The sequence below is a fragment of the Limanda limanda genome, chromosome 8, assembly GCF_963576545.1.
Source record: "Limanda limanda chromosome 8, fLimLim1.1, whole genome shotgun sequence".
Lineage (NCBI taxonomy): Eukaryota > Metazoa > Chordata > Actinopteri > Pleuronectiformes > Pleuronectidae > Limanda > Limanda limanda.
In genome coordinates this window covers 16,192,349-16,296,272 of record NC_083643.1, presented here as the reverse complement: position 1 = coordinate 16,296,272, position 103,924 = coordinate 16,192,349, and the positions used below count along the sequence as shown (strand labels likewise).

At 41.7% G+C, this 103,924-nt stretch overlaps 6 protein-coding genes, 3 non-coding genes and 1 pseudogene across 13 annotated transcripts; 8 read left to right on the top strand and 2 right to left on the bottom strand.

The window, feature by feature from the left end:
- Nucleotides 1–13,148: 13,148 nt before the first annotated feature.
- On the top strand, nucleotides 13,149–37,852 carry LOC133009689 (putative aminopeptidase W07G4.4; annotated as a pseudogene).
- Nucleotides 37,853–42,180: 4,328 nt separating this feature from the next.
- snapc5 (small nuclear RNA activating complex, polypeptide 5) lies at nucleotides 42,181–45,088 on the top strand. Its single transcript, XM_061076663.1, has 4 exons — nucleotides 42,181–42,311; nucleotides 43,060–43,188; nucleotides 43,269–43,352; nucleotides 44,437–45,088. Exons 2-4 carry the CDS (start codon nucleotides 43,099–43,101, stop codon nucleotides 44,638–44,640), a joined length of 378 nt encoding a protein of 125 aa, XP_060932646.1. The 5' UTR covers nucleotides 42,181–42,311; nucleotides 43,060–43,098; the 3' UTR covers nucleotides 44,641–45,088.
- A 3,064-nt stretch (nucleotides 45,089–48,152) lies between these two features.
- lctlb (lactase-like b) lies at nucleotides 48,153–51,118 on the top strand. 2 transcript variants are annotated; one of them, XM_061076661.1, is made up of 7 exons: nucleotides 48,153–48,242; nucleotides 48,339–48,434; nucleotides 48,514–48,568; nucleotides 48,650–48,811; nucleotides 48,894–49,171; nucleotides 49,283–49,409; nucleotides 51,003–51,118. In XM_061076661.1, exons 1-7 carry the CDS (start codon nucleotides 48,153–48,155, stop codon nucleotides 51,116–51,118), a joined length of 924 nt encoding a protein of 307 aa, XP_060932644.1. The 2 variants fall into 2 exon arrangements, with proteins under 2 accessions (XP_060932644.1, XP_060932645.1); XM_061076662.1 differs by lacking the exon at nucleotides 48,339–48,434.
- A 523-nt stretch (nucleotides 51,119–51,641) lies between these two features.
- Nucleotides 51,642–56,738, bottom strand: zwilch (zwilch kinetochore protein). Its single transcript, XM_061077225.1, has 18 exons — nucleotides 56,689–56,738; nucleotides 56,528–56,570; nucleotides 55,767–55,859; nucleotides 55,060–55,199; nucleotides 54,759–54,955; nucleotides 54,585–54,658; nucleotides 54,350–54,505; nucleotides 54,135–54,206; nucleotides 53,955–54,048; nucleotides 53,805–53,857; nucleotides 53,613–53,715; nucleotides 53,444–53,523; nucleotides 53,186–53,342; nucleotides 52,660–52,688; nucleotides 52,443–52,579; nucleotides 52,237–52,332; nucleotides 51,935–52,050; nucleotides 51,642–51,828 (listed from the first exon to the last, which is right to left on the bottom strand). The coding sequence occupies exons 1-18, from the start codon at nucleotides 56,736–56,738 to the stop codon at nucleotides 51,740–51,742; spliced, it is 1,779 nt and encodes a 592-aa protein (XP_060933208.1). The 3' UTR covers nucleotides 51,642–51,739.
- Nucleotides 56,739–57,274: 536 nt separating this feature from the next.
- On the top strand, nucleotides 57,275–62,959 carry LOC133008716 (large ribosomal subunit protein uL4). Of its 3 annotated transcripts, XM_061075986.1 has the most exons (11): nucleotides 57,275–57,352; nucleotides 58,102–58,273; nucleotides 58,385–58,491; nucleotides 58,763–58,901; nucleotides 59,183–59,307; nucleotides 59,560–59,689; nucleotides 60,096–60,252; nucleotides 62,124–62,207; nucleotides 62,384–62,482; nucleotides 62,659–62,733; nucleotides 62,908–62,959. In XM_061075986.1, exons 1-11 carry the CDS (start codon nucleotides 57,350–57,352, stop codon nucleotides 62,942–62,944), a joined length of 1,128 nt encoding a protein of 375 aa, XP_060931969.1. In that variant the 5' UTR covers nucleotides 57,275–57,349; the 3' UTR covers nucleotides 62,945–62,959. The 3 variants fall into 3 exon arrangements, with proteins under 3 accessions (XP_060931969.1, XP_060931972.1, XP_060931971.1); XM_061075989.1 differs by lacking the exon at nucleotides 62,384–62,482; XM_061075988.1 differs by lacking the exons at nucleotides 62,124–62,207; nucleotides 62,384–62,482; nucleotides 62,659–62,733; nucleotides 62,908–62,959 and adding exons at nucleotides 60,476–60,559; nucleotides 60,736–60,856; nucleotides 60,937–61,063.
- LOC133009924 (small nucleolar RNA SNORD16) lies at nucleotides 58,579–58,676 on the top strand. The gene has a single exon (XR_009680622.1). It is a non-coding gene; the product is annotated as a small nucleolar RNA SNORD16 (small nucleolar RNA).
- LOC133009925 (small nucleolar RNA SNORD16) lies at nucleotides 59,005–59,104 on the top strand. Its single transcript, XR_009680623.1, has one exon. It is a non-coding gene; the product is annotated as a small nucleolar RNA SNORD16 (small nucleolar RNA).
- Nucleotides 60,329–60,396, top strand: LOC133009923 (small nucleolar RNA SNORD18). The gene has a single exon (XR_009680621.1). It is a non-coding gene; the product is annotated as a small nucleolar RNA SNORD18 (small nucleolar RNA).
- A 253-nt stretch (nucleotides 62,960–63,212) lies between the features above and the next one.
- On the top strand, nucleotides 63,213–65,376 carry LOC133008717 (large ribosomal subunit protein uL4-like). Of its 2 annotated transcripts, XM_061075990.1 has the most exons (9): nucleotides 63,213–63,283; nucleotides 63,469–63,552; nucleotides 63,727–63,825; nucleotides 64,002–64,106; nucleotides 64,296–64,379; nucleotides 64,556–64,651; nucleotides 64,828–64,923; nucleotides 65,100–65,200; nucleotides 65,281–65,376. In XM_061075990.1, exons 4-9 carry the CDS (start codon nucleotides 64,081–64,083, stop codon nucleotides 65,325–65,327), a joined length of 450 nt encoding a protein of 149 aa, XP_060931973.1. In that variant the 5' UTR covers nucleotides 63,213–63,283; nucleotides 63,469–63,552; nucleotides 63,727–63,825; nucleotides 64,002–64,080; the 3' UTR covers nucleotides 65,328–65,376. The 2 variants fall into 2 exon arrangements, with proteins under 2 accessions (XP_060931973.1, XP_060931974.1); XM_061075991.1 differs by lacking the exon at nucleotides 64,556–64,651.
- Nucleotides 65,377–65,484: 108 nt separating this feature from the next.
- map2k1 (mitogen-activated protein kinase kinase 1) lies at nucleotides 65,485–74,383 on the bottom strand. Its single transcript, XM_061076850.1, has 11 exons — nucleotides 74,301–74,383; nucleotides 68,869–69,079; nucleotides 68,241–68,387; nucleotides 68,041–68,118; nucleotides 67,820–67,871; nucleotides 67,065–67,189; nucleotides 66,419–66,626; nucleotides 66,219–66,283; nucleotides 66,051–66,109; nucleotides 65,893–65,938; nucleotides 65,485–65,813 (listed from the first exon to the last, which is right to left on the bottom strand). Exons 1-11 carry the CDS (start codon nucleotides 74,381–74,383, stop codon nucleotides 65,700–65,702), a joined length of 1,188 nt encoding a protein of 395 aa, XP_060932833.1. The 3' UTR covers nucleotides 65,485–65,699.
- Nucleotides 74,384–103,924: the final 29,541 nt, after the last annotated feature.

Genomic DNA, 103,924 nt, shown 5'->3' with positions numbered 1-103,924 from the left:
AGGTAACTAGCAGGTAAGAGTTTCACAGTTCAACTGAAAGATTAAGTTCCTGTAAGTCTAGGTAAATTATTCAACAACAAAGCACATTACATCTCTGGATGAATGCTCGTGGCCATGTCAATGCAACAGTTTACTGACTGAAAAAATAATAATGAATCAGCCAGGTTTTGATTAAAAAATGCACCTCCACATGAAAGTGCCTCTAAATGTTTAATTCAGGGACACATATGCATGCATCATGCTGAAAGTGAATAAGAAAGGGGTTTTGCTGAGGAGAGGTGGGGTTGTTGGGTTTGCAGTGTCGGAGAGAGCTGGGACGCTGTCGCCTATTGATCTGTACCCCTGGCTCCTCTATGCAGACTGTTGTTGAGAGCAAGTCTGCCGACCTTTTCTTTGCAGAGCCGGGCAGATTTGAGTGGTGCCGCAACCCAGCGGCTGGGATGTGCAGTGAATACAGTCTGCACAGATAAACAGTGCTTTGTTTAGCCGTTTCTTTGCCGCTGCTGAGCCAGCTGATAACAGTGGCGGGAGGGCAGGCAGCCCTTGGCGGCAGTGGACAAGGCCTGGGGAGGCAGACACTCTGGCAGCAGCAAGCTCCCTTCCCACATCCCTCACTTCCCCTCCCAGCATGGCTAATCGCACCTCTATTCTGTCTCCTTTCACTGAGGAAGACTGCATCAGTTAATATCCATGTGAGTGGGATCAGTCAGCATGGTGAGCAGACAGAACAGAGAGTGAAGATAATCCACGAGACACTCACTTAAAAAAACACACACACACACACACACACACACACACACACACACACACACACACACACACACACACACACACACACACACACACACACACACACACACACACACACACGATTTCTCTGTCTCAACAAAAACAAAACAATGCAACATAAGGCAAAGTTTTATTGGGTTATGATGTTTTGAAAGCGACTGATCTAAATACCAGATTGAATCACATTCATTTTGGACACAATTGGCCTCCATGCAGGTCTGAGAAACAATGTGACTGTGTAGAGAGGTCTGGTGTGGACCCGAAGCACAGAGAAGAGAGATGGGAGTTGAACTACTCTCCCTCTCAACACCATAAGCTATCCTCTCATTGTCTTGGCTCAGTACCAGGCTCTGGAGTAATTGCAGCAGTGTGGCATTGTGGGGAATACTTTGCATTCCTACTTTCACAAGGAAGTTTTTCTTCTCCTCTCACACTGCAAACCTGACACTGATAAAGTGTGTCTCCAACAGCGTTGTTTCCACTATCGCTCTGAGACAATGTGGGCATGTGTGTCTTTTTGTGCATATTTGGGGCAGAAGAGTAACAAGAGTTCCCTCCTACAACAGTGAATCCCATGAGAAAAGTAAAGGAAGCGATGAGTGAGTGTGCGTGCGTGAATATGGGTGGCGGAGGTGGTGGTAGGATTATAGAGAGTCACAAGAGATTAATAGAAAAAAAAGCCATCAAATGTAGGGGTGTGGCATATAAAATCTCTCAGTGTTTTGGAAAGCCTGTTAATAGCCTTGGCCTACGATTTTTAATGGAGCGAGAGTAATATCAATGCAATAAAACAAAAGTAGGAAGTAAAAAAACAAGCTGGATGAACTCTTCATTTCCCACATCTTGTTATGAATTGAACCCAGTGGTGTTTTCCATTCTCTCGTTCCCATCTACCACTTCCCCCTACCATTATAATTTATCATCTCAGCACTCAGAACCCCGCTGATAGCCCAAACATACCAGAGGATCGGCAATCAATAACGGGGGAACATGTTTGCCCAGAACGCAGGCCCACCCCCCGCTTTCAGACTAACCCCCACCCCACCAGCAACCCTCTCCCCCATATTCTCAACTTCAGAGGCCACATCTGCTTTTAATATCCTTGCCTCTTAGCTACAGAGTTACACAATCACGGTCAAGTGTGCTTTCTGAAAGGCCGCAAAACGCTCACAAACACAGACAAGGACGCCAGTATCAACAAAAGCATACACCCTTTTAGAGCACAACAAAAGAATAAAGGATAAGATGACACCATGATTTCTGGCTCTATGGATAGAGAGCACATTGGACGTTTTGAGAGGTCCTACAACTTTTTCACATCTTGTTATGATGCAGCTTCATTCCAAAACTAAAATGAAATTAAATCTACGCTCAATATGCCCACGGTGACGAAACAAACCTTAATTTGAGACATGTCTGGATATTTTAAGGAAAAGCAATCCCATTGACATTATAATTCAGATGCAGATATCTGGAGGACAGCATGAAATCAATGATCAAGTTGGGAGAACATGTTTAAATACAGAAATGTACAGGCCATAGGCTGCATGTGAGGATGGACAAAATGACAGCTTCCCAAAAGTGAAGCCAAAGCATCTCCATCGCTACCTCGTGGCTGGCTGCAGTATAGGTCACAAACCCAACCTCTTCCATGTTAGTGGATGGGACATGGACCAAACTTAAAAAGTCAAGTACGTGATAAATACATGTTTCCCAAAGATGGGTTGTCATTTTTTTCCGTTAAGTTTGGTTGTGTGTTGTTCTAGGATTATGTAAAAAAAAAAAAGGGTCTGATCTGGGATATTTGGCCTCATTTCTGGAAGTGGCGATGAGTCGTCCATCTTTATACACAGTCTATGGTAGAAACACTTAAAGTGATATGACACTGGAGGAACAATTATTTACCCTACATATCGTAGATTTAACCTTTTTTCCGTTTTTGTTATTAACACAGAGGGACAAAAATCTATTCATATTATCTGCTGTTGATATTTCAGCATTACAATTAAAATACAAATCCCTGGTGGCCTAGGATGATTCAGAAATATGATTTTCACAGAAGATAATGAATGATGACTAGTAAGGAAACAAGTTCAGTGGCAATTCCCGACACAGGGACATCCTGTTGACCTTTGCTCCTTGAGCTATTGTCGCGACTTTATCTTCGCTGTTTTCCATGGTAACCATACTCCGAAACTGCTTCATTGGAAAGAATCTCAGACTGCGAATTGGGAATTGTTACAAAACTGGAAGGATGCCATCAGCTGGTTGGTCGCAGCTCTAGGCTTCTCAAGCTCAGTATGACAGCCGGTACGACTCCAGATCACCTTACACTGCACTTCCCAAGTGGCTCCAGGATTCCTGTACTTACACTTGGATGTCAAACTTATGAGGACCTTGGAGAGACAGTGACATTTTTCAAGAACTTGTGTACCTCACTGGGGTGGGGGGGGTGTAATGCTTTTGATTACCAAAGCTGTAGACAAAGATTATTTCACAGTAAAATATTTTACTATGGATTCACGAGCATAAAGCATAATCCTCAAGTTGCTCATTGAGATGCCCAAAGTCATTGTAAGTTAACTAAGACACAAAAGTAAGGTATAGCCGGACAATAAAATAAGCTTCATGTAATGTCTTAACAAACAACAGTTAACTAACAGGTACTGGCTACTGCTCCTGACATAGCTATGGTGATCACATTTTTGGGAGTTTTCCTTTCCTACATTGTGATCCTATGCTGGCATTCCTTCTGCTCTTTTAACGACCATGCCAGCTCAGACTGACTCAGCTCTGCCAAGCACCGACACAGCACTGTTGGTTTATGGCAGCCTCTGATTCTGTACAAGCACACCATTATAATTATCAGTGCAATTATCTGATTCACAGCATTTTAACACTGTGCCTCTTGGAACTTTCTGTCTCAGTGGGAAGATATTTAGCAAAACTTCTCTGGTCCCGCGAGTCATGATCCAGAAACTCAAATGCAGTATTTACACCGACTGGAGGAATGCATCACACCTTTCCATATTTCATGACTCATTTGATTTTCCGTGACAGGCACTCACACACACACAAACACTCAAAGATGCTGCCTTTAGGTCGGAGACTGAAGCCCCTTTCCCAGTGGTCAGGAATCCACTTTTCACCTGCAAATATCTGGCTTTTGTCTGCAACGAGAATGGATTCGATCAGCATTCACTCCCAGGTCAGAGACGCCATTTCTCTGATGCAATGGGAAAGGGGTCAATCGACCCTTATTACTCAAGTTACCCACTTTAAAAAAAAAAAAAATGCCTATACTCGCTTATTCTGGTGTCAAAAAAGGTATAATGGATGAAGAGAATGGGACAAAATGAAAGTGACCAGGGTTCAACGGAAAGAGCCAGTTGTCCATGTGTGTGTAACTCCAACCCTGTTAAAAGGACATGTAGCAGAGATTATTTGATCTTTTATGTACTCAAATTGGATCTTTCACTTTTAAAAGCTTAAATACAAAGTTATATGGACTGGCTCTGAATAGAATCTAAAAAGAGCACTTCACACATAATTTCCAAATACGTAAATGGCTTTGCCTGAGGTCTAAGGCTACTGAATACCATAGGTTTCCCACGCAAACAAACCTGCTTGTCCACTACCAACAGGAACGGGTGCTGGCCATGATTCATCCCCATGACCAGGCAAACAGTGACCTGACCTTGATGATGGAGATATAGTTAGTATGTCACTGGAGGCTGGGTGATAACATTCGTGACCTATGCCTCTGGCCAGCTCTGTGGCTGGCTGGCGCTCTGCTGGTGCCATTCTGTCTTCTGCTCACCGGCTGATTGAATGCTTCTTGTCTTTTTCTCACAGCAGATTGCAAACTGTCTAGCCAGCCTTGAATAATCCCCCCCCCACACGCCCTCAACTCCACCCATATCGCCACGCACGACTGCACACTGTGAAGCGGCGAATGCTCCCTGTGCTATCTGCTTCATCAGACCCTGATGATAGTGTACAGACTGGCGTCTGAGCTAGCCGATAGCCGTCGGGTGCGCTGTGTTCATAAATAGACATGTGAAAGAATGGAAAATGATCATGAATCCATCCATTCTTTCCAGTCCATCTTTTAATTCCGTTTCATCATCCGTACATCATTGGCACACACACCTTAATCCTGGTTTGACTTGCACATGATCATTTTGTTTTTATGTAAGAGGTGAAATATATTGTTACAATCCTGAGCCAAAATTGTAATAAGCCTGCTGGAGTTTATCTGTCTCCAATGTGAATACCTCTAAGAAAAACAAAACATAATGTGCACAGGAGAACGTGCCTGTCTCCATGCGTCTCTCTTCCTCTCAGTTGAAAGGTGAGGGGATTGCAGTTCAGTTGGAGGACTGGTGTGCTCTGCATGTGTGCTGCTGCTTCCTGTCGACTGAAAGTCTACTGGTCGTCTGACGAAGGGGTCACCGCACAGGACTTTGCATTCAAAGCGGAGAACAAACAGCAGAGACCTTGACCCTCCCCCACTACACCTCAGTCTCCTTCCAAATATTGGCGTCTGAAGACTCAATGACAATGCTCATGTTCACATTGGCGATGTGTGCGGGCAATGACCCTTCTCCCTCCATTCCCAAATGACGGTTGAAGATCAAACATTTGAGAGAATTAGCCTTGTTTCAACAGCTTCTTTAGATAATGGGGGAAAAAAAGAGCGGAACATAACATGGATTTGTTGTGAAAAAAATCCACAGCAACTCGGCAAGGCAGTGAATCCTTAGCTTTTCCAGCTGAGTAGCTGCTCTGAGTGTAGCCATGCAGCAGGGTCAGGGGAGACTCCCAGTAAATGGCCGTGTCGCCAGTGCTTTTGCTGCTGCTGCTGAGTCGACTGACGAAATAATGAACCGCACAGGCTTGTTTGATTTCCTCTGGAGACAGCTCAGCAGGAGTCTGATCCACATACAGCCCTGGCTCCCACTAACCCAATCTGCTTCACCCCGCTCGTTCTCTCTGTCTCTGACTGAGAGACGGCATCTATGCGAGCCTTTTTTTCCGGGTACATTTATTCACTGTGATTCATCGTAAATTAAAAAGCTGGGAGCTCAGTTGCACGGCTAAAATGCCCTCTCTGACTGCCTGGCCGTGCTCCACGCTGTCTGCCCTGGTTTCCATTTCCTCTCATGTTCATTTAGCTGCAATAGTAGCAGACCAATAAGTCATATGAAATTTTGTGTTTCAAGGAAAGGTTAATTTAGCCCTGGTGTTTGCGGTGCATACTGATCATGCTAACATTACACAGCTGGCATCTATGAATATTTTTTACACTACAATATATTGTATCTGTACATAGAGACTGTACTGTTCGATAAAAAAAAAGTGAAAATAGGGATTTTTGGAAGGAATACACTCCACCATGGCGGTAACATGATTATGGGTCTGTGATATTACAGTGAAAATTTCAAACAGACTGGTAAAGGCACAGTCATGAAGGAACACTGAATCCAGTATTTTTCTGGGAAACAAGGACCGTGGCTCGCATGCAGGCAGTCAGTGGTGATGTGTCTTGGCAGGCACAGATAGGGGCAGTGTAGTCATGGACCCAGTCATCATCATTTGGCCGCACATTCCTACCCTATCTGTGCAGTAAACTGGATCTCCTTCTCCCTCTTATCAGCTGTCAGGAATTTTCTATCAGAGGCCCTCTTTCTCTCGCTCCCTCACTATCTACTTTGCTCTCTTACTCTGACTCCCTCTCTCTTTTTTTCCCTTTTCCTGTCCCTTCCTTGAAGCTGTAGAGCTGACACAGAGCAGAAACGGTTAATGGTCATTAAGATAAGGAAGCAAGGATAAGTCAGGCGGCTCCTAGGACAGACTGGAACCCAAACAGCCCTGGTGCCTTCTGCATAACTACAGCAGGAGGCAATCTACCCTCAGGAAGCGCCATATCATATTACATTCAAATAGTACATTCATTGGTATACAAATAGATTTACATTCACACACAAGTGCAGTGGACCTATTAACCAAATACAGATTTAATTAAATATAAATAAAATATGATTTACATTTTATGAAGCTATTTTGACCTATTCTCTCCAAAATAAAAGTATTTTACAAAATACTGTATAAAAGTTCATTAAAATTAAATATTTAGATTAAGATTAAAAAACATTTTGTTTCTATTGCTTTTGGACTGCTAATATTTCAGTATGAACCTATTTTAATTGATGTTCTTGTTGTCGTAAATTGTTGTGGTTAGAATCTAACCACAACAACTTTTATTCTTACTGAAGTAATTCTGATTTGATATTTTGGGTTAATGAATGACACGATTGAACATGGTCTGGTGTTTATGTGCAGCGTATTGAATCAAAACAGCTGTGTAATAAGTCATACGTCGTGCATTCATCTTTCTTGACAACTATCTCACCCCATAGTGTGTGTTCTCTTGCTGATCCCAGAAGATCGTAACAAAAAAAAGTAATCATGTAAAACCTTTGACCTTGATTCATTGTTTGCATGGTATCGTTTCCTTTGGACAGGTTTATAGAAAGGTTAAAACTCCCCATTGGAAACAGATTGAAATTAACAGTCTAAATGTTTGTATGTTTTCTTTAAACACATATATTGTGTCTTTAAATCACTTAAACGATAATTTAACTGCCTTTACAAGGAATTGTGTCATCAAAAAGGGGCCAACTTAAGAGTTAGGGTTAGTAACCCTAACCTTTTTCTGAAATAAAATGATGTTAACATACATTTATAACTTTATTTCTTATCTTTATTTCTTTGTTACACAACTGGAAGATTTTTTTTAATAATTTGGATTTTCTACGTGGGCATTTTCTGTTGTGCACAAGGAAAACATATTGTGGGGCGAGTACCAATTCAATACTGTCCAGGTCTGCATGTCATCTTGACATCTGGTCTCCCCACAGCAAACTGAAATATGGCTACAATTCCTGCCACTGTGCCTATAATCCTGTAGTATCAAAGCACAGGCAAAGGGGTCTCTCTTTCCTCCCGCTCCCTCCCAGTCAACCCCCCCCATGTGATGACAGACCCCTGAGAGGAGCCCTTTGTTGGTAATTGAGCTTACCTCATTTTCAAAATACCAGGAGCCCTGCTGGATAATAAAAATGTGCCTATACTGGGGTACATATTTCAGGCAGAACCCAAGCAGCTCTACGCACAGAATACAGAGCTCTACTTGTTGAATTAGACTAGAAAGAAGGAAAAGGTTTATTTTTTTCATTCCCCGACTTTTCTTTGGTCATGACTTTTTTTTCCCCTGCTGCCTAAACTACAGTGGGAGAGTGGCCTTGCATGGAGTCTGGATCACTGGGACCTTAGTAATATCTACCAGGGAGCCTGTAATTACTCAGACTGCACTGCTGCCATCAGGCCACGCCTCCAGCACTCAGCAAGCCTGGCAGCCTGAAAACGTGTCAGTGGCAGGATGTCCCCCTTCTTCTTTTATACACTCTTACACACAAAAGGCAGGTCAAAGACACTCCGTCAAAGAATACAAAGAAGAGAACCGACCTTAAGTGTTCACGTATTTGCGCTGGATGATGATAAATTGCAAAAAAACAGTCCTTCATGTCACTTCTTGCCTTTTAAGGCTCATTCATGCTGCCTTTAAGTGGAATGATGAATAAATAAATTTAAGTAATGTTACCGCAACACATTGTAACACTGCAATACATCCACTAGACGGCAGTGCAGAGTCGAAAGGTTTTGACAACAATAAACATGGCAGAAGCAGCTGTTTGTAGCCACGGGCGAAGCAACATCATGCAGATGCCTGTAGTTCCTTACCGACTCACAAAGTCGCCTCCTGATAAAGTTCTGCCATAGATATTTTTCTCGTGTCCTATAGTCGTCTCGCTCAACCTACTGTCTACACTGCCCCCTGCAATTTCCAGTGGTACAGCTCCATTGCATCTGTTTCATCCATAACCGTAAGCTTTCAGAAGACCTACACAAATACGGAAGAAGTTAGTGCAGAGTACGAATAGAAGGCCGCGTCCATTTGCGTACAGGTAGCTAACGTTGTTGTTTATTACAATTCTGGGTTTGTACTGGGTCATGCATGTAATAAATACACAACAATAAAATTAGACAGGAATGTTGAAAAGCAGAAGAACAGAACACAGTGCAACAAGGACAATAGCCTCCATACGACTGATGGATCCTGTGATAAAGTTTTCCATGTGATCATACATAGGGAAACGGGAATACTTTTCTCCCTCTAGCTTGCACACAGTCTAGAAGTTCTGGCTATCTTACCATCGCTGTGGAGGCTGGCAGACACAAGTCTTTGAAATGCGATCCTCGTCGAGTCCTGCCTCCCTCGACCTAATTGGATGATTATATCCAGAACAACATTATTTTTACTTGGAGTGAGACGGGGTAGACTGCTAATGTTGAGTAAATTCCTCTTGACTCACTATTTGTACCTGAAGAGTTTCCAGCTTCACACTGTTAAACCAATGCCAGACTGTTTGACTGTGTTATAGAAGGATTGCAGTGCCTCCAAAGCCTTCAGGAACACAGCTCTGTGGATTAAGTCCTCACGTGAATGGATTTCAGATAAGTATGAGATAAAGCAACACCTGGCCAGATAAATTGCGTGAGGTTATTACTGCCCAGTTGTGTACAAGAGGATTGACATCACACTTTAATCGTATTTCTCCTGCATCCCATTTGTCCACATAAGCAGGGATATGAACAGTGACACAAATATGATTCCCCCTGACACAAGGTCGCATTGGAATGCAGGATGTATGCTGTGCAAATTATTCCCTGCGTAGCCTCAAAGACAGAAATATTGTCAGTGCTGGTCAAAGTGCACAGCTTTTTTCTTTACATGAGCTGGCTCTTTAGTGGTCTGGGGAGAAGGCCGATTGCAGGCCCTCTTGGTTACTCAAACATTCATCTGAAGGCCAGGTCAGAACCGGGAACAAAGCGAAGCTCCGCTGGGCCTCGTCAGCACTTTAAGTTATTTCAGTGGTCATTCGTATTTCAGAAACTCCTAAACACAGACAAAGCCTCTTGGATATTTGCTTAAACTTTCACTGCTCCATAATCATGCCAGTAATGATAGTGTGTTTACTTTATCAAAACACCAGGGGCTCTGTTCTAAACACACAGAAACACATACATACATACAGACTTTGTATTAGTTACTGCCGTTTTTCCTCAAATTTACCATTGCTTTAGTAACATTGAGTGTGTGTTTGTGTTTTGCAACACGTTACAGCTGACATTTTAGTACATGAGTAGATCGAAGAACACATGATGCAAAAAGATGATTACATAGATGATTGATTAGAAGATACTTTAATTGTTTGCTCCTTTGTTCAGATCATAGACTGTATAAAGATTGATGATGTGTCTTCGCTTCCTCCCACTATCAAGAAAATGAAGCCAAGCTTTCACTGATAAATAACTCGCGCTTATCACACTGGGCTCAGAATCAAGGCAGTAGCAATCGGAAGATGGAGCCCCATTATTATATATATACCTGTGCTCAACCAATCAGAAGTCTGTCTCAGAAACAATCATGACAATTCACCCCATTTTTATGGCATCAAATAAAATGATGCCATTTAATATAACATCAAATTAAACAAAAGTTAGCATAAAAATGAGTATTTGGACAAAATACCTCAAATAATAGAAACCATCGTTTTAACATGTTGTTTGACTTTAGTTTAGCCAATATCCCATCCACAAACACGGAGGAGGTTGGGTTTATGACCTATACTGCAGCCAGCCACCAGGGTAGGATGGAGATAGGATTTTGTTGTTGTATTTATTTAAAGAATTAATGGTTAACATTGCAGAAATATACAGAAATATTAAAACTAAACTAAATATAAATAAAACTAGAGCACATACCTCCACCAAGGCCCAACAGTCTCCTTAAATGCAATCAAGCGGCACCAAATTACACACACTCATATATATCAGTTCCGTAAACGTGCCTAATTTATTCATCAAGATCCATCAATTACCTCCTTGGAAATCAGTAAAAATGCAACAACAAAAAAACTCGCAAGGTTTAATAAAAATAAAAATAAAGGTACTACATCCGCCCCCTTAGTCGAAAGTTAATGGGTCCTGTCTATTGGCCCATTATCCACCCTCCCACAAAGTCTCAGTAGTTGTTGTGAAATCCTGCTAACCGACAGACAAACACCAATGAAAACACATGCTCCTTGGTGGGGTTCATCATAAAGTTTGCAACAGGGGCAGTCATTTGTGGGCAGTGTGAATAATTTAAAGTCAACTAGACACTGAGGCTAAATCAGAACAACAACACACACACACACACACACACACACACACACACACACACACACACACACACACACACACACACAGTGCTGGATATTACTTGGGTTATGTTTTCCTACAAGTCATCAAATAAATTCATGCAAGTGTTTAATATTCTTTGTAATGAGAAACACCCTGCCGTTATATGGTCCAGGGATGCAAATACATTTGACTCAGTGGTAATGTATTCCTGAGTTATTTTGTTGGGAGACATTAAAAGCTTGGATAAAAGGAAGCTGAAATATCAAAGGCTTCGGTTAAGAAAAAAACAACATCTACCCGGAGGGGAAAATTACCTTCAATGTGCCAGGCTGCTTGCCAGTTGAAAACCAGATCATGGAAATTGTACATATACAGCACAGAGAACAGACACAACCACAGAGTTACATAAGCAGTTCAATGGCATTGTCATTCATCATTTAAAAAAAGATTCAGTTTTGTTTACGATGCTTAGAAGTCCTGCAGAGAGTCAGTGTTTTTTTGAATTTGTGTGTGCAGTCGCATACAAGCAAACTTCAAGTCATGCACGTTCATTTCCTTGCTGTTGATTTAAGTGAGTCAGAATAAATTCTAGTGACAACAACACAAACGCTGGATAAAACCCTGCTGTATGCATCACCCTATCACCTCTGACCTGCATACAGCCTGCATCAGACTAAAATGTGCCAGGTCATTAATATAACAGCAGTCTAAAACTATGCCATAACCTGGTTTTCTAAATAGGCCGCGTCCCGTCGCTAAAACTAAGTGTGAGTGACTAAGAAAATGGGAACTCGTTTCCTGAACGCTCCACAAAGGGAATTAGTATTAACCTTGTCACGAGGTCAGGGTTCACATCAGGGCTACGATAGCAGGAGAGAAGTCACATGACCGCCTTGCTGGAAACGGACATTTGAGGTTATTGGCTGCCACGGCCTGCAGCAGGTGAACAAATACTTCACTCTATATTCTTCATAACACGCAGCAGCTTCTGGGAAGGTGGAGCTGTCATCACCAGCCTCAGAGCTGGAGGTAACGCTGCTTTTAAAGAAACATTTTCTCCCACATTCAAAACTGTCCCAGTGGGTCTGTGTTTAATTAAGATTTCAAATCCTGCCCCTACCACGGCATCTTAAATGGAAAACGGCAAAATACTAGCAAGATCACATTAAATGACAGTAGCTCCAGTTTGTGCCTCTCACAACACTCAGCGTTAGTTTTTCTGAAAGTATTGATTAGTGTTTAACAACACTTACCAATGTTTTTAAGACATTTCCAGAATCCATACAGACTGGATGGATAAAACAACGAGCAGGTAGATACAAATATCCCATCTGCTACATAATGAATGACCTTCAAACCATTTCCACACTGTAACTGTGATTTCTTATCCAGACACAGGTGGTAGCCAGAAATGACTCGTGGTTGTTCGAAATCAACCAAAATGTAAAAAATATACATTTATCTATAACAATGGCAAGTAACTACCTTATATTATTTTACATTTGAATGAAAATGGCAGCTAACTAAGCACCCACAGTAAGCGCTCAGAGAGTGCATACCTCCTCCAAGGCTGATATCCTATCTCACCTTGTTAAAGAAAGGGTATCAAACTTCCTGTATCCAAGCATTTAACTGGGTCTGCTCCAAAATTGAATAGATTCCAATATTTTGGCCTACGTTCCATCCACCAACACTGAGGAGGCGGGATTCATGACCAAAACTGCAGCCAGCCACAAGGTGTCGATCGAGATGCTTTGGATTTGCTCTTGAGGAGACATCATGTCATCCATCTTGACATATTTCCTATAGAAAGAACATGTATGCATTAGGAAGGTATTTTCTCTGACTGCAGCTGTAAGAATCTGACTCAATGGGCACATGATGCAGAACAAAATATTAATCATCAGTGAGGTCCTATATCAACTGAAGAACATGTCCGTCATCCAAGGCCTTGTTTGTTTGTACTCTTTTCCCAGGCCGGCTAGATTCATTAACACTTAGTCTTTGGCAGCGCCCACTTTGCCACAGGGATAAGCTGGAGTATGACCATGGCGGTGCAGGGTACGCACAGGAGGGGACGAGGACATGTCGTCTCCACCCATCCACACTCAACCTTACCCCACCCTGCCTAACACCCTGCTCTGGCACATATCAGTGCCCTGCACTCTCTCTCCAGTGCAATCTGGCCAAGTCCTGAGGGCAAATTTATTGAATATTTGTATGCTTTGGTTCAAAAGAAGAAATGAATGCTGGGTAAATCTTGAGAAAAGTCTGCAGATTTTAGATCACAGGCCCAGCAGACATGGAGGGTGTTAGGTGGAGTGAATGGGTGGGAGTAGACAGGCATTTACAGCCCAAGGAGGCAGTCCTTAAGATGTTGTGTTTCCAGTCATTACTGCCTGCTTTGTCTAAACCGCCTCAGCTGGCCAGGTACTCCCCTCCTCCCATCCTCCAAACCCTCCGTCTCACCCACAATGCACCTGGAGCAAGGCCAGGGCTGCTGTTAATTTGGCCTCATTATTAAGTTAAATGCAGCGCGGGCGGCGGTGCTGGAGCTAATGAGCAGTGCAGAGCTGGCTGTGCTGCTCCCAGCCTCCTGTCCCAGCCATTAGAAAAATTAGAGAGTGGAAAATGAGTCAAGGGTTGTGGAGGCTTTAATTGAAGTCTTGAATGAAACTGTCTCTGATCTGAGTAAACCCTGCACTGACATGGAAGGTCTCAACCCTCTAAGCCAGAATAGCTCCAGTTAGGGGCAGGATGTGCATTGATGTCAACAACATCAACAAGATTTAGGTCAGAGTGGTACAGATGTATGATAAAAAGCCATGTTTCTATACAACTCAGACCAAGTAATTGACCTACAATATCTTTAAGTGAATGCATGTACATATGTAGTGTATCTGTGTGCATTAGAGAGACCCCTTATGCTTGTGTTTGCTCACGAGATGGTATCTTGGCTGTGTGGGTGGCAGGGTTTTTGCTCAGGGGGAGCTGTGGCTGCAGAGGAGGAGCTGAGAGCAGGGCTACTGCAAAAATACACATGTGAGACACAAACAGGGCACTCAGCATATAGACAGACAAAGTAACACTTAGGGCTTTTAAAGAGCGGGGAAAAGATACCAAGTTGTATGGCATAAACTCTTCAAATCTGTCCACTAGTCATGAGTAGTATCCCTCTTAAGTCACCTCAGAGATTGTCTATCATCTAGCCCCTCAGTCCAGACTGTGAGAGACTGGGAGGTTGCAGAATCCTTGTGTTTAGATGACTTTGAGGGTTTTTACTTGGTAACCTTGCTAAATTGTCCAAACACGACCACACTGGCATTCATTTGCACTTCATCCCAACACAGCTTATCCTGACCACACAGTGACAGTGTTTTTCTGGGAGATACTGGGGAGATAGCTGGCCAAATCTTTGAAGCCAAAGCAGCAGCTTACAGAGCGAGGCTCCATTTCGATATTAAAAGAGAGCGAAAGATCAGTTCTCTGTTTGGGTTTGGTTAAACTCCGCTCGGATGAGAGAATGGCCCGAGGTTGGAGGGGAGGCAGATAATGACGATGAAGGCGTGTGAGTATAGTTTGTGGGCGTTTCCAAGAATCTGACAGACATCTCTGGTAGAATTGTTGCAAGGGTCAGAGGGTTTAGTAACTGAGCTGTCTTCAAGTGCCTCATCCAGCCTCTTGTCTCCCTCTCCCTTTTGCTCCAGTGCGTGGTCGGGGACAGTGTGCTGCGAATTCCTGTCACAGTATTGTCCTGCAGCAAGCCTGCTCCTGATGGAGAGCACTTAGCCATGTTTATAGCTGTACAGGTTCAAAGAGAGGCCAGCAGCACAATGGAGCAGAGCAAGTTGGCTGCAGCACCACTGTGTGGGAAACACCATCACAGGCCGAGGAATCAAAACAAAGACACAGAAAGGGAAAAAGCTCTGTGAGGATTAAGGAAATTGCCATTTTTTCCCCATTCTTTTTCTGCCAAGTTTCAATTCTGCAGAAAACATTTCCTCAACCCATCAGCAATATTAGCCAAGAGGTCATGTGGCACAATAACGCACCTTTAAGAAAACTGACAAAAGACATTCAGTTCATTAGTGCATCAGTGCATGAACTTTTTGTATTCAGTCAAAAACATGTTCCAAGGAAATTAAGCATCTTACTTCTACAAAAGCTGGTTTCTGATTGGAAAATGCCTCTTTCTCTTAGCACTATTGGTTGGCTGAGAAGGTGGGGCCATAATGGCATCTATAGGGCAGTGTTGTCAAAATTATGACTTCAACGACATTGTGCATGACACTGCTGTCTGGTTGTAACAGCGCTCACTTTATATTGGCTTCCCGTCATAAGAACAGAAATCTATGCATACTTGGCGTCAGTGTAGGAGAAGGGCAGACATGAACGCCACATTAAAGGGATAAAACTGGAGTTTGGGTTTTGAGTAAATGTTTGGCTAGCTCAGCTTCATCACATGTCTAGCATTTAACTAAACAGTGTGCCGACATTGACCATCACATATAATAAATGCAGCCAGTCTTCTCATGGTGGCCTTCTCACCCCAATGAGACCCTGTGACCTGTCCTTCAGCCCCCTCCTCCAATGTTTTAATCCAGCTAACCTTGTCAAAACCACCAGACCTCATTCAGAACAAGCAGATGACTCTCTGCACGCCAGTGGCCTCTATAAATAGAAATTTCATTGAGAAGCAGCAGCCTGAATGGGAGGTATTGTAAACAGTGAGCCAGCCTAAAGCCTTACACAGGGCTAACCTGGGAAACTGATGGAAAGTGGCATGCTGCAACCATGAGGCAAACAGCACCATAACAAAATGACACCACCGTACCTCTGCCCTTCACTTCCCATATTAAAGCTTCATACCTCTCACTGTCCAGGATACAGCATACTAAGAACATTCTTTTGGTGAAGCAACAAAACAATGTGGTTAATGTTTATTTCTAAAGTCAGAACACTGTCTCCGACTCAACTTTCCTGTGAGCCCCTAACACAAACCAAAAATGTTATGTTTGTGGGGAGACGAAGTAGACTCCTCATGATGCATTTTGTATTAAAAAAGAAACAATCACAGCATGCCATCCTTATTTCTCCATGACGCAGACAACTTTGATCCTGATGGGTCTCCACAGGCTTGGTTTGGGTTACCACACTCCAAGCTACATCCACAGTACTACGTTTTGATTTGAAAACTTCGATTTGAAAACTAGAAATGATCTCTGTCCACAGATACTTAGTTTTCAATTAAATTTTATTTGTTTAGCGCCAAATCATAATATACATTATCTCAAGGCAAAGTTTCCACAATGAGCAAGCACTTTAGTGACTTTGGAGAGAAAAAAACTCCGTTGTGAAGAAACTTCTAAAAGAACCGTACTCAATGTGGGCGGCCTCTGCCTCGACCGGTGAATTCCCACCCTTACTAGCTAATATCTCATCTCCTGTGCATTTAAGCAGTTGTATCATTTTTTCCAAACATCTCAGTTTCTGCCCTTCAAGACCAAAACACAGCCCTGGAGTTTTCAAATTAAAACGGGGTCAGAAACGTTTCCAACTTCAATTTAGCGGGTCTAAAAATCCAGAGTACTGTGGAAGACAGGTGCATCTGTAGCAGATTTGTTGCATTTTCAAAAGAAAACATAGTAGTAGCCTGACACTTTAGGGGTTAGGAGGCATTCTGTATATTATTGGTGCTTCTACACACCCCTGGTTCTTTTGTTGACAGACTAAGGGAGTCAGACAGTCACCTATCAAACTACACTGAGAGAGAGAGAGAGAGAGAGAGACAAGCAGAGAGAGAGAGAGAGAGAGAGAGGGAGAGAGAGAGAGTGTGCGAGTGAGAGAGAGAGAGAGAGGCTGAACCATTTTTAAGCCACTCATTTGATTCACAATTCACACGCAGATCCCAGCCAGGGGGCAGGGATTTCGAGGAGGAGAGATCAGTAGCCGGGCTTAACTTAAAATGTCAAATGCTTTACTTTGACTTCATGGAAAATAGACAGTTCAGAGAAACCGACAGACCACATGCTACCAAGCCTTTTTCTCTCCTTACTTAAAAAAAAATTCTTAGAAGCAACAGGTACAGACTGGCTCTTTCACAGAGCTGGAGCAAAACAACGAGGTGCTTCAGCTCTGAAGGCCGGTGATACCTGATCATCAAACTGCAACCAATTAGAGCATTAGGAGAAGCCATTTATTTTGCCTATGTTAAAGAAGGTGCTAAACTCTATGAACCATTCCCAAATACCCCTGCTGAAATTGTATCCAGAGCAGCGCTGGCCCGAGAGAGAAAGAGGGATATTGAGGGGCTAAGTGAGAGGAGGGCCCTGGGGACCAGCTCGCCAGAGTAGACACTGCCAGTCCCGGGGCAGCCAAAGAAACCATAGCCCCCCTCTCTACTCCTCCTTTCCTTACAGGCCGACTGGGGTACTACAAATTCATTGCTCACTGCAAAAAACTAAATGTGTATTTTCAGTACAACTGGTCTTGCAGGGGCTGCCAGAGGAAAGGGGGATGGGGGTGGGACTGAAGCCCTACTCTTTTTCAGTCGATGACCTAATCCAGGTAAAGAGTGAGGCTTGGTGTTTGACTGCTCCCCTCTCTTCAGCCCCACACCCAATTCTCCCCATTTAGATATTTGTTGAGCCTCCTGCACTGAAACCACCACCTGTACAGGACCAGATTGGGTGTTGGGCAGCACACACAAACATTTCTATCCATGGCAGGAAAAGAGACAAGAGCCCAATGAGCTTTCAGCCAACACAACTACCCGACTATTGAGCCATTTTCAGACATGAAAGACCAATGGATCCGAGCAATATCCCAACTTTGCCTTTCAAATATGAACTAATCAAGTGGAGATTGTCCAGGTTTTTTTTACAGTAAATCAACACTAACATCAGACCGCATCTCCAAAAGCTTTCAAATCTTGTCCTCTTTCCAAACTGATGCCTTCATTGGCATCTTTGTATATATTGTTCTATTAGATAGCGCTTTTCTAATTTTGATGACCACTCAAAGCACTTCACTGTACAGCTTGACATTCACACACACATTCATACAGTGCATCTATTAGCAGCACCTTTTTCTAGGGAGGGCAATTCGGGGTTCAGCATCTTGCCCAAGGACACATGGGGAGACTGGGATCGAACTGACGACTTTCTGGTTGGAGGACAACCGCTCTACCGCTCAGCCACAGCTGCCCGGTGCCATGTTTGTATGGCACCTCTTTTTCATCCTGAGATATTTGTAATTTTTTTGCATTTGCTGCATGTTAGAAACATCAACGTGCCCACTCGCTCACGGTGAATCCTCCGGACACGATCCTGCAGCATTTTCACATGTCATTCCGTCATTCCTCTGGAGTTTCTACTGAGGGACTGGCCGGAGAATCTCTGGAAAATGTCGGGAGCAACTGATTCAGACATTTGGGTTTTCACATACGCCCCTCTGGATAATTTCAGGAGAATATCTGTAGTTCAGTGCATGCCTGACAGTAGCTTTACTAAAAGATTACAACAACAACAAAAATAAGCAGCCCCTTTGGTTGTCTAATTCAATAGATCTGTCAATATCATAGCATTTCAAATTAGTAATAAAATATTGATTTAGTCACATATCAACATTTAGAAATGGAAAGTCCAATAAGGGAAAACACAACGAACAAACCTCCGGGATGGAAAGATTAATTATGGAGTGGGTGCAGGCTGCCAACCTGTGTGTTTCAGAGGAACAGGAAATGGTGTGTTTGCATGGTGTCTCATCTGAGTGGTGTTTCCAGGTGCTGTTCAAGTGGTTTCCTCTGATTTAGGCACCTGAAGCTTGTCAGCTAACACCTCCGCTGACGTGGGTTTACCCAGCTCAAATTAATACATCACCCATCACATCCTCAAACTGAATGTCTGACACAACAGAGTGAAGACAGTCGTTTTCTGACTGCTGCAATCACTGCGTTTGTAAAGTGAAAACCAATATTAAAATATTTTTTATCATTTAAACATCAGGGTGTTATCAGTCATTCTTTACAAACATGCTGCAATCGGTTCACCCCTTTCTGATAAACAGCACCCTCTGCTGCTCAGCCTCTGAGCTGTCTATCTGTTCCTTTCCCAAACAGCTTCAACTGTTCAGGTTCAAGGGGATTTAATGCTCGGGCGCATTAGGTGAACAAGTTAACAATTTTTTTTTAAAGTCACCAGTTCATCAGAGAAGTCGGCACTCACATTTTCACAAATTTGCTGAAATCCAACAAGCGAAAAATGTTTTTCAAAGCAATAGTGCTATAATAAATTTCTGCAATCTGATACAGGCCAATTATGAAATATTTATATGATGCCTGAAAGCTGTAACTACATGAGCATGTTTTAAGCCTCTCGTGGCAAACAAAACAAAAACGCGCTTCACATTTTGTCCTCCCTTCGGAACACCTTCAATCTCAATTCTGGGAACAGAGCAGGACAAACACCCAGAAAATAAAGCCAACAAGCCAACTTATAAAGTTTACAAGGAGTCATATAAAGTACAACACTTTATCATTATCAGCAAATCCTATTAATTATGACATCCAAGTCCAAGAGCAGAAATCTCTGGACCAGAGGAAATCTGTATGATTGTCAATTTTCTCTCATTAAAAGCCACAACAGACATGAGAGACGTGTGTCAGTCTATATTACTTTAGTCTGAATTGCTCAACATGATTTGGCCGATTCCCCGCAATCAATAGTGGCGCTTCTTGTATGAAGAGTCAATCCCAAACTGGGGGAAGAGGATATTTCATCCAACGACTCTGCACAGGGCTCCAACAATAACACCTCCCCAGTGAAAGGAAATTCCTCCGCCTCCTCTGCTCTCGGCTGGAACACACTCTCTTAATCCTGCGCTGGTAATGAGGTCATTTCAAAATATAATTTTCTCCCTTCTTTTTTCCCCCCATTTTAACAAATTAAAATCTTGATCTTTACCTTTAATATGATGCTTTCCTAACAAAACTATAACTCATTAAATTATCTCGTTAAAGTCATATATCAATGTAACAATCTTGTTCCTCTAGATGTTCAGTAGTCTTTCAGAGCCTTTGGTGAAGAGAGGGAGTGAAGGAAGAGGAGGTGGTGTGGCAGTAATCGAACAGACGGCGATGTTGTTGAGAGCTGTGCTGCCAAAACCAACACTGATCACTGCTCTGAAACCATCTCCCAGGAGCAGCCAATCTGGCTTCAAGAGAGGGTGACGGTGTGTCCGGGAGACACGTTACAAGTCAGAGGAAATTGGAGATAAACAGATAAAAGAATGCAATCTCTGCTGGAAGTAACAAGGCATAGGGGGCAGGAAATAAACCTGTATTTAAGCTGATTACCCGAGCTGTGTCCCAGGCCCCTTTCAGCAGTTCTGCACAGCCCGGCCTCACCACTACCAGTGTTGTTAATTAGAGATTGGCTAAAGGGAAAAAAGGCAGCCTTGTCAGACTTGCAGGAGTGTTAGTGATGGCTGGCTGGAGGGGGACATGCAGAGCTCTTAATTGGGTCTGTATGCTGTATCGGTGGCTGGCCGGAGCACTGGTGATGATTGCTGTGAGCAGGTGGCCGTGGTGGCAGCTACATGCAGGCCGTCCAAGGCCAGCCTGTCTGTTCTCGTCAGGACCTGGAACACTGAGCAGACAGCTCCTGAGCCTCACGCTCATTACGTCAAGTTGCCCACCCCGTTGCCTAGCAACGCCCTCATAGCCCCTCCACAACACTTCCTCCCTCGTCCCACAATGTAACCCGAAGTCGTGCAGGACTACTTCCAAGCTATGGGAAAATAAGATGAAAACACTCCTATGTGCCACATACGAGCCATAATTCATTCACTTTTCCTGTTGCAACCAACAATGTAGAGTAAATAGTCTGTCGGTACCCATGGAAATTTAAGCTGCAGAACCACCCTGATCATTATTTATGAGAAAGCCTCTTTAAATATGTTGAATAAGCTGCTACAACAGAAAAATGACATTGAGGACTTAAGAGATTCAGAATCCACTCCCTTTCCTCAACTAGTACATGTCTGGATTTTAATCAGACAACGTCTCAGACACGCCGCAGCTGGTCATTCACGACATTTGCGATTACGATCTTCGTGCTAACGCGACTTCAAACACACAAGCGCACAAATGCAGAGAGGAACATGTGCAAGCTTCAACGCACACACAGGAGTATAGTTAAGATCTTGGAAGCATTCTTGCTAAATCTGCTGCCGTCTTTTTCTGGCAGTAATCTCCATTTGCACCAGAGTGTAGCGAAAGCAGGAGTGGGGGTGGGGGGCAAGTTAACTGCTTGTGACTTCAACTGCAATCAAGCAACCTAATACATGACTGTGGAGAAAGAAATGTAGCAGTCTGAAAAACACAGACGTACACTTTCTCCTCCTTCTACAGTCCAAAACAAGACTCGTGAGCAAAATGAGAATCTTCAAAAATGTTGAGTGTCGGTGAAAATTTAAATTTTCAATTGGGCAGATTTGTCGTCTTTGTATTAACAAATGTCCTCTGATCCCTGGCGAAATCCATGTCCCACGAGGGTCGGGTATTTCTTTTGCCGCGGTTAGATTACTTTGGACAGTAGTCAGCCCAAGTTTCATGATTCAGTGAGATTTTGATGAATGCTCCAAATGAAGTGTAAAAAGAATCAATCATGGCAGGCTTTGACTGGATGGACTCTGGAGAAGGGCATGTGGATCTGTGCCCGAGCTGGAAAATGACAGGAAACTGTAGAATGACATCAGCTATGGCACACTGCAAGGCCTGTTTAATGAAATGGAGAAATCAGTGGGCTTCTATGATGCCTTTTAAAACATGTAGCGCACCTCAAGACTCCAGTTGTGAATTGAAAAAGAACATATTTCATGCGACCACTGAAGAAATTGGAGTACAGTTGGAGTCCAATCAAAACCAACATCACCCCCTCACATGCAGTGACTAATCTGGCAGTGGTAGATGTTATTTTCACCCCCCTCTTCTTGAAACTAAAAAGAAGCCAACTTTTTTTTGTGCAGTGCCTTGGATATGAATTATTATGCTGATTTAATCCAGTAAACAGTCCAGTAAGTGACACAGAGTCCTTATGGTACCGTCAGTGCACTCTGTCCGCTGGTGAAAAAGGTCAATATTAAATCATCGCCCCACCCTGGGGGCTCTCTCGAACATAACAGTCCACAGCAGGACTCGTCCACACCAAGAGTGAGGGACAAACTCTCGGCTCTAAACCCTCTTCACCGTGCCAAGAAGGCCGCAGAACGCGAAAGTTTAAAACCCAAAGGGCGATCACTTGTCACATGCAGTTTGCATGTCTGGAATGTCTCAGTTTGTGCACTCAGAATATCTAACAAGATGGGTGGTGTTCCTTGAGATCATGGCCGCTCTCAAGTCGAACAAACAAAGTGAGTGCGGCTGGAGCTACAACATTCGCACGCAGCTGTGTCTTCCCTTGGGTTGCACTTGGGCTGTGGGTGCTAGATCTCACTGTGGAAGTGCCTGAAAATAAATGCTTTTGTCACTGTGTTCACACATTCCTCCAACCAATGGGCCGGCTCTGCCTTATACCTCCATTAGGCTGCCATCCTCACAGCTGACTGGTGACATCACCTCCTCATATACACATGGACCTCACAGAGAGGAACGAAATGATACTCAAAATATAACACGATCATTAGGATGGCATGGAAAGGGACTCCACTAATCTCTGCTGGAGCTAATGTGCTACAGTCTTTGAAATCATTTTTAAAAGCTTTTTTTTTTACATTTTGGGAAATAACAATTATCATTCAATTTCTTTCAAGAGGTCGATGAGAAGAATCAACAGAAACTACGGCTATGAGGTCATCGTTCACAGCCAAGAAATCATCCAATACCTCCTAAACCCACAACCTGCTGTGTTTACACGAGCTCGAACAACTGAGGATCTTTGATTGCTGAAATACTTTTTGAAAGAGAAGAGTGACATACTGGCTGATATTTGAATGAAAATGATATTTTCTCTGGGATTTAGTTTTTGCACTAATGTGCCTCTTCACGTTCATGTTTTTATGCAGATTAAACAAATAAGCCATTAAGTGTTCATGAGAAAGCTTCTTTTTTTTTAAATGGTGTGTGAATTGTGTTACTTTTAGTCAGGCAGAATAACAGTTTCCCGCACTTTTCAAGTCTTAAAGCTCAACTTACTTAGCCTTAAGACTTGAGCTGTCTTCTCACTGTAAATTCATATTTAACAATCAAATATAAGAGCAATATTACACTCAGAACAAACAAGGTTAAGTATATTTCCAAAAATATGGAACTACTTATTTCAATGTCACTATAACCTTGGCAAACGTGATAGACCTCAATAAGGCTTTGGCTGAGGTATCAAAACAGGAGAAGAGCGTTTAGTTTTTGACAGTCGGGATAAACAGGAGAAAGTCAGGAGTGCAGTGCCTGTTCAATGGTCTTTCCATAAGGAATTCAAAGAATGGCCAAACCACTGTAGTCAATATTAGTTTTAAATGAAATGACAGGGACAGTCTCACAGGCAACAACTGCGATGTCAGCCAACAAACATGTACCTGCAAAACTAACTGCAACAAACAACATCAACCTGCAAATAAACAAGCAAAACATCGGTCTCACACATTACATTTAGAATATGACACATGCACAAACACTGATTACACTCTAGCTGCTGCTATGTCATGATCACACAACCAGCTCCTATGGGAGTAATCTGACCTACTCCGAAACACTTTCACCACATCTTGTAGGCATTTGGATATTTGACATTGATATTTGACATTGCAAGACAGGACACCAGCCTGGGGACTTTCTAATAATGAATCATTATGGAAAGAAGAAACGACAGCAGAAAAGGTAAACACGGTGGATTTCCTTCTGGCTGCTCCGACATTATAAGGATGTTTAACTAAGGGCACAGGGGGAGGCGAACAACACAGACCAACACACCAGGCTCCGGAGAGCGAGAGACTGAGCAAGAAGGAAAGAAGGGGGGAGAAAGAGGAAAAGGGAAAATGCAATTAATCACACTGCAGTCAGATGGCCTGGTCTGGTGGAGGTGTTCTCGAGTTCTGGGTTTGTTTGTGGGCCTCGAGAAAAAAGCCAGAGTAAGAGGAATGCTCTGTATGGGTGGTCAATTAGTTTACAAATTTCAGCTGTGACAGAAGTATTCTCCTCAGCCCTGGCCCCAAACTCGCCCCCGCCGTCCCTGACCAAACCACATCATATCAGGGCCCAAACCTCATGCCGTGATCTGAGGCATTCCCTGGGCTGCGACATAAAGAAGCTCACTCCATTTAGTCCGACCTAAATCAACAGGCTTTTACTGTGGTTTCATTGGATCGCCTGACAACCAGGATCTGCCAGAGCTTTTAGCCTCTTCAGTTTTCCATGCGTCCTGACGTACTTCTGAGAACCAGACCTCCACGACACTGTCACTCTGCTTTTTCACTTCCATGGGATGACAAAAGTGTTGTACATCCACTCTGATTGAAATGAACGTACCTTCTCTCTGGGCAGATCATTTTAACGAAAGCCAAACAAAAGCCACATGAGCAGCCTGAAATTAAATCTGAACACGGGACGAATACGCTTTCCGGAGCTTGTCAGCGATAGGACACTCAATCAAGTGTGTGTCCTGGAATGCCAACGCTTCGGATAATAAACTGCTGACGGCAACCATGATCAGGTTTTCCAGTGGGGCAAGGGAGTAATGCTTTTACTACGCTCGCTTGACGAATGAGGATGGCATCATAGCTGCAGCGGGCACCGAGCTATACGCTTACACACTTACATAAACAGGCATGTGTTGATAGACAAAAACCACACTGTGGATCATGCCATACTGCTGTGGGTAATCTGGTGATTCAAAATATTATCAATCATCCTCTGTGATCCGGTGAAAGTGTGTCCGATGGGATAAAGCATCTGAATGATTATTGGGAAAGGTTTCGATGCGTCAAGAACTAATGCACATTGGACCATTACTCGACATCTTCACTTACATGTCGATGATTGACACTCACTGCTGACACTGTATACAGCACGCAAGGGTGTGATGGTCTATAGGATTATTTTTAACCACATAATGTAATCAACAAAGTATGCATCCATATCTTTCTGTCTCCGTGTACGTGCAGAACATTGTGCTGATTACAATGAATGAACTCCAATACATATCTGTCCCACTGTGTGTGTATGTGCCAATGTGCATGAATATGTGTGTGTGTGTTTGTGTGTGGGAGTACAGGACGGGAAATGTAAAGGTTGAGGTACTTCCTTGGAAACAAAGGCTCCAGCATCTCCTCATGAGTCCTTTCCTTTCATAGGCGCCCAAGGCTCCTGTCTACCTCACTTTACCGCTTAAGAGGGAACATCCTGGAACGGCCACCCCCACCTTTCCCATCACCTTCTACAAATGAACTGACCTGTAGTGCATCACGGTCAAGCAGAACGTGCAACTTTGTGCCCCAGATTAAAACTCTTTTCAGACTGTTTGCTCTGAACCAGTGACAAATGATCGTCACTGCTGGTTTTCATCAACTGCCACTGCAAGAGAAACCCACAATCCCACAGTCATTCATGACCCCATTGACCAGGGTTTTCCCTCTTATTACTACACAAAGACACAGCGCCAAAGCCCTTTGCTTAGAACCCAAAACAATCAACAAAACTTTGCTAAAACATCTCTACTACTCTGAGGAAAGGGAGACCGTATTGGCCTTAAAACATGACAAATTATTGGTTTTACCTGAAACTTGGGTTTAAACTAGATTGACACTCAATAAAGTGCATATATCCACAAAGGTTCAACAGTCCCCTTATGAAACCACATTTAAATTCCCCAGATCTGTATTTTCACTTAGATCTGCAACAAATTGCACAAACCATGAATTACTCTCTCTGAAACATAAATGAAAACCTTTCAGAAATGGAAAAAGATCCGGATTCGGACCAATATTAAAAGACTTCTTCAGATGGCCCACACATCCATGGAATTCATGAAAATTGGTAGTAGTTATAACCCTGGTAACTAACAAGCGAACAAACTAAAGCAGATGAAAACCTAGACTCCTTGGCGGAGATAAAAGTTGACAGGCACAAAGAGAGGACTGGTGAAGAGACTGAGCTGGCCAGTAAAAACTTTACAGATTTTTCTTATGGTCCACCAGGAGGAGAAAAATCTGCCACAGATGATGAGCCCCAAAAAATGCTAAATATTTTCTGTCAGAGAAATTAATTATATTAGAGGAATGAGAGGGAGAGAAGAATCAATTCAATACAGAAACTGGATGAGCCAGTGGGAAAGTGAGCTTTTGATAGACTCGAATAAAATTGCATTTCAAATTAATTCACCATAAGTCTTGTATTACAGATGTTGTTTTGGATAATGCAGAGTGTGAAAATAACAGTTTGAAACTAAAGGAAAACCCTGCCATTGATTTCACAAACCTCTGCTTTCTTGCAAATTTTAGGCCCAAACATACTATCTGTATCACCATCCTTCTCTTTTTCTCCATCTTTCATCGCTCCTCTATTTCCATGCTCTTGCTCTCTATTTTACTGCTCCAATTGAAAATTGAGTCATAACTTCCTGACGGCACTGTTCAAAGGTCTCCCCTTCCTCCCTGTTTCTCTCTGTGTAGCCCACCCCCTTTTCCTCCTCTGCCTTTTCCGAGGCCCCTCATCCAACACGCCTTGTGCTGCATTCCACAGACAGTGGGAGCATTTTCAAACACTGCAGAAGCACTGCAGACCACGACTCGCAGCGGCACACAGGGCGCCTGATCTGCGGCCTCAGCTGCCACCGGGCCTCAGCACCGGGCTCAGAGCCTTGCCATGGACAGCTTTGACGGGGGAGAAATTGCAATGTAGAAGCAACCAAGTCTGTGTGATGACAAGGAGAAAGCAACTGTGCACCTCGAGGAGGAGAGTGATAACTGTACAGTATTAGCCACCTCCAAGCTGCTGAAACCAGCTCCAAGTAAAACCCCCGTGCCACAGTGGGGCCTTGCATGTCTGTGCCGGGAGGCTGGCAGCTGCGATAGTGGGGCGCAGGCCTCAGAGCACCTTTTCGTCTGACCCCCAAATCCTTGAGGTCTCTACTACACTGACACACAGCTCAGGTTTCAGCCTCCCAAGACTCCGTACGTGCTTGGCCCTCAAAACAATAATGTTCTTGTACATGGTCAAATTCCACAACACAGCAAATGCACAGTGCTGTAATGAAATGTAAGTTAAACCATAAGTCAACTGGCACAAATTGAATGGATTCCCATTCTTAACCATTTGCTTAGCAGGTTTCCTTAGGTAGCAACTAAACAAGAAAAGCTGAGATATCCGAATATCACAGCATCCCTTATTTCATCGTAAAGAACATGAAGCATTTTGGAAAAACATACGGATAAGGATAATTTTAACTGCTGTTTTAAAGCTAAACTTACTGGAAGCAAATTATCTCATCTTTTCACAAAATTTGGTTTGGATGAATGTTTATAGTACACTTTAAGAAATGAAAGAATTCAGATTTAACACGTCAGAGTATATGGAAATAGATTTGACATAAATGTTGTGCTATGGTACTATAGTAGTAGTATACTACCATAGTATATTCATTTCTTGGTTAAATCAGAAAAGCATCTTCCACCCAGGCTGTAATTACAGGAATACCTGGTACCAAACCAGTATCAGATACCTGGGGCCTGTACTACAAGTGAGTACAACATACCCAGGATATCTTTCTGAGATCCAGCTGAACTTAACCGAACAAACACAGTCAGGCTAAGCGGTCACAAAAAGCTGGTTATCAACTAGGTAAGTCAACCCAGGTTTTCCTCATCAAGATAAAAGGGGCGTTGCTTACTGCGATATGACCAATCGCAGACATGGGAAGTGAACTGACAGCAGAACCTCACATTCCATAAAATGAGGAGCAAGCTGTTACATTAGAAAAATAGGAGAACAAACAAGGGTCTCTAAAGACCTTTGACGTGTTTCAAAGGAATTGATTAATCGGTGGGCGGTGCTTTCATACAGCTGGATCTCCAATTTAACCTTCTCCAGGGCAGGTTCGCAATTCAGCACAAGACACCATGGTGATTTACCCCAATAAGAAGTGAACGAGCATGTAGTAGGACTGAAAACCCTGAAGTAAACTTGGAGTTACCTCGATATCCGAAAATCCTGCTTTGTATTACAGGCCTCTGCTCTGCTGTGTGTAATCTAGGGCTGGATCTTCAGTGGTCGCAATGCGTGGAACTGCTGTTTCTCACCTGAAGCACAGAGAACATGGTCAGGGTTTGTGAAGAGAGCAGGTGAATCCAAATAGTAGGAGCGAGGCAGGAGGCAGATCCAAAATAAAAATCTTTGCACAAAACAAGGAGCATGGAGGCCCAGGAAGAAAACTTTCCAAAAATAAAACTAGCCAGGAGACAAAACTGACAGAGACTAAAACCAAACAGAAGACTCAACCAATGACAGAACTAAGTACTTCAATACTGATAACAAACTAGAGCAGCCACAGGACAAACAGGTGAAACTAATCAAGTCAACAAAACTGGAGGGAAATACACAAAGGCAGGAAGATAGAACAGAAACACGAGGGAGATCAGAATTTCAAAATAAAACAGAAAATACAAAATGAAACACAAATCAAAACAGAATGAAACACAGATTGAAAAACAAGGAAACACAGGTAAAAGTAACATAACCAAAAGAGTTCATACAGTCCAACAAAAATCTAAAACACTGTATCCAACAGTTCAGAGCCTGACAGAATCATGACAAACACAAAGTGAATTACAAAAATATTAAATATTATTAGAACCTGTTTCGAGGTTGCTGTTTTTTTCTTTGTTTTTGTTGTCCTATTCCTAGATGGACACTAACATCTACTAATTAAAACTGTATGTAAAATGGAAAGTGGTCAGAATATTAAGGATAGTATTTTGTTTAAGTTTCAGTTGGTGAATGTTAAAATATGGAGGTGCTGGATGAAAAGAGCTGGTATATTATTATGATTATGTACTGTATGATATGTATGTATGTTTATTTAAACCTAACATTTTCCATTTAAGTCAGTAAGATATGAACACACTGAGGTTGAGCTTGTATTTTGGATGAAAAGAGTAAATGTATGTTGCTGCACATTTAGTTTTGTCTGCTTGTTTTGTCGTTGTGGGCAGCGTCTCTTGTATTAAATAAGAATCCACGCAGATTCACCGATTGGGTGGCCATGAAGAACATTTACACATGTGCAATGAGGGTTAATGTGCTACAATATATTCCCAATTAAATCCTGATAAAGTCTTAATCAGGCCATGACTATACTGTGTGCCTGCGAGTCGATGTTTGTGAAAACAATTTCAGTATATTTTGGTTTCAGGATTGTTAGACAGCACCCAGTCTATAATCCATGAAGCAGCCATGAGCAACAATGTTTTTTAAAGATCTGTTGCTTGTTAGATAAGATGCACCATCACAGTTTAATGGTTCAGGTCAACAATTTCACCACAGATTAATGACATAAGCTATAGCACAATAACAGAGAGAATCTGTTTTAAAATTTGAGGAACCTCATGCTTTACGTGTGTGTGTGTGTGTGTGTGTGTGTGTGTGTGTGTGTGTGTGTGTGTGTGTGTGTGTGGTAGTGTGTGGTAGTGTGTGGTTGTGTGTGTGTGTGTGTGTGTGTGTGTGTGTGTGTGTGTGTGTGTGTGTGTGTGTGTGTGTGTGTGTGTGTGTGTGTGTGTGTGTGTGCGTGTGTGTGTGTGAGACAGGTATTTCTCCCGTTGGCTGGCCTCCATTGTTGGTCTCCAGTTGTGCCTGGGTGCTGTGATTACCAATGCACACATCTGGATAGACTTAGTCGAGGAATTCTATAAAGAACCTAATGGGCTCTTCTAACATTTTTTAAGAAGCCTGATTATGAGCAGTTTTAGATCTTAATCACATCAATCAGTTCCATCTGTGATTTATTTAACTTTTCACCGAATTTGTTATCTGTGTTGCTCGTTCACTCTTGGTGTAATGGGGTGGGGGGTAGGGGGGGGGGGGACTAAAGGAGGGACTTGCATGCTTTGGAGGTAATGTGCAAGGCTGCAGAATATTTGCTTATGGGGCAGGTCGGATACCTGGATAAACACAGAGGGCTTCTCAGTCACTGACAAACTGAGCATGCATGGAAACCCTGGGTGTTTCTGTGGCGTGTATATGATCCCAGCTTCTGAAACATGCATGCAAACGCTTCAAACTCCCACAGAGGCTGTCCTAAATCTGGATAAAAAAATAAAAAACTTTTCTCAAAACATGTTTGCAAACCCTTTTCTCCTGTTTTACATAAAATAAAACCCATTCCTTCAGTCGCTCCAGCATGCATTTATACTTATCACATTAGCCGCCTGCACACAGTTTGATGAAACAGCAAACACGGGCAGGTTTCAAGGCCCACTACTGGTTTTCCAGTAGTCTGACCCTTGTGTTTTTATGAGAAAGACTAACACTATGAACTACATTTGTTACAAATTAGGCTTCCTGTTGCAGTAAAGTTGACACCTGCCACTTCAAGCCTCACTTTGGAGAGGAGGAGGGCTACTGGGGCCTTTGCTAACTGGTAGAAAGACTTTTATTAGCTAAATGAGCTAACTCGTGTTCACCTGGTCAAATTGCTATAGGCGGCTGCACTTTGGTCAAGCAAGCCTCCACTCTGTAAGACAGAGACAAACTAGCCCCAGCTCATTCTGCGGTGCGCATTTTCTCCAAACATTACGTTAATGGCTGCATAACTGTGCAAATGTAGGCCAGAGATCTAGCCGCCACTATCCAGTGAGACAGCCTATGGACGGACAATGGCTTTCCCTTATGGTGAGTAGTACAGTATACAAATAGCTCATCACCTTTCCTGAACCCTGACGTTCTACTCATGCATACGTGCCGAGCCTGCACACGGCACAGTCTATAAAGTTCCCTCTCCTCCCCTGAGAAGAATGGAGGCGGGTGGAACACCAACAGCTCTACTGTTGGACATCTGTAGGCTGACACCACCACTGAAGGCTCGTTTGGGCCTTAAGCAGACCTTGGAGAGTGACATAAACTCCATTTCCTCCACCTCTATAGGCTCAAATTGGTGCCTACAAAAGGAATGTTCCTCCGCGGGCTTATCTCCAAAACCCACATGACAAACTGAGATGGCAGCTTTGTATGCTTCGTATGTTCCTGCATGAAACACAACTCAACCACCACTGAGCATTGATAAGGAATTGTGTGCCGTGCATCACACCACTCCTCAAATACCCGCCATTTGCCACCGTAAAGAACACGGGTGACGGTGGAGAATCTTGCTCTCTGGATGGTGTCAATGACCTGCATCCGCAGTCCTGCAGCAAACAGGTACACGGGCCAAGCCCAGAGAGCTGGATTGTCTGGGTGAGGATGGTAAATCTTTCCGTGTGCCTGGGACAGAAGATCTCTGAGTATGGAGATGGGCCATGGCTCGCCTGCCAGCATCTGTATTGTTTCTGCCACCCAATGTTTTAACGGCCATCATGGCGCTATCAGGATTAGCATCAAACTCTGCTCCCTCACCCTGGCTAGGGTGGAGGAGATTAGGCTGAGAGGGGGGAATGCCTATAACAGCACGTTGAGCCACGGGTGCAACAGAGCATCCACCCCCAAGGGTGCTTTAATGTCCGACAGGAGAATAAAAAGAAGGAGTGTTTTCTTGCGAGGCAAAGAGATCTACCACTGCCCGGCCATATCTCTGCCGGATCTACTCCAACACTTGGGGGTGTAGAGCTCATTCTCTTTAGAGGGGGTTTCCTCTGTACAGAAGGTCTGCACCCTGGTACTGCTCCACATTATTATCCTCCGTGCTATCTTCTGCAACTGCAGCAATAGAGTGCTGCCTTGGAGGTTGATGTATGCTCCTACAGTGGAGATATCTTTTTTCAACAAAACATGATGAAGAATAAGATGCATGAAATATTTTGGAGCCTGAATATTGCCCACAGATCTAACACATTTATTTAAGAATGAGCCAGCCTCTAGTCCCAGGTGCCATTCACAACCCTGCCCGACATGTTTGCACCCCACCCCAAAGGGGCGCTTCGGCCGTCATGGTGTGACATCCAAAGCAAACTGTAGTCTGTACCCCAGAGAAGTAGTTGATAACACCCACGGGTTAACTTCATATGCTCGCCACTGGTGTGCACTGGCAGACAGTCGACTGTGGAAGTTGCATAGTGATAATGTCATCTCGCAACACGGAGGGAATTGTTCTCTTTCCGAAGAGTGTGAGGTCCCCCTGTAGGGATTAAGGGGACATGACATTGTCTTGTGTTTTGTGGTGAACATTTTACCCTTGGCTCTGGCCTGGCTGCCCTTGGCTCTGGGCTTACAATGTTATTTTTCTATTCAATTTTTTACATGGTGCTTGGTGAGACTGTGTGAAATGAAGTCCCTGAGTCTTGGAGCTGAGGGAATCGGAACTGAATGAGGAACTCTGGAGAACTATGAATGGCCAGGGTCCCTAAAACCCTGAACTCTGGAGCCCAGCTCCATCTCCATTCCTCTCCCTCTCTTTCTGAGATGGGAAAAGGGGGAAACCAACCTTGCATGGCCACCCGCTTCTCTGTGCTCCTTCGGAATCCTGGGCTGATGGCCATTTTATTCCAAATTTATCCACCACCTGTTCTCAGACCAGCATCAGATTAATTTATTCTTTTGTTACCTCAATATTGATATACTTCCTGCATTTACATTTACAAATGTGATGTCCCATTTACAGGAAGTTTGCCTTTTATTTTGAAATCTGAAAATATGCACCATGGAATGAGTGGGCGCTAGTTTGACCTTGTGTTTCGGAGTGGAGACTGGCTCGACCACGTTGTTATTAGAACTTGATCAGGACATGAAGTTTACTTTGTATTTATTTCACTCCAGAGTTTATGAGGCTACATTTAAACATCATGACAAATGACCAGTCAACCTTTTGTGCGCGCTCTGTACAACAACACAAGACGTAAAGCTCACAGTCAGTCAGGACTCAATGTTGAAGTGACCGAAGCCACACACATACACGGGCCGACACCATCGATTAATAACTATGTACATTGTCACACAATCATAAAATAAAAAAATTGAATAAATGAATGTGAACTAGTTCATTTTCATCTGTATGAACTGAACTTTGAACTACTTATTTTTATGTGTGACCTGATACAACACTGTTTAATTCAACATATGAACCATTACCTTGGCTTAAATCGACAAAGTTACTGTGATGTTGTCTATGTCCCGAGCTGATGTCAAACTGGAATCGGGCTCCAACTCGGCAAACCAACGTTTCATAAGCCGGAGTTTTACCTGGTTGAGCAGCTCTTCAACACAACTTAGAGTGGACACAGCAGCCTGAGGGACATTGTTGAGATCATCTGATTACTCTCTTCACCCTTATACTGAACAACAGTGTACCCACACTGCCATCTGTATGACAAAGTCAAAAGTACAAAAACAACAGAAATAAAGGTGTAAGTTGAATATTGAATAAACTCTAAGCATCCATGTACATATAGCACCTATTTCACCTGTTTGGTTTTCAGGAACATAAGTCATTTAGTCTGTTTGGTTGTTTACCTGGCAAGGAGGGATGTTGAAAGCACGGGTATGCAGGTCAACCTTCTGCCACTGGTCAATGAGAGGCAGCACGAGGACAATCCCAGGGCCCTTCGGAGGACAAACTTGCCCCAGACGAAACACTACCATCCTCTAGAAGTTAGACACCGTCTGCAGACAAGATCAGTAGCAGATGATTGGTTGCTTTTATCCTCAGAGAGCGGTTGGACATGCTGGGGTGAGACTGATGAGGGGATCATTTCAGCCTACTTTCAGTACAAACCATCCTGTGATAGGGAAGGTCACAAAGGCGCCGTTGTAGATGAGAAAGATGAAAATCATGTTGCAAGTCCAGGGTATCCATCCTTGGGAGTTATCTTAAAGAGAAGAAACAAATACTCAATCTAAATCTGTTGCTTTGAGGGCCTTGAGATTAATGACCCAAACTATCTATATATCAATATATAAGTGATTTTCATTTGGAGAGTATCAAATTTTACTTGGTTTTCCAAGAAGAAAGGGATGTACTACTTATTCGTCTTCTCAACTGAATTTCAGGATATGACATTTTATTTAACCGTCTCACGTAAACATTTACGATCATATTAAGTACATTTAAATGTAGCTTGTGATGTGACTGTACATGTTTGATTTATAACCAGTGTTGGGGAGTAACGGAATACATGTAACGGCGTTACGTATTTAGAATACAAATTATGAGTAACTGTATTCCGTTACAGTTACAAATTAAATAGATGGTATTCAGAATACAGTTACATTGTTGAAATCAGTGGATTACATGACGGTACTTCTCTGTTTCTCGTAAATCCACCGGCGGCAAAGCCCCCAGGAAGCAGCTGGAGACCAGGGCTGCCGTAAGAGCGCCCGGGCCCCCGGCGGCGTGAAGAAGCCTCACCGTTACAGGCCCGGGACCGAGGCTCTGAGAGAGTTCCGTCGCTACCAGAAATCTACGGAGCTGCTGATCCGCAAGCTGCCCTTCCAGCACCTGGTGAGAGAAGACCGACCTGCGCTTCCAGAGCTCCGCTGTCATGGCTCTGGAGGAGGCCAGCGAGGCAGCGCTAATAATATCACCCGTTGACCCAGTAGTATAAAAGCATATAGTCACTTGTTGCTCCAACATTAACTGCAACAGCGTCCCAATTTAATTTCATCCATCTTCAAGAACTTCTCCGCTGTTTGCTCCGTTCAATGTCGGGTGTCCCCCCCCCCCCCCCTCTCTTTTTATCTTTATGACTGCTTGTGTGTCTGTATGGAGGGGGGCATTTAATAATGTGATCGGTCAAATTGGTACATTTAAAACTCCAGGACAACAGAAGGGGAATACAAACTATGGGATGCATGCTTTATCATTTATATCATATAAAATATGTCATCAATATCGTTTCAAATCATTTTTCAGTGTGTTTCCTGGATATGCTCGCGTCAAGCGCAAAAAAAAATAGACCCGACGCCGAAACGATCGCTGCACGGCGCGAGGTAGCCTTGGCGCAGGGGGGGGGTTCAGCCTCCGGTGGGACCGGCACAGAGGTGGGAGAGGATGGGAGCCGGACATCCAGCTGGCCCGCCGCATCAGCGGAGAGAGAGTTTCAACTGCTGCTGCTCCACTGACTATAACAACGCCGCAATCATACACTTAAAAAATGCAATACAAACCGGAAGTATTCCAAGTATTCAGAATACGTTACTCAGATTAGTTAATGTAATGGAATACGTTACAGATTACATTTTTGGGCATGTATTCTGTATTCTGTAACGGAATACGTTTTGAAAGTATCCTTCCCAACACTGTTTATAACATATGTAATGTATTTTACTTTGTGATCGTGAGTTTTCCTCTAAAGATGGAAATGTGAAAATGCACACAAATAGACACAGTCAACATATACATCTGTTTAATTGATTATGTATTGGTTAATAAATACATGGCCTACATGGCGCTGACTTGCTAATTAGACCAAGCGCTGTTTCTTGTTGTGGCGTTTCCAGGGCATCACCTACGACACTGGAGGTGTTGACATCAAGGCCGGTGGCTTCTTGGCTGGGATGCACAGTGACAAGTGTGGAGCAGCTGCTGTTGCTGGCTTCTTCCAGGTAAATGAACTCAGTAAAGAAACCTCAGGGAGCTTTCACCGAGCCGACAAAGAAGCTGAACTGTCACCGAGTCGGGAATCAGCTCCCAGAGGCTCAGACCTGGATGCTGCTGAGTCATGTTGACCAGAGAAAATAATTTCCTTCTTGTTTGGGAAACGATACGTGAAATTTAGTTCCAGATAAAGGCTGATGTATACTCAGTGTTGTGTTGATCTTTGTAAGTTACAAGTCGTAAGCGTTATTTACTTCTGTCTTTCTCTCTAGATCTTGGCGAAGCTGAAGCCTAAACATCTGTAGGTTATCGGCTTGATGGCCATGGTGGGGAACAGTGTGGGTTCAGGTCAGTCTAACCAGCTCATTACTCATGTTCCTGGTTTTACGTCGCTCAGTGAGATCTGTGTTGTAGCTCTTTCTCCCTCAGGTCACTGTATGTGAGAGTGGGAAACACAGACGCTGAGGGTCATATGGTGATGGTCGACCTGCTCTGTGAGATGAAGGAGAAGGTCAAAACATCTCACTATAATTACTTCTCAACTAGTTTCTACACTCTGTGCTATTTCCTTGACTATTTTTATGACAACAAGTCACAGCAATATCCAGTGACCACGTAAACTACACGTCTGACTTAGATTCTTTGGAAATCATGTACAGAGCACATTAAATGCTCATAGAGATAACTGCACACACACAGTCTTTTTTCAAATCTATTAAATATTTTGAGAAAAAAAAATGAATGTAACCCATTGTAACACAGAAATGTCCAGAGTATTTTAAGAAGTCTTACAAAAATAATCTGTTTTAAATTAAGATTGTTATATTGTATATTCCATAGGTATTTGCTCAAATATTGATTTATAACATTGCAGAATAATTATCAGCCCTTTTTGGTGAGGATAAGTAAATTAAGTCGAACTGTAAGTGAGAGTTAAACACTGAGGTTCACTGTACACATGAACATTACATGTTAAGTCTACCAACATTTTACACGGCTACTCCTCAGTATGGAAACACTACCACAGAGCTGAAACCTCCCAGCTCCACCTTTCAACACTTTTCAGTCAAACTTGAATTAATCCTGAAAGTCTCCTTCTCCATATTTGTATAAGTGTTGTTTCATCTTTTTCAAGTCAGATCCACTGAACTCTTGTCACAAGCAAAGATAATTTCAAACCAGTGATCAAGACCTGATTTCTTTTTCTTCTGATCATGTGCTGTGTTCCTGCAGGCAGTTTGCGAGACTTCTCCTCAGCTCTTTACTATCGCCACTCTGACGGGTCATGCCATCAGAGCCATGGGGCCCAACTACTCTATGAGTGGGGTTCAAACATGCACAAAGCTTGGATTTACACAGATGGGTGGATATTTTAACATTAATCATTTGAATGTAGAAAACATGCGTTGAGTTCAATTTAGAATTTCTCATGTAGATCATCATGGATAACGGACCGGCCCATCGCAGTGGGATCGTGCTCAGTGGCGGAAAGGTGAGGGTGAAAATTCACGCTTGAGATTGAGAACTAAATATTCACCCCAGTGGTCCAGCAGTTGTCGCAAATGTAACTGTATCAAATGCTTTACTGAATCACCCCTAGTCTCTGGTTTGTTTTGGTGCAGCTGGAGAGAAGTTGTACGAAGTGTTCTAGATGTCCAGCATCAGACGAGAGGACTACGACTCCCACAAGGGCCAGTCTGAATATGAGGATATCCTGCAAAACAACAACCTGCCGTCCTCCGCTACACCTCAAGGACATCACACCCCGGCAGCCTTCCTCATAATGGCCTCTGGGCTCGACAAGGTGCTCACACTTGTATATTTACTTATAAATGTAACATGGAAGAAGAAAAGTCATTAACTTCTATCAACCGGACTTTTCTCTGCAGTTTGGTGTGGACTCAAACACTCCACTGCTCTATTCCCACGTTGACATCGCCAGATCCAGTGGTCCTTTCCCCGGGATCCCGACAGGAGCCCCCATCCTCGCCATGGCAACCAACTACATCCTGTCTGGTCTCTAAACTGATAACCCACGTACAAGAAAGGCTTCGGTCTCTGCTCTCACTCCAAACACAAATCTGTAACCGTCCAAATACAAACAAACCATTGACCTGCAACATCTGCAGTATGTAATGGCTGATATCTCAGATTGCTTTTCTGCACCAGTGTCCTCTGTTTTCTAAGATCATATGACCTTTGTCTGCAACACGTGTAAAATGTCCCTGTTCTAAAGTGGCGTGAATCCATTTATACTCAGGGGTTTAATGGCAGTGTAACGATATAATCCTTTTTTATGTGCATCTGTATGTATGCGACAGACCTTGGCCATGATTGGCCATGGTTGTGTGCTGAAAGACGCTGTGTCATTCCTTGACCAATAAAACGAATCAGAGCTCATGGTTTTCTGACCATACAATTTATTTTCACACTGGTTTTAATGTTTATTTAGTTAATACAGGGAATCAGAGCAGTTCCAGTTGACAGAGGCACAAAGAGGCGCCATGGTAACAGCTTGTGTAAGACTTTAAGTACATGAAACCATCCAAGTACACCCATTATTTAGTTAGGTTAAAGTTTGACATCTTGTACGCATTTGAAAATATTCTACTTTCCACTCCAATCTGTTCCCGTGACTATCTCTAATTACTAGTTACTTAAGAGATCAAAAGTTCATTTTAACATTGTTATTTTTTCAAAATTATGTCCCTAAAATTCTATAAAGTAACAAATCGCTCGACCTTGACGTGGCTGTATTGAGGGTTTCTGCAGAGCTACCAAAGTAAAATTTAAAATCTGTTTTATAATCCCGATGGTTTCATGCTACTTGATGGAGACTTGGAGGCAGCAGGGGCCAGACAGCTTTGCCTTGAGGCCCCCAAAGAGATTCATCGGGCTGTGCCTCCACCACTTCCTTAACACAAAGACTGTCGATAACCTTCACTTCAGTAGCTCAGTATAAAGAGATTTTTGGTAACAAAAAGGATAAGGATATTATTTACTAATACTTGAAGGTTTTCTGAATGGAAACCATATTGGTTGGTATTGATTACAGCTACTTCTATGGGGGAAAAATGCTAAACTCAATAGAATTTTTATTATCGATTAATGTATCAAAGGAATCAAAGGAACTCCCCTACACACATGGACACCTTTTGTGACTTTGAAGTTGATCAAAGGAGGATGTGTGTGTGAGATCAAAGCCAGTTAGCTCACCTATTTAAGATAAACATTTGTCAGTGGAACCACACACAACGACCGTGAGCCAACGTCAGACACACGAGAAACGTCTCTCCAGTAACTTTGACCGTCACAACACGAGAATACTCAACAACAACTTTACAGAAGAAAATACTCAATATACAGAAACCTTCTTGCTACACTGGAGCACTTGTTAAGCGACATGGAGAAGATCAACAGCATCCACAAAATGCTGCAGGCCCTTGACCAAGCCCTCAAGGACTCGAAGAGGGAGAACCAGGAGCTGGCGTCTGAAAACGGCCACCTGAAGAAGCTGGAGGATGACAGCGCCCGGCTGAAGGAGCTGGAGGGAGTAAATGCCCGACTGGAGGCTGAAAATGCCTGGCTGAAGGAGCTGCAGATAGAACACACCAGACTGAAGGAGCTGGCGGCTGAAAACGCCCACCTGGAGGGAATAGAGGCTGAAAGCACCCGTCTGGAAGACCTGGAGGCTGAAAATACCAGTCTGGAGAAGACAGGGGCTGAAAATATCTGGTTGAAGGAGCAGGGGGCGGAAACCTTCCGTCTTGAAATGCTAGAAGACAGCCCCTGTCTGGAAGAGCTTGAGGCTGTAAACACCCGTCTGGAGGAGCTGGAGGATGGCAGCGCCTGTCTGAAAGAGCTGGAGGCTGAAAGTAAGCGTTTGAAGGAATTGGAGGCTGAAAACGCCTGTCCGGAGGAGTTTGAGGCTGTAAAGGCTGTAAACGCCAGGCTTAAGGAGCTGGTGGCTGGAAACGCCGGTCTGGAGGAGCTTGAGGCAGAAAATGCCAGACTGAATGTGCCAGTGGCTGAAAACATCTTGCTGGAGGAGCTTGAGGCTGAAAATGCCTGGTTGAAGGAGCTGTTGGCTGGAAAAGCCCGTCTGGAGGAGCTTGAGGCAGAAAATGCCAGACTGAATGTGCCAGTGGCTGAAAACACCTTACTGGAGGATTTTGAGGCTGAAAATGCCTGGTTGAAGGAGCTGGTGGCTGGAAAAGCCCGTCTGGAGGAGCTTGAGGCTCTAATCGCCCATCTGAAGGATGAAAGCGCCTGTCTCGAGGAGTTGGAGGATGACAGCGCCTGTCCCCAGGTGCACAAGGCTGAATATACCTGGATGGAAGAGCTTCAGGCTGAAAATGCACAGCTTAATGAGCTGGATGTAGAAGATGCCAGGCTGAAGGAGCCAGAGGCTAAAAAAGCCCTTCTGGAGGTGCTGGACGCTGAAAGTGCTCGTCCAGAGGACCTGGAGGCTGAAAACGCCTGGCTGGAAGAGCGGGAGGCCCTAAATGCCCTGCTGAGGGAGCTGGAGGCTGAAAACCCACAGCTGAATGAGCTAGGGGCAAAAAACACTCATCTGGAGGTGCTGGGTTCTGAAAACACCTGGCTGGAAGAGCTGGAGGCTGTGCATGCCTTGCTGAAGAAGCTGGAGGCTGAAAACCCTCGTTCGGAAAAGTTGGACGCTGAAAGCGCCCATCTGAAGGAGCTAGAGGCTGAAAACCCCAGGTTGACGGAGCCAGAGGCTGAATACGCCTGTCTGGAAGAGCTGGGGGCTAAAAACCCACAGCTGAAGGAGCTGGAGGCTGAAAACACTCCTCTCAAGCAGATCTTCATGAAATATATTTCCCATTGGTCCACTGAAGAGTCCCTCGAAAAGGAAATCAAGCTGGAGGATGACATTAAACTCCCGATCCAGCAGAACATTGTGCCTCAGGTACGTTACACCAACTCATTTTGATTTGAGTAATATTGGATTGTTGATTTGTTTCAGATTCAGACTTTGATAAAGAAACTAATTAAACTTATGTTGTCTTTTTAGAAACAGGCCTTGAAGACCGACAGCCATAAGGAGAGGGTCAAGAAGGAGAAAGAGGAGAAGAAAGAAAGAAAGAAGGAGGAGAAGAAAGAAAGAAAGAAGGAGGAGAAGAAGGAGAAGAAAGAAAGGAAAAAGAGAGAGAAGGAGGAGAGAGAGGGGACAACGAGCAGGAGGTCCCCCAGTTTTCTCTTCAAATGCTTAGACTTCATCTAATCTCCTCTCCCATCCTTTGTCTTCCTCTGCCCTGTCAATCATCCCCTCATCCCCCCTCCCAGTCTTACCCTCTTCCCTCCCCTCAACTCCTCACCCTCCATCCACCTGTATGTCTTAAAAAATTTGCTACTTTTTCCTCTATGTGTCAGTATGTGACTCGTATACCTAAAAAAATACTAAACTATACTTATATGGGAGAGAAGCTCAAACACTGAAGCCCCACATAAATTGTTATTTCTTGTTATTGTGGAACTAAAACAGTTCTATGTGTAGTGTTATGACTGATTCAAATAAATGATTATCTAATCAATACATGTTTCTGACTTCTTACGCGGAGTCCCTGGGCCTTATCGTCTGCAGATCCAGGGCCGTGGTATCCACACTGTGGATAGAGATGATGGATGAGATTGGGATCGTAATGTTGTATTCTGTATCAATGTTGGCATCTGATAGTGGTGGTGGACCACGATTGAGGTGGCAGCTGATCGTGGATCCTGATGGCAGCAGTGGACAATGACTGTGGTCTATAGTCAAAATGAGTCAAGAATAAGTTCACTGCAGTGAGAAGAAAGCCTCGCCACCAGAACTACTACAAAGCTGTCACTGTAAAGAAGTTTGTGCTATTATACATATAATAAACATACATAATACATAATAATACAGATTTAAAGGTAAATAAATTGAAGCACGGATACAAAGTTGTGCATTAGACTAACATAGCCTGTAGAATGATGGCCCAGCAAATGTAAGTGTATTAAACACTATTGAGTTGTGCTCTATATGGAATTAAAAGTCTTAAAAATTCACAGACTTGAGGAAACAGTAAAACACATACTTATGTCATGTGGGAAATGTGTACAGGTTAGACCAATAGTTATGGGTTATCTTCAGGGAATGGGACGGGCTGGGGGCAGTGTAAAGAGCAGGTTAGAATGTACAGATGCACAAGGGACGAAAGGTACTTTTAAGTTTTTAATTATGACTTGACTGGACAACGGAGATAAGCTAACGGCATAATGAAAGAATGAAACCTAAAGGTGGCAGTAATGCAACATTCTGGACGCCAGCTGCCGTAAAAGAAGAACAAGAAGAAGACCCGGATATGACATCATAAGCGCAGGACCCAAACTTTAGCCTGTAGCAAAGCAGCTAATTAAAAGCAGTCGGAAGCTCCTTCTTTTTTATGTTTTACCGCCCTCGACATTGATATGGAGTTTACGCTGGATTTATAATTAGAGGTAATAATCTCGCTTCATGTGTAACTGTGGAAAACGATTCATTTCTCGGGACCGCTACTCAGCCAAATAGTTTTTCCATAGCAGCAAGCTAGCAGCTAGCAGCTAGCAACAACACATAATGTTTACCTTTATTTAATGGACGCACTGCTACTGGGACGATTATCACCGATCTGTTCTTAACTTCACTGCTATACAGCACTTTTAATAGTTACAATTGTTTGTAGCTGATAAGCAGATATGTCGTCTTATCAAATTGAAAAATGGAATTCTGGAGATGTAAACAGTAATGGATGGAAATACTTAGGTTACAGCAGCAAGCTGTCCAGCAAGCTGTCAAGGTACATATCACTGCCTAAAGGACTCACTCCACTAAATCTATAAAGTATAAAGTAAAGTAATGTACCTTATATAATCCAGTAGGTGAAATAGTGAAGGAAATCTAATTGTATTCCTCACAGTTTGGACTAGAATACTAAACACGTGATATGTTTAGTAAAGATACTTGCTTAAGATAAGATCATGTAAATATAAAATTTAGTGAAAATAAAAACGTGAGTAAAAGTATTATATGCAAATAAATATTAATAATGCAGTATTGCACAACCTGCAGTACAGGTAGGTTTTGACAGGTTTCCACCTAGATCCACTTTGCGAACAGATAAGTTTATATAGAAAACAAAGTTTAAATAATAAAATGGCATGTTACTGTGTCGCTGATCACTGATCATCACTGGTCATCCTTCTCCAGCGCTGAGGGAATGGTCTGACTGCTGCAGCACCAACAAAGATGCACAGCCGTCTGCAGGAGCTGAAGAAGGAAGAGGAGACTCTCCTCAAAATCAAAGTGATGCTACAAGACCAGCTGAACAGACTGAAGGTGAGAGGGGTTCAGGATAGAGGGGTTCAATGTTTGTTGTACCCGGTGTTTATGTATCCTGTGTTCACTATGTGTTTCAGTTTGAAGAAGGGGCCTTGAAATCTATCATTAACGCTCAATCAGAAGAGGACGGAGCCTCTCAACGCCTGTCCCCAGAGCCTGAGGTAAACGCCCAGGAACAACCCTGCTTCATGCTCATTGATCAGTCTGTACATTCTCACCAATAGCTTTTCTCATGTCTGTTGAGTATTGATTATTTGAGTTTGGTATTGGTTGATATTTGCATGTTTAGTATACAATGTTTTTGTACCATCTTGCTAGAGATGTTTTACAGTTTGGATAACCTCATTGATACATTTACATTCATGCAAAAACAATTGAAATGGTAAATACAAAAACAGATAACATTTTATTGATAAAAAGTCAACTTTATTTATGTAGCACTTTTAGAAACACTCTATCAAAGTGCTACAATATAAGCAGAACAACAAACAAATAAAAATACACAAACAGCCCTGGTAAATCCAGGAAAGGCTGCCTGGTAGTAGTGTTGAGGTTTGTCTTTGTGGAGCCAGTTTAAAATTGCAATTGCAAAAATTGCAAACAACTTTAAATAAGCAATTTGCAGAGCCACAGAGCTCATTATTCATCTAATTCTCCCTGCTCTATGATGTTTTAATATGTCCAGCCAGCATTTATAAAGGCCGTTATAGTCGCCCTCTTAGATGCTACTTCATGCACCTGCACATTATGATCAGTGATTACAAGTAGCTTTTTCCTAGTAATCATTACTGTCTAAGATATGATATGAAGATACTTGATTCGTACCCGTGGAGAAATTCCAGTGTCCAGTAGCTCACGAGTAAAATATATACATATATATATACACCAATGGTAACATGTTGTCCACATCATTCTCAATTTGTCGTTGCTGAGCTATAGATTTTTTTTTTTTCAGGGGAATAATCAGATTCTTCCAGTGCGTTCCAGCAATGCAGAGACCAAATTACATAAATGATGGAATTCATTTTCCAAACTAAACACTGTGATCAATTTGAAGGGTGTCGGACATTTTCCCCTCTGAATTAAAAAGACTCTAAATTCTGCTACTAACATACCATAATTTAGCTTTTCCTCAAATAAAATAAAATACACTATGATGATAGAACTTTATTTCAAACATGTCTATATCTATTGGCTAACAGTTGTAGACTTACATTGTCACTAATGACTTGTTTTATATTTCAGGTTCAAATAAACCTTGATGATGAGAGCGAAATCAATCAAACCAAACTGCTACTGAACGCCGCTGTAGATTTTGACATGGAGGACGAGGAGGAAGAAGAGGACGACGATGATGATGAGGGTGATGAGGAAGATGAATTAGATGATGACAATGAGCTCAGATTTGTGCCTGAGGAGGACGAGGACGAAGACGAAGACGATTACTGAGACCCTTAGCGTTTTATGGGGCTCCTATGTTTGCACCTCTGAATACAGCAGTTTCTTTGTTCACCTGTTTTGTATGATCACTTGGTAAGTTTAATTTATTTGGATGAAGTGAGTTACAGTGTAATGACGTGCCGTAACAGTATCCTCTCCTTTGCCTGATTTAATTTCCTTTATTTCAAACCATGTCAGAATTCATGTGTCAAACTTTGTGAAAAACCTTGAGAACTGTCCGACTGCATTTCAGTGAGACAGTGTTATTAAATGCTTAATAGCTTAGTGAATATGTTGTGCTAAAGATAAGAAACGGAACAAGTTCACTTGAGAATCAGATGTTGAGATGTTTCTGTTAGCATGAAATGTATGGCTGGGCCATATAAGAATATAGTGTGTATGTATTATGGAAGAAATGATCATTGTAAGCACAAAATAAAATGTTTTGAATATTGTTCACTGGACTGACCTTAAAATGAATACTTCTGTGTGGATACGTAGAGAGATATCATCAACAAATTACAGGTTTCCCTTATAAACTGCTCAGGGTTTCCCCCAGTGCTGTATAGCAGGCTAAGCGTCGCATGGTTTTTTTATTTAAAAAAAAAAAAAAAAAAATCCGTCACTCGCGTACATCAACAACACTTCACTTCCTCATTGAGCCCCCGATCAGCCCCCCCCCCCCCCCCCCCCCCGCGGGTGCCTTCTAGCAGCCCTACCACCAGGCTTAGCAAGTTTTCTGGGGGAAACCCTGCTGCTGTTAACAAAGGACGTAATACATATCCTGAAATGTAAAGATATTTTCTCTTTTGAGACACTTAAAGAAAGCATAGAGGTTAATTAAGAGGTCAAGAGAACAGCGAGGCACACTGGATTAGGCCTTGAGAATAAAATAGATGAATTTAATCATTGTGACATGCAGGAATCCAAATAACCTCGGGGACAAACGCCAACTTAGTTCTTGAATCCATCCACACAGAGAATATCACAGATGATAATCAGCCATGCAAAAGAAATAATTTCTTCATTTTGGGAACTTGGTGTCCATTTTAAATTGAATAAACCTTAGGGCCCAGATAAAATATGTGGAAGGACAGTCAAGACGTTAAGATACTGTGCTGAGTCATGCTTTTCAAACTCTATTCTACCACTCAGACTTGGATTAATTGTTCCTGATCTCTGAAAGAATTCCAACATCACTCTTTTCTCACAGTACAGACCTGGAACCTGACTTCTGACCCACAACACGACTTATGATGAAAACCGGATAAATCTGATAATCAGTAATTGTGAATAACTGGAACATACATTTTTTTTGCACAATCCTCGGAAGTGTATGTTGACAATGCAATGCAAAGTTATTTATTTTGATCTCACTTACACAACATTACTTTTTGTTGACTTCTTGTCCCGAACATATTGTTTTCAAATTCCCTCTCAGATACTCTGTTAAGGTAACACCTGTACATTAAACTGTCCTAATCTGACCCAGGCCAATGGGTAATGCAGTGCCAACACTTTCCACTCGCCAACCATTCAGCATTTTTCTAAACATGTGAAACAATGCAGTGAGCCCCACAATGAGGCCAGCTTTCACACTGACAGCAGGGACAGCTCTGGAGAAGAGTGGTGCAACATACAATAGAGAGTGCACCAACAGATATATTCAGCTTTCTACACGCGCTCTGCTCTTCCAGGAGGGCTCCCACACACCCACCACACAGGCTCAGCACACCCTCTGCAAATGAATTCTTCATAAGGTACACGGGCTGGTTTGCATCATATTCTGTACATTTGATATAGTGAATCAAATTCTATCGAATTATGATTAGAGATTTTTATTAAATAGGATTTGTGCTGGTAGTTTGAAAGACTTAATTGCAGGAGAACAATGAGACAAAAAACATGTATTTGTTTTATATAACTTGATATTTGATCATTGTGCAGTAACAGATAAAATCTTATGCATCATAACCATTTCAGGAGGATTAGATTATAAGATAAACATTTAATGTGTAGAAACGTGAAGTGGAAATTCAAGTTAATTCTCTTTATTCTCTCCAAGTTGTCAGCATTTAAATATGGACATGAATCTTCACTCTGCAAAAATAAACTGCACATTTCCTTCTAACTGTCAAAAAACGCAGGTTTGGTGTATTGCATGTGGTCTCTTTGTGTGGTAGAGTTCATCCTTTGTCTTGTGATGGTGCAGCGTAAATATATCAACCTGTCTAACGTCAACTTTGCTTACAGAGGTGAAACCATAGTTTGTATGGGATCTGTCTGCCTCAGCAAGTTGAGCTCACACTCAATTGACTTTGAATAGGGGGAATTTGGCTCGGCACTGAGGGACGTGGAACCCTCGTAGTGCATCAGGTTGGACCCTTCCAGAGTGTTCATCGAGATTGTATAAAATATTTTTGATCATTTCAGGACAGAGGTTTGTAAGCATTGTGTATTTGTGCTCTGGATATCCTGCAACTGGTTCCACGAGTTGATGCTTAAAGGCTCTTGTGTGTGTGCAGACGACTTTTGAGGGACTGGAGGAGAATCAGACAGTGACAGTGCTGCAGGTTCAGAAGTACCATGCGGCCCTGCTGTGCATTCGCTGTGTGCCATGTGTTTATGTTGGTGCTGTGTCTGTCTGCGGCTGAGGACTTCGACTGGACAAAGAACGACCACGGCTCCTTCTATTATGGCACTTTTCCGGCTGGTACGCCCAAGTTGTTTATTTTTTTTGGTACCTTTTGCAGTTAGATCCTGTTCATTTGAATTATTCAGTAACTGGTGATATCGTTCCTCTCAAAGGTCAAAGTTGAACGGCTGATGTTCTATTTTTTAGGATTTTCGTGGGGTGCCGGCAGTTCAGCCTATCAAACAGAAGGAGCCTGGGACAAAGATGGAAAAGGACTGAGCATCTGGGACGTGTTCAGTCACAAGAAAGGCAAAATCCAGCAGAATGAAACAGGGGACTCCTCCTGTGAGGGCTACTACAGAGTCAAGGTGGGGGGGGGATCATGGGTGGTGTGTCTGAGAGAGATGGAGAGAACTGAAAGAGAGGAATGTAAAACAAACGTCTCACTGCATTGTGCTTGTGTGTTGCACAGGACGATGTTTCTCTGATAAAGGAGCTAAAACTGAACCACTATCGCTTCTCCATCTCGTGGCCTCGACTCTTCCCCACCGGCATAAAGTGTGAGTCACTGCAGCCCCTTTAAAACTCAGGAGGTTTTTATTTGCCAACAGCTGAATCTGCATGTTGATTTTAATCACAATCTGCAGCCGACCATATCAATGAAAGGGGAATAAAGTACTACAACGACCTGATTGACCAACTGCTGGAAAACAACATCACTCCCATCGTCACTCTATATCACTGGGATCTTCCCCAGGTTTGGATGCAAAATACTGATGACCAGCAAATTTCGCTGCAGCACTTTATTTTACCGAAACACTAAACTCTCTAAACACTGCTTTTCTAGGTCTTACATGAAAAATACGGCGGGTGGCAGAATATAAGCATGGTCAATCATTTCAATGAATTTGCCAACTTGTGCTTTGAAAGATTTGGAAACCGAGTCAAGTATTGGATCACTTTCAACAATCCGTGGGTAGGTTCGAAATAAACACCCACTTCAAAGCATTTTTTTTTTATAGTTACTCTATTGCGTGCATAGTTGTTGCACTAACTCTTTTCTGGACCACAGTCAGTAGCAGTCGAAGGCTATGAGACAGGCGAGCACGCTCCAGGACTGAGGCTGAGAGGAACTGGTGCATACAAAGCTGCCCATCACATAATCAAGGTATATGAATGCAGAAACCATATTCAATTAAACACTTAAGTAACCATGATAACTAAAAACAAAAAAATATTTTTCACAGGCACATGCCAAAGTGTGGCATACTTATGATACACAATGGAGGGCGAAGCAAAAAGGTAAACAAGAGCTTTTTGAGTAAAACACTGTGTCTTGATTCAGTATGTGTGAGTGCTGAGAGCTGCTCTTCACCTCCGCAGGTCAGGTCGGCATCTCTCTGTCCGGGGACTGGGGAGAGCCGGTGGACATCAGCAACCAGAAAGACATCGAAGCAGCTGAGAGATACGTCCAGTTCTACCTGGGCTGGTTCGCCACGCCAGTCTTTCACGGAGACTACCCCCAAGTGATGAAAGACTTTATCGGTGAGTTGAATTGTGCGCAGTTAATCCTGATTAAACAATGTGTGTCGCTAGTTTAATGACGTGATCGCTGGATGTGATGCAGGAAGGAAGAGTGTGCAACAGGGCCTCGGGACGTCTCGCCTGCCCACCTTCTCCCCCCAAGAGAAGAGCTACATCAAGGGGACCTGCGACTTCCTTGGCATCGGCCACTTCACCACCCGCTACATCACCCAGAAGAACAACCCGTCAGGCCGCAGCAGCAGCAGCTACTTCACCGACCGGGACCTGGCTGAGCTGGTCGATCCACGTTGGCCCGACCCCGGGTCAGAGTGGCTCTACTCTGTGCCCTGGGGTTTCAGGCGCCTGCTCAATTTTGTCAAGGTGACCACTGGTGTATAATGTAGAGTAAAGGAAGCACAGCAGGATTGTTGACCCCACCACCCCAGTTAAATCGAACTGTCTGTACATCAACCTTATTTATTTCCTGTTTAGACTCAGTATGGAAACCCAGCGATCTATGTGACAGAGAATGGAGTCTCTGAGAAGATGTTGTGCACAGAGCTGTGTGACGACTGGAGGATACAGTATTTTAAAGACTACATCAACGAGATGCTGAAAGGTCAGTGAACTCATGCATATTTTACAACAAGATAAAATGAAAGCCTATTTCTTTAGGTCTTTCATTCCGTGTCTAATCCAACCTGTCTACTCCCCGTGGTGTCGCTCAGCTATCAAGGACGGGGTCAACGTGAAGGGCTACACCGCCTGGTCCCTGCTGGACAAGTTTGAGTGGGACGAGGGCTACTCCGAGAGGTTTGGCTTGTACTATGTGGACTTCAGGAACAAAAACAAGCCTCGCTATCCCAAAGCTTCTGTTCAGTTTTACAAACGCATCATCAGCTCCAACGGATTTCCCAATCAGAGAGAGGTAAGATAAATGCTGTTAACCTACTTCTAATCCTTTTTCCCCCAATTACTTTTATAAATACACATTAACTAATTGATGAAGTGGTTAACGATCTATGAATGTCACAAATATATGTCAGTGATGATGTGTAATTGCATGCTTACCCTTCACAGGTTGAGAACTGGAGGAGGAAGGCAGTTGAGACCTGTTCTTCCAGCAACCAACTCCTAGCAGCAGGTAAGTTCATCTCTAACATCCCCGACCTAATCACTTATCAGAGATGAACAACTAGCTGGGGTAAACAAATAAAGATTCTGCCCTAAATATATCAAAAACTACTGAATATAGTAAAGTATAATGATAATTTGACTATAATTTGACTTGAATGTGTGTCGCTGTGCTCTTGGAGCACCTCAGAAAACAAATTTATCAGTTTATTCTGGAAATATAAGACAAGATTAAGAGAATTTCCCACAGAATACCTGAGATATCTTCTTTGTTTGCCCCTCCAGCTAGAAGAAAATCCAAGGAACATGCAGAAATGCCAAAGGTTTGGCCAGTGCATGATGAAGTTTAGAACTTTGGTATTTGTCTTCCGTTGATTTAATTATTTTTTTTCTCTTGCTTGTGATTGTGTTTTAAAATGTGACTAACAGAGTTGTGTCTCTGCAGTTTAACACCTGCCTTTCAAACAAGCCTTGAATGATTTGATTAAATCTAATTTGGAACCAATAACAGCTCTGATTTTACAACAGCTTCGACAGAAACTTATTCAACATAAAGCTGATATGGACTTCCATGTAGCAGTACTGTAAATTTAATCAAATGACAACCTACCAGTGAAACTGTCTGATATATGTGAAATAAATTTTGAAAATACACATGAGTTTTAGCAACAGGATTCAGCCATGTTTGCTGATGCCTGCTCACAATAAACAGCATTTCAAAGAAAAGATTGGACTAGAGTTATTTTGCTGTGGTACTAACGCTGCCTCCTGAAATATTCCCCAGGAGCTGCATGCAGCTCTCAAAGGGTTAAAGTGACGTTAATCAACTCTGAGTAATTTCTCTCTTTTTATTAGAGGAACAGCGGAGTACTGCTGCCAATATTCTAAGACTTATACATGGTAAGGAATCACTCATTCCACCTGCAAATTACATAGAGGGTGATTTGATTTAGGGGGAAACAATATTAACCCTTTGAGTGCTGTGCTTGAGTATGTTGACTCGCTTCATACGTGTCTGAACATTATACAAATGCTAGTGAGTTAATGTGTGTGCATTTGTGTGCTTTGTGCTTTGCAGACCCTCTGACCAGCCACATGGAGATGGTCACTGAGATTGTTGTTCCCACCGTGTGCACCCTCTCTATTCTGCTCAGTGCCATCTTCCTTATGTTCCTGCTGCGGAGGCGGAACTAGAAAGTGTGCATGTTTACAATGACACCGACACACATATGAACACACAAACACTCCTGTTGTAAATGCATCATCTCTTTAATGGACGTGTGTGAACATAAATGCATTATTTGAACTGATGAGAAGAGAATGACAGACTTCATTCATTTGACGTGGAAACAGTGTTTGCTGTAAAAACATTGGTTGAGCTGATAATTCATTTAGTTCCAGACACTCCCACTGTGTGAATAATCCTGTAACAAGTTGGATTCTCTTATTAAAACTTCTGTGGAATAAGACCACCTTGCAAACACCTGATGAACTACAGATTTCGTGTGTTTTCATTTGGTTGAAACTGGGAGTTGTTCAGCGAAAAGCAATCTCCACAAACTGCTCTATTGAATACAAAAAAAAATCATCTGATGTGATAATAATAAAGATAGAAAAACCAGGACAGGGTCAAAGAACATATATACAAAGGACTGAAAGTTGTTAATTGAAAAAGGTTAACAAGAAAGTACATCATATTAACAGAAAAACCTATAGCAATCGATGTAGGTTTTAAATAGAGTGTGTCTGATAATTCCCCACTGAGAATATCAAATATGAAAATAAAAACCTCCATTGTCGTTTTGTTGTGTAAGTTCATGCAAAGTTGACAAGACTGCAGCACACCATGGTGGAGAAGAAGGCGGCATCCTCACTGTCCCCGTTAACCGTTTCATTTGGGTAATCTAAAGACCCACAGAAACAAAATAGTTAGCATTGCTTTACCTGAGGGGGGATTACTACTCGTAAAATGAATAGCAAAACATTTTTGGTGAAAAGCATGAAAATCACCTGTTTCAAGCATGACATGATCAACCAGTGGTCTGTCGCTGAGCTGTAACGACGTCCTGACCTCACAAGGACCCTGGCCGCTGAAAACCTCGACTCCCCACATAACCGGTTGCTCTCTGTGGATCATTAAAGACGAGACAATGGTGCAAGTTAATAAAATGCATAGTGATACCAAATCTAAGTGGTGAGATAAAATCCAGTCACAGAAGACACACTCTCTGTTTTTGACACTTTTTGAAACAAAACAACTAGTTTGTGTTAATACATAAATGAGGAGACAATTATCCAAATCCGCGTCTTACTTCTGGTAAAAATGGCTGATCAGAGCTGGGTTGATTTGGAGTTTGAATTCATGTTCCTCGTCATATGCGATTGTTTTATAGTGCTGCAAACACGATCTGTGCAGGAGGAGAGGACACAAGATGTTCAATCATCTCACCTGGATGTCACAAAATCAAACAGATACTTTGGATTCTCCTACAGGAGAAAAACTATAAACTCTATTTACTGAGTGAGAAGGAAGAGACGGTCGAAGGGCAGACTCAGGAATGTGCTGCAGGTCACAGTTATTTCCAGCAGGTGGTGCAGTTTTCTGAGTCGGATCACTTGCTCCTGTAGCTCCACCTCGGTGCTCAGGTAGAAACACTGCAGAGTTAAATACTCAAAGTCAGCATTTCATTAACAGTAATTTCAAAATAGCAATACAAAGTCAAAGTTGAGCTCACCAAGTGGTTTAGAGTTGCCAATTGTTCACCTGAGAAAAAAAAAACAATAGTTGAATGACAAAGCAAAAATTGAGCTTGTTGATTATAATCCAGTTATACAATTATTACTATAAAGACCAGAATGGCATTCATTGGTGCACGTACCTCCACCAAGGCCCAACTCTCCCCTTATATTCAATCAAGCTGCAGCAAATTTCAAACACTCATAGATATCATTCCCCAAGATGTGACTGGTTTTTTATTCAAGATCAATGGATTTTTCTCTGGGAAAATTGTGAAAATGGAGAAAAAGATTTTCCTGGATCCACCCCTGATCCACCAAAAGTGAATGGGTTCTTCCCTGACCCATACAACATCCTACCACTACGTTTCTTGGAAACCTGTTCAGTTTTTTTTGTGTGACATTGCTTACAAGCAAACATGGCAACAAAACAAACAGACAGGGGTGAAAACATAGCGTCCTTGGGAGAGGTAGAAATAAAGACAGACAGATTTAATCCGAGAATCAAGGTAATTTAGAAGTTACCAATGAGGTAGTTAATGTAATCCTTTCTCATCTTGTCCAAACCCATCTCCAGCAGCATGTGGACGGGTGTGACTCCTGTGAGAGACACGTGGTCGATCTGCTGGTGGTAGGACTGCAGGATGAGCTTACTGAGGGAGCTGTTGCTGTCTCTGTGAATCTGAGAGAGGTGACACAAGACAAAGCAGAAATGTTCACACACAACAACCTCCAGTACTGTCTTTGTGAAAAGCAGTTTCTAGAAGCTGCATCCTTCCATACCCATGGTTTGATGTCTCCGTATCTCAGGGCTTCGATGACGAGTTTCAGACAGTCTCCAATGTCTTGATATGAAGTCACACCTGAGATGGAAAAAAACGTGAGACAATCATTGTTGTTGCCTGATTATAATGTAACGTCAGATCATTTTTGGATTAGAAGAAGGACTCACTCTTTCTCATGCGAACCCACAACTGTTCCACAAAATCTAAATCTCCTCGTTCCAAGAAGAAGTTGAAGATGGGAGCGTCTGTCCCACACTTCATCTTTGTGCTCTTTAAGAAATTATGAAGAAGACGGAAAGCTACAATATTCCGGAATGAATACATTATGGGAAGGTCTATTGGTTTTAATATTATCATACCTTCGTTGTGTTTTGAGCCTGATCCTCTAGAGTCTTTGAAGTATTCTGTAGCTCTGAAAGAATAAAGTAAAAAGAAAAACAAATCCTCTTAATAGACTGTTAATAGTGGTGAAGCCTACTAAGAGTGCATTCATATAAGAAAATAGAAACCTGCTAGATAGACCTTGGTAAGTTTTACAGCTGATGTGCTTTCCAAAGGTTCCATCCATTCAGTTTCACCAGTTCTCAAACCGTCAGCAAGAGTCTGAAATAACAGGACTCGGATTTATTCACTTGTTTATTTGTGTATTGATGCTCAGTCACTCATCTGAAGATCACTGAGACTCAAACCTGAAGAAACTCCAGCTCCCTGTACATCTCGGACATCGGGCTTCTCTTGTCTCCACTGGTAACTTTGATATTCTGCATATGAGCAAATATTCAGCAAGAATCATATTTTGGTAAACAAAACAAACTTTATTTTGAAATATGATAAAGAATTCACTTGTATGAAAAGTATTTTATGTGAGAGGAGGTAGTAAATTCTCAGTGTAAGAGCAGCTTACCAGTGTAGCTGTAGAAGAGAGCGGGGGGGTCTCCAGGACACTCTCCACGTGACTCCATTTTAAATCCACTGTCACGCTGCTCTGTGACTCAATCACCGAGTTCTCAACAACTGAGGAGCCGAGCAAGAGGAACCTGGCACTGCCTTTAATTCCCATCTAGAGGTAGAGACAGATGTAGGTGAAGAAATGTTCCTTCACACTGACTGAAAAGAGAGGACGTCCACTGCACACTTACCGAGGAGGGGTGATGCCTTTTCTTGTGCTCTTGTTTAAGCTCATCCAAGGTAATGAAAGTTCTTTTATCTATCGCTGCACCTGAAAACATTGAAGTCGGAATGAAACTAAATCTAAACAGCATCAAAACCACACAGGAATTAATTATAAAGAAATATTCACTAATACTGATGACTTATACCTTTGCAGGTAACGGAGTATAGTTTTACACCAGATACTTTACTGCCGATGCAGACTGTCTCCGCCCCAAACCAGCTGGTTTTAGCCGGATCAGACATGTCGCATCGCACCCACAGAGGGTTTAGCGCAGGGTTGTTGTCCACAGCTGACACATTAGCATTTTGAGCTAATGTGTACAAAGACAGTAACTGCCTGTAAAAAAAACATTTTGGCACGTCAGCTACAGTGTAGTAGACACAAAGGTTTGATTAACCTTTTTGAACTTTCTTCATGTTAAGTCTCTTAGCATTGATTACCTTGCTTTCATGATTGTGAGCGGCTGTGGTCCCAGGTCTGTTTTAAGCACACTAGCATCATTAGTGTCATCAGCATCCTCACCAGCGCAGTTTGAATTGTCAGTTATTTGATCATCATCAGCTTCACTTGATTTAGGGACCTTGTGAATAAATAAATAAAAACATGGCCCAAAAGTTACATCCAGTGCTTTTAAAATGGCTGCACGATTATGAAAAAATTTGAATCATGGTTGTCTTGCTTAGAATTAAGAACATGATTTTCTCCCGTTATGAGCAGTATTTTCTTCTGGGTTAAATTGTCCTTTCTGTTTTAATTTTGTTTTCTCTGCAAACAAACGTTTTATTTGCTTTTCTCTCACTTGCTGCCTTGTCATTGGTTGTTATACTGAGTAACCAAAAGTAATGCAGCATTAACGGGTGCAACAGATTATTTGGGAGAGATTGGGAATGACTGTTTTGATGCAGCTGATCTCAGAAATAACAATGCATCATACATGTTGTCAGAAATGAGATCACATATACGTGACAGTCAAGATAAGGATTTTGTTACAATTAATCATGTAGCAATACAATTTTGCATTTGTGACACACATTAATGTGTAAAGTAGAGTCAACTGAATGGTTGTTAAACTGAGGATTTGATTTACATGTTACATTGTTTAATTGTTCTGCGCCTTGCAGACAAAAAGTTCGATTACGTTACTCACAGCTTTTTGACAGATGAACACCGGCTGATTACCACAGTACATATTCACCACAGCAACTTTGCCTCCATTCGTCTTTACTATTTCGACGTCCTCCTGAAACAGACACGGCATCAACATAAGTGAGAAGCAACCAATCATTTTCATCATTTCCTTTTAAACTACTAAATGAGCAATCGTCTCTTCTTTGCAGCTCTAATCATAAACATGCTGTAACATAGACATACAACGGAGCCCCAGAAGTCCAAAAAGATAATGTATATTTTGATCTTGTGTGCACACTGCACAAGATAAATAAGTTGTGCACAAAGTTAATATCTGCGTAGTAAAGACATGACTGGCCGATGCCAACAGACAACACTAAGGTGCCTTTATAGTTTTTAAGACTTTGTTAATTTAAGTAATGAGATCGAGCCTGTTTTCCTTCAGTATGCACAGCAGATGATTCCTGACGATCCTGTGTCTCTGTGTAGAACAACTTCATAGTGTGACATTCCCAGGTGAAAATAAAACTTGATAAGGTGAGTTTTCTCCATGTTATGGTAAAAATGTGGTGACTGTGTGCAACTCAGTGATTAAAACACAAACATCTTCTATAAATAAATAGATGATGTTCCCAAAAGATAAATATATTGTGCAATACAGTATGATTACTTGTCCCCACAAGATAATAACTTAACAAGATCAAATACACAATCTGCTGGGACTTCAGGGGCGGACACACCGATCTATGGCAGGTTTTACATTATATTAAACTAAATTACCTCATGTGTAAATGGACAGTCGCTCTCCTCATCTAGAAGAGATCTGAAAACAGAAACCAATTCACTTCAGCGAGTGTTTTAGTGCTTCACCAACTGTCTAGCGTCAACTTGTCGTCAATGTTAGCCAAAGTATAAGCTAAGTTTTAGATGATAAAACTCACCGGAGAATATTAAAGAACTCCTTCGCGGTGGAGATCACCTTGGAGCTCATCGCTGGATCCCACCTCGGAGCTCCTGTCACAGAACCAGCTCGAAACACTTTAACTCAAACAGACACAAACTTTCTGCTGCTAATGTTGACGTTTTGACTCTGGCGCGCTCGCTCTCAAACTGTGACGTCATGGGGTCAGAGGTAATCACCCTGTCTTCTTTTAAATATACAGAAAATAATTTAATAAATACGTATTGAAAAGGGAACACGCACTCTGGGATATATACAAATAAAATGTGAGCAATTTTAAAAATGTTCTGCCAAAAAAGAACTTGGTTAAGAAAGTAGTTCGGTCTTTACGCCTCGCCTTCGCCAACATGGAGTAAAGAAGTAGTCCCAGCTGCAGCAACAAATTTGGAATTTCTGTTTAAACCTGAGCGCTTGAATAATAATAAAAAGCATCTTTATTATTTTATGCACTGATTTAAGTTCTATCACATGTCTTCTCTAGGGTCAAGAAAAGTATAGTCACGATAACGCGCTTGACGGAAGTAGTATGCTCAGAGGCGGAGGCATAAATCATTCAAGGAGCTTCACCAACTTCCTTTTCTCTGTGGCCGCCATCGTGAGTGGAGCGTGTTCCCCGGCGAGCCGAAAACTTTCTATCGAAAATGGTGAGAATTATGCTCATATTGCTTTCAACGTACTTCACTATACTTATGTGTCATGCCGGTGTTTGTGCTGAGCGAAGATTGCCGCACGGTCTGTCCCTTTTTGCGCTTACATTCAGATTTAATTGATCCGTGAACGTGGAAAGCTACCGGCTAGCTAAGCTAACACGAGGAGCCATTTTGGAGGATTCGCCTCAGATTCGCAGTTCCACGTGTGGCTTCAGTGGCAGCGCGGACACAAGCAGACAGAAGTTAACACATGTTCACTGTGGCTGGTTTTATTTAAGTAAACTAACCAGTGTCTGGTGCCCGTCTCATCGTGCCATAAGCAGGCACTGCTATTAGCAATGTTAATTATGTTACGTTAAAATTAGCTTGCTATGTCACATTAGCATACTTGAGCTAAGCTAAGGAAACTTAATTCTCCGGTCATTTGTAGTAATACGTGGCATCACTGAGCCTGACTTGTAACATGTGACCATATCTGTAATCGTAAGGCGTGAAGGGGATTTAATAAAACAGCGTAATTACTTTTTAAACCCGTGTTTTGTATATAAGTTCGTTTTTACGTGCTAACTGTCTGGGGGCCTGCAGCCACAATACGTTTCCTGCCATAACTCATTCATTAAGATCAATCGTAACATATTACTGTGTTCACCTCATATTAATCAGGATTGAAATACTTATTTGATCCCACGGAGCAATCGTGTAGCTGTCTGGAGTTTAACACTAGTTTCCCTTCTGCTGCCCAGGCTTGTGCCCGACCCCTGATCTCGGTGTACTCCGAGAAGGGAGAATCTTCCGGCAAAAATGTTGTCATGCCAGCCGTGTTCAAGGCTCCAATCCGCCCTGATGTTGTGAACTTTGTTCACACCAACATGCGCAAGAACAGCCGCCAGCCCTATGCCGTCAGCGAACTGGCTGGTGAGTGTTGCACTGCATTACACTGATGTGGCATGTTGGACCAACTTGTTTCTGACAATGAATAGCTTGTTGGCGCTCTTTGTGATTTAGATGTGTAATTGTGTATTACAGGTCACCAGACCAGCGCCGAGTCCTGGGGTACAGGAAGAGCTGTGGCCCGTATCCCCCGTGTGCGAGGTGGTGGTACTCACCGATCTGGCCAGGGTGCTTTTGGAAATGTATCCTTTAAGCCACAATAGAACCTTTGCTGTTTTATCTCGCTTTGGTATCAATGAATGTGCCACTTAAAACGAAATTGTTAGACTTGCTATGATGGTGTAATTTGCGACTTACTCTGTGATCAGTGACAGATGCCTACTGTCATATGCTGGCACAGATGGCTGACGAACATTGAGTCTGAGCAAGAATTCAATACTTTTGAATTTACTTATAATGTACATTAATTACCTATTAAACTCTGGCAGTTGTCAAACCTTAACAATTGTTAAGATGTGTCGTGGAGGTCGCATGTTTGCCCCCACCAAGACTTGGCGTCGCTGGCACCGCAGGATCAACACAACCCAGAAGCGGTATGCCATCTGCTCTGCCCTGGCTGCTACTGCTCTTCCTGCACTTGTGATGTCCAAAGGTAACATCCAGTAAACTCTTTTTGTAGATTAGCCAAAGTAGTGCATAAAGAGCCATAAAAATATTGCAGGAAATATTTTTTGGGCAGATGTAAAAGCTTAACTTGCCATGATGGTGTAATTTGCGTCTGAGCCAGTGAACAGTGACGGTAGCCTGCCGTCTTTAAGCTGTCACTTGGTATTGATGTTCCTTGAGTTCTGAGCAAAGTTGGTAAAACCTGTATCGGAAAATTACAACCTGTGTATTTCTTTGGTTGATATGGATTTTTCTTTTGTCTGTTAGGACATCGCATTGAGGAAATCCCTGAGGTCCCACTGGTGGTTGAAGATAAAGTTGAGGGCTACAAGAAGACCAAGGAGGCTGTGCTCCTGCTGAAGAAGCTTAAAGCCTGGAATGATATCAAGAAGGTAATTTAACTTGGTCCATAAGTGAAAGGATTTAAGGTTTCAACTATAGTGTGATCTTCAGAATGGTGATAAGTCAGCTTTAGAATTGTTTTTGTACCAAAACCTTTTCTATAATTGGGGAAAAATATACTTGCTATACTCAAAGTTTTAGCTTTAATGATTTGTCATCATTAACATCGTATGATCAATATAGGCACTATATATTGGTCTTTTTCTCAAACAGGAAATAACATTGTACGTGTTCTGTCTTAGGTCTACTCCTCTCAGCGCATGCGTGCCGGTAAGGGTAAGATGAGGAACCGTCGAAGGATCCAACGCAAAGGGCCGTGCATCATCTACAACCAAGACGCTGGTCTCACCAAAGCCTTCAGAAATATCCCAGGTGTGATTGACTGTTGTATCTGATTATTATCAATATTCTTTGCATTAAGTTTTGCTAAAACAATGTATAATCACTTGGCTTATATTTATTTTTTGAATAATGACTTGTCACAGGAACAGTGTTTGATATTCACTGAAAGTAAATGACAATGCTGCTTCTTAGTGGTATAGCCAGTGGCACTGTACTGTCTTAAAACACAAAATATACTGCTGTATTTATGTAGTGGTCAAGGTTTGAATTAAATGACTATTCAATTTTGTGTTAACTGAACTGTCATTTCAATCTAGTTAATTGGCATCAGTAACTAAAACTTTAAATGGATGAACGTGAAATTCATCTTAAGAAACGTTTCAATATGATGCCCCGTCAACCTCTGTTAAATGATTGCCTGTGCTGTAATCTGCAGGCATCACTCTGCAGAACGTGAACAAACTGAACCTCCTGAGACTCGCCCCTGGTGGTCACGTTGGACGCTTCTGCATCTGGACTGAGAGCGCTTTCCGAAAGCTGGATGAGCTGTACGGCACCTGGCGTAAACCTGCCACCCTTAAACTCGGCTACAAGTGAGTATTGGAGTAGTGTTTTCACCCTGTGGCACAAATCAAACTGGTGTTGAACATAAAACTGGTGTTGAACATATTGCAGTGATGAGCATCCACTTCATGGCCGTGTTTTTGAATCTCTGATATTAAAGAAAATCTGAGTTCTGGTAACTTAAGACCGGTCCATTTCCTGTATATATGTTTTTTCCATACATTAACATGCTGTCAATGTCTCTTCTTTCAGCCTCCCAATGCACAAGATGACCAACACAGACTTAAGCAGGATTCTGAAGAGTGAGGAGATCCAGAAAGCGCTTTCTGCACCAAAGTAAGCACTACTCAGTTTATAAGTTTTAAATGTTTAGTGTCTGGTCAAATATGATGATTTTGTATTCCGTGTTTTTGAACCCTGATAACAAAAGACGTTCTGAGCGACTCTCTGGGTTAGTTATAAACTGTTGTTTAGTAGGTCACAGTTAAGAATTGTTTTTATTGTCATTACAGCAAGAAGATCAATCGCAGAGTTCTGAAGAAGAATCCTCTGAAGAACTTGAGGATAATGCTCAAACTGAACCCTTACGCCAAGACAGCAAGACGTAATGCCATCCTCAAGCACGACCCTTCGGTAAGAAGTGAATCAGTTCAAGATGGAAGCGAAAATCTTGGACGTCATCGATGTAACTAAAACATTGTTTCTTCCTTTAGATCAAGGCCAAGATGCTGAAACCCAAGAAGAAGCCTGCAAGGAAGGGTGCACCTAAAAAAGTCAAGGCATAAATGCATACTAAAAGACTTGAGTTCACTGATAATAAAACAAGGATTTCAAATTTGAGTCATCCAAAATTTTATTTCACAACATTTAACATAGGTTGAACAGCGTTTATAGTTAAATATTTGATAAAAAGATAGCCTTTCAGGCAGGCCTTCGTATCACCCACATTAGAGTTAATTTCACTTGACTTGTAGGTTTGTACAGTAATATAGAACATTTGATCACACAATTTAAACAATTTGAATACCCAATATAGACATACAATTTAACCATAATAAAAATACAGTCAATAGAGGACCTTGGGAAATGGTGGCGCTGATCACGTTGCAGTTGGTGTGCGTCACAGGCTGATTGAGTCCAATGGTGCTGCACAACCAGCCGGCAAAGTCCACCTCCCCTGCCTCTGACTGCTTGACAAAGGGATGCGCCTGGAGGAGTGAGTGGTAAACAGTGTGAGCTTGTTAAAGAGTAGGAAAACAAATGATTAGAATGTTAATGCACACTCACCGTCAAGTGTTTTAGGTCGGCCCTCTGCAGGGTTTTTAATCAAACAAATGATAAACCTGCAAGTGTAATGCATCTTCTCTCCACCAGATGGACCGACGTTTTAAATGTGGACAAGTCACTGGTGTTTGATAGCAGTGAAACACTATTTCTTACCATTTGTTCTATAAGTCCTGAAATTCAGACCTGAATATCCCAGGTAACTTCGGTGGAGGATGAACATTGTAAAGTAAATATATGATCATCATTGATTAAGTCAAATGTGCCACAAAACAGCAGTCCAAGGAATTTGCACAACACCAGTTAACGGGTATGTCCATGAAGGTGATCAGCATTTGTCTTACTGGTAAGTGTAAGATGAAGAACCATCGAAAGATCCAACGCAAAGGGCCGTGCATCATCTATAACAAGACGCTGGTGTCACCAAAGCTTTCAGAAATATCACAGGTATGATTGCCTGTTAAGACTGAGCATTGTCTCAATATTCTTTGCATTGACTAGCTTAAACCATATATAATCACCTAATTTATCTCCTTTTGTAATATTAACATATTACAGGAACAATCTTCTCTGATATTCACTGATGTGAGAATGATGCATGTTGTTGCTCTTTCAGCCTCCCAATGCACAAGATGACCAACACAGACCTAAGCAGGATTCTGAAGATTGAGGAGATCCAGAAAGCGCTTTCTGCACCAAAGTAAGCACTACTCAGTTTATGAGTTTTAGATGTTTAATGTCTGGTCCAATATGATGATTTTGTATTCCGTGTTTCTGAACCCTGATAACAAAAGACGTTCTGAGCGACGCTCTTGATTAGTTATATACTGTTGTTTTGTAGGTCATAGTTAAGAATTGGTTTTATTGTCATTACAGCAAGAAGATCAACCGCAGAGTTCTGAAGAAGAATCCTATGAAGAACTTGAGGATAATGCTCAAACTGAATCCTTACGCCAAGACAGCAAGTGCACCAAAGTAAGCACAACTCAGTTTAGAAGTTTAACATTTTTCATGTCTGGTCAAATATGATGATTTTGTATTCCGTGTTTCTGAACCCTGATAACAAAAGACGTTCTGAGCGACACTCTTGATGAGTTATATACTGTTGTTTTGTAGGTCATAGTTAAGAATTGTTTGTATTGTGTTTACAGAAAGAAGAATCCTCTGAAGAACTTGAGAATAATGCTCAAACTGAACCCTTACGTCAAGACAGCGAGTGCACCAAAGTAAGCACTACTCAGTTTATAATTTTTAAATGTTTAATGTCTGGTCAAATATGATGATTTTGTATTCCGTGTTTCTGAACCCTGATAACAAAAGACGTTCTGAGCGACGCTCTGGGCTCATAACAACTGATGTTTAGTTGGACATAGTTAAGAATTGTTTTTATGTATTTACAGAAAGATCAATCGCAGAGTTCTTAAGAAAATCCTCTGAAGAACTTGAGGATAATGCTCAAACTGAACCCTTACACCAAGACAGCGAGTGCACCAAAGTAAGCACTACTCTGTTTATAAGTTTTAAATGTTTAATGTCTGGTCCAATATGATGATTTTGTATTCCGTGTTTCTGAAACCTGATAACAAAAGACTTTCTGAGCGACGCTCTGGGCTCATAACAAACTGATGTTTAGTGGGTCATAGTTAAGAATATTTTTATTGTCATTACAGCAAGAGGATCAACCGCAGAGTGCTGAAGAACTTGAGAATAATGCTCAAACTGAACCCTTACGCCAAGACAGCAAGAAGAAATGCCATCCTCGAGCACGACCCTACGGTAAGAAGTGCATCACTTCAAGATGGAAGCAAAAATCTTAGATGTCACCACACTGCTGTCCTTCAAACAAAGTTAAAATTTTAGAATCTCTATTAAAGAAGGTCTGAGTTCTGGTAACTTAAGACTGGTTCATTTCCTGTTTATGTTGCCATTCATTAACATGCTTTCAATGTCCCTTCTTTCAGCCTCACAATGCACAAGATGACCAACACAGACCTAAGCAGGATTCTGAAGAGTGAGGAGATCCAGAAAGCGCTTTCTGCACCAAAGTAAGCACTACTCAGTTTAGAAGTTGAACATTTTTCCTGTCTGGTCAAATATGATGATTTTTGTATTCCGTGTTTCTGAACCCTGATAACAAAAGACGTTCTGAGCGACGCTCTTGATTAGTTATATACTGTTATTTTGTAGGTCATAGTTAAGAATTGTTTTTATTATTACAGTAAGAAGATCAACAGCAGAGTGCTGAAGAAGAATCCTCTGAAGAACTTGAGGTTAATGCTCAAACTGAATCCTTACGCCAAGACAGCGAGTGCACCAAAGTAAGCACTACTCAGTTTATAAGTTTTAAATGTTTGATGTCTGGTCAAATATGATGATTTTGTATTCCGTGTTTCTGAACCCTGATAACAAAAGACGTTCTGAGCGATGCTCTGGGCTCATAACAAACTGATGTTTAGTTGGTCATAGTTAAGAATTGTTTTTATTGTATTTACAGCAAGAAGATCAATAGCAGTGTTCTGAAGAACTTGAGGATAATGCTAAACTGAACCCTTACGCCAAGACAGCAAGAAGAAATGCCATCCTCAAGCACGACCCTACGGTAAGAAGTGCATCACTTCAAAATGGAAGCAAAAATCTTAGATGTCACCACACTGCTGTCCTTCAAACAAAGTTAAAATTAAAGAATCTCTGTGATATTAAAGAAGGTCTGAGTTCTGGTAACTTAAGACTGGTTCATTTCCTGTTAATATGTTTCCATTCATTAACATGCTGTCAATGTCCCTTTCAGCCTTGCAATGCACAAGATGACCAACACAGACCTAAGCAGGATTCTGAAGAGTGAGGAGATCCAGAAAGCGCTTTCTGCACCAAGGTAAGCACAACTCAGTTTAGAAGTTTAACATTTTTCATGTCTGGTCAAATATGATGATTTTGTATTCCGTGTTTCTGAACCCTGATAACAAAAGACGTTCTGAGCGACGCTCTGGGCTCATAACAAACTGATGTTTATTTGGTCATAGTTAAGAATTGTTTTTATTGTATTTACAGCAAGATCAATCGCAGAGTTCTGAAGAAGAATCCTCTGAAGAACTTAAGAATAATGCTCAAACTGAACCCTTACGCCAAGACAGCGAGTGCACCAAAGTAAGCACTACTCAGTTTATAAGTTTTAAGTGTTTAATGTCCGGTCAAATATGATGATTTTGTATTCCGTGTTTCTGAACCCTGATAACAAAAGACGTTCTGAGCGACGCTCTGGGCTCATGACAAACTGATGTTTATTTGGTCATAGTTAAGAATTGTTTTTATTGTATTTACAGCAAGAAGATCAATCGCAGAGTTCTGAAGAATACCTCTGAAGAACTTGAGGATAATGCTCAAACTGAGGAGATCCAGAAAGCGCTTTCTGCACCAAAGTAAGCACTACTCAGTTTAGAAGTTTAACATTTTTCATGTCTGGTCAAATATGATGATTTTGTATTCCGTGTTTCTGAACCCTGATAACAAAAGACGTTCTGAGCGACGCTCTTGATTAGTTATTTACTGTTGTTTTGTAGGTCACAGTTAAGAATTGTTTTTATTGTTATTACAGTAAGATCAACCGCAGAGTTCTGAAGAAGACTCCTCTGAGGATAATGCTCAAACTGAACCCTTACGCCAAGACAGCATGCCTTCCTCAAGCACGACCCTTCGGTAAAAAGTTCATCAGTTCAAGATGGAAGCAAAAATCTTGGATGTCATTGATGTAACTAAAACATTGTTTCTTCCTTTAGATCAAGGCCAAGATGCTGAAACCCAAGAAGAAGCCTGTAAAGAATGATAATGTGATATTAAGATGTTGTCATAATAAAACAAGGATTTCAAATTCATGAGTCATTCAAAATTTTATTTCACAACACCTAACATAAAATATTGATATCTGTTGGCGCTGAAAGGACAGAGGCAAAGAGGAATATCGAGCACAAAGGTTGAGCAGCGTTAACAGTTAAATATTTGATAAAAAGATGGCTTTTCAGGCAGGCCTGCCATACCGCCCACATTAGAGTTAATTTCACTTGGCATGTAGGTTTGTACACGTAATATAGAACTACTGATCACACAACTTAAACCAATTGAATACTTAATATAAACATACAATTTACCCATGATACAAATTCAGTCAATCGAGGACCTTGGAAAATGGCGAAGCTGATCACATTGCTGTGCCATGGGTGGGCGTCACGGGCTGATTGAGTCCGATGGTGCTGCACAACCAGCCGGCGAAGTCCACCTGCTCTGCCTCTGACTGCTTGATAAAGGGATGCACCTGGAGGAGTGAGTGGTAAACAGTGTGAGCTTGTTAAAGAGTAGGAAAACAAATGATTAGAATGTAAATGCACACTCACCGTCAAGTGTTTGAGGTCGGCCCTCTCTGCAGGGTTTTTAATCAAACTGAAATAGAGAGATGATAAAGTGTAATGCATTTTCTCACCACCAGATGGCAAGACTTTTTATATGTGGACTTTCCACTGGTGTTTGACAGCAGTGAAACACTTCTTCTTACCATTTGTTCACAAAGTCCTGAAACTCAGGGCTGAATATCCCAGGCAGCTTTGGTGGAGGCTGTAGATTGTGAAATAAGGCAATAAAAAAACTGCAGGCGAAGGAATTAGCACAACATACAGGCATGTTAATCAAGTCAAGATGTCGGGATATAGTGAGAAACACTCACCTCATTGACTATATAATCCAGCAGCTCAAATATAGCCATCGGTGGCCTGCTCTCAGGTCCGTATGCTGCGCAGGAGAAAAACTGAATGTGTTGACTGCGCTTCACTCAAGGTCATCAAATTATTTTCTTAGATTTATTGATATAAACAGTTTCATCACACTTTGAAAATTCAGTTTCCTCCAGTGTTACGTCAGACTTACAGCTGCCTGGTCTCCCAGGAGGCTGGGGCTTTGGTGAGGACTCGCCGGAGGCTGGCTCTCCTTCCATCAGGAGGCCAAAGATCTGCTCCAGCTCCCTAGCATCAGGTGGTGGGATGGGGAAGCGTCCGATGGCCATTTCCACCAGGGACAGACCCATGCTCCAGATGTCCGACTGAACAGAGTAGTGGGTGCCCTGTAAACGCTCAGGCTGCACACAAACAGGAATATTATTATTACTGCAATACATTTTTTTGAGGATAAAATATTACAAATATATTAATATTAAGGTCCAACCACAAATCCTGATTTTATTTGGATCAACAATTGTCAACACTCAAAATGATCAGTCTTCCAAACCACTCTTTCTTAATCAAGATCCATGAAATCTTACAAATAAAGAGAAATATAGAAAAACACCCTCACAATGTTTAAGAAACTAACAAATATCCTGAATCTTTGACATCATTTAATGAGTTCTCCCTTGGGTCAAGTCCAACCGTAGAGTCGTAGAGAAATAATAAATCACAGAATCAAAAAGCTGGTTAATACTTTGACACAGTAGATCAGGTCTGTGTCAAAAAATCCTTAAAAACTAATGTGGGACTGAATAGAGCAGGGAAAGATGAGTGTGTCTGTGTAAACTCACAGACATGTAAGAGCGAGTGCCCACAAAGGAGTTGGCCATGGAGTCAATGAGCTGTCCGCTCACTCCAAAGTCACACAGCTTGATCTCACCGCGGGAGTTCACCAGGATGTTGGAAGGCTTGACATCTGAAAGAGGCACATGCAGCATTTAGGAGAACACAGTGGGTAAGCGTTCAGCAGGGAGCAACAGGCAGCATCCAACACCGTGTCCTTGGACCTGAAACAGGGAATGACTATAAAGTGACACTGCACACTTTGCCTCAAGTAACTTGGAAGAAAGCAATATTCAGGACTTTTTCATTAACAGCCCACTGTAATTATTTCTCCTGCTTATACTGACCATTCAAATATCTTCCCCTAATGTGCTTTCAATGCAAGTGATGGCAAACAACCTCCAGTCTGTTCTGTGCAAAAATATATATCTGAAGCTGGTGTGAGGCATCATCAGTTTGCCTTAGATAAATATAATAGTTACAGCCTTGTTAGTACAAAATGGCCTCTTATTGTCCTCGCACTGCAGCTCCACGGGGAAGCACAACATTGATTTTGGTCGAGAAAGCGGCTGTAACTTTGGAGGAAATCCACTCGACTAACTCATCCTGCCAAAGCTTCAGATTAACTTCACTTTTAAATATATGCTTTTACACACAAGCCAGGTTTCCATCCCTTCAGTATTGTGTACAGTGTTTAAAGGTGATGTAAAAGGAGCCAAAACATATTTTATTTACAACATATTTCAGAACATTACTGACTGACCTCTGTGCATGATCTTGTGTTTCTCCCTCAGGTAGGCAAGGCCTTTAATCACCTGGAAAGACAAATATTGCATATCAGCAGAGTTAATGCATAGATTCTTTGGCAAAAGACTACATCTGCGTCATTATGTTCCCAATTTTATATCCATAACAACACAAAAATTGCTGTTATGTGACGACCAGAGTGCAACACTAGAGGAGGAGGTATTAGGAGTTGCTCACAGCGATGCTGACTTTGCCGAGGATCTGCTCTGGTATATTTCCTGCTTTCTTCAGCGACTGGTCCAAGGAGCCGCCGTCCTACAACCAAAAAGAGAGACAAACATGGATGTGGATCCTCAGCATCTAATCATTAAAAATGTTTAGATGCATTGAAGAAACAGGTACTGGCAGCCATATTAATATTAATCAAAGAGCTGTACCATGTTCTCCATGCAGATGCTGATCTCTCCATCGCTGTAGAAAGCTCCATAGAAGCCCACGATGTAGGGGGAGTTACACTCGTGCAGCACCTGCAGCTCCCTGATGATCTGGTTCCTGATGGCTGGTTTGATCTCCAGGTGGATCAGCTGGAAGGAAAACGTTTTAATATTTGAACTTAAATTGAACAGGAAAGACTGTAGCGCTTGTATTTTTGGACACACTTGTCACCGTTAGGGTTGTTTTCCTCTGTTGTTATTCAAGATGGTGGTAGGCTCTCGCACTCAAATGTACTCGGATCTCCTGCGCTGCTTCAGCTCTTGGATTTTTTTCTTTATATCTGTGCTTGAATTGTTTTGTGCACCGTGTCTTTCAAAACTCCCCAAACACAATTCAATAGGTCCTGCCCTCAAACTGAAATAACTTGTAACTCATATTCTATATTGTGCTCGTAGAACAGTGATTTCTATAAAAATCGGTGTCTGTCCGACATGCTGGGAGGAAAACAAACTCCATATATAGTTATGTAATACCACAGTACACATCTCGACTTCTTTCGGAAAGCAAAAAACGCTCCCAGGGTTCTCACTAAACCACAACCAATGACCGACCATCAGGGCCACAGCGTACCTTCCTCGCCATTATCAGACCGGAGGGTCGGTGTGAGACCTTGAAGACGACTCCTCCGTTGCCTGCACCCAGCTCACAGATCTTCTCGAAGTCATCGTCCTTCAGCTCTCCCACCTTCTGCTTCTGTGTCAGAAAGGCCTCCAGGCGTTTCCGCTGCTGCTCGTCCAACTCAAGTTCCTCGAGTTTCTTCTGCAGAGCCTCCAAGTTCGTTCTTGCAAAGAGATAAAGAGGAGACGGGCAGAGGGATGAGTCACTTGTGTTCTTTCCTAAATGAAAGGTTCTTGAGTTCATTCACGAAGTGTTTCTGCAGGTGCTCTGTGTCTGTTCCCTCAGGAGACGTGAGGTAACCCACAGTGTGTCTGTACATGTTATAGTGATTCCTCAGAGGGAGCACTGAGCTGAGTGTGTGTCAGCTACTGCTGCACATGCTGCTGGCAACAACTGAAACCACAGCTGGACGACCGAACCCTGTCGCAGGGAGTGTTTCAGCGTTCGTTCCCAGATCCCCGTGCGAGGAAGCTCACACTTCCTCTGAGCACTGACGCTGCTCTCCTGGCACTGTTGTCATGGTGATGGATTTCCTTGACTACTCAATTGTAGCGTATACTCTGCTCACCTACCACTCTTTGACCTCTCCTCCTCCTCCTCCTTTGTATCAAAACACGACGCACTGCAGCAAAGTCAGTGTTTATCATGAAGTTTGTGAGGATATAATGAGTGGATAGGTTATTTTAACTGATTAGATCGTGCATTTAAAAGGCTCAGTATGTAAGGTTCAGGTGAAAGTGGAATTGAATAAAAAATAATGATGTTTTCACTAGTGTGTTTCATCTACATTGTATGAATTGTTGTTTTCTTAACCCTAGAATGAGCCCTTTATATTTAAATACTTTATATTTACCTAGGGAGCGGGTCCTCTACAAAACCTTTTGACTTTTTATGACAACTGGAGGCTTCCACAGGTTCTCATTCATGTTTGGAAGGTGAGGGTGAGGTGAGGGGTATTCAGCTGCAACATGCAACTTCACCACTAGATGTCACTGAATTCTACACACTGAACCTTTAAGATAATCAAATATGCCTCCAAATAAGCATCATATTACAAAATAATTCATCCTGAAAATGACTAATGAATCAAACTTCAGCGTGCATGATTTGAGCACATTGTGTCTGCACATGTGCTCTTTTTCAGACAGAACACTAATCTAATGTACGGTCAGTCATCTGCAGCCACTTAATGCTAATAAGGAGTATTTGTTTCTTTTTCTTCTTTTTGTCACGACTCAGCAGAGAGCAGCCATGGCAGCAGAGCATAGTACGCTCGCCTCTCTGCGGCTCCAGCTCACAGCAAAGAGAGGGTTAAGTGGTTGTGTTGTTCATGACAACAGGCCTGTATATCCATGGAGACAAGGTGCAGAGTTTGAGTTGGCTGTGGGCGGCGTGGGCGATTTGTCGACTGAAGAGCTGGAGGTGGAGGAGGATGGAGATGCTGAGGAGAGGAGCTGGGCCTGAAACACACTTCACACTATGTGTGGGAGGGAGTGTACAGCTGCTGCACACTGCAAACCACACACACACACACATACACACACCTCCATCCTTTAGGTGTAAGAGGAAAAGAACACTGGCCCTTTCTGCCTTCATCCACACAATGAGCAGAGGCTAAATACAAGCGATGAAATATTTCTGTCTCTTCGCCATTGAGCGAAAGAAGGTGACATCACATGTGTTATAAGTTAAGGAAATAAATGAAACCAGATCAGCTGGAGAGGCTGCAGTTAAGACCTCTGCTGTACCACCACTCCACCAGACCCAACAGTATGGATCATGAAGGATTGATTTAGTATCAGAAGACAGGAGGGTGGCAGAAGGAACTTTCATTAGGGATCCAAGGAAAAAAGATGGCTGTATCATTCTTGCTTCTACCCTTCTAAAATCTAAGATGAGAAAATCAGGCAAAATGCACATAAATAGCATAGTTTTATGTTTCACAAGGAAAGCTTGATTTCATTTTAATTTCGAAGAACTTACAAGAACAGCAAACAAGTGCTAAACCCTTTGTGTCAGAACAAACTCAGCATCACAAGCTGCAGTTCCTTTATTCGTGGATTTGTATTAAGCCTCTACGGCCTATACAAAGACATTATTAACAATACTTTTTAAATAATAAACTCTGAGGGTTAGATTATTTAATTCCCTGCAGATTAGAGGCAGATATACTTTCGTATGGATGTATGTGATAGTAGGATCTTATCCAAGATATTTGTCCAGGTGTCTTTTTACCTTAAATATGTAGTTTTACCTTATTATAATAAGTAGTAGAAGTAGTAGCAACTAGCTTGAACAAGGCTCTACAGAACTTGTTGTTTTTATTTGTCCATAGATGTCCTCTTATAGTTTCACATGACATTATGTGGGCCACTCAACAGTTCTCCTGTGGCTTCCAGCCATTCCCCACTGAGGAAGCATTTGGCAGACTGGACTGGCAAATCCGCCTCGGCAGTGTGGAGTGGACTGGTTTCAGTGGGAGGCTCGTCCATCGCACTGAGCTCATCCACACACATTATGCAACCTCCTGTGTGCTGGTCCAGATAATTTCTAAGTGCCTGTTTTGGAACATGAGCTGTTTCTCTGCCCTGCATTCAATACAACTTGTAGGTTTTCTTTTAGATTAGGCTATAATATTGGTATTTTATATACCAATTGAAATTGTTGGTTTATATATACATCTATATACAGAATATCACGATACAATTGTTTTACTGTAGGAGAGCACCAACCGTGAATGAGAGCTGTTCACAAAATATTGTATTATTGATACTGGCCATGATGCTGGCAAGTCAATACTAGTGGAATGCTGTGGTCAGTGATTCAGCAGATAAACAAACCACATCTTTGCGCCCACAGACACCAGCACAGCAATGATTCATCTCCTTCCTAAAGCTGGAAATGCTTGACAAAGATCCTTGCGCTCCACAAACAAAAGCATTCTTCCACTTCAGGCTCCTTAAAGTCCAAAACGGAAATGAAGAAACACTAGACATTTTTGTGATGAAGAACTCTCAGACCCTGACACTGGACACCGTAGGAAATGGCCATGTATTGGTCCTATAGTTTCAGATACCGTTTCATCACCTCAATGCAGCCGACATTAATATCATTTAATTTACCTCTCCATTTATGTTGGACGCTGCCTTTTCTCATGAATGTTTTAAATACTGTTATTTTGTTGATGTGCTCTGTTACACCTGACATGTATTGCACTTCACTCACTTGCGACTTCCCCCTAAAAGTTAAAAGGTTTTTTGTCTCACTCTTGTCGAGAGAGGAACTTGTCGCAAGTTCCTCTGTAAGAACAGAGGACGTTGCATCTTGTTAAGTCCTTTGAGGCTCACTGGGATTTGTGAATATGTACGAATAAAATTTGACTGATTGATTTTTTATTTGGGTCTTAATAAAGCTGGAATAGTTGTCGTCTATTTGGTTTGTGGATTTAGACAATGACGATACCATCTAACATACAATAAGATCATTATAAGACAAATTATACTTTATTTCTAATACCTGACACTCCCTTGTAACTACAGCACATTTGACCTCTTTTGCTTTTTCATGTGGGCGCGTTAAAGTTTTAGTTTTAGATTTATACCATGTAAGGGAACAAGAGCGGCAGACCCGACATCTACCATCACTGGACTCTATCCTCACAGCCTAAAGTATGGAGCCACAGAAAACTGACTTTTTATGGTAAAGAGGACTGAGCCACACCAGACTGAATGACTTTACTGTCAGCAGGATGTCAGTCTGAATGCCACGGTGCATGCACACACACGCACGTTATGATACTTCATGTGTACACATAAATCTAAGTGAGTTCATGTTAATGGAAGTTTTCGCTTTAATTTCTATTTTACAGTGAAATGAAACGTTACAAGTTCGTGGCACCGTTGAGAGGTTTTCAACTCAGTGTCAGCTTGTGTCAACTCATTTTTGTCACTGAATGAAACAATTCATTTTCTTTGATTAGTTGATCATCCGTTTCTGATTTAATGTGTGAATGTGTTTGTCCAAAATAATAATTAAAATGTTTTCAAGCATTAAATAGGAAAATAAGAAAAAATTTAATATTTCCTGGCTGCAGGCCAATGAACTTGAAATATCAGTAACTGTAGAAGGTAACAAATGGAATTTATATTTATTAGATTTTGCACAGTTGAGTGCAAAAGACACAAAATGGCTTCTGATCAGATGATGAAACAATGAAGTATTCCGCCTCTACAACACATTAGAAAAGCAGCCATCACGTGGATGACATGTTATGTAATGCTCATCTCATCTGGTGCAGCTTGTTGCTGGACTGACTGAGCTCTTCTCTGGGAACTGACAACTAGAGCACCGTGTCCCAACAGTTTAATGTCTCCATTACCGTGATTTGTCAAAGGTTGGTGGGAACAGGCCAGTACACAAAACTTCTACAACACACAGAAGCATCCCTCTACATGCTGCCTCCCTGCTGAGGTCAATGTCTCATTAATCCCTGTCCACTCACAGTGTGCAGTTTGAGCGACGGAGCGTCCCACACGGCCATGACACTATGAAGAGACAACCTGAGGACCATGATGGAGCATTAATGTTGTAACAAGGTGCATTTATGAGAGTTTGGTTTCGAGAAGCTGTAAGATCGAGTGCAGTCATAATGAGTTCAGCAGCCAAATATCTTTAGTGCATGAAATGAATAATTGATCGATAGAAAATCTGATAATAAATGAACCGTTTGCAGTCATTTGACATAAGACAAAATGCCAACAACTTACTGGTTTCATCTGTTTGTATATGATGATTTGCTGGTTTTCGCTGCTTCACATCATACAAAAACAACTTTAGCTAAAAGTGCTGGAAATAAGGATTTATTTATAGATTAGTTGATTGACAGACAATCAAACACAAACAATTTTTATAATATCTTTGTTTTGGACAATTTGTCTAATATACAATACTGTCTGAAGATGTTGTCTTGTGGTCATATAGGTAGAGGTGATTACTAGATGTGAAATAAAAACAGTGACTAATAAATCCACAATCATACAATTGTTCCTTCTCTAGTTTACTGCAGTTTATTTGAATATATTCACCCTTGGCTCTGACATCCAATGATAATTGGATAATCAATTATTCAATAGATGAAAATAATCAGTTGCAGCCCTAGTGCAAACCTTGGTATACACACTCACACACACACACACACACACACACACGCACGAGAAACAGAAGTTCACACACACACAAACACACACACACACACACACACTGTTCAGTCTGTATGTTGCTGCCAGCTGTCTTTGGCCTTTACAGCACATACAGCATCAATCTGATATCGATCATATATCGATGATCGACCAGTGTGTGGGCGGAAGATGTTCGCTGTCACTCACTCCGTGGCTCCGGTGCCGTTGATAGTGTTTCCATCCGGGATCGGGTTGAGTTGGATCGGCTCCGGCTTCCTTCTTTTCTGCATGTTCCACACAGAAGACACACGAACACACTACAGCAGCAGAGTGGACGAATGAGCCGAGGAGCACCAACACACAAACACACACACACAGACACACACAAACACACACGCACGCACACGCACACGTACCCACACGCACGCACACAGGGAGGTCAGGGCTGTGAGGGAGGAAGTGAGCAGCTCTGAGGATACACACACCTTCTTCTTATTAATGGGCGGATGGTGGTTGTGAATGAGGAGACGTCACAATATCACACTCCTTCCCTCTGCTGGTCATGGGTGGCATTACAAGGTAGAAACCACAACAACAGAGCACAGGAGGGAGCAGGGATGGAGGGACCAGTTCGACCAGAACGATTTTGTATTCAACAGATTATTATATTGTTCATGTTCATTTCCTGGAGACGTTTCCTTCCTGCATGTTTCCCGATTCAGATAACTTTACTGATTCAACGGGAGGACAATTCCCCGTTCATGATCACACAAACAACATCCAATCTGAGCACAGGTCAACAAACAAACAGAGGTCAGTGGAGGACATCAGGATTAAGATTGAGGTCGTAATATTGAAGACAACAATTAGACAACAAATAAACATTTATAATTCATGACAAAAAGCACAAATAAAATATGTAATTGAAAATGTGTAATGTCTGAGTTTAGCCACTAAATATGCAGCCTGATGTCCCATCGCTTTTTGGAATTAAAATACTAATTTAAGCTAATTTACAAAACCATATCACTTCTTCCTACATATGCAAAACATGTGAAACAAAAACATATACAAAATATATATTTTATAATATATTATATATATATATATATATTGTTATATTATTCAGAAATTCAACAAAAGATCTAAAATTAAATTTACTTAATTTAATTTAAATAATTTTAAACATAAATTAAATTATCAATTGAACTATATTCAACTAGATATATTAGATTGAATTAACTAAAGGAAAAAGACCACTATAGCGATGTGAAAATACTCTTATACACATAAAGGTCATGCGTTCATCATTAGAGTTTCGCAAGTTCTGGTGCTCCTAACCAGACAGTAATTGATATCAAACTTACTAACAGCCTTTATAAATACATTTTCCTTTGCCTTAAGTTATCATTGTCCTGTTGCACGTGTCAGAGGCAGTACAATCTATCTTAATCTTAAACAGCACCTTTTTTAGAATTATCAGAATTTATAAAAAATAATTTGTTTATTTCCTGATAAAAAGGTTTTTATCGCTGACAAAACCTGGAGTAAATTCAAAACTACCACTTATGACTGGTGGACCTTTAGGCAACAAAGAAACATCTGCATTGGTGTGATTGGGAAATCTAAATATAATTATCATCAATCAACTGACAGCTCCATGACAATCCCATTACTGACAAGATCATCTGTGGTTGAAGCTTTTAATCACTTGTAATGGCCTTCGTATGATGTGTCTGCAGATTCAACTGTAGTCAGTTACCACATCTGTCCAGAAGAGGGAGTCCTCACTACATGAGCTTCCCCTGTATTCAAATTTTTTGTTTTGTGAGTAGTGAAGTTTACAACAGCTCAGTTGACATTTATAACACACTCCAGATAATCTTGACAGTTATCGTCTTCATCTAATTTCATTTTAATCTGTCCATATTCATCTCATTTCTTGAATCCGACTCTTTTACAGGGAGGAATCCAGCTTTGTGGAAAGGTTCACCTGCACAAAGGTGATCTTCCAATACACAAACTCCCTTCTTATGAAAAGTCCTAGACTATACAGCCGACAGTATATCTCTATACTGTGTTGAATATATATTAATAATGAATGCCCTGTAAAATTTGAGTAAACTACATACTTATTGCGAGAGCCCCAAAAAAAGAATAAAGCTGAATTATAATACGCTTTATTCCAGATTTATTGTCCAACCATTATGTTCTCATAAATATTTATGTTCATCGCCATCCTAAAATGTATTATTCAAATGTAACGGTGTTTCAGGTAGTTCACATTCTTCCTGGACGTCAGCAAATGATATATTCAAATCAAAATGTAAAAAAGAAATGTCTGGAAACATTAAAAAAAGCATGAGAAATAAAAATGTTAGTTTGTTTCATGCTGACGGTTTTCTGTTGGAGTAAATACTTCCATTGCTGATTTGAATTCTAAAAGAGGCCAAATCTTAAGAACGTTCATTTAAAGCTATTCCACAATTTCATCCACTGCTCAACATGAATCCAAACCTCCAGCGTTTTCCTTTCTTACTCAGTTACTAAGAAAATCAGATTTTGAAGACATCCCTGTAAAATGATCATCGCCTCTCTTTTATTTATTTCAGTCCAGATTCACCAGGGCTTCAACATCTGATTTAATTCACAACAATATCCTCCCCTCTCTATATGTCCCCTTACATATTTGGTATCTATCATTATTGTTGACGCTTGCTGTGGTTGTTCAGAGGATTAAAATAAGCTTTTGATGATTCTTTTCATATTGTGCGAGAGTTCTGAACTCAAGAGTTCTGTAATCTGACGTCCTGCATCTTTTCTTTCCCCACCAATGTCCTGCTCAGCATTTTAAATGTCTTTAGACTGTAGAGACTGTAGCAATCAAATGAATGAATATCAAGATAAAGAAATAGTCCATCAAAATGTCTGATGTAGTCATTTTTTTAAGGTTCATACAGTATCTGGTTGTTTGACCTCCGTGGAAGCATAAACATAGCTATGAGACAGGAGCCCATCACCCTCTCTAATGAATGATGTGTCAGCTGTCAGCCAAGTAGCACAATGTAGATTAGATATAAAGTGGAACTTAAAACTGGCTGCCATTTTTCTGCTCTGAAGTCTCCACACATTGTCCTGACAGACACAAGGCCACTGAGCCGTGCCCAGTTTACCAAAAGCATCCTGCTGCCAAAATCATCTTTTTCTTCATAAACCAGGACTGACAGAGAGGAAAGATTGGTCGTGTCCTATCTGGGGCCCATGGACAGGAACCGTGTGAATTCTAAGTTGCTTTTGACAAATTGGCTTGTGGCCGCTCAAGCATATCAGACCTGACTACAATCCTGGTCTCCCACACGGACCATAAAACATCTACACCGCTGGTTTCTCTCCCTGGGGGTCTCGACTGCCACAGCTTGTTGCAAGATGATTATTAAAGGGCAAGAAAATAAGAGAAAAACTAAAAAATAGCAGCTCACAACTTATGAGCCTGTGATGAAGGGCTGCAAGTACAGTGGATATTGGTTTGCGTTTGGGATTTAAAAGCAGGGAATGCTGTGAGAGGAGTACAATACACTTTATATATTATTTGCTCTATATTTCAATACATTGCACCTGTGGGTAGTGTTGTAGTAATGTAACAGACATTATTACATTTGATGAAATGATGATACTGAATATTTTCTAACTCTTTTCTATTGGTTTTGTCCATGGACTTCACACTTCTGCACACTGACAGCTGTTATTTTTAGCTGTGTTATGTTCAGGGTCTGTTCGTTTGTCCCAACTTTGTGAACACGATATCTCAAGACTGCCTTGAGAGAATTTCTTTGAATTTGGTCCAAGAGTTCAGTTGGACTAACAGATGAAGTGATTACAATTCGTTGAGTCAAAAGTCAAAGGTCAAGGTCACTGTGACCTCACAAAATCTGTTTCTGATCTTACCCTAACCCTGATGTCGGCCTTGTAGGTGGCATTCGGCTACTATGCCGCCCCCTGCTGGAACAATCACTTAATAGAATATAAAATCAGCTTCAACCATAACTGGCTCTAATAAGAAACTAAAAAACACTCACTTTATCTTGCACTTGAGTTGACATGCCCTGTTTTTGTACTTGAAAACTGTTTGCATGCAGTAATTTTAATTTATATTTGATCCCTTTTATTGTTTTTGATGCTTCTGTGTATGTTAACTCACCATACAAATGTATTTCCCTGTTTGTCCCCGTTTTGCTGTTAGTCCCCTCATTTCAAGCTTGCATGAATGTGTGTGTGTGGTCCAGGTATTTCTCGTGTTGTGGGGACCTTAATCTGCTTACACATTAGGTGGACTTGTGTTCCATATGGAGACAAACATGAGGTCCCCGTAAGGTAAATCATTACATTTTCAGGTTAGGGTTCGGCAAGAAAAAACTAAAAATGAAATCAATGTAAGTCAGTGTAAAGCCCTGTGTCTGTATGTGTCTGTTTGCTCTTTATAACTGTGTCACATCTATTCATCAACCAATCACCTATTGTCAGTATATGAGCAGCCAGTTTTTAAAAGCTCTTATTTGAAAGGGATCAACAGAAAACAAAATGACACCAAGGAGAGAAAAAAATATGCTTCAGGAGTGCAATTGTTTTTTTGTTTTATTTTTTTTACAAAGAAATTGAATATACTGTTATGTATTTTGTTAAACACCATAACAAAATACAGCAGCCATTAGTGATGAGAAGGTGGATCTGTGATAAAGATAAAACTGAGCTAAAGGCAACAGTTTCTTGTGTTTGGGCACATGTGGTTGATCAGGAGCACACAGAGGACGTCATGCACTAAATGTGACTGTTGAGGCAGAAAAGGTTCCTATGATTGACCGAGACATCAACACACACACACACACACACACACACACACACACACACACACACACACACACAAGTGATATACGCCGTCTGGAATACTGCAGCTTTGATTAAGGGTTTAAAATAGATCGACTAGCTGCACAAGTTTATGACAAACACACACTGACAGCATCCCCCTGGGATTACCTGTTTGCAATACTTAAAAGTAACTGAGTACATTCACTGTATTTCAAAGGAGAGTTGAGTATCTTGTACCTGAATTAAATATTTCAAAATCCATGCCACGTTTGAGTTCTATTCCACAATTCACGGGCATGATACAGCTTTTTTTACTTCAGTTACTCATGTAGTTATAACTAACTTCTCATTTAGATTGTATATATTCAAAACCCGATCAGACTGTTTAAGATTCAACCACACAAATATACTTTAACACAGAACTCAAATGATGAGTGTATTACTTGGTGAATTGATGAAAAATGAATATGCAGTTCTTATGATAACTCTTTCATAATTTATGTAATTTTACATAAAAAATGTAAAATATTTCCAGCTTCTCATTTGTGAGGTCTTGTTGCTTTTTCTCATCTTAAATTGAAGTAGAGTGGATACGTTGTGGTTTTGGACCATAGTGTTGGACAAGAGAAGCTTTTCGAATGTGTCATTTTGAGCAGGGTTGGAACACACCTTAAATATTTTTACTGGGTTATAACCATTCTTCTTAGCACAGCACGTTTGCATAGAGACCAAATGATCAAATTTTTATGGCCAAAATGGCCTCTAAATAAAAAAAAAGCAGGGTTCCTGTTGCGTTTTGCCAATTGCACCTGTAGACTTTTTTGTTTGTCTGGTCGTGATACACAAGTGTATCAATTTTTGTGAAGATCGGTCAATGTGAATACCGTTGTATATTTGACAGTACAATTGTACATTGATCTACATAAATGTTTGTCTTCATTCAAGCAGTTAATAAATATTGATTCACCGTAGTTGGTAAATGAATCCAGAATAAAATGCCCATTAACTTAAAAAAAGTAACTATACTGCAAACAACTGGCCTATTTAAAATGATCAAACTCCTTAATGACAAAAGCTACAGCAGTGGTTTGTAATCTCACAAACATATTTCTTTGTTGTGGATAAATATCACTGTCAAATACATAGAAAATACTTTTAATAATAAGATGTATAAATTCAGGAATGGCCAGAATGTTGGTTCCCCTGAACATGAGTCCTTTATGGGGCCAGCATGGCTCCAGAATCCATCAGTAGACAGGATGGTCTTTGCACGCCTCAGTATCCTAGTTTATGTGAATCCCACCAGGCGTCGTCACAGCCTGGGTTTCAGGTTATCTGCTATACTAAACAACAGCAGAGGGCAACACAGGACAGCTGGGATCTTCCTGATCACAATCAAACTCATTAATGCAAAACCAACCTTTGTTATCAGAATCATCTACTCTCAATTTAAAAATAATAACTTTACCATAAAGACGTATTGCTTTTATCTTTAAATCAACATGCAGGTAGATTATTGTTTTGTATATTACAATAATAAAATCAGTTTAACAAAGATAACTGCAGTGCAAATAATTACAACTCCAGAACAACAGAATTAATGTTTATTTTCTGGTTTCACGAGCCAGGAATAACACGACTGAATCTATGTGAGTAAAATATCAAACACCTCTGTGCTCATCCAATCAGAGTTGATACTACAGCTGAATACACGCAGGTACCATCCAGAGCAAGAAGCAGCAACAAGAAGGAATCCATTAGAGAGCTGCTATTGAAACTCAGAGCTAAAGTCGGACGTTTAATAACAAAGACAAAGAAATCCATTTGTAAAGACTTTTGTTTTAAATTAGGACCTGACACTCTGATAAACAAGGAATTTAGTCCACAGACTTGAAGTATTTCAACAGCATCACCATCCTTCTCCTCAATGATTAAAATAATAAAGAAAATGGAAATATACCAGTAACATTTTTTCGCTCATACTAGAAGGGTGCTCAGTAGTGTTCATTGCTCCACCAAGGCCCATCAGTCCCCTCATAAAACCACGTTTAAATTGACTAGATATTTGGATCTTCACCAGATTTCAAACAGACACAATTTTCTATCTGTTATTTAGCAGGATAAAAGATAATCTACTGGACTGACAAAACTTAGTTAAAGGATGTGAGATAGGTCAGGGAAGAACACATTCAATCTAGGTGCAGATGCGGAGTATCCAGAAATGTTTTTTTTTTATCTCTTAGAGAATAATTCATAGATCTTGATATAAAAAAACATCAGGCATATTATGGGTGTGTGAAATCTGGTGATGATCCAAATAAATATCCAGATCTTGTGAATTTAAATGTGGTTTCATAAGGGACTGTTGGACCTTGGTGCTCTCTGAGTGCCCTTGTAGTTTCATGTGCTGTCTTTCTTTTCTTGTGTCTTCATCCACAGACTATTTTCTTTGTACGCCCACTGGGAGTTTGGACCATTATGCAAGGTGCAATGCTTTGACCATTAATACCTCTGTGCTTCACGTGTATAAACAAGGCTTTACACTCCATGGCCCCGACCACAGTATGATATAAAATAATGAAGCAGAAGATAAAAGACAGACTGGTAGATAGGTGCTGGAGAAAATGGGTCATGTTGTTCCATATGAGTTGACTTAAAAGGGCCATGGTGCTGAGGAATGTAAATGATAGACACCTGAACGTATGACTGATTGAATCAACCATGTCATGAATCAGCAGCTCTCATTCTTTTCCTGATCTGTCAAATAAAGCAAGTCCCTTCAGAGAACAACCATGCTGAGGTCTCCTCTCAATGTGGCTAAAGATTTTGTACGTCGCCAGACTCCCAGCACACTCTCAGTCAGGCTGCGGCATGTTCGACTTCATTTCAATCTAAATGGCAACTCTCGGTCAATCCTGAGTCACGTGTGAGCTTTTAATTTGTGGGAAATATCGTTGGAATGATTCAAACCCCCCCTAATAAAAACTGTCACATGAGTGTCCAACTTTTCAACCTCAAAAAGTTTAAATGGCTGTCTCTCCCTCATAGTTCTTACTAAGGTGATGTAAAACTACTTGGCACTTCCAATATTTAATTTAAAAATGAATATGCTCAATCTCAGAGCCTGACTGTATTTTTTTCAAATCAATGCTTGTAAGGTACAGATATGGCCAATGCAGTTTAAGATCAGTATATTTCTTACTATATAAAAAAAAACTTAGTCAGTATTTATAGTTACTCAGGCAACCAGTCTAAAGGACATCCGAGAGCTGAATGAAATGTACTTTCGTCTTACTTTGCACTTATTTTGTAATTGGTCTTGAATTAAGTGAATCTTGAATTTTGAGTAGTATAAAGAATCCAATAAACAGTAGTTCATCAATCCCAAGGTTATTTGAGTGGAGAGAGTTGGGACAAACACACACACACACAGACACACACACACACACACACACACACACACACACACACACACACACACACACGCGTAGACACACGACCTGTTTTGGTCCATCATTCAGTTCTTTCAATCTGAGGCAAAATGTAAATCTTACAAATGGCTCACAAATGTATATATAGTTCTGTTTTTAATGAAATGCTCTGAACTCTTCTAAAACAGGTGGGTGCCGTGGACTAATGTGCATCTGGTTCTCTATAGCTTGTTTGCACTGTAGCAGGACTATAGCAGTGTGTCGGGTGGACTCTACAGTGCCCATGTTCATTGTTAAAAGGAATATGTCAAACAAAGCCAAATAGTTGCTTGCTGATGTGTTTTTAATATTGTAAAGGAGGAGAGATGAATTAAGATAAATATGACAAAGATACTTGTTAGTGGTGTCAATTTGTCATTTTAACCCTTTTGCTGAACAAAAACAACACGTAGCACCAGACTTATCGCTGAAATCTATTATTTTTCAGGTACCAATCATTCAATAAAAGACGGAACCTTTAGTTTAAAAGGTCTGTCCAGTACAGTCGAGACCCTCTGACCCCCTCCACTGAGAAACACACCTCTGTTAAATGTCACTGTAAGAAACTCTGCAGGTTCCAAATCCTCCATGTGGAAAAAAATCAAAAGGCAAATCTTGTCTGTCCTTGAAAACAACAGGGTTGCAAAAGGTATTTTTTCCCAAGCGATGCCAAGATTAGAAACCTTGCTCAGGTTCACAAATGAAAATCCCTTCTGCCATCAATCAACCTCCTATCTAAACTGGGGCATAAATCCGTCATAGGCAGATGACGAAATGTCAGCACAGGTGGATTTTTGAAAGATCACCTGAGCGCTGAGGCAAAGCCTTATTCTACCTGATCAGCCTGCATATGTATATATATATGTTTTCCTGGTTCAGAGGAGAACTGATGTGTTGATGTGTTCACCCTGACAGAAAAAATATAGGATGTAATTATGATAATTACTCCAGGAAATTTCCCCCCTTTCAAATCATATAATTTTAAACGTTGCAGCCAGGTATGGGAAGCAGACAGAAAATCTGTTATGGAAATGGAAAAAAGGAAGATCTATATCTTATTGATGAGGCTTTGGATCAGGAGGTAGAGCGGGATCACCACTAATCAGAACATCTCTGGATTGATCCTCAGCTCCTCCATGTGCTCAAGTGTCTTTGGACAAGACACTGAACCGCACCTCAAATTGCCGCTGATGTCTGGGCTGGCCGTGTGTGAGTGCCGTGCTGCAGAGAAAGATGCATCATAGGAATGTGTGTGTGTTAATGCGTCAATAGTAAAACTGCACTGTGAAGCCCTTTGAATGTTTATTAGGAAAAGCTGCTTGATGAATACAAACCGTTTATGTATATTTATTTCTTTAAAGTTATCTACAAGTTGTGCACCTGTGAAGGTCTCTGTCCAAGTTGCTGTTGGAATGTTGTCGAGTTATGTTTTAAATAAGATGACAGTGTGAGTGTGTGAACTTTTACTTTTAACGTTGTGAAGACCAATTTAAGCATAGCGCTTATGAAGTGAGGACATTTTGGGAAAGTGAGGATATCTTGTCTGCCCTTCCCCAGTAGACCTCATGGGGACCAAAACCTGGTCCTAATGACACAAAACATGAATTTTTACAGAAATCCCCACTGTTTTCAGAGCCCAAATCTCTTTTTCTTTGCAAGTTTTTTGTCCAAAATATTGAATTCAGGTTACCGTGACAAGATCAGTCCTTATCAGGAACAAACCTGATTTCTAAGGTCCTGGACATTGTTAGTGTTAGATGTGAATTGTGGTTATAGGTTAAGTTTAAATTTAGCTATGAATTGATCATGGTTAAAGGTCTTGGTACGGCTGTCCACATTGAATGGAAGCAAATGTAAAGATCCTATAGGGATAGCTATGCAAACCTGTGTGTTTGTTCTTGTACTTATATCTTTGTGAGGACCATTTCAAGCAAAGACCCTACAGAGTGAGTGCATTTTGACCACTCGTCACTTTTTCAATGGGAAGATTGAGGGTAAAGACTTTGTTTAAGGGTTAGGGTTCAAATTAGGGTTAGGTTAATCTTAGGGCAAGGGTAAGGCATTTAGTTTGGATGGGTAAGTTTAGGGTAAGGGGCTATAGAGGATGCATTATGTCAAAGAGTGTCCTCACTAAGATAGAAGTACAAACAAATGTGTGTGTAAAGGGGTGCACGGTCCAGGGATGTGGGGGGGTGGTTGGGGGGGGGGGGGGTCTTGACGTCATCAGAGTTTAAAGTGGGCCGCGCTTCAGCCAGAGAAGAAGAGGAGGAAGAGGAAGAGGAGGAGGAGGAGGAGGAGGAGGAGGAGGAGGAGGAGGAGGAGGAGGAGGAGGAGGAGGAAGAGAGGAGAGGGAGGAAGCAGCGTCGGGTCCCTCTCTCTCTCTCTCTCCCTCTCTTTCTCACACACACACACACACACCTGACTGCCCTGTGCGTCGCCGTGTGTCAGTAGAGACGATCAACTCCACCTGCTGGGACCTGTGTGAGTTCTGCAGAAAGGATGGAGGAGCGAACCGCAGCCGCCGCTGTCTCTGTTTCCTCGGCGACAACTTTAAACCTCTTCTCTCCTCACTGGTGAGTTCAGACCCGCAGCGGCCACGGACACTGTGTGTGTGTGTGTGTCTGTGTGTGTGTGTGTGTGTGTGTGTCTGTGTGATGATAAACAGCTCTGTGCAGTCAGACAGGGCTTTTTGTTGTTTTGTTGTTGTGTTGTTGTTGTGTAGTGCTGGCCGCAGTAGAAGTTGGATGTCGGGGGTCTGGAGGAGGACGCATGTCTGGTGGCTCGTGTGAAGCTGCTGCTGTTTGCTGGCTGATGTGAGAAATTGTGCTTTCTATTTAATTAGGCTATTGGCGAGTCTATCCAAGGGAAATGTGCGCGCTGTGCCAAAAGAAAAGGGCTCTATCACGCCGGAGAGTTCGATAATCTACTGCTGCTACCTTTGTGTGTGTTTCTTTTACATTTGCTGCATTTTCCACCTGGAAAACTAGCCCATTAGTTCCTGAAAACGTGATTTGCAAGCCTTGTTTCGCTGTGAATGATAATGATCCGGAGGGATGTTGCAGGATGCACGAACTGGTTTGAACTGCTTCACCGGGCTTTAAGTTTAAAATACAAATTAACTGTCATCATTTCACATTTCGGATATTTTTTCCTCGCTTCCCGATAACTTTGATGGCTGTACCCGATCCCCATCTTTAATTTCTAGTCTCAATTTTAAACACGACTGAATTTCCCATCAGTTCAACTGTCAGCTGCACAACCCAACTGTCCAGATGGCTTCCCCTGTGAAAGATGAATTTATTCCACAAGGATTTAAAGTATATATTTTGTATCCTCCAAAGTCGAGGGTGATGAGTGAATCCAGCAGCAGGGATGAGCAGTTCTGCCTCAGTCCGGAGAACGGATTCACATCGTTGTGTCATCTCTGTGCCACTAGATGACAACAGAGTGCAAGCTAAAGCAGCTGATAAAACTTGCATCAGTCTATTAGTCAATGAGCAGATCTGCACCATGGTTTCATAATTAAATCATTACTGCTGTTGATTTCCTTTGTGGAATAATAAACAGACCAGGAGGCCCTTTTGGTAAAATCTATGATTTTTATTAAATCAATGGCAGAAACATTAGGAGTGAACACACACAATCACACACCCAGACACACACAGACACACACACACACACACACACACACACACACACACACACACAAGCACTAACATACACACACAAACTCTACTTGTTTGGCTGTGTTGGAGCTGCATACATTGTAGCCCGATGTGCGGCATGGGTTCCCTGCATTATAGCAATTTATCATAGAGTCATTTATTATAAATGCACCTTGGCACTACAGCGGCGCAGCTTTAATTCTGACCCTGAGACTGACACTTAGAGTGTGCTGAGACATCATGTTTGCTAATGTTACGATCTGCTTTGTGTTTCCGTTTGATGACTTTATTTCTCTGTATATAACGGCTCCATATTTACTGCACTCAATAACTTCTCAGCGTTGACGTCCTGTATCCCTTTCTCCTTCAGACAGCGACACAAACGCAGCATGTTTGAACTAATAGGTAAATGATGCTCATCATGCAAACTCGCATTTAACTCACAATTACAGGGTGCTTCATATTAAGAAGGAGGATGAGCAGTTGCACAATGAGAGCAGTTTAAATGCAATGAGGGGATAAACAAAGCCAGCTGCGACCCAGGACCCAGAGTACTCCTTCACATTTTCATTTTCCTTTTGCGTGTGACTTCACAAAATCCAAATATCCACTTTGTTTTTTGCATTTTTTGCAGCCAATCCATTGAGTTTACTTTTTTTTTCTATTAAGCGTAAGAAATAAGACAATTTTTCTTATTCTTCTCCGTCTAATGAACTCTACATCATTAAGTTTGTATTGACATGGTGTTCTTTGAACAGCAACCGAGCTCAGGAAGCAATCTCGTCCTGATATTATGCACACAAGGTTTATTTACTATAATGCAAAAAAATGAACAGACACATAAATTTGTATAGACGTTGCAGTTAGAGTAGTTTCAGTCTGTTGGGATATAATATATTATGCACTTAGAAGTACTGTAACATGTTCAGTGAGCTTTAAAGTTATTCCCCCTTCTAGTAACGTGGCTGTTCATTAAAACATATGATCTATAGGCTGTTGTTGTTATGTTCCTCCGGGGCTTAGGATGGTTCAAGCGGTTTCATAAAATCTTTGTGAGAGGTCAAGCTCCCAGAAAACAATCCGACGCTCGATGGGTTTAGCTTCAGTGGCTTCAGCTCTCGGTAAAGACGAGGACGACATTTCCATTGAGACACCGAGACGCCATGAAATCAGACATCGTATAATGACAAGAGAGCAGACACATCTTTGTCTCGTTTTCCCAATCCTTCAAGGACACATAAGTGGCTCATGTATTCAAGGTTTGTTTTGTGTGTGTGTTTGCACTTTACAGTCTAGTAAACCCTTTCAACTGGAAATCCTGATGTTTGGCCCAATCAATACATTTAATTAGTGCTGATTAATGAAAGTGTGTGGCTGTGGAAGGCTGACGGGTTTCTCACTCCGCAAGGACAGATTCTATCGGCAAGCAAGGAGAAATTGCCATGGCTTGAACTTGATTTTACAAAACCATTCACTGTGTAAATTAGACCTAATGAAAGAAAATGGTACGTATGATTTACATATCTGTTTGATTCAGACGAGGCACTAATTCATTGTTTAATTATTCAATAAATGTAATTAACTCTTGATCAGTTCCTGGTTTTGACCCATGCAGGCTCAATAATCTCTTAATCACATGTGAATTAAAACATTTCGAAACACTTTTCCGCTGCACAAAGTGTTTTCCTCCGCATGTCAGACATTTTGTTGGCTGTGTGTGTGTGAGTATAGTCTCCATGCAGCAGGGGACTGGTATACACTACTGTCAGTGTGTTGTAGGATAATACGTGGGTTGGATCCGGTTCACAAGGGCAAATCTTAATCATCAGCTCAGCATTACAAACTTGACACTAATTTTGAGATGTACAAATGAAGCCGTCATGTCTACTGTAATATTCCAAGGCAGAGTTTCTCCTAGAGTTTTTTGTTTTGATGCCATTCTCCATTTAAACCCAACAAAAGTAACAGCTCCAATGACCTTTATTCTGCAAATTAAGCTGTTTTTGCTTCGCGCTGACTGATAGATCTCATTATTTCAGCAAAAGTGCATTCAGCATTGAGCAAATACCCTGGAGCCACAGCAGCTACATTAACACAAGTTAATGAAATATACGGCGGCGAGAACTGGAGTTTGCTTCACTTTTTAAAGCTGTGGCATTTACATTTTGCACAGCTATGGAGAGGGAATGTAAACAATGGAACCCAGCACCACCCACAGCTTTTCTCCTGCCTGTCTATGTTATAATATTTATGCTGCAGCCTTTACTGTATAATCTGACTTCAACCTGCAGACACCGATCTGTTTCAGCCCTTTTTGTGTCTGTATTGTCGTGGCCGTGCATGTTTTGCATCACAACAAACAACTGCAAAGTGATAAAGCTATATTTTACCCCAATAAGATTTTACCCCAAAAACAGCACGGCTAGCTGACATTGGAAAAGTAGGAGGGAATCTGCAATTTAGATTCAGCTTTAATTCTACGTCAGCTGTCCCAAAGGTCCGGAAATGTATGCACCTGATTATGCTTGCGTGCATTTAATTAATAATTCGACAATCCACGGCATTGGTGTTGGTCAGCCAACAGTCTGCGGGGGGAATAGATTGCCTGAGCCTCCAGCCACAGCCTCTTAGCGAAGGAGCAGAAACGATGAGCTCAGGCAGATTTCAGATACAGGAGCTCCGGCGTGGAGCTGCGTTAATCCCATCCCCTCCATCCTACACCCCACCCCCCCCCCCCCACCCCTTTCCTCAGGTGTATCCACTCCTGGGGAGAAACGCCGCAGACCAGCTCACCACCACCAATGCTCCGCCGCGCTCTGATTAATGCACTCATCAGTTCTTTCCTTGTTTGTTTTAATGACAAGCATGTCCCTTGTGGGAAACTGGTGACTTTTTGCAAATACCGCTGATGCATCTGCTTTCACCCGACACTTACCCCCCCCTCACTTGTCTCGTGAAAGGACGTAAAGCCTGATTCTTTTGACATGACTAGGCTGTCAGTTGCAGCGCAGGGAACCACAGGACACATTTTCTCAGCGGAGATACAGGAAACCCATGAGCCGTAGAGATGAGCGGTGATAAGGTATCAGCGTGTTGGGCTGTTTTGGGCTTTGTTGATAAGACTATTACTCATCATTATGCCTTAGACAGCAAAAATCCGCTCTCCATCTCAGGTGGAAGCTTTTGAACGCACAGTTTACTCACTGCCGTCTGCCGAGGAGTTGAACTGACTTTTGTTCCAGTGGATTTTTGAAAAGGATTTAACCACTTATTTGCACTTTAGCGAAACCAAAGACATTCAGTGAGCATCTCAAATCTTGACGAACCTTTTTCTTCTGAGGACTGAGGCTGAAGTACGGTCATCTCAGAAACATGCAGAAATTTAATATTTAATAGTAATTTGACAGCTTGAAAAGGTACTTGGAAGCTCTTAAAGTCTTTTTAAGTTTTGGAAAAAATCTGCTCAAGCCAACGTGATTTATTTCATAAGAGTCCCATGAAATGTTTCGTCAAAGATAATTCATCGATCAAAGAATGAGGCCAATTTAAATAATTGATATATAAAAATCCCTTTTTCTATTTAAACTGCTTCCAATGGTGTGAACTTTGCATGGGTCCTACTCCTCAGGTTGAAACCATATTCAATCATTCAAGTGTGATGTGCTATCAAGAGAACCCTATTGTGTGAGCGTTGAAAGGTTAACTTGTGAGAAGTTAATTAACCTGGAAAACTTCCACGCTGATCTTCATATAAAATGCTGACCTGAACATGATCCCTGCTGAGATTAATACATTGGTGTTAAAAAACGTGAGTCCTGTATATCACACAAGGTTCAGCTGACATGTTCATTATTATTCACATTTCTTCTGTAACATGACTGATGATGAAGGAGGATCCTCCTGACAAATGCAGACCGGATGGAAGTCGCGCTCGTGCCACCTTCAGCTGCCTGTTTATGTGACCGATGATTAAAGTGGACAAACGATTCACTGTGTTCCACTGTCTGTTAATAGGGTGATGGCTGTTAACGTGATTCCTCGCCTCTGGCCCCTTTTCAGAGAGGGACCTCATCATAGTATTTCTTTCACTGTCTGTTTCCCCGATATGTGTGTGTATGTGTCCGGCTCATTGTGTGTGTACATGGGCCAGTATAGATATAATCACATTTCAGCAGATTTCTGCGGAAGTGTAATTTGATTCGCACGCAGAAAATGCTTACGTGCACACACACAATCTCCGCTGCCGTGTTGCGTGGCTCTACCTGACACTTCACACATTACTGCCACATCTCCGTCACACGCTGCGCTGCGCCTGTTGTAAATGTTGTAGATGCATCTCCTGTCAGCACGTCCGATCAGTTCTGGCGAGCAAACCTCTGGACCGTTTCCAGCGTCTGGATGATGGATCCTTGTGTTATCAGTGAGGTGCTTCGAGCCCTATAACATAAAGCCCCATGCGCTTATTCAGCACATGTGCACATTGTGATCAATAGGCAGCAGTCAGGACAGTGAATGGAGCACAGATTGAACCACATCTGGGATTTGGATGCTGAATAACTGCCCACTCAACAGGGGCGTCTCATGCATAATGCACCAGCCAGCCGAGAGTCCCATATCCTTCGGCCCCTCGAAGCCGATGCTCTCACGCTAAGACCTGTCCAGAGAGCAGAAGGTCAAGGCACAAATAGTTGGCACCCCCAGCTCCAGCATGGGGCTGAGCTACCTGGCACAGGGATGGGAGGATGCAGAGAATAATGGAGTGGAGGCTGAAAGAGTAGCAAGTGAAGGTTGAGAGCAAGTCAAGAAGATATAGCTTTCATTTTGAAGCAGTTCTTATTTTGATAAGGTTTGTTTGTACATTTATATAGAGCATAGCACAGTATATTTATGTATATATGCTGAGATGTCAGAGATAACTGCGATGTTATTCAAGGAAAGCAGGACTGAAATGATGGATATCATACACCTCCACGAAGGAGGATATCTTTTCATCTCTACCACTTGTTTGTTTGCAAGATTATGCAAAGACTAGTGGAGAGGCAACCATGAAACTTGATGGGAGGATATTGTACAGGTCAGGGAAAAAGCCATTACATGTCTGTCAGCATCCGCATCAGTGGGTGGATTTTTTTCCTTCACTTTCTTAAACATATAACGACATTTTCTGTCATTTCTCAGTTAATGGAACTTTATGAAAATCAGGCCTGTTTAGTGGACTGATATTTATGAGTGTATTTAATTTGGTAAACGATCCAGATCTAGTGAATTTAAATTTTTTCTTCATAAACAGACTTTTGGGCCTTGGGAGAGAAATGAACCAGACTGAGTGCCACTCTAGTTTCAGTTGTTCGAACACAACATTAACTCTCAACAGGTTTGAAGTACATGTTGTTTGTTGGCTCATAATTCCACTCTATATTTTATTTATTTAGAAATTCATGTTGGATTGCATTGTGATATTTACCCTATTTTGATATATGACACAATTAAATGCTAGTTTTACAAACCACAGAGAATTGCAGACGACTTTTAACAATGTGAACCTCTAATGAAGCAGATGATTTATAAAGAATTCACTTCAGCACTGCAGCTGATATATTCTGTGTCCTAATGATGGTAGAAACAAACACATAACGACTTTCCTGTGTTTTAAAATGCATGTTGGGTTTTATAATTTGGCTTCATTTCAGTCTGTCACATCACTTTCTTTTTAGAATTAATCGGGCAAGTTGGACAGAGCCACACGCGCACACACACACAGACGCACAGACGCACACACACACACACACACACACACACACACACACACACACACACACACACACACACACACACACACACACACACGAACACTCCACTCTTTTGTTCATTTTTTTAATGCATTCAGTCGAAGTAGGCATATTTCGCTCAAGTGGATTCAAGGACGTTTAAAAGGTCATGGTGGCAAAAGTTGGGCATACATCTTTAATGCAAATCCGGCTGATGGAGCTCTCGTTTCACCAAATTGAGATCACCTGGTTGCACGACAGCCGGGCTTAACATGCGGCGAGAGCATATTTTCAGATTTAATAATCATGGTGGTACATCATTCCTCTCTCAGTCATTGACTAGCGATCCACAAGGTTAATGTGCCATGCTAGCAGAGGGGCTAAACCACTGATCTGCAGAGGGATGTTAGGGATATTGTAGCCGCTGGTGTAGACTTTATACTTTATTTTAATGGGTTATTTTAAGAGAAATACAAATCCCACACATTGTTTGCATGAGACATCCCACAGCTTCTTCTTTCTATGAATTAGGAGATTCCGAGGTAAATATTATTTTTTTTACTCCATCATCTTTGTACTGTATCTGACTGCCAAATGTGAAAACTCCAAAAAAATTAAAATGCATGATGAGGTTAGAAAATGCAACACGTTAAAGAGGAAACAGTTGATTCCTATACCTCTTTGGTCTGTGATCCCATAAAACATTGTCTGCTGTGAATAATATGAATCCTTATCATGTTTCCAATGTCAATGAGGTTTCGGCAGGTGTTAGGTAAAATGTTGTTGGCTTTTCAATTAATAGAAAACAAATGTTGTACCTCATTTACTTTGATGTCAGGAATCTCTCCGTCTCCCCAACTCTGACTGACTTCCAGCATCCGTGTCATATGGGTTTAAATGTCAATAGTTGTTTGAATTATCTCCTTTTACAAAACAACAAAGATTGGAAAAAAGGTTACAAATTTGTGAGACAAAATCTAATTTTCTCTTCTTTGCCTTTTCTCTCCAAATCTATAAACCCTTTGGAATCACTTCGACCCCTATAACGAAACTAAACTGCGCATAAAAGGTAATTAACATTAACGACACATCGATCAGCTACAACGTTAAAATGCTGCTCTAATTATGCCACATACAATAATTGATGTAATAATGAAATCAGTCACATGGAGAAATTTCACCACAGAAACTGTTTTTACTTTCAGTACATTTTGATGTGTTTATTTACTTTGTCCTAAACATAAGTTGGCTATGATTTTCTATTAATTACACTAGTAATGGAGTCTTTTTACACAAATGTATTGATACAGGAAGACGTATAGGTTTTCCCGTGCGGTGTCATGTGAATGTGTGGTTCAGCCCTCAGAGATTTTCTGCACGGAGAGCGAGGTAGCATCCAGGCGCGGTGGGCTTTTTTCTTCTTTGCTTGCCCCTCGTCTGCTTCACACGCCGCTTACTCGGCGACATTTGGGACGGCTTTCTCACTGCTTGGCTTCTCACATCTTGGACATTGACACAAAATAAATTAAGACACAAAGAAGACACAAGGTTCAGAGTTGGAAGCGGTTGGTGGCTGAGGTGTGAAACTAGTGGGGTGTAAAATTGCCCTGGCAGCCGTGCTGTTGTTTCAGCATTTCATGGTGAGCTGCTCCGCTATAGCGCTCCTACTCGCCTGCTCAGTGTCTTCTTCCCTCCACCTTTTTTTCATTTGTTTTTCTGTCCACGCCTTCACCTCCGCCGAGTCCGGCCCCATAGATCTGCAGAAGCTGTAAACTTTATGAAATGCAGTGATAACCATCCTACCTGATTATTATGCATAATAATTGTGATTGCTCTTCCTTGACCAGAGAGCTGCGTAGAAATAAAGAGGGGTTCAGTTCTGTTTCACCTCTAAAAATGAAAAGGTTCAACAGGCTAATATTCGCACATTAATTTGTCCAAAGATGTCCAACTGTTCTCCGGCAGCTCTCATTACTCGCAATCAGTCACAGGGCGGTTAATTGTCTGTGCTGGGAGGGAGATCCTTAGTGGTGCGAGGAAGGAGCCCGAGCGGCGCTTCCGACTGGCGGCGGCAGGGGGCCGCGGCTGAGAGGACAGACGTAGCTCAGAGGGCACCGCAACACATTTGGCTGTCAATATGATGCCCAGGGTTTGTTATTAGAAGCATGGGGTGAAACATGGGGGCTATTCTAAGCAGCAGGCAGAGCTCTGTGACATCAGGCACATTATTATTTTGGTTCATTAAGTGGTGTTGTTTCTCTAATTAGTTTCCTTACAGCAAATGCAGGCCTGAAGCTAGTAATTGGTGACATGCTTTTGATTTTGCATACTGCTGCTGTGTTGTGAATCAGAACCCAAATCCAATTAATTACAGAAACAATGATTATGCGTGACAATTGGGAAAGAAAACACATTTAAATTCAGGGCAAAGTTGCTATATGCTACATTCCATTATCTATATTTGATGATCATGCTTACTCACATTTAATCAAATGTTCTGCTGCTTCTTTGAACCACTTCTGAACAGATGGCCTGCCTGGCTCTGATGCTCTGCTCCCTCGTGTGTCTGATTCTACATTCATAAAGCTAATGTTAGACTAGATTAGTTCCTCTGATGTCCGTGAAGCATTTTCTCATTATTGCCTTCGGTTGAGAGTGGGCAGACGCCTGCCTGGGAGCGTGCGGGACAGTGTGGCTCTGCCCTGACGGAGGCTGCAGAAAAGTCTTTGTGCCTAGAATGAAAGAAATAAAAGTACAAGGAGAGTCTCCCTCGAATGGCCTGTGTCTGGTGTTGGCCTGCCCCGCGGTAAGGCAAGGTTATTCAGATGAAAGATGGTGTTGAGATTAGTGAGCCCTGCCCGAGCGCATGGACGTCCAGCATGCCGCACTGCGTGATTTATGAGAGTCGTGATATCAGCAGTCGCCACATGAATAAACCATGTGGCCAGAATTAAGCTCCTGTTAAACGACGCAAAGCATTTTCCCAGGTGCCTCGGTCTCCAGGTGGAAATCATAACCATAGAGTCTGGTGTGTTTATACTTCTTGGATGGTCTGGTGCAGCAGCTGCAGAACAACAGGTTTTAAATCTGTGATGTCCTGAGGGTCAGATGGTTATAAGTTAATCAGCGGTTGGAAGAGTGACTTGAAACACCATGGTTATGATGGTTACCCATAACACACTGCAAACAAGATGATGAGGTTTGAAGACGGAGCACATGAAAATTTAAGTTCGCTAAATAATTTACTAGTAGCATTGCTGGTCAATTTGAAATGCTTGTAATTATGATTATTTGAATCATCAATACATTATTTCCTAAAGCCTAAGATGTTTTCAGATTGTTCAATTTCTCTATCCAATTTTCTGCTAGAATAAAGAACTTAAAGATGTATTATAGTTTTTTATTAAAATGTTAAAAAATTACTTTTTATCTACCAATTTAAATGTTTCCAACAATATTCAAACCCAGAGAAATCAACAGCTTGATTCAATATAATGGGAGATTTTTGTTGCCTTTTAATTGCTTGAAATCTGCTTTACCTGAGCCGTTGTTCATCTCTGCGATAAAAACACACTGCTAGCCAGTTAGCCAGTTGGCTGTTTTTTCCCTCCACTTTTTCCCTCGTAATTGATCATGATATTTCATTGAGGTTTGCTGCATAACGTGAATAAAACTACATTAACTCATCCGTGAACATGATTTATGCCCGAGTAGTGTCAGGTAGATTTTCGTAAGCAAAGGTGATGAAGACAACAAGTTCCATGATCCCACTCTGCTTCACAACATCATCAAACAAGGTATTTTTTTATTGTTGTGATTGAGAGCCCAAGCAGCCAAAGTTATATATTGCACATTCATGCAACAGTCAATTTAAAAAATAGTACCCAGTTAATTTTCTGCCCATTGATTTAATTTCCTTCTGATGATAAACGTGTTATTTTTACAATCAGTATCTCCACCTTAATCAGAAAAACGGCCAAGAGTCAATTAAATGCACAAATCAGGTTGATCTGACTAAGACTGATAAAGTGAATGTTCAATCAATCAAATTATAATCTGTTTTGATATAGTTCACACCTAAAATACTCACACTTGTTGGTCTTTTATTCTGTAACACAGCACAGTATCAGTGACACTCTGTGAGGTGAGGTGGTTTAATAGTTCAGCACTTTTTCTTGGGAAAGTGATGAGCTGCATACGTATGGACGTTGTACAGGTACATGTTAATAACATGAATATTGCAGATCTGTCTTCTGTCTTTCCTTTCCGTTTTCCCTCTCAGCTCTGAAAATCATATGCAAAAGAAAAAATTGCCCACGGCTATAGCAGGACGGAATATTTCTCCTGTCCTGTATAAAATAATCTGAACTCTGGCCATCCTGTGTCCTGCAGTTCAACCCACAAATGAGTTCAGCTACTCAAGTCCATAACTGTACCTAAGTAGAATTATGGTCACAGAGTGTCCAGTCTGAGGGTGAAGTTCATCCTCAGCAGTGTCCTGTGAAAACGGTATTCCTAAACACTAAGGTGTAATAAAAAGTAAAGTACCCACCAGTAGAGTTTTACTGGGATCAGGTGTAAGACATTGCTGCCTTGGCTGCACTTCATGCTGTCATTATTACTGCAATTCCCATAATGCACGTCAAATACCCTCTCGGGCTTTATGACTTCAATCCACTTGAGGCCGAGTGTGGGGTCCCTTTAACAGTTATGAGTGTGGAGAGAGGAATAAAACAAGAAATCAGATGAAATAAAGACAAAACACTGATGAGGGACACTGTTGCTATGAAGAGTCTAAAATCTTACTGGTGTGATGAAATCATGTGATTGGGACCAATTTGTTGATGTACTATGTGAAAAGTGAAGAATTTATTTTCTGATAATTTGTAGTGTTGGATAAGAAAAGGTACCAAATATTGGCAGGGTAAAAATAGCACAGGACTATAAAAGCTTAATGGGAATTCTCAGCACAGTCAGCAGGGATAGAAATACTCAGATACTTATGAAACTATACTGGAACTATAGTATATCAGTAAATCTTGATTTTACTGGAGTATAATACTTGTAATCATTTATTTCTTCACTATTCATGGTGGAAACGTTCGGCTGAGAATTCAATGAATCAGGATTTAGCTTTTACTTTGGTGCTGTTTTGTTGCCCTGCACGCCCCCCCCCCTACAGCATGTCTTCCCCTCCTGGGCTCTAACACGTCTGATACTAAGGCTTTTGGCTGAAAACAGCGGAGATGGTGTCTATGATGCAGCACATCATGACCTCTCTAATGAGGCCTGACTCTTAATGACTCATAGCCTCCAGCAGCAGACAGGGATGGCCGGTGGTAGGGCTTATCTCATTGGCACTCTGTGCTGCGTGGTTACACCTGTAACCTTTAGATCACTCCAAATTAGGTTGCTCCAGGAATGCTTCAGTAGTGACTACAAAGTAGATTGAGTGGCCGGAAGACTTCTCATAAAAATTGTATATGAGCCCTCAGCTTGAATTTAGAAGAGGGGTAATGGGGCTGATTGCGCAAAGGCATGTTACACGCAGAAGCCCACAACTGATCAGGCATTCTCTCTGCTGCTCCAGACAAGATTGCAATACCAAGCAACGTTTCTGTTGACTGCTTCCCATTATGTACATGTAGATGAACACGAGCAAGACTTAAAACTAAGCATTGTGATGAATGAGCACAAAGAAGGATAAAATGAGCCTAAAAAGCAGCAGGGATATATATCCATGGGAGGTGAGCTTCTGACTCGTGCCACTCAGTCATGCCTGCTGAGCATCATTCACGGGAGAGTGCATGAGCTGTTCAGCCAGGGGACGGGGTGGTTAATTGCATCACACTTTAATAAGTCACACACTAAAGGCATGTGGCTTTAATCATGCAGATGTCTCTGCTGATAGGCAGCACAGGGGACATAGGTGGCTCTGTCTCATCAGTGTCAATGTTTCTGCAGGCAGTTGTCCGATGTTAACCAGGCTGCGCTCATGTCAGGAGTCAGAAGTCCTTATCCTCGCATATGCTACATCACACACCTGATCTCTATTGCAAGCGTCTTGTACTCTTCAGTTGTGTCTCCATCAGTGGCCAGAAAGATGTTGCTATTTCAGCAGGTTGTCGCCACGATCAGATGCAGCAGCACATCTATTGAGAGGGTTTCGAAGCTGCAGTAATCAAAGGACCAGGAGAGAAATTCATTTAGGGTGAATACGATCTCTGGAGGATTTTTCGCTCGGTGCAAAGTGAACATGTTTGAAGTGGAAACAGAAACAAACTGTTTTCCCGGATGTCAGCAGATGCAGGGAGCAGGCATACAGGAGAGCCCCGAGTGAGGAGTATCGATCGGACTTATCTGTCTTATGCAGGGCTCTTTTGTTCATGTATGTTGTATGCAGAATCAACAATGAACAGAAGTTCACCCAGTCAGCCAAATGGATTATTTTTGTCTGTAAAAAAATCCAATGAAATCCACATTGCAGGAAATGAGTAATCTGTTCTGTCAGGGAAAATAACTATATCAGATTTATAAAGGCTCAATACAAATCTCTCAGTGGACATAGATTGTGACCAGATCTAACAGGGCTAACAGACCGATGTAAAATATTTTGTTGAGGTGTGTTCTTGCTTTATCCAAAATGTTTCTAACGATATTCAAAGTCACTTTTTAGTCAGTTATCCATTTGGCTGTTTTTCCTTCCACTCTTTGTATTGTGCGCTAGTATTAGATCATGATTATGCATTGTGTTCGCTACATAAAATAAAAAATACTTGAATACATAACGCCATTCGTGAACATGACTTACACCTGAATCCCATGGGGTAGACTTTCATCCGCAATGCTGGTAAAGACAACAACTCCCATGATCCCACGCTGCCTAATGACGTCATCAAACTAGGTTTTTTTCATTGTTTTGATGAGAGATCCCTTTTCACAAAATGTACATATTTGTACATTTAAATCATTGATGGAAGTGACAAAGTTTGTTGCACTTTTGATGACATTAGACGATAAATGAATGTTGCCTCCATGGGGTATGTAGATTATGATGGTTCCAGAAGTAAACACAGTATGACAATTATTTTCTACTCATTACAAATAGAGTATGGAAGCCCTGAGAGACAAGTGGACAAGTTGTGTTGCATGAATTGGTCAAACACAGAACCTGTACCCATGACACTATAGTTTGAATCCTGATTTATCCTTGGAAAAAATATTCACTTGTCTCTTGGAGCTTCTGTTAAAAACTAAAAACTAAAAACCTACATGTCAAAGCCAAATTCACAAATCTGAAGGGTTGTAAATTAAGCAAAAATGCTTTGCTGCATCTTTTAGGAACTTCATTATTACTTTAGTTGAGCATGAGCGAAATGCAAAAACTGACTTTTACTGTGGCTGGTGTTGAGTGAAAATGGGTCACAATGGAGAGGCTTCTTACCCAATCTGCTGAATCTAAACCACTAATCAAAATATTAAATTATTCTCTATTAACAAAGCCATGCTTGTTGTAGTGATAGTGCAGTGTAGTGTATTTGCTTGCTGTTTGATCACATCCCTGGAGACTGGTCAATTTAATTCCAGTTATTCATATCCAACAGAAAGTATGAGTGCAATAGACATTAAGGGTGATACACTCAGGATTTATGAATCACAGATAGCTAGAATCAGTATCGGCAGATGCTGATCTCCGTATTTATTTTCAGAAATCGTGTACTGCTGTATAACCTGTATACAGGTGTTTGGATAAAATTTCAGAAAATATGTACTGGACTTCTTCCAGTAACTCGTGAAATTTTTACACCATGGTCAGTCTCTTCGGTTTTCTTCAGAAGATGAGTAAAGCTCTGATGTTGTCCTTCATAATAAAGCTGTTGACATGTATATACACAGTTATAATTGCAGCAGGCATACATCAGTGAAATATTAATGACCTGGCAGAGTGTAGCATTGATCCAAGTAGGACATGAGTTGTCTGAACCCTTCGTCTTGTGATCCGGGAATATGAATTCCATTATTTTGGCTGATATTTGAGTTTGATTTTTTCCATCCTAGCTGTAGTGTCGCTGTTGTTGCTATGTTGTCTTTGTTACCTGAGTGACTGAGCTGTTAAACTAGGCTCTCCTTCTCCCGTTAAGGTCAATTCATGCTTCTCTGTTGAAGGTACGCCGTAGCCTACACATAGACGTGTACCCTACACAGAGCCCTACACTGTACCCTGATGTGCACCTCCCCAAAAATGTAACTACGCATGGAGACGACGTAGACTGCAAAAGTTGTTTTTTGCGTATTCCTGCTGACAAATAGACCAACAGAAGGACAAGGGTGAAAACATAACCTCCTTGACCTATTTAGACTATTTGTCCTATTTAGACAGAAGATTGGCCGATAACGATCTGTAGCTGATTGATCTGAGCCCCCTACTAGACATAATGATTCCACCTTCAATACTTCCCCAGTATTGTCTGTGTCCATCCAGCTGGGCCTTAGCAACAGTTTACATGCAGCAAAAAAAAGTTCAATAATTGATTTGGCCAGGAACAAAAACAGGTGCATTATTTTGTTTTGCTCGTGTTTACATCTTAATTCATCATTCACAGCAAATGAGGGGCAGGAGAATCTCAAACCTGCCCTCTGACCTTCTGGGGGATTCATTAAGAGCCGTGTAGTGAGAGTGATGATAAACACATCAATGTTCTTTTCACGCCTGCATTATCATCGCACTAGCCCTTGTGTAGGCTTTGTTAATGAGTACAGATAACACGATCTTGTCACATTGTGGACAAGCCACTTGTAGTGTTTGAAGTGTGAACAGAGTTCATTGTATGAGCCCCTCTTGAGTTAATGTAGGCGTTTATTCATGTGGGTAACGTTAGTGTGTCTGTCGACAGGAGGTAGGAGGCAACACTGGAAAATGGAATAAAAACTGTGTGGTCGGATGTGGAGGCTGTGCAGAGTAAATTGGCCTTTCAAGAGGAGGTTTTGTGAACTATACCCCTGTTGAGATTCTTGATCCCATAAGAAATTTATGAGTTTGTGTGCACGCATGCGTGCGAGGGCAAGGAAGGAAACGTGTCTTCTATGTGTCATCATAAGCTCATTATTTTTCTTCTCTCCCATAGATCCGCGACCTGTCATCACCTTTTGCAGCGAGTGTGTGCGTCTGAACACAGCGGCACTTCTGTCACTTTGTGCTTCCAGAGCCTCCTCAGCATCCACAAAACACCCAGGTACCACAGGCTGTAGGATTAGGTGAGTTTAAGGCCACGTGCCTGCGGCTATTAGATCCATCACTGTGTCTCTCTTCAAGGGCTCTGTAGCACTAACTTTGCTCAAAAACATCACTCGCAAAACAACTAAGACTCATTGCTTCACCTCATCTTGCCACATATTCAGGATAATCTTCATTTTATTACCTGCTGGTCTCCTGGTGCAGAGTTGTGACCGAGGCTACATCCACCCTACTACGTTATCATTTGAAATAAATCAACTCTGCTATGGATACGCCTGCCGTCCACACTACTCCCCACTCTAGAGCCGCTATGGTTGAGACGTTTGGAAACGCTGCTGGCCCCGTTTTAGTTTGAAATCTCCAGGGCTGCGTTTTAGTCAGGACAGGCAGAAATTAACATGTTGGAAATTGAAGATCACTCATAACAGCTTGCTGATTGGGTCTTTGTGATCCTGACGTAGCCTTTGCTGGTTCGTCAGGCTCCTATCACATGATCTCCTTCTGGAAGAGAACAACCAACATTAGCCTTGGCTACCAGTGTTTAACACAACATGAATAATTAATTACAAGTGTTGCTGATTCTAAATTTTACAATGATACAACTGCTAACATGTGTAGAGGGCGAGTGGTCATGTGATATGCAATTTCAGGTGTTGGTATGGAAAACACAATTTTCAGAGTATAACTTATGAATGTATTCTGAGCGATGGGACATTGTGCATGTGACAAGTTATTCTGCTTGTTCAGAGAAATGACAGAGAGTGGTGATATTATCCCAGGGGCAATACAATCTTTCTTGTCAATCAAGCAGGGGCCCTTGTATTATTTTACCAGCATCATTTTAAAGAAGGGCCTGAATATGAAAGCAGCTGTTGCCTGTAGCATGTCTGCATCTTGATTAACCATCCTGTTAAGGAAATGAACGTGACTTTAACCTCGACCTGCTCAGATGAACTGCTACTTAGACGAAGTGGAGGCCTGATTGATTTTCTTTCACATGTGAGTGAACTACATGCGGCTATCAATGCAGAAGATTAGCTGAACATGTGAATGGCGGTGTTATTGGATAGGGTCACTCAGAAATATTGAACCCATCCCGTTACACCCCCCCGAAGCCCATGCAGAGCGCAAACAAGCTAATGTACACACGCAAACGCACAATCACAGCACACTGAGCAGTGCACAGTTGCAAAGACAACTCAGGGGTCAGTTATTTTGTATTAGTTCTCCTGTGTTTGTTGGTAATAATACAACACTAATGATACAACACTGTGTAAGTTTTCTCCACAGGCCACATCATGCTCAGGGTCCAGAGACCGAGCACTAAAAATAAGATACAGTTAATGGCGTCCAGGCATTAAACCTACAGTATGCGATACGCTGTGAGTCATCCATACAGTCTTTATCTTGGCCAGCGGTATACTCAGGTATGACCTGAACATGCGCCGAATCCATCATTATACGTTCTCTGGCTCTGCCTGTGCGTCTAATGAAATAACCTCTAAGCAAATCAGCATCTCAGTCACTGTCACACGGAGGTCTCAATCCTGCGGCTGCTCCCCTAGAGCACACATGTGGCTTTTTGAAGGTCTCACTGAAGGAGATGGACCCAGGAGCAAATGTGAAAAATGCTGCATATATTTAGATAATCCTAGGCTGCATAAAAAAGGACTTTGAAGTCGCCTACAGACAGTGAGGGGTCAGCAATCATACACGTTTATTCCAAACCACACTTATGTGATATGGATCTAATAAACTTGGGTAAGACATTAACTCTGATGCATGAAGACTGTCCGATGATAACCCCTTTCGAATCGTAGGCAACAATAGAGTAAATTTACACTAATAAAACGTCTTCAGCGTGCATCATCCATCTGCGCTGCTATAAACAATAGAGCTAAGCAACGACTGAGTCCTTGCAATAGATGCACTTATCCCTCCATCCCTCTATTATCTATACCTCTTATCCTTTAAGGGTTGCCGTGAGGCTGGAGCCAATCCAAGTAGACATTGAGTAAGAGGTGGTTACACCCTGGAAAGGTTGCCTTTCCATCATAGGGCTGACATACAGAAACAAGCCATTCACACTCTGATTCAAATGGGCAATTTAGAGTCTTCAATTAACCTAACCTGCATGGAGGTTGGACAGGGAGGACGATAATATGGTCCCTGCTATCTGTGGGCTGTAGGGAAAAGAAGCATGTATCATTTCATTTAATTTGTGACAATGTCAGAATTTTGTCCCAGGCTATCTTTGATCTCAAGACTATGACACCAGCCGACTTTAATCCTCTCTCACAGGGCCACCATTTTGGATCCATGAGCGAAGATATTGCCACGTTTCTTTTACGATGGTCATCTTTTATCTGGGACAGCTCAAATCCACACAAGCTTATACCTCCCTTGAGAAAAGAGCTTGATATTTTGGAAAACAAAGTCTGCCTCAATGTGTTCAGAGAGAAAGCCAAAGAAAATGTCCACCTTGCATCATTTGTGTGAATTTGACCTGAACCAATTGTGCAGTTTATTTGTCCCAAACATCCAATTAACCAACTGCACAGTTAGCTGTAGGCTAGCAAGCAAAGTTTAAACTCACTGTGTGTGTCACCTGCTCCTCAACTTCTGACTGATATGTGAAGTCTTTATGAATTCTGGTCCATGTCCTTGTGTTTCTGTTTCCTCTCATCACTATACATCTATGAAGCAGATTTCATGAAATGACAAGATATGTTTTTTTGCTCAAGTGAAGCTTTTTGACCTCACATGCCCATAGTGTAAACTTTCTATGTGTTTGTCAGCAGTTGTGTTATGGCTGAACACACTGTCAAGC

What these genes read in the sequence shown, in the direction of transcription:
- snapc5 (XM_061076663.1), top strand. Translation starts at nt 43,099, where the DNA reads ATGCACAGCCGTCTGCAGGAGCTGAAGAAGGAAGAGGAGACTCTCCTC. An exon ending in ACCAGCTGAACAGACTGAAG is followed by an intron (nt 43,189 to 43,268) that starts GTGAGAGGGGTT and finishes TATGTGTTTCAG; the next exon opens with TTTGAAGAAGGGGCCTTGAA. An exon ending in GCCTGTCCCCAGAGCCTGAG is followed by an intron (nt 43,353 to 44,436) that starts GTAAACGCCCAG and finishes TTTATATTTCAG; the next exon opens with GTTCAAATAAACCTTGATGA.
- lctlb (XM_061076661.1), top strand. Translation starts at nt 48,153, where the DNA reads ATGGTCAATCATTTCAATGAATTTGCCAACTTGTGCTTTGAAAGATTT. An exon ending in AGTGATGAAAGACTTTATCG is followed by an intron (nt 48,812 to 48,893) that starts GTGAGTTGAATT and finishes GATGTGATGCAG; the next exon opens with GAAGGAAGAGTGTGCAACAG. An exon ending in CATCAACGAGATGCTGAAAG is followed by an intron (nt 49,410 to 51,002) that starts GTCAGTGAACTC and finishes TGTGCTTTGCAG; the next exon opens with ACCCTCTGACCAGCCACATG.
- zwilch (XM_061077225.1), bottom strand. Translation starts at nt 56,738, where the DNA reads ATGAGCTCCAAGGTGATCTCCACCGCGAAGGAGTTCTTTAATATTCTC. An exon ending in CGTTACCTGCAAAGGTATAA is followed by an intron (nt 54,659 to 54,758) that starts GTCATCAGTATT and finishes TTTCAGGTGCAG; the next exon opens with CGATAGATAAAAGAACTTTC. An exon ending in TTACATTAACTACCTCATTG is followed by an intron (nt 52,689 to 53,185) that starts GTAACTTCTAAA and finishes TTTTTTTCTCAG; the next exon opens with GTGAACAATTGGCAACTCTA.
- LOC133008716 (XM_061075986.1), top strand. An exon ending in TGCCGTCAGCGAACTGGCTG is followed by an intron (nt 58,274 to 58,384) that starts GTGAGTGTTGCA and finishes TGTGTATTACAG; the next exon opens with GTCACCAGACCAGCGCCGAG. An exon ending in GCCAGGGTGCTTTTGGAAAT is followed by an intron (nt 58,492 to 58,762) that starts GTATCCTTTAAG and finishes ACAATTGTTAAG; the next exon opens with ATGTGTCGTGGAGGTCGCAT.
- LOC133008717 (XM_061075990.1), top strand. Translation starts at nt 64,081, where the DNA reads ATGCCATCCTCAAGCACGACCCTACG. An exon ending in TCCTCAAGCACGACCCTACG is followed by an intron (nt 64,107 to 64,295) that starts GTAAGAAGTGCA and finishes TGTCCCTTTCAG; the next exon opens with CCTTGCAATGCACAAGATGA. An exon ending in AAAGCGCTTTCTGCACCAAG is followed by an intron (nt 64,380 to 64,555) that starts GTAAGCACAACT and finishes TTGTATTTACAG; the next exon opens with CAAGATCAATCGCAGAGTTC.
- map2k1 (XM_061076850.1), bottom strand. Translation starts at nt 74,383, where the DNA reads ATGCAGAAAAGAAGGAAGCCGGAGCCGATCCAACTCAACCCGATCCCG. An exon ending in AACGGCACCGGAGCCACGGA is followed by an intron (nt 69,080 to 74,300) that starts GTGAGTGACAGC and finishes TCTCTTTGCAAG; the next exon opens with AACGAACTTGGAGGCTCTGC. An exon ending in CAGGACTTTGTGAACAAATG is followed by an intron (nt 65,939 to 66,050) that starts GTAAGAAGAAGT and finishes TCTCTATTTCAG; the next exon opens with TTTGATTAAAAACCCTGCAG.